The 143027-nt window shown below is 44.3% G+C and overlaps 3 protein-coding genes across 4 annotated transcripts; all 3 read left to right on the forward strand.

Annotated features, from left to right (window-relative positions):
* The first annotated feature begins 4693 nt into the window (after window positions 1–4693).
* HMGN5 (high mobility group nucleosome binding domain 5) lies at window positions 4694–14241 on the forward strand. Of its 2 annotated transcripts, XM_074147981.1 has the most exons (6): window positions 4694–4810; window positions 6247–6276; window positions 7138–7167; window positions 8104–8154; window positions 12105–12248; window positions 13551–14241. In XM_074147981.1, exons 1-6 carry the CDS (start codon window positions 4796–4798, stop codon window positions 13596–13598), a joined length of 318 nt encoding a protein of 105 aa, XP_074004082.1. In that variant the 5' UTR covers window positions 4694–4795; the 3' UTR covers window positions 13599–14241. The 2 variants fall into 2 exon arrangements, with proteins under 2 accessions (XP_074004082.1, XP_074004080.1); XM_074147979.1 differs by lacking the exon at window positions 4694–4810 and having other exon boundaries at window positions 6103–6276.
* Window positions 14242–43869: 29628 nt separating this feature from the next.
* Window positions 43870–100885, forward strand: BRWD3 (bromodomain and WD repeat domain containing 3). Its single transcript, XM_074148001.1, has 40 exons — window positions 43870–44121; window positions 44219–44277; window positions 44431–44460; window positions 44711–44770; window positions 53921–54071; window positions 56508–56606; window positions 63415–63575; window positions 65398–65619; window positions 67099–67199; window positions 67806–67876; window positions 69779–69879; window positions 71704–71744; window positions 73496–73600; window positions 75062–75215; window positions 75711–75845; window positions 76718–76846; window positions 77255–77480; window positions 78143–78313; window positions 80139–80322; window positions 80822–80915; window positions 81550–81699; window positions 82542–82618; window positions 83586–83763; window positions 84391–84507; window positions 84992–85099; window positions 85804–85928; window positions 86117–86199; window positions 86632–86743; window positions 86837–86898; window positions 86999–87154; window positions 87888–88008; window positions 88781–88906; window positions 88996–89077; window positions 90613–90669; window positions 91175–91378; window positions 91578–91730; window positions 94767–94930; window positions 95513–95610; window positions 96134–96292; window positions 97522–100885. The coding sequence occupies exons 1-40, from the start codon at window positions 44085–44087 to the stop codon at window positions 98307–98309; spliced, it is 5451 nt and encodes a 1816-aa protein (XP_074004102.1). The 5' UTR covers window positions 43870–44084; the 3' UTR covers window positions 98310–100885.
* Window positions 100886–106781: 5896 nt separating this feature from the next.
* On the forward strand, window positions 106782–107663 carry LOC141465052 (syntaxin-1B-like). The gene has a single exon (XM_074148233.1). It carries the CDS (start codon window positions 106782–106784, stop codon window positions 107661–107663), a length of 882 nt encoding a protein of 293 aa, XP_074004334.1.
* The last annotated feature ends 35364 nt before the right edge of the window (window positions 107664–143027 follow it).

Here is a 143027-nt window from a genome sequence, read left to right on the forward strand (position 1 = left end):
TCATGATAGTTTCAGTCTGAACGTCTTTCCAGGCACTTGGGTTGTTTGTAAGTTCCCAACTTGCTAAATATTACTCAACATTTGGGCATTGCTCTGTAAGTTCAGCGTGGGCCGTTCAGAGTGACTGTTTGGAGTGCAGGCTGTGTGGGTTAGTTTTGTTGGGACACAGTGTCCTGGTTTCAGCTGAGATAAGAGTTAATTTTCCTTCTAGTGGTTGCTGCGTTTTCAGATTTGGGATGAAAGGAATGTCAATAATGCATATTGGTTTAGTTGTTGCTAAGTGATGTTTATACTAGTCGAGGATTTTTTTCAGCTTCCTATAGAAGATGGGAAAGAGCATAGACAGAATTATGGAATATTCTGTACCATAGATGTTATGCTTGGAATATAAATGGAGGTTGGCTGGTGATGGGAATCGGCCACCACTGCTCGGGTTGAGCTGGACAACCAATTCACTGGGCGGTGACAGTGACTCGTGTCTTGTATATTCTTTTACCGTTATAATTATTATTGATATTTTCCTTTTTCATTATTGTTCTATTAAACTGTCTTTACCTCAACCCATGAGGGTTTTTTTCCCCTTTCCTCTCCTTTTCTCCTTCTTCTCCCTACCCTTCTGGGTGGGGAAGGGGGAGTGAGCAGGCGGCTGCAGGATCCTAGTTGCTGGCTGGGGTTAAACCACGACACATAGTCGTATTTTTCTGTGTGCAGACTGGATGTTTTTACCTCTGGAGTCAATAACGTGGTTCAAATACCACCTATGCTCATAGAAGCAGCATGAAGCTTTCTCATGGAAACAGTAGCACAAACCAGATTAATTTCTGTTTCGTTGCTGTGATTTACTCTTGACATAGTCCGGTGACACGGTATCATAAATTCAGGTTGAGGTCTTTTTTGTACTGAATAAAAAGTGCCAAAAAAGGTCACATGGTACAAACTAATAATCCAGAATAAATTTACTCTCCTAGGCTTAATTTATCAAAAAGGTTTTACTGGTTAGTTTTGTCCTGGCAGTCTGTGTGCCAGATTAGGTCTATCCGTGCTATTCTAACATGTCATCAAATGCTTTTTGTCTTTCCACACCCGATGTAAAGCCACCATATAGTCATAAAGCAGGCTCCATACCTGTGGGGTGACGAATGTCGTAGTGAGCCTGCTCCCTCTCTGGGTCAGATTCGTTCTGCTGTATTAACGATGGTGGAACCACAGCCTCCTCTGCTTGAACAACAAAGGTGGAGAGCAAGGACAGAAGGTCTTCATGGCACGGGCACGCACGGCCAGGCTTCTTTTACCTGCTGCTTAGATTTGGTCACAGATAAACATCCAGCTACTTCTGTGATTTAGAAGAAAATTCAACCAGCCATGGCCACCTCCCCATTGATTTGATATGGGACTTCCTATTCTTTCCAGTTATTATTGCAGAAAGGAATATTTAATTGCTCCTTCCACTTGGCCTGAAGGAAAAGTGTTTAGAATATCCATAGGCTACAGGATACAGGATTACAGGTCTGTAATTTTCTATAGGTCTGCACAGTAACAGCCTTTTATGCTTTCAGCATAACAGCATCTTGCAGAAACTTATCCTATCTATACAGAGGGAAGCGATCTTCTAATTAATGATTATTAAAGTTGGTTTGTGGTTTAATGAACATTTTTAGAGAAGTCAAAACGTTTGAAAAAGCACAAAAGTGAAAAGGAAGGCAGAGCAAACGTAATGGAAATATTAGTAGTGAAGTCTAAACCTGTGCTTAATTTCCAGCACACACTTGGATCCAAGCTTTCAAACAAATTGCTCGTCATCCCAGTTGTTCAGGAGTATTGACACATTCTTCAACAAATTCCTGTTCTTCTTCCACAAATGTACAAAGCCTTCTCACAGAATAGAGAAAGAGTGAAACAGTAACTGCAGGGAGACAGGCGAAACTTTTCAAGGTGACTGACAAAAGCCACTGAAGCCCAAACCTTGTTGGTAACGAAGAACTTCTGCTATTGGACACAGAGTCTTGAAAGAAAACTAAGAGCTCCTGAAACTTATTTCAGACAATTTTTAGTTCAGAAGATGGAGAAAACGATTGGAAACGCTATTTAAAATCATGATTGATACAGGAGAACTTGAAAATGGGACGATTAACAGGTAATGAGAGAAAGAAACCCATTGATAGAACGTAAATCCATCCAAACGTGGAAGAAAGACAGGAAGCACATTGAAGGCCAACGTGAAGATGAACAAAAGCACCACGTAGCTGTAATGGCAGCTTTAAAAATACATAAGCCTTTCTAAATTGTGCAAAAAGTGGAAACCAGCAGAAAACTAAGCGTTAGTAGAAAGGAATAGCACGAGCATGTAGGAACAAAATGAGAGACAAAGGTCCAAAATTAGTTACAGCGAGGAAAGAACAAAGAAGGATATAGGAACATGTTCTCCTTAGACACACTGGAAGTAGGAGCAAAACAAAAGAAAATCTTATTACTGACAGAAAAGGAGAACAAATAAAGGAAGGCACACGAAAAAAAAGCTGCGTCTTCTTTGCCTCAGCCTTCAAATAAAGTGAATTGCCACCAGTTACTCAACCCGACTTTTTAGGAAGGTGACAGCAACAGGTAGCTGCAGGAAGGAACAGACCGAATTGCATTTGGTTATGTGGTCACACCGAGATCAGCAGTGCCTGGAAAATACACTCCCCGGTATTTAGGAGGCCGGTCATAGACATTTTTGAATAATTGTTGTGTATCAACAAAAAAACCCCATGGCATTTGATGGTTCTAAGCTTACTGGAGGAAGGGGGAGAAAGGTGAATCCGTGGATGGAAAACAGCTCAGCTTAACTGCAAAGTTCGGGAAGATAATAAACTACCGACATATAAGCACTTTTGAGAATGAAGTAAACGTAAAAAGTGACAAATCAAAAAGTCACTGTGAATTTGTCAAGAATAGGGGGGGGACAGCTGTTCAGAGAGCAGCACTGAAAGGGATCCGGGGATTACAGGGGATCAGAAGAATCTGAACCAACACGGTGATGCTATTGCAAACTCGGCAAATGCCACACTGAGATAGGTTACCTAATTAACCTGATTATTGGATATAGATGTACGGAAGAATGTGAAGTTGAGGAGTCCAGAGCAGCCTAAGAATGATAAAAGGTTTAGAAAATACGGCCTGTGAGATCATGAGCCCCATGAGAACTTGTTTAGCCTAAAAAAAAATGAAGTTTAAGGGAGAGTATGATAATATTATGTGAAACAATACAGTATGTAAAACATTAGTGTAAACTGATGCTTATTAATTCTTATTAATTGTTCTTTTTATCTGCTAGACACTGGGCAAAGGGAAACTTAAATTCACAACCAAAGTGCAGTTTGGACGCTAGAGAAAACTTTGTAGTTTTAAGGACAGTCAAGTGGGGAAACGAGCTATCAAAGAATGCAGAATCTCCTTTATTGTAGGTTTTTAGAGATTATTTTGGCAGGAACAGTCACACCTCAGAGCAGCAGCTTTTAAGTCTTAGTTGCAAAGCCCTTAAGTCCTAAAGGTGCTGTTAATACACACTGTGTGCTTTCCTCAAAGAAATACACAAAATAGATGGGACAAACCCTGATGGAAACCACAGTTGCAAGGGAAACAAGAGCAAGTTTTCCTTAATCCGTGCAGAAGCCTGAGACTTCACCTTATGGCCTACCTCAAACTCGCAGGCCCAGCACCAGGAAAGATCTCACACGCTTCGGCCCAGATACAACACACCGAAAGGCAACTTAAGAGCCCAAACCGGGCTTGAAAACCCCATGCCGGCTGTTGCCCAGCCCCACGGGCACTTACACCCTGGGCTCACCCCATTTTTTACCCGGCGGGGCCGAAGCGGACAAAGGCCGCGGTCCCTCGGCGGGCTGAGGTAACCGGGGCGGGGGGGTGGTGAAGGGGGTCGGACGGCCCTTTCCCACAGCCCCCGCTAAGGCGGGAGATGGCGGCGGCGGCGGCCACCCCAGCTCCCCCCCCCGGCGCCACGGCCTCCGCCGCCGCCCGCCAGGCCGCAGGGCCCCGGCGCGGCGGGCGAGCGAGGAGGCGGCCATGTTGTCGTCCTGCGGCCTGTGGTAACTTTCGGGGAAGTTTCTTTCCCGGCCTCTGGGGGAAAAGGCGGCGGCGGGGGGGGGGGGGAAGAAGACGACAACGACGACGACGGGACGGGATCTACAGCCGCCGCGGCAGGACGCGGAGCGCGCGGAGGCGCTGGCAGAAGCGGCGGGTTTGGGGCTGCCCCTCTTCCGCCTCGCCTCACCGCCAGCCCGCGGGCCGCGCCGGGGCTGCCGGCGGCGCCCTCCCCGCGGCGGCGCCGTATTCACCGCGCGCTTTAGGCCGGCCGGGCTGCGCAGACAGCGTAGAGCCGCCGGCCCTCCGTCCGCCAGCCTCTCTCGCGCTACGGCCGCCGCCCCGCCCACCGCCCCGCCTACCGCCCCGCCCCCCGGGCCGTTTCCCGCCTCCCCATTGGCCGGCGCCGCCGTCACTCAGCGGCTGGGCCCATCTCGCGCTCCCCATTCATGCAGTTTGGTTGCGTGTTGGTGTATTTTACTGTTTGCAATAAAGAGGGGGGGATTTTTTTTTGTTCAGTTTCTGCTGCAATTAACTCTTGGTCCCTTATACATCCTTCTTTTTTTTTTTTTTTTTCTTTTTTTTTTTTTTTTTTTTTATAAATTTTGCAGAAGGGTTGAAACAGTTTTTTTTCCGGTGGTTACATTTATTTTTTTTTTTTTTTTTCTACCTATCTATACCTATATATTTTGCAATCAACTATTAAGGTGCAACTATGCCCAAAAGAAAGGTAAGTAAAAAAAAATAAAAATAAAAATAAAAAAAAATAATAAAAAAAAATGGAAAAATAGGGGAGACAGATGGGGAAGGAAGGGGAGAGATTAAAGCGGCGTTTGCAAAATTAGCTGTAAATTTGCGCGCGCGCGTGTGTGTGGATGTGGAGTTTTTTTTTTTTTTTGGGGGGGGGGTGGTGGTGGGTTTTTGTTTTTTTTTTTTTTTTCGGCATTTTTTTAAATTTTTTTGTGCATGTCCTAAAGCGGAGCCGGGACCGGCGGGAGAAGGGTGGGAGGGGGGGGTGTGTGTGTGGGGGGGGGGGGGGTGTGTGTGTGTGTGTGTGTGGTGTGGGGTGGGGTTGGGGGGGGGGGGTGGGTGCCGCGAGTTCACTTTTTGGGCTGTTTTGTTTGGGAAGGAGAAGGCTCGGAGCGGTGTCTCCATGCTGGATTACAAACAGCCATAGCGCTGCTGCTGCCCCTGTGGAGAACACGGCGCTCGCCACCCAGGGCTCCAGCCCCAGCTCCCAAAAAAAAAAAAAACCCCGCGCCCGAACCCCCCCCCCAACCCTCCCCACCCCCTCCGGGAGCATTTGAAGGGAGATCGCTTCCTTCCCTGGGTGGATTTGGGTTTAAACGGTGTTTCTTTTCTCCTGCGTTTGCCTTTGTTCTCTTTTTTTTTTTTTTTTTTTTTTTTTTTTCCTCCCTCTCTCTCCCTCCCTCTCCCTCTCTCTCTCTCTCTCTCTCCTCCTCTCCCACTTCTTGTCATACCAGATGGTTGTGCAATGGTAATTTGGTGCCATTAGGCGGCGCAGAATTTGAAAAAAAAAAAAAAAAAAAAAAAAATTAAATATATAAAAAAATAAAAAAGAGAAGAAAAAAAAAACCCAAAGGGAAAAAAAACAAAAACCCAACCTTTGGATGGAAAGAGGAATGGGGCGGGAAAAAAAAAAAAAAAGGGGAATTTACCGCTAGAATGAGGAATTTGGGATCGGGGGACAACAACGGGACACCCCTCCAACCCCCCCCCTCCCGTCGGTTCGGTCCTCACGCGCCGGGAACCACCCCCCCCCCCCCCCCCAAAACTCCACGTTCGCCCGCGGGGCTTCGGCCCGGCCCCGCCGCCCCCGGCCGGGGGCGGCGGGGCCGGGCCGAAACCCCGCGGGCGGTCGCGATGGCGGCGTGGCCCGTATCGCCGACATTGTCCTTGGCGCGGGGCCGGCGACGACCTTGTTTGTGGGCAGGTAATTTGGCGGGAACTTTTCAAACGCCGTGACGTAGACCCGGCGGGCCCCCGAGGCATTGTGGGAGTTGTAGTCCCGCCGGAAAGGGGCCGCCATCGAGCTTCTTCTCCCTCCTTCCCCCCCCCCCCCCCCCCTCCCCTTCCCCAGCTCCGGCCTCCCCTCAGGGGATGGCGCCGCCTTCTCACCTCCTTCTCTCCCTTTTTCCTTTGCAGGCTCCAGCGGAAGGGGAGGCGAAGGAGGAGGTAGGAGCTGCTGCTTCCATGCCGCCATGGGTTTTTGTGGCGTTTCACAGAAATTAGGAGGCCCTCTGGGTTCGGGGTGCCCAGGCCCAGCCCTGGGCCTGTTGCCTGAGGTGGGCGCTGGGTGGCCCGGCCACTGAGGCCGTCGCTTCCAAAGTGTCCCCTTTCAGCCTCAGTGGCAGAGCCTTAACGGCACAGCTCCTGAAAGTAAAGAAACTTTATCGCTTTGCACCTCTGGAAGGGTAAAAGGGCGGCGGCGTAGAGTGAGAGCTGTTGAACAAAGCTGCGCTTTTTTGGGAAGTCATCGCCATCATCACCTCTGCTGTGAGGACAGGCTGAGAGAGTTGGAGTCGTTCAGCCTGGAGAAGAGAAGGCCCCGGGGAGACCTTAGAGCCCCTTCCAGTCCCTAAAGGGGCTCCAAGAGAGATTGGGAGGGACTCTTGATCAGGGAGGGGAGTCATAGGATGAGGGGGAACAGTTTTAAGCTGAGATAGGAAAAGTTTAGACTAGATATTAGGAAGAAATTCTTTGCTGTGAGGGTGGTGAGAGCCTGGCCCAGGTTGCCCAGAGAAGCTGTGGCTGCCCCATCCCTGGAGGGGTTCAAGGCCAGGCTGGATGGGGCTTTGAGCAACCTGGTGTGGTGGGAGGTGTCCCTGCCCAGGGCAGGGGGTTGGCACTGGATGATCTTTAAGGTCCCTTCCAACCCAAACCATTCCGTGATCATGCCCATAATTTCCTAAATCCTAAAATTCGTATGGGGCTTCATGATGCAGTGTATGTGCTATGTTATTCTGGGCTGCAGTTCTGAAAAAGCACTTCTTTATATGCTCTCTGAATTTTAGTGACACATCTTTCTTTACACAGCCAAAGAGAAGGTCAGCTAGACTATCCGCTGTAAGTATCTTTATTTACGCTTTTAATACTACGTCGCATGGGATGCTAAGTTCTGGGGGACAGTTACAGAGAAACTATTTGGGGTTCTTCCACCAGTATTGTGGAAAGCATGTGATATTTAAAAGTAAAATTCCTATTCTATGTTTCCAATCCTTGAGTATCAACACATTCCAAGTTTACTTTTAGACATTTCACATGAGATACAACATCTGTGTTAGATAACGTTCAGTCTGGATGCATGATTATCCAGAGTCAAGGAATATTGATTTCAAGATGCATTTGTTCTCTGTAGCTCTTCTCCATACAAAAAACCTGCTCATAGCTCTACAAATTACCTGCTCTTTCCTTATACTTGTAATTTGCCCATTAATTTTGCAGGCCCAACTGTTGGGTAAACTGAGACCTCGAGGGTGTAAATCTCTGTCATGCGGTAGAGTTCAGCCCAAAGTCACAGCCTTAAACAGGCTCTTGGCATCCTTTTTTACAGACACTTAGTACACCCGGCCCTTTTTTTAAGCCATCTTGGAAATGCCAAGTGGATAATGGTTGCTGTTTAAAAAAGAAAGAACTTAATTTTAGGGAAAGGTAAAATGTGCATACATGGAGTTACGTCCAAGTGTTAATACCTTTCATTTTTGACACACACTTGCCTTCACAGCAGACAGTAACACCCAGGTGCTGTAATGATCCACTTAGTACTACTACCACCAGCTTCTGTACTGTAACCGCCGTAACATGCATGAAGAATAATGAAAGATAATGGTTTGGATAATGAAAGATACCGATCTGTCTGTGACATTTACTCCTTTATACTGCAGAATGAAGCAGTCAGCTCTAAACTGTTTTTTGTTTGAATAGTTTGCAGAATTTACCAACATATTGCTAAAACATTTCTAGCCTTCATCTGACTCTGTTTCTTATGTTTGTTTTGTACAGAAACCTGCTCCGCCTAAACCGGAGCCAAAGCCCAAAAAGGCAGCACCTAAGGTAAGTGAGATCTCTTGAACTGAAGTTACACTTTTCTTTCTCAAGGTGTTCATAGGGGGGCAAAAAACCATCCTCAACTAACTGTTTTGGTTTTTCATATTTTCTTTAATAGATTTAAGATAGAATTACGTGAGTTAAAAAGAACGTGAAAGATGTAAAGATCATTTTATCCAATTCCTACTGAGGGAATGTGGTAAACGGAGCAGATTTTAAATCAGTTGTGGTAAGGCTTTACTGCTTCCCTTGCAAGGCTCTTCTGAAGTTTCATATAATGCATTGTTGGGAAAATGATGCCTTGAATGGAGATCAGAGACTCAATTAGAGAAGGCATTGAAAATCATGCTTTTAATTACAGTTTCTTACTATGTTTTCATTCAAAGGCGCTCTTTCCAGTTAGTTATCAGTTTATCAGATTTTAATCACTGGAGATAAAGTTCTACATACCCGTTTCCTTAAGGTGGATATTTTGAGAAATATCAAAAATACTGGCATATCTGACAGTACGGTTAAAAAAGAAACTGTTTAAAGCTTTTTGCTTTGGAGCAACAGTTTGAAATTTAACAAGGCGACAGCTCTGCAATCCATGAGGTATTTCTTTATACCCCCGTCCTGTCACAAACTTCCCCAACAACCACAGTTTGCAGTGCTTTTTTTAGATATATCTGTAAATACTCAGATTGTAGTAGGATTTTGCAGCTGGGAAAGAAAACCACCCATCAGCAAAACTTCAGCGTTCTTTTTAACCTGTTCCCATCATGCGTTCTGGTTTTGGATGGTGATATGGGCAAAGCACAGGTGCAAGGGATGCTTAATTACAGACGGGGATGACGGGCTGGGAACCAGGAACTCTTTTCTGTACATTTAAAAGGCTTTGCAATTGCATATGGCCCAGGAAACTCCCAGATGATGAAAACTGTTCTGCCTCCAAGTCCTACTGTATGGAACAGCAGAGATACCATGAAAAAATGGGCAAGAAGGAGAACCCTGGTTGTTGTTTTGGGGACTCCGCATCTCAGCTCTGTAATCGCAGCGGTGCGCAGAGCAAGCTTTTCACATCTGCGTCTTGGTTGTGCAGCCGGATTTCTAGATCCCATTCCGGAGCAGCAGGGGAACCTGGGGACCCTGCTGCTCAGCATTCCTGTGGTGCGAGCGGCTGGCGCGCTCTGGGTTGCGTCTCCCTCTGGTGGCTGGTCCCCCGGGAAGAGGAGAACCTACCACTGGTGGGTTCACCACTGGTTGCTTTTCCAGCCCAAGTGGCAGAGAGGTGGCTTGGGGATCTAAAAGCCCTGGCTTCAGCCTCTGTGATGGCTCACACAGAGGTCAGTGCAGTTGCATACGATGCACGTTGTTGGTATTTTCTTTTTTTTTGCCAAGTTTGCTTTTTTATTTTTATGGAAACATCTCGGGGTTTATACACAAAAGCTGTGTTAACAGAATCTTAAAAGTTGCGAAAACATGCATTCAGAGGTTGAGGGCTGTGGTTGTCAAAACTTAGTTTGATCCTTTAGTGCAGAAGCGGTCTCCCTCTGGGATCATTTAGTTCCACTGGGAGTGGTGCCTTGGTCGTTGCCCCGCACATTGCTCCCAGTTGGACTGGGAAATGCTGGTCCTCTTGCTTCTAAAGTGCTGGTTTGAAGCCAGGATACTTGAGTTGCATTTTTGGCTCTCTAGAGCTCCTAATACTGGATCAATATTTATGCAAAGGGGTATGTAGTAAGAATTGTGCAGGCATCTTTAATCGTTGTTTCCCCCAAATGCTTAACTTTGCAGCCGTCAGGTTCTTTAAATGTTCTTTTGATGTGTCAGAATAGACTTCACCTTTTAAACTCACCTTTATTGAAAAGCATAGAGCTGGGAAAAAAGTAAAACACTTTACAAAACACATACCTTTAATGCAGATTTGATGTTGCCATCTGTATAGAAGAATTATTCAGGAAAATTAATAGAATGGTATTAGCTCAGAACTACCTGAGAGGATGGAAGAAGGTTGGAAGTTGAAAAATAACATTATCTCCTTGAGTATTTTTTTCCTGGACTCACCCGGTTGTGGAAGGAGGCTTGGTCCCTTATGGAATAGCTGTTTACTTGTCCCCAGAAGCCACGGATCTTGCAGAACAGAGCAAAGATCCTGGGTTCCTCGGGCAGCTGTGTGCTGCGAGACGCTTTCTCTCCGGTCTGAGTCCAGCCACGGAAGCCAGTTTCTATGGATTCTCCTCAAATCCTTTCTTAAGAGGAGCTTTACCAGCAGAGAGTGGGTACACAGAATTACAGTTTTAGCTCTGTTAATTCTTTTGGGGTTTGGGGTTTTTTTTTGGTTTTTTTTGTTTTTTTTTTTTATGGGGTAAGGGAAAAGATACCCTTCTTCAAACAACCCCAAGTCTTGAAAAATCTTTTATGGCTTACATTGGAAGAGCAAGTGTTTAACGTGCCTGTGCTCGGGAGTTTGGAGCTTACTGGTGCTGCTGGAGGAACACTTCACAGTGGACTAATGTGTGCTTCAAAGCTCTGATGAGGTCTGTTTAAGTGACAGCAAACCAGTGCCATAGTGGTATCACAGTTCTAAATCTTACTGCCAAACTCCTGAAAGTTGGAGGCCCATCCAGCCAACGGAGGGGAGAAGAGTGAGCGGAGGCAAACTCTTTCATCCTCTGGTGACTCTCTTCCTTCTCTCGCAAAGAGCCACCACGTATCTCAGATAAGCGAGTCCCCAGAGAGGATGAGAGGCTCGTGCAAAGTGAGGAGAAGGGAACTCCTAACACCATATTGTAGTAGAGTTTCCCACGAGGGCTGAAATCTCTCAAAAAGGTCAGGCTGGGGAGTGGGAGGTTGGAGAGGAAAGAGGCCCTCACCCATTTGAGTGCTACCAACCTCCTGTCTTAATTTTTCTGCGTTATTATGGGATTTGGTGTTAGTTTTGGTGAATTTTTAATCATCTGTATCATTGAAGAATCAGGTGACTTTGCCCCTTGTACTCTGAGTTTACCCTTGGCAAGTGGCTCATTTTTAATGTGAATTAGTTTTGCACACTAATAAGCGAGGTGTTGAAATAAGAAAGTACCCTTTTGTAACTTCTAGTCTCTGAGACAACTTCATCTTCTGAGGGGAGAGAGAGAGAGAGAGATGTGTTCAGTAATTATCTGTTTATCTTCACTTACCTGTGAGTAGTGATTTTGCAGATATTTATGGTTCCTTTGCTGGAAGTAGGTTAATCAAGCGAGGAACTAAGCTACTTCGCTTAGTGCAGTTACTTATTGGCAGCAAGAGGCAGATCCTCAGCAGTGAAACTAATGAGAGTCTTTTTTACTGTATTGGGGTCAGGATCTGACCTTGCCATCGAGAAAACTATTACTACAGAAGTTGTGGCATCGAGTTTTGTTTTGATTTAGTCTGATCAACGTATAAGAAACTGCGCTTAAATAATAAATGCAAAGTTCTTGCTGTTATTGAAGTGATGCTGTTGAGCCCCCAACTTGTCTATCACACAAATGGTTTATTATAGTAAGGAATATTTCTGGCAGGGAGGGGGCAAAGTCCTTTGACTACAGCTTTGTTACAGTTTTCTAAATAGGCATTAATAGCACATCTGAAGTATTCTGGTATTTCCACTAGTTGTACATGTTCTTTTTGTTCTGTGGTATGCCTTTCAGCAGCACAGCAGAAATACAGGCCAGTTCAACTCCAACATTTTTTAGCTAATTTAATTGAATGCCTATTTAAAATCGGAATTCTTTTAACCCCAGCCATGGCTGCTTTTATATTATGCCCTTCCCAGTAGCACATTCAGGACGGAATAGAAGGAAAGCACTTCTCCTTAGAAACTTTCATCTCCTCTTTGTCAATAGGAAGTTCAGTGTGTGTAGAACTGACGGTTTTAGAGTTGAGAATGTGTGTATGCAGATGTACAAGGTGGACATTAGTGTTCACCATATCACGGTCTGTTTTCTTAACAGAAAGAAAAGGCAGCAAATGATAAAAAGGAGGACAAAAAGGCAGCAACAAAAGGGAAGAAAGGAGCCAAAGGCAAAGATGAAACTAAACAAGAGGATGCTAAAGAAGAAAACCACTCTGAAAATGGAGATACCAAAACTAATGAGGTATTTTAGCTACAGTAAACGTGGGAATAAACACAGAGGTATTGGTAATACATCTGCAGGAACTAGCGGTTGGGCCTCCTTGTCAGAAGGTGGTGTGTTTCACTGCTATCCTGCACAGGGCACCTCCCAGGGAGAGCCTGAAAGAGTAGCCTTCTCCTTCAAACTTATTCCTGCTACACGCTAGAGCCCTTCCACAGGTGGTCTGTGCTATCGTAGTGTCCCTCTCCGGGTTGGCACAAGAGCAGTGCAGAATATTTGGGGAACAATAGAGCTCAGTAAGATTGTCATCCAGCCCTGAGCTGACTTCGCATATCCTCTCTGGACTGCTGGATTGCCTCTTCTGCTCAGCACGGGTTGGTACTGAGCCAGAAATCTGGTTTTAAGTTTTACACAATTCTTTAAAACAATTCTTCTTGCCTCAGAACAATTCAACGAGATTTGCAAAATAAACTCGGTCTTGTCTCTTGATCTGCAAGCCTCTTTCTTACAGGTTCTTACTGTGTCAGCTACTTTCCTAAGAGCTGCCATTTGCTAGGACAGGAGCTACAAGCTTTGGTCAGCTTCTGGTGGCCTTTTTCTAGCAGATTTCTTGCCGATCGTAGAAGCGCAACGTTTGCTGCGGGCTCCCTTTGCCCCTGTAGGCACAGACCAGCCTGTTGCGTGCTCTGTTGCTTTTGATTTACAGGGATCTCTCTGCATGTGTTGAGTATCATTATCCAGCTAAGGGGTCGTTTGTTCTTTCATTTTTAAAACTAATTCAGGAGCTTCTCTGCTAAAAATTACTGTGGGCCTAATGTAGTTCAAAGGATCTTTGATAGGAGCTTTGCAATTTTGATTTGTTGGCTTAAAAAGTAATAGCAGGCATTTTTATAGAAAGCAGGTGAGAACCAATTTCCCCACAGTTTGGACAACAGACAAGTATCGCAGTTTTATGTGTTTTAAGTTTTAAGTGTAATTCTTACACTTCCCTGTGCTTTACGGAGATTAGGACTTGAACTTTCCCTGGCATGTGATTGGTCCTAATCTAAAATACTTTCTAAACTTCTGCCTCTTTGGAGGCACTTAACATTCCAAAATTAACTCGATTATCAATTACTACTCATCTGTGTTTTAGTTGTTGGAATTATCAACCGACACGTTGTTGTGTTGATACTTTCTGTAGTAGCCGGGCATTCTCGTCTTATCTACACAAAATGTTGTCCGTGTGTGTGCTAACAACCTGGACTCTCTTTGATGCTTGTTAGAATGGAATCCCATTAGCATTACGAATAATATTTCTATTCTTCCCAAACACTTTTATAGGCACCAGCTGCTGAAGCATCTGATGATAAGGAAGCCAAGTCCGAGTAATGTTAACCCTGCCCTATATCTCCATCATTTGGTATCCGTACCTCCATGCTGTATTGTTAACAGAGAGGAATATTTTTATCAACTATTTTATAAATGCAGGTTTTTTTAGCATGAATTTAATTATGGAACATCTTCATCTCGGTTACTTGGGAATTAAATCCCTAACAAACAAAACAAAACAAAAAAAAATCATTGTTTTTAAATTTTGTGATTGTAATAGTTTGTATGGTACATGGAAAGAATAAGTGGTGGTAGCTTTTGACTTCTGTCAGTGTGTCCCTTTTTGTGTAAGTCATGCTTACAGACTTCAGATTTTAATTTTTCCCTTGTATGTGTTGTATGGTTTCTTAAAGTGGGGAGGTCTCAAAACAAATAACCGTGTTAAACATTCCAGTGGTTCTGTGGGTTGCTTTTATAAAGAAGGTGAGCTATTTTCATGAAAAACCTAAGAGCTGGAAATCTGTTGTTTCCCAAATGTAATTTTATTTTGTCAGTTTTGAAAAATAAATAAATAAAAAAAAAAGTGTAATCATGTTTTTAAATGAAATACAAACATTTCTTTTAAAAGGGCAGGTTGGTTGTATGTACCCACTGTTAGGAATTTTGCTGGATTTATCTTAATAAAAAAGACTCCTCAAAAGCTGATTGTGGTTTGTTGCTTGTGCTGCTGGAAAGGTATGGAATTCCAGAGGAGCTGGAGTAGTGCAGGGCTTCAGGCTGAGAGACCCTCTGCAGCGAGAAGGCTTTGGGCCGTAGCATGATGAGGGCTTGAGCCCCCAGTTGTCTTCAGTTGGGTAAATAAAAATGTCTATGGGCCAGGCTGTCGGTGGCCCAAGTGGGACTAGCTGGTTTCAGAGGAAAGGTGCTGGTTTACCCCAGCTGGGACCTTCCACCAGCTTTCTGCTGAAGGGTGACCTTGTAATCTCCAGTATTCACTCAAGTAAAGGTGGGATGCTTGGTGTTGGCCAATGCCTTAAGCACTGTAGATGTCATTATAGATTCTGAAGGGTACCGTCTGGTTTTCTTTTATGTGCCTATTAATTATGATTTAGAGGTGGGTTATTTTCTCTTAGAAATACTGCAGAAGCTTTGAGGCTGCCACGTTTACATCGAACCCTTAATAGAATAAAATAGCTTTCTGTTGATGTAGGAATGTTCGTAGCCCTGGTTAAAGTGCATAGTTCCATAACTATTGTTTATAGTTTTCTTCTTTAAGTGTGTATTACTCACAGAATGTTTTCTTGGCCTCGCTGAGCTTCTCCTGGCATGATAACACGTATGTGTCCAGCAGTGCTTTCCGTTAATGCAAGCTTCGTTATTCTGGGAGATGCCAGCTCCACTAGACGGGGGTTGAATGGGCGTTCACTATTGGTTTTACTGAGCCTTATTTTTGTTGCTATAGCTATTCTGTGCTCTTTTTCAAGGACACTACACGTTTTCCTCTTAAAGCCTGCTTTTAGATAAAGTCTCTTCACATTGATGACCAAATAAATTATATATTTAATAGGAAGAAAAATGTCTGCAATGCAGAAACCTTATCTTTTGCATTAAACTCTTTTGCAGCCCAGAAATATGAAATTCCAAGAGCTTGTATATTTTTATCTCCTATCCAAACTCGAACTCAGCATCTCAGTGCATAGTATCGTGTATTAAATGTGTGTTTGGGGATCAGTACCCCCGGGGCACTGGCTACTCGATGGTGTTTAATGTGGATTTAATTTTCAAGGCTTAAAGCACCGGAGATTTTTATTCCTGCTGCGCCACCTTTCATTCTGTAGAGCTGCTCTGTAAAAGCGTGAGGGTTACCTGAGCTCTAGCTTCCTCAACAGTAAAGGCGAGAGAGCATTTAGGGACCTTCTCCTTCGGAATACATTCCCTTAATCCAACGCAGCCCAGATAACAGCGATTTTTGAGTGTCCTCTATAGTCTCTCCTGCAGTGAAAACTGCTGGAGAGCAGTAACCGGGAGCCCCTGCCTGGTGGAACTGTGGTGAGATGTGGGTCTTTTCCATGCTGCTAGGATTTTTTTTTAATGTTATTTCCTGGACATCTGATTCTTTCTGTGGGCTTTTGCCAGGAATGTGATAACACCAGTATCCCGGGGCTATGGTGCGCATGTTGAGTTGACAGTTTTGCATCCTGGGATTGTTTTCTCTGGGATGCACGTGTTGGTGTCTGAAAAACCAGGGAGGTTCTGAATGTCCCAGTGGAAGAGGATCCAACAGTAGTTCAGATACCATCCTGACACTTTTACATGTAAATAATTTACTGAATTTAGCTTGCTTTTGGATAATAAAAGATGACTAACGAGCACAGCAGCGTGCTTTGGACACATGGGATGATAATTTTGGGGGTCTTGACTGCTGCTTGAAATCGATGAGAAATACTGATGGGCCTGTACTGCTTCAGGGAGAAAATGGGTATTGGACTGAAATATTTTATACTTTCATATTCCTCGCACCCCCAGTGATTTCTCTAAAAGGGTTTAAAATAGCAAACCCTTTTCTGCAAGGAAGGTGAGCTCCTTATCCAAATCTTGGTACCATTGAACCATTTCTCTTTGGCTTTAGCCTCTCGTCACTGAGAGTTTCCAGCATTGTTATTTAAATAACAGCAGAGACTATGAACATGGTTGGTATTTTCTTCTTAGCAGAGAGCTCATCCATATGCCAAGGTATAATCAGCCCATCATATGCTAATTGAGGTCATTCTCTATGTCGAGTCATGTTTCTCCATTCTAATACCGAGGTTGTTGTACAGAAACATACAATTGAGTGTTTGGTTTTGTTTATTTCTTCCTCTTTTAGTGCCAGGGCGAGAGTTGTTCTTAATTCTATAACTATTGTTATAATCAGATTCCTGTTTCAAATAAGCACAGAAAATTGCTTAAGAACTTTTCAGACAAACCTCCTTGCTCAAATTCAGAACTTTTCTCAGCAATGGGGTATTGAGCGAGTTGCACAACTTGAACGGATTTCCTGCCTTCTGCCACGTCCTCCTCATCACTTGGTCCCGAGGTCTGGATGCTGAATCAAAGGCGAGCTCCACCTCGGCGCCCAGGCTTTGCTTAGTTCATGGTTGTCCAAAAAGCAAAGGTTTCGAAGGCAGAAGACTTTTCATTGAGCAGTCAGTTGGGTTAGTTGGACCTAACCTCCAACTTCCAGGTTTAGTTGGAAGATGTAGTGTGGTGAGCAGGACTCAGGAGGTGATCGTTCCCCCTGTACTCGGCACTGGTGAGGCCCCACTTTGAGTGCTGTGTCCAGTTTTGGGCCCTTTCCCACAAAAAAGACATTGAGGGGCTGGAGCGGGTCCAGAGAAGGGCAACGGAGCTGGTGAGGGGTCTGGAGAATAAATCTCATGAGGAGAGGCTGAGGGAGCTGGGGGTGTTCAGCCTGGAGAAAAGGAGGCTGAGGGGAGACCTTCTCGCTCTCTACAACTCCCTGAAAGGAGGGTGTAGCCAGGGGGGGTCGGTCTCTTCTCCCAAGGAACAGGCGATGGGACAAGAGGAAACGGCCCCAAGTTGCACCAGGGGAGGTTCAGATTGGATATCAGGAAACATTTTGACACGGAAAGGGTTCTGAAGCCTTGGAATGGGCTGCCCAGGGCAGGGGTTGAGGCGCCATCCCTGGAGGTATTTAAAAGCTGGGTTGACATAGTGCTTAGAGACATGGCTTAGTGATGGTTTTTTATCAGAGTTAGGTTGATGGTTGGACTAGATGATTTTAAAGGTGCCTGCCAACCCAGATAATTCTATGATTCTTTGTGGAGAAACCACCCAGCTCCTCGGCCGGCTGTTCAGCCGTGCTCGGGGTACAAGCAGCACGTTTGCCTGTTCTGATGCTGGTGAGGAAAGATGCGTCGAATTGCTCAACAGGCAAAATTGACGGTGGGAGTTTGATTCTCACTACCAATAATAACACTTACGGACCCTAGAAGATGTGATGGGGTGGACAGATTCATGAGTCTAAAGGCAGTGATGGTTCTCAGGTGGCATAATGATGGTTTTTAGCTGGGGGAAGAGATTTAAAGTGAGGTTGGCAACAACTTGCAATGGTGAGATGCCCGTACGGCTCGTCAGGTGTTGCGCAAGATACATGTCCAACCGTTGACTTGGATTTTGCAGTGGGAACTGGTGAAAGGAGGCAATATTGCTGGTCCTAGTGGTTTAGATATTCGTTGTTGTTTGAGGTAGTTTGACAAACTTCACGTGCTGTGTAACCAGCAGTCGGTGAGCGCTGCCGGTGCTGTTACCTGCCAAGCAGGAGCCCTAAAATCCTTCAATCTTTCCACGCAAAGAAAACCTGTGTGTCGAGGTGAGCGCAGTCTGGGCACGTCTTGCCGGGTGACCAGTGCCAGGCCTGGAAGGTGCTGTGGTGTGGAGAGGACAGCGGGTGAGGTGGGAATGGGTGTCTGGAGCCACGTTATCCTGTCCAGATAGAAACCCTGAGAGCAAACAGCTGTAGAATCGAGGTTTATACAGGGAGGTGACAGTCAACAGCGACCCAATTTTAGTGCAGCGCCAGAGGGACCATGCTAATACTTCACACCCGTCTTACTGCCAAGGGGCTTCGTCCTAATGATTTTGCTTAGTAGCAATCATTGGGCAAAGTGTTATTTTGCCATTTTTGCCGGGCTTGGTGCATTAATATAATTCACGGTAGAGCTTTTGGTGCAGGCTCCCAGTATAGCATGTGGCTGAGGTGACTTCTGGGTGCCTTCAAAGTTCAAGAGAATGTATTGAGACTTCCCATTCCTTGCAATAATGCACATTCTTATGGGATCTTCAGGAGAACTTGGGCAAGCATTTGCTTATTGCTTGGTCAGAACAATGGAAGGCTTCAAAAAACACTGTCTGGGAAAGTGAGGTTTGAAATGAGAGGAAGCACCTCTAGAGTTCTTCCTGGTGTCCATCCATCCTCAGCAATGTGCTGGAGCAGCACTTGGGGAGGAAGAGGAGAGAAAAACCATGGCTGCCACCAGCAAGTAGACAATGAAAATCACAATGAGGTCCTTGGGATTAAAAAAAGAAAAAAGGGTAAATTATGTGTTTAAAATGGGGGAAAGAAAAAAGCCCACCCCACCCAAACCACATACAAGGAAGGCTTTTGTAGGTACATCCTACATCCACCTCCCCTCCTTTGGTTGAAGTGACTGTGCTCAAAAGCCAGAAAATCCGATGGGTCTGATTTTCAGATCAAGAGCAACTTCCCTGGTAGTTAATGGAGTTACACTGGTGTTAATCTGATGAAGCAGAAAGAAAATTGAATCCCCTGAATAGAAACGGATGGCTCTTCTTTCTAATTGTCCCAGTGGTGATGTTCCTTCCCCATGCAGCTGGCGTGGGAGCCCCGGCTCTGAAAGCTGATGCCCTGGATGGGCTCCAGAGAGCCCAGAACACCCCTCGGGCCCCGCCGCTGCCTGGCTTTCGAGGAGCCTCTCTCATTTGGAGAGAACAATATTAATGTGGCTTCTGGCCAGAGACTCTCCTAGTGCCCGGAACAGAGGGGAGCTGGTCACAAGCGAGCGTGGAGGTGGGTGACTCAAGTCATCGGTGTCACATTGTCCGCTCTTGAAGGAGCGGGATTAGGATTGGGTTTGGGGCGACTCAAGGAGGGGATGGAGAGGGGACCACCCCGCTGCTCCCACACCCTTCATCTGCCCGATTTGGCCACCTCTGCCAACGCTGCTGGAAGGGGACAGCGAGGGGCCGGCGGGAGAGGATCTGGGAGGAATGAAACGCCACCTTCCTCCCGGCCGTTGCTCGAAACGCATCAAATGGAAACGTGTAAGTGGTGTCCAAACGCATTAGCCTGGACTTGAGATTGACGCAACACCTGAAAGAGGTGAAACGAAGCAGGTGCCCGCGCAGTCTGAAAGGAATAAAATGGCAAATTAGAAAGTGCTGCCTCTAAAAGAGTGGAAATCAAATTGACACCATAAAGCTCTCAAAGGCATGTTAATACAACTAGACACATCTTAAGCATTTCCAGACATTCTCAAAGAAAAAAAAAAAAAAAAAAAAGGAGGAAGCATAAATAACACAGGCAAAAATGCCGTATTGAAACCTAAAAATAGAACGGTCAAGATTTAAACCAGGTTCGTCTGACTGGAAATAGGAAATTCATCTCTCCCTGGGAGAGCCCAGCTTCGTTTTACTCCTCAGCCGGGCTCCCGGGGAGCAGTGATGGGGCTGGAGTCCCTCTCGGATCAGAAGCGAAGCAGAGGCAACGTGTCCCAGAGAGGGACAAGAGCTCCCAGGGTGACATTCTTAAAGAATTGTCCCAAATTGGAGCTGCCTCCCGGTGGCGAGGCACGAAATGCTTGTCCCTCCCAGCGTCGGTGTCCTCGGCTGCGGTCCCAGGGCACAGATTTTTGGTTTTCCTTGGTGCGTTGCTTTCCTTAGGCACGAAGGGGGTAGTGCAAGGCAGGAATTCGCAGACGGAGCTGCTTGTGAGTTATCCGAGAGCCGAAATCCAGAAAAATCGCCGGGGTTTTGTTTGTTTAACAATTTGGGGAGGGGGTGGAAGGACGTTTCTGGGAGCTAAAACCAGATGTGAGACATCTCAGCCACAAAGCTTTCTGGTTCTCTTCTGTTTGTTTTTCCCCTCCGGTAAGATAAAAGGAACTGCCGAGAAGGCTTAGATTGCGGCGACTCTCGGATTTCATCCCGGCTACGAGGGTGCTGGCAGATGCTGCTCCGCGAGACCAGGAATGATCTTTTTTTTGTTGTTTTACTGATACGGGGGCCGCCGTTCCCCTCGGCGCACGTCGTGCAGATAGAGGGAGGCTGTCGCTGAGCCTGGGGCTGAGCCCTCAGCTTTCCAGCCAGGCTGGAAGTTTCCTTGATTTAATTTCTTCCTCCCTATAACCGTGTCCACCGTCCCAGAGGTGCCGGCCGTACCCACCTCGCCAAGTCCCGGTTCCCATTTGCAGGGAAAGCATCGTCTCCGCTGAGGAGGGAGAGGCCGGAGTCGCCTCCCCGAGCCTCGACGGCCCGGCCCGAGGGAAATCCTGCAGGATCTGCCTTCCCCTAAGGCCGCCTCCTAGAAATCTTTCCCTGCTGCAAACTCCAGAAATTTGCAAATCTGGGCCAAGCTTTCCCTGCTCTGGTTTCGCCCCCCCCGTGCTCTTCTAGACCGGTTTATATCAAGGTAGCTCTTTGGAGTAAACGCCGACTTTTCTGCTCTGTGTTTATGCCTCTGTCGCCCAGTGGCATCCTCCTCTCTACCTGGACCATTACCCTGGGAGTAATTAAAACAATTAACAAGTGTAATTAATTGTTGGAAGGTAAAGGAGAGTTTTAGCACATTGTATCGGCAACGATTAAATAAATTACCCTTTTTGTCTTGCAAAGAATTGACAGACGGGGCAGGGGGGGAAGGAGGAGGGAGATGTATAGACTCATGCGGTGGCTCGGAGAAAGCGAACGGGGGTCGAAGGCTCTTGTGTTGGAAGACAAAGCAAACAAAGAGGCACCAAATGAAATTAGAAAGCGGCAGATGCAAAACGAACGTCGTTCGCGCAACGTGTAATTAAGCCGCGGAACTCGTTGCCCAAGCGGATCCCCCCAAAATCGTAACGGTTTACTAAGTGATTAGACAAATTCTTGGAAGAGGACTCAGTGGGGCTGTTGAACGCAGAGACGTGTCCCCGGTGCAGGACGAGCCGAAGTCACAAACCAGAGAAGGTTGGGAGAGGACCTGGAGCCATCCCCTGGCTCTGCCCTTCCCGTCCCCTGTGGCTGGAGCTGGAGGCAAGGGGACATGGGCTTGCGCCCGCTTTTGATCTGAGCCACTCTGGCCACGCTCCTGGCACCTCGAGCGGAGGAAAACTCACCTGTTGTCAAACTGCCCGTGTCTCTGGCTGTTGGTGGGGATGGAAGCACGGTGGGGACGGAAGCACAGTGGTGACTTCAGCTACCGTGTCCCTGCCGAGCCCCGTCCTGGTGGACCTTGGTTTCTCAGCAGCCGAGGCCAAGGACTGCAGCCGCTGCGTCCATCTCCCCGTGCAAGCGTGTGCCCAGGAGCCGTTCTCCATTGGAGCTGCGTCACAGGCTCCTCCTTGAGCCCCTCGTGCAGGGGAGGGAGCGTGAGAGGAAAAGCACCCACCGTTCTTCTGCGCTTTGCAAGCTCCCCCCCTGAACGCATCCCTCCGGGGTGGCAGCTCTGCTGGGCCCTGCTGTTGGCCGCTGTTGTGTAGGCTGATGTTGGGGTGAGGGCCACCACTGGCTTGGAGGAAGGTAGTCCAGATACCCAGCTCTCGTTGTAGCTCTATTTAGGCTCATGAAATATTTCCAACCTGCTTTTTGGCCCGTTTTGACCATAAATCTCTCTAGCTTCATTTAGTGCTCTAGCCTCTAGGTGGTGGTCATGTCTGAATGTTCCGGTGTAACGGCACTGCAAGAGAACTTGATAATCAGGGAGGACCCTGAGAGTTTGAGGTTCATCAGCTGGTTGGGGGGGGGGTGACAGCACTCTGAGGTGGAGCTCATACCCCAGCTCCTCCGGGGTGATGGGCGCTCCTCCTTTCCTGCCCTGTAGCCTCTTCGGCGTGGAAATGTGGGGTCTGCGTGTCCCCATCCTCCAGTCCCCACCATCAGGGACCAGAGGCCAAGTTTGGGGCAACCAGCTTGCTTTCCCTTGGGGTGCAGTAGAAGCTGTGGGTGCTGACTAGTGGATACCTGTTGGGGTGCCCACACCTTCCTGCTGGCCTGATGACGGGGATGGTGGCTTGTGCCCATCCTGGGGTGGATGAGAAGCAAGCAAGTCCTCTTGTTTGGCTTTGCACATCCTACTTTCTAAAGTATGTGAGCTTGGAGGAAAAGAAACAGCCGTTTGTAGAAATCCAGGTGGATACGAAGATGAGGTCATTGCCTTGTTGCAGTCAACAGAAGTTTCTCCATCAGGATGAATAAGGTGAGGATTTCATTCTCTAAATCTTTGTATAAATTTAATGTGCTGGAGAAGTGGTGGTAGTTATTATCCGTAATGAGAACTAAGGAAAACCAGGCCCGTTGACCAGTGGGGCAGCAGCGTCATCCATGGGGGATACCGAAGTTAAAGAATAGCAAAGCCCTGCTGGTGCCTGCTCTTCTTCCAGAGGTTTACCTCCTAGAGCAGGTGGAAAGCAGCACCTATAACTTGCTATAAGTTGAAATCTAGGCAGCATCATACAGCATCACCATAGATCTACCTGTTCTGCTTCAAGGGTGGAGGTTCCCCTCTGCTGCCTTTTTGGATTGAAACCTACTACCTCTTATATGGTCCATGCCTCATAAATAGATGTCTTTTCTTTTAATTTCTTCCTTGAACTTTTCAGTCGACGGGCAGCTGGAACCAACAGCGGGACCTCGGTCCTGCCCCACAGACCTTCTCCTGGCTGGTTAAACTTTGGTAGGACCATACCCTCTGCCATCCCCGGGGCTCTGGCTGCAGGGCTGTGGACCGGTTCGTTATAACACAGCCATTACAGCACTCACTGATTTATATTTATTTAGGATACCTCACATTTATCTTCTAGGATTTACATCAACTGTTTTAATAAGAGAGAGCGACCCGCACAGGAGCTGAAAGAGAAAAACATAAGAAAAAAGGGTGTTGTAGAAAGGTCTCTTGAACGTCCAGCTCCGCTGCCTCACGTCATGGGAAACTCGGCCGTCTGACATGAAAACAGAGTTGGAATCACTGAAAGAAGAGGATATCTCTCACCTTTCATTAGAGATTTATTTTAAAGACGCCTAACTTGGCCTTAAATGACCTGCAGGTGCCAACTTGCCGAGCTGTCCTTTGATCTTGGGAGCCAACTTTGTCCCATTTTCCGGAGAAGGAGCCCCTGTTTTCACATCCCCAGCGAGCAGCCGGGACACACACAGGTATGAGGGCGCTCGGCTCCGTGATTTGAGACACGCCGTCTGGTATCCGAGCGTTCAAAGCTGTAACGAATGGGTTTTCTTCCACCGAGAAGAGCCTGACGTTACGTAAAGCGGGCTGGAAATGATCTGCGCTGAAATGCCACGAGAACAAGGTCCTGCAAGAGCAGCCTAATGAAACCCAGAGCCGTGAGCACGGGGAGTCCTGGTGCTGTGAGCTACGAGCGACCGAAACAAAACAACCAGCTTGCTTTCATAACTCTCTCTCTCTCTCGGCCTGCAGCTGCGAGCCCGGCGGTGGATTCGGGGCAGATGGCGTCCTGACGGCGCCGGGCCACCCCGAGCCGGGTCCCACCGCCGCTGCGCTCTCGACCAGCCGGTTGTAGAAACACGGTGCAGAAACAACGGGTTTAAGGACGGTGGGGGAACACGTACCGACAACTGGAAGATGCCTTGCTTGGCGTTTGCAGAAGGGGCCCCGGTTTGTGCAGAGGTTGGTGGCACCTGGGGACGTCGGCGTTGGCCATGACCACGCTGGCCATGCCAGTCGATCAATTAAAACGGGTCTATGAAGGCATCTCACGAGCACATTTTCTAAAGCCAAATATATTTTATGGAGTGGATAATAATCGCTCCATATATTTTTTACAGCCCGTGGGGCAGGCTACGCAGATTTTAAAAACGATCCAAACGCACGTTGGGGCAGCCGGCAGCATGAGTTGGCTTCGAGCCATCGCCGGACATCAGATGAGGAATATGCGCTGTAGAAGGTCTCCAATTAGTGCACGTGTTGGTTAGAGTGAGTGGTTGTAATCCACGGGGCCAATTCACCTCCTTTCCAGCGTCCCTGGCTTTGCAGCAGGGTTTATGGTAGGGATGGAGCCGTGTCCTCAGCCTGGAGATCCTCGCGTGGGTCACAGACCCCCCCCGGCGTCTTGTGGATTGGCAACGCTTCGCCTTTTATCCATAGAAAGCTCCAGTCATAACTTAAAATTACTTTATAGACGTGCTTCAGCGCTATCAGCCCTGGTTTTAATCCAGGAGAAGTGCCCGGACACTGCACAAGTCGGGAGCCAACTCAGCTGCGTGCGAGAGGGATGCTCCCGTTCCCAGGGGTCTGGAGGGGCCGTGCTGCATCTGCACCTTGTCCCAGGGACCAGCTGACTTTGGCACTCACCAGCTACTTTTCATAAAACTTTTTTTTTTGGGGAAAAAAAAAAATCCCCTCTTCGATTTCCCCTCCCATGTAGCAGAGCATCATGTTTCCGTGTTCCCTGCTTGGCCTCGGCTCATCCCATCAGGAACATCCGTGCTGTGGGAACAGCAAATTCCCCCCTCGGCCATGTGGGCTCCCAGCCCTGGTTCTCATTCCCAGCCCTGTCCCTGATGTCCCGTGGTGACTCGCTGGGCGCTGACCTGGCTCCCCGCGGGTGGCACCCGTCCCCTCCCCGGCTGGGACCCCAGCTGAGCTGGGACCCCCGGCGCCGGCTGCCGAGTCTCCTGACCTCAGCATCCCGGGATGTCCCTGGAGAGCAACGATGTGCCCATCGGTACAGCAGCAATATTTTATTTTATTGACAGTTTTCATGTATATTTGTAGAGAATGTACATATAGTATTTTATATATAGAATATATTAAATATACATTTATGTATATTAAAAAATGTGGTTGTACGTCACATTTTTTAAACCAAGAGTGACTCCACGGTGGATGCCGAAAGCCCTGTTGGATGTCCCGGTGCCCAGCTGCCCCCAGGGGCTGTGCACCCCCTGGGTGGGTACCCCCGGGTGCCCCCGCAGCCGCTGCTGCGTCGGCGTCTCTCCTCTCCCACCCAAGGCTGGTTACTGGTTTTGGTTATTGCCCAGTCCCAGCCCTCCACTCTCCAGCTCCTTCGATCCACATCCGTACGATAAAAGCACCCGCTCCAGCTCATTTTGGTGATGGCTTGCACCAGGAACCTTAGGAGTTTCATCAAAAGCTTGGATGATTTTAGGGTCTAGGTTTTTATTCATTACAGCATTGGCTGACAAAGCCCATGACATCATCCGTTTGGAAGAGAAATTCTCTGCAGCTGCTTGTGTGGCGCGGGGGGTTTTGTTTAAAAAATAAGACAGATTTTTTTGTTTCTTTCTTTCAGGGCAATTTTCCTTCCAATTGCTGGAAAACTGTATGCTAAAAGGCTGAAAAAGCGGAAAGGAAAAGGGCAGCGCGCAGCGGTTTGAACCATTCTTTTTTTTTTTTTTTTTTCTTTTAATTTCCTTTCCAAAGAGCTGGGGGGGAGGGTGGGGGGGTGGAAATAGCCCCATTACCCCCCGCATGCAGCGCGCCCAGCCAGGCGTGAACAGCAAAGCCAGTGTCATGGCAATAGCAGATGGCACGAAGCGGGAGGGAGGGCTCCGTCCCCGACCTCTGGACAGACCGCGCTCCTAATTAGCTCTGGAGCAGAGAGTAATTAAACCCGGAGGTAAGGCAAGTGATTACTTTTCCCGGGCGAGCGCTTGCAGGGGACGGCGTGCGGGAGCGGGGCTGCCCCGGGGCCGGAGAGACCCTGATGCGGATCCAGCCCCACATCAGTGCCGGGAATCATCTTGGTCTGGCTCTGCCCTCCTTTGCTGCCGGGGAACGGGGAACCCACACCAGCTACTCCTTCTTGCTCTCCCAGTGACCCCAGCCTGCAAGAAATGAAATAAAACCCAGGGCAATACCAATGAAGAGAGGCAGCGTCTGGACTCTGCGCCGATGACGTTAAAACGTGACATATTTCCGTTATCAAGCATTGCCACGGCATCTGACTAGTCCATGCACCCGCTGCTCCCTTACGAGCATCTCCCTGATGAAGAAAGGCTGAGAGAGCTGGGGCTCTTTAGCCTGGAGAAGAGAAGCCTGAGGGGAGACCTTATCAATGCCTATAAGTATCTGAAGGGTGGGTTGAAGGAGGAGGGAGCCAGACTCTTTTCAGTGGTTGCCAGCGAGAGGACGAGGGGCAACGGGCACAAGCTGGAACATAGGAGGTTCCACTCAAATATGAGAAGAAACTTCTTTCCGGTGAGGGTGCCAGAGCCCTGGAACAGGCTGCCCAGGGAGGGTGTGGAGTCCCCTTCTCTGGAGATGTCCAAGACCCACCTGGATGCAGCCCTGAGTAACACGCTCTGACACACTCTGGGCAATCCTGCTTCAGCAGGGGAGTTGGACTAGATGATCTTCTACTAGATGGACTAGAAGGCCAATCACATCCTGGGCTGCATCAAAAGAAGTGTTGCCAGCAGATCCAGAGAGGTGACTCTGCCACTTTGCTCTGGTGAGACCTCACCTGGAGCACTGTGTGCAGGTCTGGAGCCCTCAATATAGGAAGGACATGGACCTGATGGAGCAGGTCCAGAGGAGGGCCACCAAAATGATCAGGGGGTTGGAGCACCTCTCCTATGAGGACAGACTGAGGGAGCTGGGGTTGTTCAGCTTGGAGAAGAGGAGGCTCCGGGGAGACCTCATAGCGGCCTTCCAGTCCCTGAGGGGGGCTACAGGAAGGCTGGGGAGGGTCTGTTTCCAAAGGCCTGCAGTGACAGGACGAGGGGCAATGGCTTTAAGTTGGAGAAGGGGAGATTTAGATTGGATATTAGGAAAAAGTTCTTTACCGTGAGGGTGGTGGAACACTGGAACAGGTTGCCCAGGGAGGTGGTTGAGGCCCCTTCCCTTGAGATATTCAAGGTGAAGCTCGACAAGGCCCTGGGCAACCTGGTCTAGTTGGGGGTGTCCCTGCTGACTGCGGGGAGGTCGGACTAGATGACCTTTGGAGGTCCCTTCCAGCCTGGACCAATCTATGAATCTATGAATCTTTATGGTCCCTTCCAACTCTAAAAATTTCAGTGAAATCCAGTGAAATTCAACCGGCCCGACGTGAGAGCCGTGCCTTTTCTGGCCTCCTCCTCAGTTGTTTCGGAGTATTTCGTTATGCTGGATAACCTCCTTTGTTTTAATCCACTTCCCTTCCGTTGCTCTGAAAGAAGCATTTGGAAGTAAATTATTTTCGTTGCCGTCGAAAAGGGTGCAAAGCTCGCGCGAAGCGGGATTTACGGAGTGAAATGCAGACGGAGCACTATGAAAAAATACTTTAAGCTCTTCCTTCACTCTAATCAAAAGAGCAGTCAGGGAAAAATCCGTACCTCGACAGCGACCTGTGTGTCGCTGGGTATCACCTCTGCTCGGAGACTTCACCCCGAAAAACACAGTCAATGGCAGCAGGACCTCTCTCCTGGCGAGAAGGACCAGCTGGTGGCTCCAGCCTGGGACCGGGGGTCCCTCGCCTGCAGTTTCCCGCCCCCCCCAGCCTGCGTTTCGCTCGGAGCCAAGCCTGGAGCCAGCGAGCAGCAGCACTGTCACACGTGTCCCCCTCTGAGTGGTGGCGAGGGGGGGTCTGATCTCAGCTCTGCTCGTCCCTCCTGGGCCTTCACACCCCAACAGCTCCCACCTTCCTTCCCCTCACCGCCCGGCCCTCCTCGGGACCCGCAGCATCCCCGTGTCCTGGGCTGTGGGGCATCGCACGGATGGGTCCCCGTGTCCCTGGGGGCCAGGCAGAGCCGCTGCCCCCCATCACGGTCACCCCAAAGCTTTGCCAGCCCTGGATGGAGCAGGGTCTCTCGGAAGCCCCGAGGACATGGGGTGGCTGAGGAGGGTGGCCGGGGTGGGTGGCAGCGGGGAGGTGATGCTCCTCCTCGTCCAAGCTGCACCCAGCCAGGGACAGGGCGTTAATGCTGCAAAAGGCCTGGCTGCCGCCTCGCCCCTTGGATTATAGAATCATAAATAGTTTGGGTTGGAAGAGACCTTTAAAGGTCATCTAGTCCAACCCCAGGGACGTCTTCAATGAGATGAGGTCGCTCAGAGCCCCGTCCAACCTGACCTTGAATGATTCCAGGGATGGGGCATCCACCATCTCTCTGGGCAACCTGGGCCAGGGTCTCACCACCCTCAGGGGAAAAATATTCTTCCTTATATCTAGCCTAACGCTCCCCTCTTTTAGTTTAAAGCCATTACCCCTTGTCCTGTTGCAACAGGACCTGCTGAAAAGTTTGTCCTCATCTTTCTTTCTTATAAGCCCCCTTTAGGTGCTGGAAGGGGCTCTAAGGTCTCCCCGGAGCCTTCTCCTCTCCGGGCTGAACCCCCCCAGCTCTCTCAGCCTGTCCTCCCAGCAGAGGGGCTCCAGCCCCCCATGGTTCGGTACCACCTGCCAAAGCTCAGGGAGGTTCTTTCTTAAGGATTTTTGGCTCCGTTTGAAAAAGACAACGTGTTTATAGTCCTCTTGCTCTCAGCCGAGACTCTGGCGCTGGAGTATACCCAAAGCTCAGGAAGCAAATAAAAAAATGAATCTGACTTTTTTTTTTTTTTTTTTTTTTTTCCCCCCCAAAAATACAGCTTAAAATCCCGAACTGAGGGATCTCATGATTTGGCTCCGAATGCTGGGGCTGGTTTGGTGGAGGGGGACCGGAGGGGACGAAGGAGAAGGATGGCAGCAAACCAGCAAACTCTGTGAAAGGAGCTGGATTTGCCTTGGGAGGGGGACAGGAAAGCGGGGAAGAGCGATGGCTTTGGGGGGAGGGAGAGGTGATGGCAGGAGTCTCCTTATCCTCCCCTGGGAGGAGGTGAGGGAAGCAGCAGAGCATCGAGGAAGCACTTTATTATTTCGAAGATATTTATTTTTGCGGCAGCTCATCGCTGCAAGAACTGGGAAGTTCAGACTCTCTCGCAGCCGCGTCTGTCGGCGATTCCTGCCGGGCTTTCCTTGGATTTTATGAACGGGCTGAACTTTGCCAAACAAATGGGAAAAATCGTGGCTCTGCGGAGCCTTCAGCACTTATTTATGCATTTGCAGTCAGATGCTCTGTCCCCAGCACACAGAGAATGGTTGGCTTTTGCATAATGCCGGCTGCCTTCTTGCTCGGCTTAAAATAGCTCTGGATCTCCCATCACCCGCCGGAGCACCAGGTACATCCCTCCATCTGAATCGTTATCGCGGTCCCTGGGGATAAGCACGATTTTTCAGCATAACATCTACCTCCTGCAGCGTATCGTCCGGATGATCTCAAAATCAAATGTCACCAGGTCTCTGCTCCTTCGCTGAAACGCCGGACAATTTTCATTTCTTTTATTTTATTTTATTTTATTTTTTTTTTTTTGCAGTGGATTAGTCAAGGCTCGCTGCAGGGCAGAGACGGGGTTTCCGGGCTTTCCCGTGGCCTCGTGCTTCACCCCATAAATGCTCTTTGCCTTTGACAAGCAGGAGAGACGCCCGACAGGACAACTCCTGTTTGCTGCCGGGGTTTGACCCTCCACGGAGCTCCGCATGGAGCTCGGCATCGAAGTTTCCCTGACACAGACACCATCCAAGTTATTTGCTCCAGTTTAAGGAACGGCCAGGATTATGAGAAAACTTGGGAACGTTTCACCAGCAGCACCGTGGCTACACCACTGCGGTCCCATCCCTGTAAGAAGAGCCTGGGAGAGTTTGGCATTCCCGGATAAACCACTGGATTTTTCACCTGTTGCTCCGATTTAATGTGGAACCGATGGCAAAACACACCTGGCTGGAGGGAACAAACAGGGAAATGGTGTTTGGGACTGTACGGAAGGGATTAGCACTATGTCCCTGAAAAATATTTAGCAATAATTAGTCCCTGCTCATTGCGTGGAGCTTCAGCTATTAATACTCTGGATCTCACATCTGTCAGAATAACCTTTAGCTGTCAGCAACGATAGGGTTTTCCTGCTCCGTAGCGAATACACATTAACTTCTGTCTTTAATGGTGGCGTTGGTGATTTTTTTTAATAAAAGAGAATAAAGACAGAGCTCGTGGGCAGCAGCACCGAGAGCCGGGGCCGAGGGTGGGATGGCAGATGGGGGGAGCCAGCGGCAGCTCCTCGCCGTCCCCAAAGCAGCCTACATCTGCTCCTAATGACGGCTTTAATAGCCCGATTTATTTCAGTTACCAGAGTAGGAAATCTTAGTAAATTATGTCAGACGAGTAGGCTCTTTCTTTCCCTGAAAAATACCTTCCCCCCACAAAAAAAGGAGGGGGGCAGGCGGGCTGATTGGCACCACCGCACTAAGCCTATTTACTATACAAAGGGGATTTAACTCCAAATTTCAAGCGCAATTTAGGGCTAGTGCCAAACATGAAAATGGTGCTGGCATCACGCTATTAAGAAACGGGTATAAAACGCATTGGAAGTCCAAGTCGCCGATTTCTTTTCCCTCCTTATAAAAAACTGCCCTTAATGTGCACGAGGTTATTTAAAAAAAGAAATAAATCAAAGAAAAAAGAAAAGACCCAGAAAACTGAGGCAGAGCTGAGCTGCCAGCCTTGCCCTCGGAGCCAGGTCAGGTGTGCTCCCCGATGGACCTGGGCAGCATCCGCCATAGAGATGTCCATCAAAGAGAAGAACCTTCAGTGGGGGCAGCCGGGGACGCTGCCGCCCGGGGAAGACCCACACCTCGGTCCTGGGTGTCTTCCTGCAGTTCCATCAGCGAAGCCAAGAGAGCAATGAGCTCAATCATCCCCTTTTGGGGTTTGGAGATCAGAGGCAGTTCCCCACCGAATCCCTGTGCAGGAGAGCCCTTCCCTTCCCGCCGTGACACCGTCACTTGCTCCGTATCCTCCTTAAAAAATCAGGTAAAGGAAAGAGCAAAAAGGGGAAAAAAAAAAGATCCATGACCAGCATCGCTAGACGGAAGGAGATATTACCCTTCCCCATGGGCAAAAAAATGTTCTTTTCTTCTTAATTGAAAGACAACAAAGAAAGTGCTCAGATACACTCTCGAGCCCATTTATTAAAAAAAAAAAAAAAAAAGAGATTTCCTTTAGTTCATCTTAATTGAAAATTACCCACATTAGCAAGCAAGGGGAGCTTCCACCCCAGCCTGGGAGGAAAAGGAAGGTAAAAAGGCCTGCACGGATCATTAGTGGGTGTGCTCTCGGTCTGGCTTTATTTCAGCCCGGAACAACACGCCACCCCTGTTAATTGTACAGCGGCGACCTCAGGCCATTAACCATCTCCCGAGGAACACTCTCAGATGTGCTTTATTAGAAGACCCTGCCGAGGCAACGCTTCGCTCCTTCAGGGACGCCCGTGTCTCGCCCCCAGCCCCGCTCCGCGAGGGAGCCCAGCCCAGGGGGGACCCCCCTCACCCCCTTAAGGGGCAGCTCAGGCATCCGGGGGGTTAGAGACCAACCCCGTCTATAACACCGATGGCATCGTTTGGGGGAGTTTCCCGTTGCACTGGAGATTTGGTGGCGTTCAGTTTCATTTCATCGCTGATAGAAATGGAATTATTATTTTTTTTTCATATCTGCGTCTCTGCATCCGTACCTCGTAATAGGTCAAGAGTTCAGGAAGTCAAAAAAAATTAATATATATATATATATATAAAAAAAAGAGATCTTTCTCGTTCTGTTCCCTGAAGACGTAAGGTTGCTTTCCGATGTGCTTTTTATTTTAAGGTGAGTTATTTTGTTGCCATAGTAATATTATTCGGGTTTTGAACTGCTACGGTTTTGGTTTCTTCCAGGCTAGACCTGTCACAAGCGGTCAGTGTCCCCAGCCCCTTCCCAGGGAGCGGCTTCCCACGGTGCTGCAAAATACCTTCAAACTTCAGCTCCAGCCTGCCCAACCTGCCTCAGCCCTTCACGCCAAGCCTAACGAATTTATTTTATTACCGCGCCAGAACTGTACTTAAATAAAGACTTTAAACAGGAGGGGATGTAGTGACTTTAAGGGAGATGCAAAGAAAAGGGATTCCCTGGTAAGGAGATACTTCTGTGGTCATTTGGGCGAAGAGGGTTCTGTAAATGTATTGGGAATGAATATTTAATGTTATATATTTATGTATTAAATATTCAAACAATTCATATAATTAAGATATTCAAATATTCTCTGATTCTACGATATTAAAATATTTAAATTTAAGTGGGAAATGCTTTTTTTGGGGGGGCTATAATTCATGCCATTAAAGCAGGCACAACATGCCAGGGATAAGCCTGAAACCTGTGACGTGGGTTTTATATACGCGACCAGATATACGACCGCGAGCCCGGGCGCTTGTTCCACTGCACACTCAAAGCAGTTCACGCAAAGCAGTTTTAAAGGCTGCTTTTTGCTTTTCTTTTTTTTTTTTTAATTTTGAATAAACCATTTCCAGATTAACAAATCAAGCCTACGTGCACGTAGAAGACCGGAGACCCGTGTAAGCCTTCCCAGGGATTGATGCATCTGGATAAATCCAGCACAGATTAAAGCAAAGCTCTCATTGCACAAACTCTCCCCTAAACCAGCCGGATGCTGGTGACGCCGCCGTCCCCGGGAAAAGGAGGGAGCTGGGAACAGCCAGGCAGAAGGATTTGGTGGCGGAGGCATCGCTCCTGCACTGTAGGTGGTTGTGTTGCGTTTTCTCTTTCGCCGGGGGAATTACCGAGGCAGAGCCATTCCGGCAGCGTTCCAGCCGCGGCAGTTCCTGCGGTTGCCGAGATTACCCAGGGCTCTGCCGCTCCCCGGTAGAAAACCCTCGGAAAATCAACGCTGTGCCTGAACACAATAGCAGCCCAGAATAAAGCAACAGCCTTAACAATGAGTTTCTTTGCTTTTATAGGTTTTAGCGAAGCCCATTGTGTTGTTTCAACACCCTTTTTTTGTATTTAGATTTCTAACGTCTTCGACTGGGGGGAAGGGTGGAAGGGGCAACCAATTTAATTCGATAATCCCCCTAAGCCTTGCTTAATGCAGTCACTCTGCTTCGCGTCTGTGAATTTTATAGCAGTATTTTGGGTGGTTGCAGCATTGCCCTGGAAAACGTCCCATCATTTATTTTGCAGCTATCCGAGGGAAATGGTTCCCGGGGCAGCCTGTTCATTAAATCCACATTGTCACACCAAACAAGCTCTCTCCCCCGAGGTGCAGCAGGACCTCGGGGCTGCCCTCCCGATTCCTGGACAAGGTAGCTCGGAGTTTGGGTGCAAATTGCCAAAATTAATATTAAACCACGAGCAGGAGACGCTTGCAGTTGATGGAAAAATCTCAGTTTTAGCTGAGGAGACGGGTGGGGCTGCGGGGAACAAAGCAAAGTCCCCAGCCTGGGGACGCCTGCGTCCCCCTGGGACGGTGCTGATGCAGCAGGATGGGTCCTCCTCGCTCCCCAGATGCGACCACGGCTCACGCCGTTTGCCCTCGGGGTGGGAGGGATAAAAGTAAAAGGAAAGGAAGGAAAAAAAGTTCCAGCAAAAGTTTGTTTTTCTCCTGTTGCTTTCTTCTCCTGACACGGAGGGAGTGCTGCAGCACGGGTTGTTTTTCCACATGCCCGTAAGAAAGACAACACAAGACTCTGAAGGAGTAGCGAATCCTCTCACGAGCCTCTGTTCTCCTTGAATTCCTCTGCCGGTGCTCAGCTTCCAGGATTTCTCTGGTATTTGCCCAAACCTGATGCGTTCAGTGAATAAAAACTTGTGCCAAGAGGTTAGAGTCGCTCTCGCTGGGATTTTTGGATGCCCCATTTAAGGATGCACTGTATCTCCCACGGGAATGTTCCTCGGCCATTCTCGAAGCATCTCGGAAAGAGACACAGCAAAGACAAAGAGCCCAAATACCAGGGCACGGGGGGCTGGTACGGTCGACCGGCAGCAGCACCAATGTTGAGATGGGAAGAAGGGCTTGGAAGAAAGGTCAAGGTCTGAATGATGTTACCTGTGGCAAACTAAGTCACCCAAAAAGGAGAAAGGAGCAAAGAAAGGAAGAAAATAAGTAACTAAAGAGACTGAGATCTACTAGACTGTCACAGAAACAGGAGAGAGAAAGGGGTCCAGGGAGACATCAGAAAACACACGGAGAGAAGAGGATCCTCAGCAGGAAAATGGCAGGATCCTTCAGTCTTAACGGAGAACGTGAAGAAACAGGAGATGCTTTTTTTCACCTTCACAGTCTGTGCCATTGCCTTCCACGCTTATCTCATAATCCAGCCATAAGAATGAAACACCTTGGGAAAATAAAGACCGATGACAGGATTCTCTGTCTTTAGGGCCACCATTTGCCTTCACAGCCTCACCCCACGTCTACTGGCCCTGCCTATTATTTTCCATCAAATACGAGCCTTGCACCCAGCCACACAGAGCTCAGGGACTTCACAAACTCTAAAGAAAAGCTCTTTTGGTGGTGTAAAAGAAACAAAAGGGACAGCCAAAAGGGCAAATACTTGCAGGTGTTGAAAAACACTTCACCAGAGATTAAATTGAATTAGTCCTTCTATCAAGAAAAGCTTTAAGGGACCTTCCAAGAATGTAAGTCATCTCCAAACGAAGATGATGGAAAAAACTTATTCTAGCTTGATCTCAAGCACTAATAAGTAAAGGCCAAAAAAAAAAAATTATAAAAAGGGAGATTCTGAAAACAGAACTCCTAGGGATATCAGAGGAAAGACTTTTCCCAAAGATAAGAAGCTGGAAGGCTACAGGAGAATGTCTACGTCCACTAAAGGATGGAAGTACGAGAACTAAATGAAATATGTGGCTGTTTACTACAGAGGAATTTATGGAGGTTTCTTTATGAGGAATAAGAAGGAGAAGTCATCTCAAGCTGAAGAGGCTTTAAGCTGAATAAATACAAGGAACAGGAACAAAATTCCTGGATGGGACAGCATTTTGAGAGTTCCAGAAACGTGCTCATAGATCAAACTGTCAGACTAATCCTGGTTTGAAACCCCTTGTCTAAATCAGGCCGAGATTTAAGGGCTAGAATGAGAAATGAATCTGAACTTTGGTGGATGCGAAATCATGCAAATCACTACGAACACGCCGGAACGGGCTCTGACCTACTATCGCTGGCTGAGGAGATCTTGGCATCGCTGCGCTGACATTTCCGCAGAGCGCTCAGAGGCAGTGGGAAGGCAAACAGACCGTAAGGAATTATTAGGGAGGACGCAGAGAACAAATAAAAACAAGCGTTGTTACAACACTGCCCGAGCCCGTGGTGTGCCCACGTGTTCCAGCCCTTCTCTTCCCAGAAAAGGTGGAGAAAGAGGGAGTAGCGGTCTGCAAAAAGCGCTTTGTGAGGTTACGTAGAGTAGGGCTTTCTTATTTGGAAGCCATGCCTGAAAAAGACTATGACAAAGGCACATAAAGAACATAAAGGGGGGTGGCTGCTCCTTGATTTGGTTTTGGTTTTGACACCTTTGTCACCTACTGCGTGATTCGCAGGCCCCGTTCCGTTCTCATTGTCAAACCGGAGCATTAGTTTCATTAGTGACTTAGAAAGTCCGTTTTAAACTCACACGAGTGTGGGCAAACTTATACAAGACAGTTTTCTCCTCTCCATCACCTCATGCAGTAATTCATATTTAATTTCTACTTTTTATAAAACTGTATTTAAAAAGTATTAATGAGCTCATTTACAATGTCTACATGTTACGGATATCAATAAATATAAAAAATACCTCAAACCGGTTTTAAATTTCTTTTTATTTCAAAAAAGCAGTACTTTTGAAAACTCCTGCAAACACCGTGTGCTCCTTCACAAAAAAAAAAGCTAATATTTTTGTAAAACTGACCAACAGAATTAAAACATATAGAAGTTCTCACAACTTAACAGAGAAAGGGTAGGGGATACACAGGGCCATCGTTCCCTGATATATTCCCTGATATAATTAGCTGAGAGGGTTGCAGTAAAATTTCCGTGTCCAGCTATGAGGGGAGAGAGGGGATGAATTCCCAGCTGGACACTGTGTGCCCAGGCTGCACGGCTTCCAGGAGAAGTCAAAAATGCAGGATGGGGCCCTAAACCCCTCCCCTGCCCCCCAATCACAAAGGATTATTTAAAAAAAAAAATTTAGCAAGATTTGAAGTTGCTGAATGAGCCCCAGCAGGAAATATGAGGTGGTATCTCTGGGGTGAGAGCCCCTTTGTGCACCGTGACCCCCCCAGCCCAGCAGCAGCTGTGACCATCGTGGGAGAAGGGCTGTGTTTGGTGACTGGGAAAGGCTGGGGATGGGGACTCGACCCCAACTGGGGGGGTTCCTGGGGACACAGGGTCAGAATCAAGCCCTTAGACAGGGATGTAGCCGACCCCAATTGTAATAACAACAACAACAACAAACAACCCTACCTTGTCACTTACAACTAATAGTAATTTTCCTGCTTATAAAACTTGCGGGGTTACAAGCACTTTCAGGTATGATGTTGAAATTCAGTGATGCTGAATATATCCTGGAATATTGACGTTATTTACCTGGTCCTCCTGCTCCCAGAGCTATGAACATACAGGTCCACAGATCCCTCCCTGTTGCCCATTTTCATGCGCATTTCATCCGTATTTGAAATTTCGCATTTCTGTGTAAAGCAGAGACACAGATAAATGTTTACATAACAATCAGAGAGAACGAATTTATTTGAAAACCAGGCAAATAAGAAGTTCCGCCCCCCGGCAGCAGCGACGTACATACCGTCGAGCTGACCAACAGCTAATGGCTGCCATCAGAAATATGAGATATGGATCGATCCTCGGAGGAATAGATGACACCGTTCCCAGCAGGTGGCATTTCAGTCTCTAGCAATGGATTTTAACATTCTCAAGAGGATGAAACACCATATTTACATCATGCAGAAGAAGGAATCTATCGACTTAGATGTATTATTTTAAAATAGAATTTAGAAACAAAGGCGAGTGGCATCCAGAGTATTTCTCAATCGCCTTTCATATGGGATAGTGTTACACCCAGCTCTTGGGTATCGGGCACCATCTAGAGGAAAGACTGGTATGATGCAGCAGGGAAATTAAATATTAATTTTTTAAAAATAGCAAAAAAAAACCCCTAGAGCAGATCTTGTATAATATCTATCAGCTCTTTAATTATTATCTAACAGCTCTTATCAAGGGAGAAAACCGTATGAAGGAGTGGAAATTGGAGATTTCTAAGGATGGTGATTTGCACGCAGAACCTCTGCACTGAAGCAAAACCCATGACTGCAATTATTGCTAATCATTTTGCACCTGTTTTTTTTTTAATTTATTTAGAATAAATAAGCTATGATACCAAAATTCAATTTTGAGGTTGCTGCATTTAGAGATCATCTTAAAGTAAACCTTGACTTTTCAATACGAATATTTGCTTACAACTGCATAGTACAAGGCACTAATTCCTAAGTTCCTTCTAAATAGCACTTATTTTTGTATCAGTTAAAACCTTGGATCTAATTTCTGCTACAATTACCATCCTTGTTTACCATTTAGCTGCAAACGAAAGGCTTGAGAAGAGCAGGATGTACATAGAAATATGCGTGGGAGATACTCAAAGGAAGAGCTGAAAATGCTTAACTTGCTCCAGTGCTTAAATCCAAATGGATTCAGACGGACAGATTCTCACCTGCATTTTCTGAAAAGGAAAGGTTCAAGCCAGGTACAACCCAGCACTCCCACACGATTCCGCTCTAAACTTACTTTTTTTTGCTTTGCAGCTGTACATTTCTATCTGTGAAGAACCACAATCGTGTTTTCACACCATGTTAAAGCAGAAATCAGAATTTGACTTATCAGGACAGCATAATGATACATAAAATACGAGAGAGACCCACTTCCCTGGTGTCACAAGCTGACTATGGGGAAGTTAATTTAATTTTGTAGTCAAATTAAAGAGGGGTAAACTCTGCTGACTTGTATTTACTCTCAATGACAGTGACAGGATGTGACAGACCATTTTGCGGAGGAGGAACAGGCTGGCAGTGACCAAGGTAAGAAAATTGCCCTGGGTACATCAGAAAGAGGCAAAAACCCCCAAAATAGCTTATTGTTATTATTTCTACGATACCAAATGGAAGTGATGGGTATTTGAACATTAAAGGCAAGAGTTGTCAGAACAAGGGCTTTTCAGAGAGATAAAGAGGATCAGATGAATCACATTTACTTGTTATAAGTGGTTTGGGTGAGTTAATGGTACAATGGCAGAAAAATGAGGGAATTTTTCCGAGGGCTTTTATTCCACATGGGTTTTTGCTTGGAGTAACACTAACACACACACACAGAGGTGCTGTGCTGGGGAACCAGGGACTTACCAGTAACAAGAGATATCAGTAAGAAGGTAGAAAGGCAGAATTAAGTGAGCCTACGGAGGTATGAAAAATGCATATACATGCATGAAATGAAAATCTCACACATCAGCCTCGCCCGTGACCCACCCCTAGAACCTGAGCAAGACCTGTTTCAGAGTGATGTTCTCCGAGATACTCGTTCAGCACTTGTTATCCACCCTCTCGGGCTTTCTACAGCTCGGATGGGTTCCTGATAATCTGCACCCTGCGGGGTGGAGGTGGCAGGTAACCCTGCAAGGTCTGACAACTTTGGCCACGGCAGAATGGGATCGGTTCCCCTCTGTGGGACGGTGCGTTATCATGCATTTATCTACAGGTTTCTACTCCTGAAATCCTGTAAAGGCTTTCATTTCTAATTTCTTTCTTTTTTTAAAGAGCAGCATGGAAAGAAACTTCTTTCCTCCTTAAATCATTTCTGCCTGTGAATGCCTCTGTTGTTCATTAGCGAAGATTACCACGGCACTTAGTGCGTTCTTCTTCGCTCCTCGGTGCCACTGCTGCTGTTGGCATTTGCATAATAGAGTTCTGCTTTGGAGAAAGATGAATAAGCACAACCATAAAATCTGGCTTTCACTAGGGAGATTTACTATCATCCCCCAGCACGCCGCTTCTTGGACGCAGAGGATCCAGAAAGAGATGAGTCATGGAGCTGCAAGATCTACGTGTGGCTGCAGCATCCTGGGGACACGGAGCTCCCGGGGAACGGAAGCTACGCTGTAGGACGGGCAATACTCACCAGAGGCATGAGTCCTTAAGGGGAAAACCTGGGAGAAGTGGGAAGAGGTATCGATCACGGTCCTTAGAGCAGCCTTTGGGAATAATAAAGCAATTGGGAAAATGTTAAGGATAGGAAGCTGAGGGTGCCAGCGGCACGGGAAGAGGCTTGGGAGTCACCGCGGAGCAGTAAAACAGCCACGATGGCGCCGAGGGAGCCCGGCCAAGGGAAGAGTTACACAACGGCTGCTTGGGGCATGAGTAATGCTCTGTTTGTGCTCGACCCAAAGGCAGGGCGCTGTACCCTGCATACCTGCGCTGGGCAACACACACAGAACAAACACTCGGGTGGTTACTAACGCCCTCCTTTCTTCTCGATGCGTGGATCCACCCCAGCGACGATGAAGGTGCAACTAGAGAGCTAACAGAAGGTGGATGGAGAGGCTGATAGAAAATTTTCCACAGACCTGTTATCAATAGTTCATTATCAGAAGGGCAGTCTGCATCAAGTGAGCTCCAAAGGAACCAACGCTCGCCCTGGTGCTACTCAGATCTTCCAGTGATGACTCGTATGATGGGACAGAGCATATTTTTGAGAAGATGACATCGAACTGGGGTGACTGAAGCGTGTTGAGAGGACAGAATTAGAATACAAGTGAAAGGGCCTACCCTTCTCTTCTCTGTGACTCAGTAGAGCCCAGTGCAAGAGACACTATTTATTTAGAAATTTTTAGCCTAAAAACACAGGATGGAGAAATCAAAAAGACCTGAGATGATGAAGAGAACACAAGCCATGCTTGAATTTAAAAACAGTATCATAGTATTCATGAGGTATACGCAAAAATCTTTGAAGGTAAGACTGATTAGACCTCCCCCGTATAGCACTATGATCTGTTTGGATTCTGCATTTCAGTAAAAACTTGGAACTGGAAAAACTTCAGAGGAATTCAGGAGGAACTGTAACAGGTCTGGAAGACATGGAAAGAATAAACAGAAGTGCTGTAAAATGGAAGAGAGTGATTATCTTTCCTCACATGTATGTTGGGTAAGACAAGGGAAAAAAAGGATTGAATTGGATCAAGGAAGATTTATGAAAATCTTCATAGTATAAAAAGCCCTGCCATAGCAAGATTAGTTCAGGCAGTTTTGGAATATTTCTACTGGAAAATCAAGAAAGTGCGGAGCTGAGAGGTTGCGTATTTATAAGTGCTTGGGCAAACAGCACGTGGTGAGGCTTCCAGCCTGGGTGGTGTGGGAAGGAAACGAGCGAGGGAGAGATGAGCTTATTCTGGGAGGGTTTTCTATCCCAGGATTTCAATTTGAGAGCCCGTTTTAGTTACCGTAGAAATTCCCATCGGCTCCAGATAGGCCCTAAAAGAATAATCCAGCATGCTGTGGTGCTGCAGGTTCGCTTGTTGCTTGCTCCTCCAAGCTCAAATAAAAGCAAACTACTCGGTTCAGTAGGAATCCTAGTAGGTTACTAGGGGTTCAGTAAGACACTGACCAAAAAGTGCCAAGGAAACACGCTATATTCATAGAGAAATAAGTAACTGTCAGCACCAGGATGCACCAAGATGTGGTACTATACAATATTTACGGTGCTGTTTTCTCTTGATACCAAATTATATTTAGCTCAGAAACACCGCTATGTAGTTTCAGGGCATATGATAAAACACCATCCATGTTTTTTTTCCTCTTTGCATTCCCGGCACGCATAAAAAGATGAGCTTGCAGTTCTCAGTGCTGAAGACAGGTGGGAGAAAGATTTCCTCTAAAGATAGTGAATACCAGCATGCTCTCTTCCTAGCTGGTAATTTATTTTGAGGATTGCAGTTTTACACTCTCTCTCTCTCTCACAGGAAGCGCCTGTGAAACTTCAGAAGCTCCGGTGTAATCCTGGAAAGGTGGGAGAGTTGTTACTATTGAAAAGCCATTAGAACTGAGGGTTGCAGCTGGGGTGGCACCTCGCATCTCTGCTAGCCATGAGCTGGTCGATGAACCTGCCTTAAAAAAGATTCCAAGAGCTACCACGGTGAGCGATTGTCTTTTTATACATTTAAACTCTCATTAGCAGCTTGAGAACTTTAGAGGATGAGGACGAAAAGAGGTCTAGGCATCATCCAGTTAATCCGAGCTCCTGGCACAAAACAAACAACTTCCACAGCTGCATTAAGGCAAATAGAGGTGAATTAAGCTGAATGTCAAGCACCCAAATCCTTCTCCAGAGAGCTACTGGCACTTGGTCGCGTACCCTGAAGCATCCTAAGCACAGGCTGCCAGCAGGAAGGACTGCATCCTGACAGTTAACAGCAGGAAGAACTCTGAAAGAGCACTTCACAGAAAGCCTAGTCATGAGCAGATGCTATAAATATATGCTAAAAATGCATTTTTTCTTAATGTTTCACAGGCATCGATTTACTATGATTCAGCTCCTGGTACCCAAAGCATGAAGATGAGTTGTCTTTTGTTTTCCAGTTACGACAATGATTGTTACGCTGCCAAGGCTCGGGGAGTTCTACCAAAGCCCAGGTATTTATGGAGGCAAAACACAATTTTACGCTACAGAACACTGTAGTGTATTAAGAACACTTAATACGTCTCAGCAACTTATTGCTGAAGCAACATAAATTTCTGGAGCTTTGACAAAATTAAATATTTGTTTCCCTTAAGAAACAGTGATTGATATTGAACCCTTTTCCCTTTGAAGAGAACAGGTGCCGCATCAATCATATTTTAATTTCCTGGACACTGAGAGCAAACAATCTTCATTTGGCTCCTCAGGCCACCCAATGCCCTCCATTCTGTAACCTTGGCAGGACCATGCCCCTTGGGGTGTGTTGCCAACTGTACGTGCTGAGGCCAGGACAGGCTGGAAACAGCCCACTTCATGCCAGATAAACATTGGCTTCTCTATAAACACCCAGGCGCTTCTCAAGCTGCCAAACATGAGGTTATCCATACTCCAACACTTTGCCTTGAGCACCTTTGTCCACGTCGACAGTGGATTAAACATTTTCATGAACACAGAATTACATGGGGTTGGAAGGGACCTCTGGAGATCATCTAGTCCAACCCCCCCCCGCCAAAACAGGTCCACCCAGAGCAGGTTGCACAGGAACGTCTCCAGGCGGGGTTTCAAATGTCTACAGAGATGGAGACTCCACCACCTCTCTGGGCAGCCTCTTCCAGGGCAATGCCACCCTCAAGGTGAAGAAGTTCCTCCTCATGTTAGGTGGAACTTCTTACATTCAAGTTTGTGCCCATTTCCTCTTGTCCTGTCACTGGGGCCGGGGGCAGCACTGAAAAAAGACTGGCCCCATCCTCTTGACACCCACTCTTTAAGTATTTATAGGTGTTGATCAGATCCCGCCTCAGTCTTCTCTTCTCCAGACTAAAAAGACCCAAGTCCCTCAGCCTTTCCTCATCAGAGAGATGCTCCAGGCCCCTCATCATCTTTGTAGCCCTCTGCTGTACCCTCTTCAGCAGTTCCCTGTCCTTCTTGAACTGGGGAGCCCAGAACTGCACACAGTGCTCCAGATGGGGCCTCCTCAGGGCAGAGCAGAGGGGCAGGATGACCTCCCTCCCCCTGCTGGTCACACTCTTCCTGATGCACCCCAGGATGCCATTGGCCTTCTTGGCCACAAGGGCACATTGTCGGCTCATGGTCATCCTGTTGTCCACCAGGACTCCTAGGTCTTTCTCCTCAGAGCTGCTCTCCAGCAGGTCAGCCCCCAACCTGTCCTGGTGCAGGGGGTTATTCCTCCCCAGGTGCAGCAGCACCCTACACTTGCCTTTATTGAAGGACATCAGGTTCCTCTCTGCCCAACTCTCCAGCCTGTCCAGGTCTCGCTGTATGGCAACACAGCCAAAGAAATGTATTTTTCTGTACTGGCCACACCCCACCACAAAGCTGCTCCGCTCCTAGAATCATAAAATGGTTAGAGTTGGAAAGGACCTTAAAGATCATCCAGTTCCAACCCCCTTCCCTGGGCAGGGACACCTCCCACCAGACCAGGTTGGTCAAAGCCCCGTCCAGCCTGTTCTTGACCCCAATGGTGCCTCCTCAGACCTTTTCCCACAGCCAGGCCTTTCCTGAGGGGAGCCTCCCCTCAGCTCTCCGCCTCCACCTCCCCACCTGTGTGTGCCCCCCTCCGCGAAACACGCGTGGCCTCCCCGACTTGTCGCTGCCCTCCCCACCCGACAGGAAGCTAAGGATTCCCCAATCCCTCCGGTTTTGGGGTTTTTTTTGGTTTTGGGTTTTTCTCAAAAAAACCCCACATTTATTTTCCGGGTCTCCATTTCCTGGCCATTACCCGGCAGGGTAACGTACTGCGGGCCGGCAGGCGGGCCCTCCCCGTCCCGTCACGGCCGAGATGGCGCAAGGCCCGGGCGCGGCCCAGCCGCCGCCGCCACCACCTCTCTCGCCTCACCGAGCCGCCGGCCGGAAGTGTCGCCTGAAGCGTCGGCACCGCCCTCGCTGCGTCACTGCCCCTCCCTTCCGGCCAGGCGCTTCCGCTCCCTTCCCCTCCCGCCGCCGCTTCCCCCCTCGCGCCCGGCCGCGCACCGCCCCCGTGCGGCCGGTGGCGCGCGCTGCACCCCGCTCGGCGGCGGCTCGCGGGCCGGGATAGCCATGGGGCGAGCGGAGATGCCCTGAGCCCCGGCGGCAGCCGGACCGGGGCCAGCGCCGCGCACGGGCTAGCGGGGCTCCTCCATGGGGGCTCGGCCGCAGTAGGAGCGGCGTCTCCCCGGGGCGCCATCCGCCACCTCCCCTCCCCCTCGGGCCTCCTGAGGAGGATGGCGGCGGCGGCCGCCCCGACCCAGCTGGAAGCCGGTGGGTATCGCTGGCGGCGGGGGTTGCCCTCCGCCCCGCCGGCCGCCCCTCTGACCCCGTTGTAACCCTGTCCCCTTCTCCCCTCGCCCCTCCGCAGAGCTCTACTACCTGATCGCCCGGTTCCTGCAGTCCGGACCCTGCAAGAAATCCGCCCAGGTGAGCGGGGAGCCGGGGGCTGCGGCCGGGCCGGGGCGGGCGGGGACGGGCCGGGGCCGGGGCAGGAGGGGCGGCGGGCCGGGGAGCCGCTGCGCTGCGGGCGTCGGGACTCACGTTCTTTGTGTGTCTGTCCGTGTGTCCGTCTCTCCCCAGGTGCTGGTGGAGGAGCTGGAGGAGCACCAGGTGAGGCGCCTGCCCCGGCGGGACGGGGGAAGCCCTGGGTGGGGGTGGGGGGTCGGGGGTTGCCCTGCCCCGTCTAACCCAGCCCATCTCCTCCCGGGGCTCCGGGAGACCCTGCGGGAGGCGCGGGTGCCCCGGGGCCGGGGGCAGCGGCGGAGGGGCTCCTCCCCGGGGCGGGCTGGCACCGGCGGGGGCTCCCCTCGGCCGGCCGGGGACTGACGGCCGCTTCCCTCCCCGTCCCTCCCTCCCGCAGCTGATTCCCCGGCGCCTGGACTGGCAGGGCAAGGAGCACCGCCGGAGCTTCGAGGACCTGGTGAGCCAAGTTTCACTCCCGACTTCCCCGACGAGTTCCCCCCCGCCGCCGCCGCTCCCCGTTCCCCCCCCGCCCGTCCTCCCTCACGGGGCTGCGGGCTGCGTCCCGCTGAGGCCGCGGCTGCCGCCGGGCCGCGCAGGGGGGGTGCGGAAGGGAGGAAGGGGAGGCCGGGCCGGGCCGGGGGACACACATAACGGGGCGGCGGCGGGGGCTGCTTGGTGCTGACTGACGGGGACGCGCTATTGTGGGGCCGGGAGGGTTATCTGAGGGCACGCACCGGGGCCCAGCCCGGCCAATGGCGCCGCGTCTTACAACCCGGAGAGCGGCGGCAGGCGATGGAAGGCGGCAGCTGATTGGCTGCGGCGCCGCGGAGGAACGGGCGGGGGGCACGGGGTGCCGGTTCCCCCCCGCCTCTGTCCCTCTCCCCCCCCCCCCCCCCGCGGCCGGCGGGGCTGACAGGGCCGCGGGGCTGAGGGGGCCGGGGGAGGCCAACAACACAGCGGTCCGCGGGTAGCCGTGGGGCTGGAGGAGGCCGCCGGGAGCGGGCTCCTGTCACCTCCCGGCCCCGGGGGGCGGCGGGCAGCGCGGCGGCCGGGGCAGGCCGAGCGGAGCGGGGGGATTAGATGTCGACGTGCCGGCGGGCCCGTCGCCAGGCAGAGCTGCTGGTCTGGTTCAGGGATTCCTGGCCTGCGGCGGCAGCAGCCTGTGCTTGAAACCCTGCTCCTCGCCGGGGCGGCTGGGCCTGCTTTAAAATTAAAAAAAAAAAAAACCAAAAAAACCCCAAACCCAAACCCCAAATATATATTTTTAGGAAAACGTAGCGTTGAAACTGTTAAAGGCCTGCGAAATATACGGAGCGGCTGCTTTTGCGAGGTGTAAACCGGGTGAATATCTGTCATTGAGAAAGGTCAGCTTCCCTCTGCGCAGCCAAGGGGCCGGGTGCCAGGGGGGGGCCGCTGTCCCCTCGCCCCCAGGGGGGGGCCGCTGTCCCCTCGCCCCCAGGGGGTGGCCGCTGTCCCCTCGCCCCCAGGGGGTGGCCGCTGTCCCCTCACCCTCCCGGCCTCTGCCTGAAAGCCTCGGAACCGAAAAGTCATTTCCGTTTGTTTCCAAAGGGTGCAAATGGCCTTGTTTTCATCTCTAGGAGCTCCGGGTGATAATGTAGGGCGCTGATTTGGCGCTTTGCAGTTGGAACGCTGTAAACTTACTAATAGCTTTTATAATACTGATGGTACTGCATTACGTGCGATTGTCACTGTCTCCTCACCTGGAAGGAACTGAAAGTATGTCCTTGCCTTTCCCATCTCGCACAGTGCAACGGTGATGTGGGATTTTGACATGACTGTTGCTCAAACTGCCTTGTAGCTTGCTTAAGAGTTAGTTTTCCACTTTAGCAATATTGTAGAAGCTCAGGTGCAGATGGGAGAGCTCTTTGCGTCAAAATGAGACGTTTGTACCTGCTGGCTTTCCCTTTCCAAAGGGTATTAAGATTTTAAGATGAACGTTGTGCTTCATCATACCTCTTGTGGATAATTCCGGGACTGTATATTGAGTGAGCAGACACGGAGTAAGTACTGCATTCAATAAATTTTAAAGCTGTACAGCCTTCCTAGAGAACCTGAAATCTAACTATAGGCTGTTTCAGGTTCAGCTTGTGACTGCACCCGGTACCCGAGAGGAATGTTAACAGTGGCAGCATGAAGTCTGATTTCAGACATACTGGTTTTGCTTAATCGGTTATGTTAACATATACAGTTTTTCCTTTCATTCTATGGGCCATGAGTAAAAAAGCCTTAAAACCTTCTTTTTGTGTATTACATGGTATTGTTGAAGCCATGTCCTGTTCTTTAATATTTCAGAAACAGGAAACTGTTGTAGTGTGAGGCTTCGAATTAATGGGAAATTGTGTCTCACTGTATAGAATTATCAAAATTAAGTATAAGATTTTTTTTCTTCTGTCTTGAACTCATTGACCATAACCAATCCTTTTAGATTGCCTTTCTATGTAATATTTTTTAGCTGTTCAACATGATTTACAATAAGGAACAGGACTATAAATGAATCATTACAGCGAGACAGGTCGATACTAGGTAGGATGAACTGAGCTTGTCTCTACTGATTCTCAGACTGAAGCTATCACTGTTGAGGATGTTGAAGAAAGGCCTTTTTCCTCGCGTTGCTTAGGGTCTGATGTATTTGGAATTTGAACCTTGGGTTGCATATGATTGTATATTAACCTGAACTCCTCGACTTCAGGGCTAGCTAGATGTCTGAATGTAATGTTTAGCCAGGATTGTGAAGAACATAGATAACTCTGCCCTTCATTTTAATTATCTCAGTCACATAATGAACCAAAAATAAATTATAGATGCTAGCAATTGGAGATAATGCTTTTTCTACCCATTTCTTCTTTTTGAACACTTACAGACAGAAAACCAAATTCAGTTACAATCTGTACTCAGTGTTGTGACTGCACTGGTCAGACAGGCCTGAGATAATCCAACCCAATGAGAGTTTACAAACCCAGAGAGGTCTGGTTTTTTTGGTTTGTTTGTTTGTTTGCCCGATATTTTGCTTTGGAAAATCTGACAAAGTATTTCTTGTTCTAATTGCTGATGTTTCAGCTTTGTTTTCCATTCTCAGTTTGACTGTTCAGGTTAGTGTTGGTATTTTTCAGAACAAACACCGACACTCTCGCCATTGAGTATGTCATTATTGCTCTTAGGGCTTTTGGAAACGATAAAAGATGTAACAACCAAATCGCCTACTAGCTGACTTTTATCTAGGGAATGTTTACTCCCACTTCACTCGAGCTTTTAGTCAAGATCTGAAAACTCTCTGTTGAGATTTCTTCTTATTTATTTGAACTTGGTCTTTAAATGCCAGGTATCACAAGGCAGAAGAGTAATGTAATGCACGCTAATAAGAATCGTACCTAGCGAGCAAAACCAGACAGAGAATACTAGCTTTGTGTATTTGTGTTCCCTTTGTTTTTCTGCTTATTTCTATGTTGGAGTACTTTTTATGTGCAACATGTGGCTGCCTGTCTAGGTAGTGGTCCAGGTGTACTCCAAAGCGGTTTTTACTTTGTTATTGACTGCTGGTGGGCTTGAGACAGGAAACATGTTTGTACGGGGGAGGGTCCTCGCTCTCCTTGTGAAGGCCTGAGGTATGTCAAACTTGCACGCAATTAGTACACCTATTTTAATTTAACTGTAGCAGTTCAGTGTGGAGTCAGCTCTTGTACAGCCGTGTCAAGCTTGAACCGACTCAAATTATCACAACAGTCGCCAGTGGACTGCTGTTTGAAATTATCTTTGTTTATTCCTGATAAAGATGACTGGGTCTGGTCTGGTTTTTCGAGAACTTTTTGATGGGCTGTCTCTTCTGGCTCAGCCCATTTTGGTCTTTGTGCTGAAGATAGGTATAATTTCAGGAAAAAACAGAAAATCGGCTGTTGTTGGACAGGGTATTCAAGTGGAGAATTTGCATCCGTGAACGGCTGTGCTGGTATGGAACAGCTTATGGGATTTGGCTTTGAGTTTCTGCCTTGTCCATCTGCATTGATTTAAAACTAGCTACGAGTCTGAGGTGCTGTTATTTATAGATATTGCCAATCCCAGCATTAGCTGAGAAGAGATGTTACGGTTTTTTCACCTCAGGAAAATGTCCTCCGGTAGTATGGTAGTTCCAACCCATTTTCTCTGCGGAAACCGAGTGGATAATGGCTTTTCAAATTCATTTGTATTTGCACACTGTTGACACCTTGTGCAAGTGCAGTGTCTCAGCTTCCTTTTGCTCAGATTCCATATTTGAGGTCTTGAGTAATTTCCTGCTTGCTCAGCTGCCTTGGTCCTCTTGGTCTCCTCTGCTGCTTTTTGATACAATTGTCAATTGATTCTTAATTGATTGTTATTTTGGCAAATGAGAGAAGTGCCGTATGGCTGCCTGGAGGTTAGAAATCTGCTGCTGATGCACAACCACCTGCCCAGGGGACTGGGTCTGAAGGAGCCTTCGAAGGTCCACGTTGCTGCCTGCGTTGCTTCCATTATGTAGCTCTTGCGTCAAATCTATTCCGTGTTTTGAAGCCATGTTTCACTGTGCTTCCCAAAAGAGATGTTTCAGAGCTGTCTGGTTCCGATCCCTGGGAAGACAGACATCTTGTTAGAAGTAGTAATCACAAAGAGTCTTTGTTTGTGTGTTTGTTTCCTCTTTATTGAAACCTTCCTTGGAGGAGAAATTGTCAGCAGTCGTACCAGGGGATTTTCGTTGGTTGGTTCAGTGATCAGCAAGCTTCTTGCCTGTCTTCTTAACCCTCTGGTGAGGACCCTTTGCTCAGTAGTTTTGAGAATCCATGGTAATTCTTCCAACATCTGAAGCATAGACAGGTTTAGGGGTATGACTTTCTCCTAGCCCTGGCGTGACTTCACTAATAGTTCTTTGCTTGCAGCTGCTTATCACTGTAGCAGCTTATTTGCATACTGGTTCAAGCAGTCCTTACTCTCTTACATTCACCCATGGTTGTTTACGTAAATTTTTCAAAAAGGACAGATTCACTTTACCCAATTCTTGAAAGTTTTTTAGATCCATAGGACCTGTGTGGTTACTGTGTCAGCGAATTCTTCTCTGGTACTGTGGCATTCTTGTGCTCTCGCGTTTTAACCTTTTGAGGGTCTTTCACATCTTAAGGCAACAGAACCTTTTTCTTTTTTATAATTTATCCCAGGTTGCAGAACTTGCTCTCACTTAGCACGTTTTCAGCTCTTCTGCATTATTTTAACACGCTCTTTTAAAAGCTCTGGTTAAGTATGTTTTTGGCCTGTATGACTCCTCTCTATTTTTTCCAATTTTCTAATTGTTTTCTAAAATATTTAAAAAATATATTCTAATATGTTTGATGAGGTGATAATATCCTTGCTGTTATTTCATTTTGCTGTATGGGGTTTGGACTAGCATACACTAAGAAGCATGGCTATAACTGACGCTAAGCTTTGCCTTTTTCCTTCCTTCTTTTAATGGAATTCTGATTCGGGAGACTTTGTTTTTCTCAGCTGTATGTTTGCAGCTTCATATTTTGGAAAGATACTTAAAATCCATTTACAGCTATCTCACACAGAGGTGAAAGGGAGGATTTTTGTTTCAAGTTCTTTTGGGAACCTGAAAATAGAATTGCTTGTTTCGCTCTGGGCTGTGGTTTAAGCATTTTATCTGGAAGTTATTATGGAAAAAAGTCTCCAGGAGAATTTGCTGCTATTGCTGCCTGCCTATGTGGCTGTTTGCTAATAACAACAGTGATAATATTCAGATTAAGGGCCATTTATTTTGTCTGTTCTGGCTTGTAGAAACATGAAAATGTCCAGGGAAAGATGTGTCCTACAGCCTTCCTTCTGGAGTACATATGGATGGCATGGTTCTTATTGCAGGGGGCAAATCTGGTGAGGAGGGTGTGTTGAGAAAGTGAGTGGTCACTTTGATACGTGGTTGGTCTGTACAATATGCTCCACATTAAATACTGCTCAGAAAAGTTTACAACCTAATAAGATCGTGCACTAAAATCTAGATACCTCAGCAGCTCACTGGTGCCGATTTAACTCTGGCTCCGTGATGAATTTGCCAACTTTCCTGGTCTGGGCAGCGATTGAGCAGATGTCTGGTGTCCTGAGCTGCTTAACGCCTGGATGTCCCGGGCAAATTCCCACCAGCCATGAGCAGAGAACGGCCACGTGCTCCACGAGTCTGGTGTGTCCAGCTTTCATCTTTGGTCAGCACATGTGTTGATGTCCACTCCCTTTGCTGTTCTTTATAAAACTGTGGCTTGATCTGCGGATCTTTAAGCAACAAAGTCCCTTTCCATTTCTGAGTAGGCGCACTGAGTCATAGAATCATGGTTTGGGTTGGAAGGGACCTTAAAGATCATCCAGTGCCACCCCCTGCCCTGGGCAGGGACACCTCCCACCAGACCAGGTTGCTCCAAGCCCCCTCCAACCTGGCCTTGAACCCCTCCAGGGATGGGGCAGCCACAGCTTCTCTGGGCAACCTGGGCCAGGGTCTCACCACTCTCACAGGAAAGAAGTTCTTCCCCAGATCTCATCTCAGTCTCCCCTCTTTCAGCTTAAAACCGTTCTCCCTCATCCTATGGCTCCCCTCCCTGATCAAGAGTCCCTTCCCATCTCTTCTGTTGCCCATTTAGGTACGGGAAGGTATTGCTTGTTGAAGAACTTGTGCTCTATCTCCACAGTAGGAAGTTTGCTGCCAGGCTTAATCCAGCACCTCTCTCTAGACACAGAATAGCAGCGATACTTCTCAGTGTGCTCCTGAGCGAAAAGGGAAGCGTTTTGCTGCATTACATCAGGAGAATGGTTTGGGCTTTCTGTGAAATTTTATATTTCCAGAGGGAATGGTATGGCTTGGGTTTTTTTCCAACTCTAGAAGTAAAATGTAAAATTTCACAGCTCCTGGATTGGTTACTCTTTTTCTTTTTAAATCTTTTAATCTGAAGCTTGATAAATGGCTCAAATTGGCAATTGTTGAGTGAGAACCATGTTACTAATTACCAGAGATGTAAAAAGGAATTTTATATTTGGATTTTATTAAATTGCAGACTGTCTCTTTAGAACTGCCTTTGTTTCAGATCTTTCAGATCCCTTACATTCTGAAGGGAGGCTGGTGCAGGATAATAAAATATTTTGTAGCATTAACACATTTATAATATTTGAGGAAGGAGTAAGAGCGATGGGTAAATACAAAAGTTCAGATAATCCCTTTATCTTATTTTGTCTTCTGTTATATCATGCAATTTGCAATGAAAGACAATTCATGCCCTTTTTTGGGGGGGAAACAAAAAAGTTAGAATGGCTGGAGAGAGCCAGAGAGCATTCATGGGGTGATTCCTTGATGCTCAGAGTATGAAAAGTCATGGAATGGGGCCGTGTTAATGCAGTCATCAGGTTTTATCTTTCCTGCAGAGGTACGATTCTTCTCTTTCCATCCGAAGGCCAGAGCCATGTCCTTAACATGCAGCGACTGAAAGGGTGTGTGGAGAAGCCTCTCTCTCTCTTCTGTAAGAGTTTCCATTCACAATCACAGAATGCTATGGGGTTGGAAGGGACCTCTGGAGATCATCCAGTCCAACCCCCTGCCAGAGCAGGTCCACCCAGAGCAGGTTGCACAGGAACGTGTCCAGGTGGGTTTGGAATGTCTCCAGAGATGGAGACTCCACCACCTCTCTGGGCAGCCTCTGCCAGGGCTCTGCCACCCTCAAAGTGAAGAAGTTCCTCCTCGTGTTTAGGTGGAACTTGTTATGTTCACCTCTTGTCCTGTCACTGGGCACCACTGAAAAAAGACTGGCCCCATCCTCCTGACACCCACCCTTTAAGTATTTATAGGCGTTGATCAGATCCCCCCTCAGTCTTCTCTTTTCCAAACTAAAGAGACTTCCAGTCCTCAGATTGGAAGAGTTCTAGTTGGGTTTAGTTAAATGATAATTAGTATATACCATTAGAAAAGCCTTTCCTTTTTTGGGGAGGGGGTTTAAAAATGTGATTTGTGGGATGGTGTTGATGCTGCAGGTGATTACATTACACAACACATGACTCACTGCGCTGGGCCCCGTAGCACCACTGCTGTTGCCCAACTGGAATGAACCATTTCCCAATGACAGGTAGTAATAATCTGTTTGATGACATAGTTTGGTGAACAATGTTTTGGCAGCAGTTGTGCGTGAAGTACTTACCTTTTCCTCCTTCCCAGTGCATGCCGCTCCCTTCAAGTGTGCCCGGGCAGGAGCTGGGCATATCCCCAGGCTCTGGGTAGGCAGGATGGCTGGGTCTATCTGATGGTGCTTTGCTGTTGAAAGATGTGGTCCTGTTCCATGCTTTCTGCCAGCTTTGATGTGTCTCTGAATCACAATCAGCTTTGCTAAACCTGGCAGAAAACCTTCTCCTCCTTTTGTCGGGTGAGCCTTCCCGGCCAGGGGAGCTGGAACGGCTCCCTCTGCGGTGGCTGAGCACCAGAGCTGATGCAGAGGGGAGCTTGGTCATGCTTTTAGCCAAACTGGGGAATCATTCTGGATCACTGCAGCTGCACAAAAACTTGTCCTACCTCACTGGGAATTGTCCTACCTCACCGGCATTGGCTGGTGACTGGACACATTTGAAGTGGTCTTGTAGGACAGAGGGGTGTGCGTGGGCACATGCCTGCTATTATTGCTTTACAGTGATCACTCTTCTGGTCCTTTTGGGTCAGCTTTAGTATTATTTGGCATTAGTTTGTGGCTTGGTAAAACAAAAAACTGGCTTATGGCAATTTCATAATATTGCAACAGATACAAAAGCTGTATATGCTTTGAATACAACTGTTTTTTCCATCCTCGATCACAGGTACTTAAGAGCCAAGTGGCCTGTTACTGTTGATCTTTAACGTAGCTGTATTTCTTGTGTTGGAGGAGCTAAATAAGCTCTGATGTTGAGTTTTTGCTGCCAGCTAGTAAATATAGTAGAAGTCGGGCAAGTGCAGGACATTCTGGATAACGAGGCACAATTTATTTGCTATCTGAACAGACTGTTGGAAAAACTATTGTGTCTCCATAGAAAACAATCTCTGTCTAAAGGGGGAAAAAGAATGTTTTCTTGACATGACAAATTAGGAGCCTACACATATGAATCATAAAGATACCTACTCCCGGTAACTAAAAACTGGAGACTGGATATTGCTTTCAGGATAATGTTTAGGTTTTTTAGGCTTTAGCGTATGTGCTTCTTCCAGTAATGCTTGTGTCTGGCAAGGGTGTTTCAGCTAAACAAGAAATGTGAAAAGAATGAACGAAGGGTAAAAAAAGGCTTAAAAAAAGTCCTCAGGCAATGTGTTTGATTAGAGTACAGCACTGGGACCTCTGAGTTTCAGGGATTTTTGTTTATTATAAAGGGATATCCTAAATTACAACTGTAGCAACTACCACCTGGAATTTCTGGTCTGACTTTTTCAACACTCCATGTCACTTTAAAAGGCATCTTTGGTATAATTAATTTTGAGGGGATTTTGGGGGGTTTTAGACTTGTTTTCAGTAACTTTAACACTTGAATATGAACCAAACAAAGAAATACCAGTGGAAGCAAGAACAAAACAATTTTCAAACTGCGTTATTTATATGTTTAGGTGGCTGTCAATGCACACATCCCTCCGGATTATCTTCTTAGGATCTGTGAGAGACTCGGACCCCTTTTAGACAAGGAAATCCCACAGAGTGTCCTAGGTGTGCAGACTTTGCTAGGTGTCGGGCGCCAGTCTCTATTAAGGGCAGCAAAAGGTAAGATTATCAATTTATGTGGGACTGAATTTTATTTTAATGGTCAACCCCCCCTTTTGTTTTGATTCATATTGTGGTATCTGTGTGTGTTTGCATGAACCCTGGTTTGTCTCCTATGCTTGTCAGCTTTCTTGTTGCTGTGTTGTTAAAATGCAGTTATTGCTGTCCCTGTTACATACATGTTTCTTGGGTTGAAAATGTCTTGCCTACAGTTGCCTCATCTTGTTGCTTCCTCTGCCTTCCCTTCGCCAGCACGTTGGACTGGTGTTTGTGTAAATGTTGATAAACTGGCTTAAGAGATTGGATCCATCTGAAAAATAGCTATTTTTTTCCATATACATATACACACGCCCGTGGCAAAAGTAACCCAGCAGTCCATATATTTTGCTGGGCTATTTTTCAGGCTGATTTGTTCCATTATTCGATTCCCTGGCTGTGTGAGCTTGGAGGGCAGGATGGCATTTGGGGCAGCATTTAGAGGGTGGGAGAAGGTGAGACTGATTCTTCAGTGATAATTCCTGCTTGTCCTTGCTTAAAGTTAATTTGAATGAAAGCCCCCGTTCCTTTCATGAGCAGAGCACCAGTCCTATTCCTTTTGAAAAACTCCTCTGCTTGAGATAATGATCCTGAGAGCAGAGTTTTGTGTTATAACTAAACAGATCTGAGAGCCATCTGCTATTGAAAAGAGTGATTCCTCCCTTCCCTCCTCACTCCATGCCCCTGCCACTTCTTCCCTGTTGGAGCCGGAACTTATTTGATCCTGTGATGTGCTGATTCAGAGAGCTTAAATGTTGCAAAATTTGTTATTGCTGTTGTAGTGAATTAAATTAGCTCCTGTGCTGGAGGTGACATAGGCAGAAGGAGCATCATTCTGGGAGAGGAGGAGGGATGGGAGAGCAGGACCTTCCTGTTCCAGTGGCAGTTGAGCACTTAATTTACTGCATCCTGTGGAGTCACACTGATGCTAACAAGGGCTGTAGCATTCTGCTGATCCACTGGATATCACCTGGAGGGATGTGCTGTTTGCAAAGGTGTTTCCTTATGCGTAGTTTTGGGACTGAGTCTTACTTTGCCTTTGCTTTTCAATAATTGGGTGGAGAATTTCAGGTTGGGGGGGGAGGCCTGCAGAGAAACATTCCTTCCTGTCGCATTCAGTTTGCACCTTAGAAGAAAACAGCAACAAAATGTAAAGAGAAAATAAACATTTTTGTGCAGGGAAACAGAAGTTTCTTGGACGAATTAGGGGCCAGAGGCTAGATGAATCACTGAAAGATGTAGTGCTTCCTAAGCTGTGCAATAAAGTGGTTGCAAAGAGATTTTTACTAGATGTATGGTGTGTTTTGGTTTTTTTTTTTTTCCTTCAGAAAAAGGTGCTGTGACGTTGTGCCATTTGGTTTGTAAAGCACACTCACTAATATGAAACATCGTACCTTTTTCAAAGCTGACGTACATGGATTTCCGTGTAACAACCCCCCTTTAGTTGTTTATCAGTATGAAGTTTCCACTTACCATTAGTATTTATAGCTGTTTTGATCTATTTTAGAAAGTACGAGTGCTGTTTTTAATATGTATCATTGTAATACTCTGTGGTACAGTTTGGATTTGAATCAGGAGGTGCTCTCTGGAGTCTCTTTGAGTCACGTAAGCTCATGCACTTCATATTCAGAGATCTAAAGGGTGATACACAGATCCACCAATCTGTGGCACTATCCTTCTGTTTCAGACCTCATTCACCGTGGAAGCTCATTTCTCTCCTTCCAGATGGCCAGAAATGGAAGAAGTCCAGGTCTAATTTCTGAGGCGCTCTGAACAGTCCCAGAAAAATCACTATTGTTCTGGAGAGAAGGCTGTCTGAGGCCAGTTGGCAGCAGATAGTTGGAGAGTCTTTAAAGAAAATAGTCTTCATTTTAAAAACAATGTTTTCTGGGGGGGTGGTGGGGTGCAGAGGAGAATCTGAAAGGAGGGCATATTGCCACCAATTGCAGGAAAACAGATTTATCGAAAAAAATATCTCACTTCTCCCACTTTCAGAGAGCAAATGTGTGTGTGTGTGTATTCTCAAATGTACAGTTCATGAGAGGTCCTGTATGTGTTGGGATTGCAGAAAGACTAAAAACACATGAAAATTCAGTGCTGCCTCAATACAAAGCGCACCCACTTTTTACATTCTCTTCTTTCCATCAATTTAGACTCCCTACTCCCCAAAATGAAGCAAAAATAAGCTGAAACCATTTACAGTCATATTGCTTAGGAACTAGAAATCGGAGTAGAAATCTTCTTTAAGTGTTAGGTCTCTGACAGACTATTTTAAAAGAGAAATCTTATTTTGGGATGCTGGCAGTGATGCTTGATGCTCTTGAATCTAAGAAGAATAGGTCAGTTGGACCCAGTTTGGCTAATTGTTTCACTAACTCACTGTTCATCTTGCCGGTACAGACTTCAGACATACGCTATGGAAAGGATCTGCATTTGCGGCTCTTCACAGAGGGCGGCCTCCCGAACTACCTGTAAATTATGGGAAACCACCAAATGTGGGTGAGTTTTGAAACATACATAAGGTGTTTTTTTTTTTTTTTCTTCTCTGTATTTTTATTACTGTTCCAGCTGAAAGTTACTCTTAGTGACTGAGAAACTACTGTGGGTTTGCATTAATTGCTTTTTTTGACATGTCACCATGAATTATCTAAAAAAGGTTTCTCACTGACAGTAGAAATAAACCCTTTTTGTTTTATTCAGGCTTCCATAACGTGTGCACACACATTAATACGTTGTGGATATGTTGAAAAGCTTTGCATGTCACCTTCCTGTTTGGAGGGCGATGTGCTTGAGTATTTTTTTAATGATAAACCTACGTAATATGTACATATGCTTATAAGATTGAATAGGCACAGTTACAGGAGCGTGTAGACAACCTTTTCATTCAGTTATCTTTGTCAGAACAAAGCACCTGGCTCCCAGAGAACTTTTTGGACTCAAGATTTCATTTTTAGTTGGATTATGACAGAAAACAGACTGCTTGCAACATCCCTCTCCAGAAAGGAAATAATCACCAAACCAACATTTGTATTGCTTTGATTTCAGTTGTCCGCACGGTTCGATAAAGAACTTGTATAAAACCCAGATACGCGTAGGGATTCAGCTTACGTGCCATCAAAGAGCTTCTCTGCTTTGCTTAAACTGAAAAGTGTTTTTCTTGTACGGTCTGAACTTTCATTAACCATTTTTATAGCAAACAAATTTGATTTTTGCAGCCTGTTGGTCATTATTTGTTTTCTTATTAGGGTATTTTATCTGTATTTATGTGTGTTTGTGCAAATGTGTGGGCTTTTCCTGCTTTGCTGGGAGATGCGTTCACATACATTTCTCCCTTCCCTTTGGAGACGTGGGGGTCATGAAGGCAGTCTTCTCTTTCTGCCGTGTCTGTTCCTCTCTTTGTGCTTCTGTACTTTCTCTCTCTCATTACTAAAAATTAATCTTTGTCAGGCACAAAAGTGACAACGTCTGGGCCGTTTGTGGTTGAAATCGATAGCACGCTTTGCATAAGGTCTGTGGTGTTGTGGCAGCCCTGTGATGGAACAGCAAAGTTAATTATGGGTCTTCTGTATGAAAAAGAAATGGATATTTGCCTGGAACTAGTGGATAGGGAACTATTGCATTAGTACTTTTCCTGCTTTTGTCAGATAATTTATGAGTCATACTGTAGACGTTAAAAAAAGAAAACTATTTCCATATATTAGTATGGTTACTTATGTACATATCTGTGTATTTATTCGTTTAGGCTGGTTCTGCAGTTACGTTTTTGTTAGCAATCCATCAGCCCAACTGCTAATAGACTAGATTATAGATTTATTGCACACATTCAACTTCTATAGTTATATATCTATAACGGCTCCTGGATCAATTCTTTCATAAGAGGCGAATTAGACTGTTTTTGGAATATGCAGTATTATTAATGATCCATACTAGCAGGTCCGACTTCAGCATTTGTTGTGCTTTCATGACAAAGGTCTGTGCTGCTTACTTGGTGACTATTTAGTGACTTAGAGCTCTAACAAATGATTTGTTGGTTTTAGTGTTTTCCTACGAATTGTTATTTAAGAAATGCAAAGGTGCTTTATGGAAAAGAATCTTTTATAGCCCAGAATTAATTTTTATAAATATTGATTCATGGAAGAATATGATCCTCCTTGGTGTAGGTACATAAACTACTAATAAGGGAGGAAAATATGTATAAAGATTAAAATAAGAAGTTGACTATACTCATGCTGTACAGGAGGCAGGAGTTTGATTTTGGGATTCCTCATTATTAATCCTGAAGTGGAAGTCACAAAATTCTTCTGTGTATATTTGCGCGAAATGAGTGCTTTTTCTGGTGAGTAGTGACAGCCACAGGTGCTGCTCTGTGTGTGTGTGTGTGTTCTTATTTTAATATCCAAGATGAAGTAGTATGCCCAGCCTCTTTAATATTTCAGCATAATTGTGAATTCCCATATTAGTCAGATTGAGTTTTCTGGAATTACTTGCTGAAGGAGTTGGGCTGAAGGAATAGACGCTCATAATAATGTGTGTTCGTGAGTGAGATGAAATGATTGTGTAATTGCCTGCGTAGACAGGTAAATAAAGTGTAGAACTAGAAGTGTTCTTAGATCATTTCCCTTCCAGTGATAAAGATTTAAGTTTGCCACCGTAAGTGTGTTTTTCTGCTGTGAGAATGGGAATGTTTGTGGTTGCCTTCCCAGCTGGAAGAGTCGGTAGCTGCAGTGGTTTGCCTTTCCTCTGGATGGGATTGGGATATGGGACCTTGTGGTCCAAAATAAAAGGTCTTGCACAGTGGAATTGGAGTGAGAAATCGGTGTTGCCTTTTCCCAGCCTGTTTGTGCAGAGCTGGGAATTTTCTGGCTGGGGGAGTTTCCAAGAAAGTGCTGACCCATGGAAGTCATTCTCAGGAATGTGGTGTTTGGGTGTCCTGTCTTGGAGGTCTCTGGTGATCTGGGGGAGGAGAGGAAGGGAAAATGCTGTCATGGCTTTCTGCTGCTGAGAGGAGAACACAGGGAATATGGGGACGATGGTTGTTTAGATGCTTTCTTTGCAAGTTTTGGAGTAGTGATATGTTTAGAACTCCCTTTGTGCTCTTCCAGTCGGAAAATGGAAAGATTGGTCGTACAGTACCTTGGCAATGGGATTTATTCACATATGATAAACCTGCCTTTGAATACTGCTTCCGTACTTGAATACTACTTTTTAATTTTATTTTTGTGGGCAACACAAAGCAGATTAGAAAGAAGATTCTTTTCCCTCTCTAGTGGATTACTAGCGCTATTTTATCCTGAGCGTGAAAACCTGTACGTGGGTAACTGTTGTTAGTTAAAGTCAGACAACATTTAGAACCAGAAAGTTTGTAGCCCAGTCTCAATGACCAAGCAGTTCAGCTGGATGGAAATTTACAGTCAAGGTGATCCAGCTACCTTAGGGCTGCCAAACAGCAGTGCTCGAACGAGGTCAGAAAATCAATGATGCACCTCTGCTGTAAAGGGGTTCCGTGAGGTCAGCAGCTACGAAAGCTGGAACACTTTGTTCTTTTGGTGCTTTTACTGCGTCTAACTGTCTTTGCGGCCACACATGCAACTCTCTGAGAAGATATTTTGCGTGTGTGGGCCAACTTGTGTTTATTTCCCGGTGTTCTTATGAAACCCAGACTCGTGTTTCTTCTGCACACGGCAAGTGGTAGCTGGTCTTTGTGCTCGATCGGGTCCTATGATGAGGTCACCACATGTCCTGCCTCTGGAAAATGTTATGTCCTCGTTACAAAGTTATAGTCCTGATTTGAAAAGGTAAAATAGCAAGTTTAGAGAACTTTGTCCACTCTAAAACGTTTTAATTCCTTCTGAAGTTATGTCTTAGCTTTGAAATTTGTGATGTCTGATGATTGTTTTTTAAATTTTGTTTTCGCTGATGGGTTATTGTTGCCGGATTTTGGTTTTATCCTTCCTTGGTGAGCTTTCTTGCAAGGGTTTTTCCCTTTGTGTTCTTATCTCTAGTAGAATGGATTGTGATTTAAGAATGACTGTTGTACAGTGTATGTGACTCCCCTCTGCAACCGTGCCTGTGCTTGCACTAATTTTTCTGAAGGTGTGATCTTCAAGGACCAAGGTCTGTGAGAGAGGCCACCTCCCACGGCAGCATCAGGGGCATCTCTGCAGCGAGGCGGCAGTCACTGCAGCAGCTAGAAGTGAGGAACTCCATCTTTCCATTTCTGGACAAAACTAACTTACTCTTTTTAACAAGAAGATTAGACATGCTCATTTTTTTAATGTGAAATAACATCAATATACAGTTTGGAAAGTTTTTTTTTTTTTTTTTTTTCCTGGCAGGAAATAACGAGGGGGTAGACTTGGCAGCTGTTATGCCCAGTACGGCATGAAGTACAGCGGATAATTAGGTTGCTGGAAGTTTGTAGGGCTACTGTGTTCCTAATTCTATGTGTGGGAATCAGAGGTTTTTAAATTCTTTTAGGCTTTATGAGTACAATAACTTCATTGTTCTGAAGAAAAAGCAAACTTCACGGGGCTTTTTGTCATGTGTGGGTAATTCCCTATTTAGATATTGTGTATTAACCTTATACTAAAAAATATGAGAACTGGAATTGGGGATGTTTGGTTTGGTTGGGGGGGGGCGGGGGAGGGAAGGAGGGGGGTTACTTTGCAGTTCCTCTGAAGGCAGTGATAGTTTATATAAAATGTGGGAAGACAAGGATCTCAGTCACAGCTTTGTGCGTGTGTGACATACGTTTCTGGTACACCCTGAGCATTTTTGTAGTAGGGATCACATAACATTGAATACTTGCTACTTTTTATTCCAAGACGCTGTTGCTTTGATAAAGATGGTGCTCCTTATGGCACAACAGTAGTTCTGTATTTCTCTGAAACTCGTGACTGAAGCATTTCATAAGCAGTGCTTTTTATTTTTTAATTATCCGTGGGAGATCGAGGAGTCTTGTCCCCGTTGTGCAAATAGGGAAATAGACACAGAAAAAAGTGAAATTACTTTCACATCCTCTGAAGTTGAACTGGTTGCGAGCCTGGGAATCGACTGGATGAGTTAGGTGCTGAGTGCCAAATGAAAGGTTGTGTGAGTTCTCGGTGCCCGACTGTTCGTTACACCTTTAAGTGTCTCCTTCGTGTGATTTGCAAGAAACAGCAGTGGTAGATTTTCAGAAGAATTTTGTGGGAACACTGCAGTACACAGAAGGCATTGTGATTATTGGGAATATTTTTGAAATGCAAGTATACCTTTTTGATTCACACAGTTCTTTGTGTGGTTAAAAAAAATGTTCAAAGCCATTTGAAATTATTTAAAGGCAGATACGCTGTTATTATGTATTTAAATGATTTAAACACTGAAAGGCACAGCAGAATTATCATATTGCTAAATGACTACATCTCTCTGTTGGCATAACATTGTCCACAGAGCAGGGAGGAAAAGGGAGGTGTAATATTTTTAAGAGCTTGGCTTTTAAGCTGGCATACTTACATAATAAATAAAATAATGTGTAGGCAAACCTGACGGTACCTTTGTACAGCGCTTCTCACTACGGGATCTCTGTGCCCTCCTGTAAGAGATGGGAAAAAGGGTTAAAGATTTCATTTTTACTTTACTAGGGGAGACAGTTTCCATTTAACAGTCCCTGTGTAGTATCAGGTATCAATTGAATAGTAGGTAGATAGTAAACAAATTTGATTTAGTGTGTTTTGCTTTTTTAGTACTGCTGAATATGTGTTTTTACACGAAAAACAAATATTGACTGAAGATAAGGTCGTGGTGGGAGCCTGATGACTTTGCAAGCATCTGCACCTTTTATGCAACTTTTTTTTTTTTTTTTTTTCTAGTATGTAGTGTTCCAGTTGCATGGAGTGATTAAAAATAGTCCAAACTTCAGAGCATAAAACTGAGAAACAAAAATACTTTTTTGCAAATCTGGAAACAATCTATATTCCTTGCCCATTTATCTCTCTGCTTGTGTATAAATGCTTCAATCTTATACATGTACCGAAGCGTATGGGTTAGTAGCCCTTTGAAATGACGCTTCTTGACTTTGTAGTTTTTTTAAAATATATTCCATAATCTTTTTTTTTTGTGTAGATAGGCAATGATACGATGACACAATTAAGAAAATGGGTCAAGTTCTTCACTATACTTTTAAACTGAAGGATCGAAAGGCACTAAAGAGCTTCCTACCCCTTCTGTGAAGCCCTGCCTACTTCAATGTGCGCCAGACAAGATAAGGGGTTTCTTCTGGGAGCTGCTATCGCAAGGACTCAACAAAACCCACCAATATAGCAATGGTAGATCTATAACTGCACTTGAAAAAAACCCTCTCAAAACTTTAAAATCAAAAATTCAGGTGGTATAAATTAGGGTAGGTAAAATGAAATGGCCAAAATGATCTCAAATTATGCATCACATCAAAGATTAGAATTAGGATCTTTCTGTATTCTAGGGCCATAATGGTCTTCATTTGGTGGCGAGTCCCAGCAAAAGCACATTCGTGCCTGATTTTGCCTTTTCTTGTCTAGTGGAAAGATTCGTCATTATCATCAGTGAAACTGCCAACAGTGCCTTTTTTACATGATGTTTTTGTGCATTTAGATTTCGGGCTGTTCTCATAAGGACTCCTAGGTTTAGCAATACAAAAGAATTTGTTGTTATTGCAGTTTTTTCTTGTGCCTGCCATTCTTTTGACTGGGGCTTTGTCTGTTGGTGCCACATATTTCTTATTCTTCAATTACATTGTCGTAGAAATGCAATGATGTTGCTGCTGCTGCTTATAATGAGAGAGGTTTTGTGGGGAACATGTGGAAAACCATTGACCGTGACGTATGATCTGGAACCCCTTCCAAAGAAAGATTTTTATCACAAAACCAGCACTTAAACTATTATTATACTCCAAAAATGAATTTGTTGTAATTGTTATAAGGAAACTGTATGTTTCTGATATCAAGTGCTCTAAATCCTCATAGAAGAAATGTATCCGTTGCCTGTTCATGAATTGATCACTTGGAATAACTTCTAGTTGTGATGGGAACTCTTTATTTTACTTTAATTTTTGCATAAGAAAGCAGGTGCAGTGTTTGGTGTGGTAGGTATTGAAAGGCTTCATCAGGAGTGGGCTTTCTTTTTACAAGACTGTACAGAACGTTCTGAAAAGGTGGAAGAGGCTCAGATTTATGGATTATAATAATAAAGCTGTTATCAAACATGATATTTGATTTTAATATTTATGTACTTTGATTTCTGGACAAAATTCATGTCTTAGTTTTCTTTTTGTTTTGTTTTTCTCTCCCAGTAAATATAATTTCTGCCAGGCAATTAACTGGATGTGGACGTTTCAGCCACTTGTTCCCAACATCCACCTACCAACACATAAAAATGCATAAGAGGATTTTGGGACATCTGTCATCTGTTTATTGTATAGCCTTTGATCGTAGTGGAAGAAGAATTTTTACAGTAAGTTTAAAAATTGTGCTTTTCTTGGAAGATTGATTTGCTTGGTTTGATTTCTTTCTTTCCTGAGTCCTGCAACAGCCTCTTAGTCACTGAGAGATGCAGACATGGCTTCCAGCAAAAGAAGGGAAGAAAAATCTTGAAATATATGGAAAACCTATCTATTTCTGTGCTAATTTTCACTTTTCACTTGACTTGGTATTTTAAAATTTCTCATGGCTCTAGTAGACTGAAACGTAGTCAGCTCTTTGCTTCCTCACGTAGAACCTCACAGGAGAGTTGTTCCGGTCCAGAGCTTGCAACTCTCACTTGGAACATGTGCTTATTTTTCTTTATTTATCATATTTCTTGCTGAATGGCACCTGCAGTATTCGGATTTGGAATTAATTTGCATGCTGCTTGCTGGGTTAAATCTTAACACTTTTTTAAAAACTACATTTTACCTTTGGGTAACCTTGGAAATGCTGGCAATCCATTCCTTACATTTCAGTAAAATCTTGATGATGAATAGACGACCTCATTACTTTGTCTGTAATTGACTTCTCTACTAAATTTTATTTCTAGAATTTGTGGTATCTTAAAATAATATTCATATATTCACTAAGTTTTTCTCCAGAATATGTTAACGTACATTTCTGTGATGCTGCCCTTGCTTTTTGCAGTGCATGTTTAAAAATGAACAGATTTTTCAAATAATTAATGCATTTTTTAACTGTTAATCCCTGTCTTGTCTTTGCCCTTGTCTCTTACCAATAGGGGTTTAGAAACAGATTACCTGGCAGGTTAATTGTTGTCTTTGTGTTCTTTGTACCTTCTCCCCTCATTATGAGTTGATCAAATAGAGATGTTGTTACGATAATTACTCTGGGTCATACTGAACTCCTTTCCGTTTTTCTTTACATGATAAAGAAATCTTTCTTATCTGCAGTTATATCAAGGATTGGAAGTGATTTGTATTCAAATTTACCTGCAGTAAATAAAATGTAATTTAAAATCAAATGATGTTGATACTGTAGTTAGTTTTATAGCATTGTGTTTCTGAATCTATAGTAACAATTGTAGCCACTAGTATTAGTATTCTTTGTAGTATCTGAATTGTGGAAAGGTCTGACAACTGTCTAAAAATTCTTGGTGATATTGGGATTGAGTATGAAATTATGTAGCTGCTGCTATAGGTAAACATATTTAACAGTGATCTGTGTTGGATAGGCTTTCGAGTTGTGTCCTATCCCGTACCTAAATCTCACTGATGTAGTATTTTGATTGTACACGATGTTGCCTGTGTTCTCTCTTCGAATGGTCCAGCTCTTCTGTTAACAGAAATTGAACCTTGTGGTTCAATTTTCTACCTTTTGGCTCTAGGAGCGTGGCAGAGGCTCTGACATCCTCCAGGTGCTTCAGTGCTCTTTTTCCTTAGAGCTTAAGTCTTACTATCACTTCGATTTTACTACTGGTTTGATCTGGCTCACACAGATAAAGAAGACTGTTGGTAGTATGTGATGAAACATTTCATCTTCTTAAATTTACCTTAGTTATTACTGAGCTGTAATAACTGAGAGGAGTTGCATTAGCAGCGATAATCATATCTTACTATGAAATGTAAGACAGTGGCTTCTGTTATATAAGTATCTAAATCTTTGACCCCACAAGATGTTCCCCAAACTCAGACAGTTGTGCCTCTGTGGAATCCCACTGACGTTATTCTTCTGGCAGGTTCATGGCGCGATGGTGTTTTAGATAATTGTTCATCTGCAGTGTACCTGTGTATTATATACATATAACATATTATTTTATATAATCTTTGGAAATTTTTGTGTGGCATTAGGGGTCAGATGATTGTTTGGTCAAAATCTGGGCTACAGATGATGGACGCCTGCTCTCCACGTTGCGAGGACACTCGGCTGAAATCTCTGACATGGCTGTTAACTACGAGAACACGCTGCTGGCTGCAGGCAGCTGCGATAAAGTTGTCCGAGTCTGGTGTCTTCGAACCTGTGCCCCAGTCGCAGTGCTGCAGGGCCATTCAGCTTCCATTACTTCCATACAGGTAAAGAATAATGCTTTTTTTCCTAAATCCTTGGATTTAAATGGCAGTAAGAGATGTGGATTAGCAATGGGGGATAAAGCGTATCTTTTCGTCTCTGGCAGCGTAGATTTGCCCCAACTCGAGGGCGTTGTACCCTGGCAAACTCACTCCTGCATAGTGGCCAACTGCTGCCTGAGGGGATGATCCTGCTTTTTTCCAGCTGCCTTTAACTCTGTGGTCCCATTGCTGCTTCCTTAGATCTAGCAAATGCGTGGCCACCGAGAGCATCAGATCAAGTAGCGGAGCCAGGGAGAAATGGCCGACATCTTTGGTGCCAGTCCTTGCACGGTGACTGAACCAACAGACCTTTGTTCATAGAGAACATTTATTTTTCAGACGAGTGCTGTCAGATAAAAAACCCTTATCCCACATTTCTTCTTGCCCAGTGAGCGATAGCGGAGTAGGAAAAACATGACTACACTGCCAGCACTCGGCACTAGTGGTGGCATGGCCAATAATGGATAGTAATTTGCAGTTTATTTGCTTTAAAAACAAAAAAACCCCAACACAACAGCCAGGTAGAAACCTCCAACAAAACAAAATTCCTGGATGAAAAAAGACAATCCCTGCAATTTGGCAGGTTATGCACAAAGAGCGGGGAATGAGTGGGGATGTCTGGCTTGGAATCCCTCTCTTCTGGAGCATTGCTGCCTTTGATTCATCACATTCTTCTCCAACATCCCAGTAGTACCTGGGAGTCTCATCTCCTCCCGCCTCTTGTCTACGCTTCCAATTTAATCTCATTTTAACTATGCCACAAGTTAGTTACTTTAAGGTGACTGTTTTGGAGACATAGTTTACAACCTGGCTTTGTGTATTACTTGTTTATGTTTATATACATCCCTCACAAGCTTTTTGTTAAACTCTGGTAATTTAGAATATAATCACAATCAATCGTGGCTTTTTGAGGAAGCAGCGTTTGATCCCTTTGTCGAATACCAGGTAGCCAGAGGATTAAAGTTATTGCTGCAGTTATGAAATTAAAGTGTGAGACTTGAAGATGAAAAGCTTTCCTACCCCTTAGAGAGGCAGAGGGAGGGGCTGGGGGTCCTACTGTGCTGCTGTTCTTCGTTCTGCTTGGATGCAGGAATCTTTTTGTCTTTGCTATCATGTTTGATCCAGTTCCGTCCTAGAAAGAAGTATTTCCTCGTCTTGTTGCACCATTTAGAGGGTCTAGGCTTGTTTCATTTCTCCAATTTGCCAGCTTTTGTGTGGTAGAAACAAACACTTGCTAGTCAAAAAGTGGGTGTTTACCATTCCTCAGCTTTATTTTTATGGAAGAGCGGATTCTGTGCTTATCCCTGATGCTATGCCCTGTACTCCTGGGGAGAAAACTAATATGTTCATGAAAAAGATTCTTGTCAATGTCTATTTACAAGTTTCCAGCATGTAAAGGGAGAAATAAATTAGCTGGTTTAACTGTTACAACTTTATTTTTAGTTCTCTCCAGCAAGGAAAGGAACAACACGATACCTCACTTCTACTGGTGCTGACGGAACAATCTGTTTCTGGCAGTGGCATGCGAACACCATGAAATTTAAGTAAGCCTGTTTAGATAATTATAATTATTTTAACTAAAGGGGGCTGTGTGTGAGTGCCACACCAGTGCGGGGGGCAGGGAGCACTTCCTTGTGTGTGTTGGAGAGTCTATGGTGTTACAACCCAGAGGGGAGGCAGAGATCAGGGCTATTATTTCTGGGTTTTGTGCTTTGCAAGCCAGTATTGTGGAAAAACTTCCAGCTTGTATGTTTAGGACTAAATCCTTATCCAAAATGTACAGGCAGAGGGATTTATTTGCTTTTAATCAGAAGAACACACATATGCAGATGGCATCAAACCCATACTTAATAGGGAGTAAACGCTATTAGACTAATGGCTTGCAAGGTTCTGTTTTAAATCGATTTGAATTTGAAAAGTTAAATAGTCTTTTCAATTTAGAAAATGATTGTTTCCTTACTAAACTAAAGAGGAAAATTACTAAAATGAAAAGTAAGTTCTAGCAAACTTAGGTGTGAATTCTGAAATGAAGACATTGAGGATAAGCATATTGACCTTACCTGCTGCGCTGCAGTGCACTATTGCTACTGAAAAATGAAAAATAAAATGAAAAATAATGAAAAATAAAAATGTTGTGTTGTTGTATGTAGGGATCGCCCTGTAAAATTTGCAGAGAGGTCCAGGCCTGGTGTTCAGATATCTTGTTCATCTTTCAGTTCTGGTATGTATGCGTTATAGCCTAGCTGAAAGTATTTTATGAACTGTAATTCCTTTGGTGACAAGACTCTTACTTCTTTTTGAATAATAATTGTATTAAACCCTTTTTCAGTTAATTACAGCACTGTCAGATGGTGATTGTTTGAAATTTTCCATGCTAAACATGTGCTTCAAGCTACTTTTTCTGTTGTGATTTTTTTTTTTTATTTCTATAATTTAAGCTAAAATGTCTTGACACTTCCAAGAAGGACTATGCTTTCAGTCTGCTTGCACATTAGAACTTTTTCTTTGTAACATCCTTTTAAAGTTTTATCTTATAAAGTTTTTGAGTGAAAAGTTCTTGAAATCTGTCAGACAGGAGGCCTGTGGTCAGGGGTTACACTTTTGCTAATCTTCCAAATTTGGCTAAATTCTAGGAGGATCAGATCAATGTGTTTGAAACTACTAGCTTGTCTGATATCCTTTGTTGCAGCCTTGAATTCTCAAAAATAGTGATTTTTATAAGCAAAATTGCATAGTTTCTCATTAATTTTTGTTATCTGACATAGATATTCTAGAGCCGCATGGGCTTTGCCCAAATTCCTTTTTTACAACCAGAAATCCTGAAATTACTAAACCCTTTTGATGCAGTAAACTACACAATAGTGCCCTTTTTGTGCAATAGAACAAACCAACATTGCAAGAAAATAGCTTAATTGCTGGCTCCTGATTCAGCAATAATTTCTCTGATGTGCTTCAAACAGATATTGAAGAGGTGCTTAAGTATTTTCTTTGATATTTACGAGTGAGAACATGAAACTATTCCCCATCTCATTTTCCACGTAGGCTGATGGAGAGCGCTGTGGTAATTTCTGAGGGAAAGCAGAAGAGTTTTGAGCTGCACCTGGGGAGGAATAACCCCCTGCACCAGGACAGGCTGGGGGCTGACCTGCTGGAGAGCAGCTCTGAGGAGAAAGACCTAGGAGTCCTAGTGGACAACAGGATGACCATGAGCCGACAATGTGCCCTTGTGGCCAAGAAGGCCAGTGGCATCCTGGGGTGCATCAGGAAGAGTGTGACCAGCAGGGGGAGGGAGGTCATCCTGCCCCTCTGCTCTGCCCTGGGGAGGCCCCATCTGGAGCACTGTGTGCAGTTCTGGGCTCCCCAGTTCAAGAAGGACAGGGAACTGCTGGAGAGGGTACAGCAGAGGGCTACAAAGATGATGAGGGGCCTGGAGCATCTCTCTTAGGAGGAAAGGCTGAGGGACTTGGGTCTTTTTAGTCTGGAGAAGAGAAGACTGAGGGGGGATCTGATCAACGCCTATAAATACTTAAAGGGTGAGTGTCTGGAGGATGGGGCCAGTCTTTTTTCAGTGGTGCCCAGTGACAGGACAAGAGGAAATGGGCACAAACTTGAATGTAAGAAGTTCCACCTAAACATGAGGAGGAACTTCTTCACCTTGAGGGCGGCAGAGCCCTGGCAGAGGCTGCCCAGAGAGGTGGTGGAGTCTCCATCTCTGTAGACATTTGAAACCCCGCCTGGAGACGTTCCTGTGCAACCTGCTCTGGGTGGACCTGTTTTGGCAGGGGGGGGTTGGACTAGATGATCTCCAGAGGTCCCTTCCAACCCCATGTGATTCTGTTGGCTGAATGTTGTAACTTGCGATATTCTCTTCCTTTGGGCCGAAAGGTTTGCAGCTGGAAAATGTTGTAGAGCTCATAGTTATCCTAAAGCTGATGTGGTCTGAGAAAATACAGATCAAAGTAGATGTTGTCAGAGTTAACGTCTGTGTTCAGGCCGTATGTTTTGATTACAGTGAAATTTTCTGTTTAAAACTGTAGTTTGCTGCTTTGACAATAAAGCAGTAATTAAAATAAGTTGTTCCTCAGATGGCTTTTCTTCTCACAGAAAACACTGTCTCTCTTAGGTGGCATGTTCATTGCGACAGGTAGTACTGACCACGTGATAAGAATTTATTATTTGGGCTCAGAATCTCCGGAGAAAATGGCTGAGTTAGAATCTCATACGGTAAGAGACAAATCAGAAAGCAAATATTTTTGTTCCCCGCTTTACCTTATTTCAGGAACTTGGGTTTTGTACATCCTGTACGACTTGCTTTCTGTCTTTAGTTGGCTCTCAACACTGTGGTATTTTAATGCCTGGAAATTTGTGGTATGTTTGTTTTTAAATTCTTCTGGGGTAGGTGATGTGTGTAAAATATGCTTTATGTATTTCATTCCCCCAGGAAGCTGAGGGACTAGGTGATTTTAGCATATTCTTGAAGAAAGTCTGTGTTGGAGTGAGGAATTAAAGCAGTTTTTATGCACAATGTCATTTTTGTTATTAAATTTACTATTGAGTATTTAACTTTAGTTGTGACCACAAATCCACATAACAATAAAAAGCGAAGTAATTCTAGTTTTAGAGTGTGCAGTCAAACTTTGGATCAGGATGGTAATTCCATTTAGAAAATAAAGCAACTTAAAAGCATCCTTTCTCAGGTAATGCAGAAAGGTTCTTGTAAAGATTCAAACTATTTTAAATATCTACAACGGCTTTCAATGTTATTTTTCAAGTTTGAGTCTTGATAGCTTTTATTAAAACTGTTGAATGTCTTGGTTTTAGTGAAAGCCCGTAAAGAAGCGTCGCTAAACCAGTATCAAATCTTTCTTCATTTCTTAGTTGTTACCGAGAGCAGGTGATGATTGCCTTATTTATTACGTGCGTGGTAAACAATATATCAGAAGGGCAAGTTTATAGCAACACCAATAGGGCTGTCACTTGTGAGGAGCTCGGAGCATTTATCTTTGAACCTTAATAGCCCCCCTGCCCTCCTCAACAATGTTTTATGGGTTAAAGCTGAGGTCTAAATTGATTCACTGAACTTCGGTGGGAGTCGTGGGTCTTGCATTTAAGTCTCAGAGCTCCAAGCCAACACATCTAACAAGTATTTTGCTTACAAAAGAATAAAATGTTTTCTATATTCAGCAGTTCAATTTTGGAATAAACTGTACTTCCTTTAATTTTGGAAAGTCTACTCTTCTTAATAGCACAGACTGTTGTCAGCCCGCCCCGGAAAAAAATTCCAAATTGGAGTCTTGATTATCAGGAACGAGAGGTGTCAGTGGGAGTAAAGATAGCGAGTGCATGTGGTCAACACAAGGATTTGGCAGAATAAAAAATGGGGAAAAACAAATAGAAAACTTAGTATTTGTTTCTTAACAATTTAAAAGTGGAAATAAAGCCAAGGTTTGGTTTTTTTTTTTATGAAATATTTTGATGCACTTTAATGTTAGTTCTAAAAATTCGAAACCTGCTGTGATCATTTATTTGGTTGAGTCATTCTTTCTCCATCTTGTGGAGCGCTGTACCTGCTCCGGCATTGTGAGCTCCGGGGAGGATGCCTTGCTCCTGCTGACTCTGGAGTGTGAAAAACGCCTGGTTTCCCTGGCAGAACTTACCCCGGGGTGCGTGTGGTCCTGCAGCACTGTGCGGGAAGGTGTGCTCAGGCAGAAGAGCTGCTGCAGCTTTTCCTCCTCAGCCTCTCAAATGTCTTAAATGAGTCTTAAATGAGACTGAGTGGGAAATCGTTTCTGTTCCTGAGCTACTTCTGGAGCAGCACGAAACCATCACCTCTCTGAAGTTTTCTATTTCAATGTCTAACACAATATGTCTGGGGAAGTTTTAACTTCAAATATGACTCTTCTGTTCTTGAATTTGTTAAGGTAGTATGTTATAGGAAATGTATGGGAATGTGCAATTTGTTGAGTAGAAGCTCATCATTAAGATCTTTTTGGATGAGTCAGCTTACAAAGCTCTTACTACTTTTTTTTTTTCCTCCCTCCTATTTAGGACAAAGTGGTTGCAGTCCAGTTCTGTAACAATGGTGACAGGTGAGTGGTTGGCCTGGGATTTTGACACGAGAAATATGGTATTTAATTTTCCAAATAACATCTCAGAGAAAATTTGGTGCAATTCCAGAGCACGTGGGCTCTGATTAATCTCAGACAAATTATTTAAAGTATGTTGCAAGATGTGCATCATGTCAATGAGCTTGGACTCGTTGTCCTCTGCTGTAACAACAAAAACGTTTTGTAACTACACTTCTGCTTTGTATTTTGTTTTAAACAGCAAATCGGGAACCCAAATTTTATATCCTTTCTGTGTAAGAGTGTCTTTCGTCACAGGTAGCCTTGTTAAGTTCAGAAGGGGTTACTTCTGGAGTAAGAGCATTATAATAAATGTAGTTCTAAGCAAAAGTTAGAACTGTTACACATTCACAGGTGGTCAGACAAGTCTGCAAGGAGCTGTGGTCTTCCGATGGATGTGAGTGCACAGGTTTCAGTGGGGGTATTAGGTCACGTAGTCACTGAGAATTACATGTCACAGTGATGCTTCTAATGGAAAAGTGATAGCTTCCTTTTTATTTTAATATAAAAAAGTAAAAATAAAATAAATGTCACAAGCATCATGATGCAAAAATTCAGATCAGGGAAACTGAAGAGGTGACACAATCACTTATTCAAATAAAATTGCATAGGCGGCTTGCCTTTTTATATGTAAATCTGTATATAAATAGAATATACTTTTAAAGACATTTGCTGCTCTGTGAAAATGTATTACTGGAGGAGCTTTCTTAAAAATTATGGACAAAAATTATTTCTGTTACAATGATATCCAAAGCATTGTGATGTAGACAAACGCATTTGCTAGATGCTTGAGTTTTTTAAATAAGGAGGAGTTTAAAAAATACTCGTGTTCAACTTAACAGGCAGGGCTACCTACTTGCGTTCAACTTGGGTATTTCCCTTCTCTGTCTTCACCCTCTCCCTAAGTTAATGTATTATAATTTATGCTAGACTCCTGGCACGCATTTTCTTTTTCTTTGCTGCCACTATGAACTGCACAAGAGATTTGCTGATGTCATTAAAAAGGGAATGTGCAGCTTGTATGAATTACGACATTGAAGTCATTCCAAGGCCATCTGCTAGCTGTAACCAAATGTAATTAATGTTGTGGGACACAAACTCTTTTGTACTGTACAATATCTGATATGAAAATTGCAACCTCACTCTCTTTTAATTACATTCCCTACATCAGAGATGCACAAACAATGTAAAGAATAAGTGTTGAAAAAAGATTAAATACTTTCTAGCTTCTGTGCTGGTGTGAACGGGTGTGCTCTTGGCTTTCCAGCGTTTTGTAGCTGCCTGTTTCCTGTGGCAGGAGTTCCAGGGGTATTTTATGAGTTGTTAAACACGCCTATGTGTGGGCATATATAGAGTAAGACAAGTATATATACACAAGTATACGCTTCCAAGTATATCTATACTTGCGTATATATGAGCGTGTGCACGTTTCTTGCAGAATAATGTAAAAGGAAGTGTTTGTAGTGACCTTTCCTGAGGTGAATAACAGTCCTCAGCCAAGCTCCTAAATGTTCTTGCCACAGGATTTAGTGTGCCCACGCTGTGGCTGAGGATGGAAAACTCCATAGCAAAGCTACTGAATAGCGAGAAAATAAGATCCTATGATGGGCATGTGGGTACTAGAGCAAAAGCAGCAGTGACTTTAATGATTTTTTTTCTCTTTTCCATAGCTTAAGATTTTCCAGAATTTAATGATTTTTTTCTCTTTTCCATAGCTTAAGATTTGTGAGTGGAAGCAGAGATGGAACAGCAAGGATATGGCACTATCAGCAGCAGGATTGGAAGAGTGTAGTCCTGGATATGGCTACTAAAATGACAGGGTAAACCAAACCGAAACAGAACACAGCTCACAGCCAACATTTACATGCAAAAAAAAATCTTCCATCATATTGAAAACTATTTATTTACTTCCATTTTGAGTTAATTTCAGCGCGTGTTTTTTGTGTGTTGAAAATGCCATGGCTCTATCTGTTAAGTCACACAGCCCCTAAAAAAAAAAATACTAATACATTGGTAGTTCCCTACTCTAGTGGTTGGGGAATATTTAATATTTTACATATGAAGTAAAAATGTCAAATAGAATTCATCTCATGGAAAGAGATTTTAGTAGAACCTCACTGATCGTATGCTGACCTATGGTTTTTTAAAAAAATATCCAAAAGAACTGTTGGTTTCTGTCATCTCTCAGCAAAGTTATATTAGCAACTGCCATAATCAATCTCCTCAGGTTATTAGTGGTTATTTTATGTTATATACTCTGCTGTTTTGTATTTTGTGCTATGGAATACAGTTAAAATTATAATGAATAATAAAGGTAAAATAGAGAAAAATGAGTGAAATGTGTGATACGAATGCAAATATGGACGTGTTCAGTGTCTGGTATCACACAGCTGCTGTTAGAGGTAATTACAGCTTCTGCTATGGTTCCAGTTACTATTCCAGTAAAAAATAATAGTAAATAATTTTACTTTAAAAAAAAAAAAAAAGTGTTGCCAGTTATGGTTTATTTTACCCACCTGAGGATAAATGACGATAAGCAGTTAATGAGAGCTGTGACAGATTCTTTTTCCTAAAAATATTAATTCTGAACACATTTTTGGATTTTATTTCATTCTATGGCCTGAGTTGCCTGGAAGAATTCTTGTAGTATATATCCAGGAAGTTTCTTAACGTTGTATTTTTCCTTAAGGTTTTGAAGCAAGAGATATGTTCATTTTGTTCTCAGGTTCAATTAGGGTTTTGAGAGTTTCTTTTTAAGATGCTCAAGAGACTTCTGTAAGTGGCTTTGTAATTGAATATGCACAATAACAAAAAGCAGAGATGGAGAAATCCATTAGGCATTTTGCTTTGTGGAATTCTCTATATTTCATACGTTATGTTTTTAATAAACTAGCTGTCAAAAGTATGATTTGGATTTATTTAGCAAGTTTTTGCTCATTACAGAGTTTCTCATATTGATCACCGATAAGAAAAATGCCTTGTAGGAAAAAACTTAATTGAACTGAGTATCTTGAAAGAAAAAATTGTTGTAGGTGAGGATGATCACTTAACGAGAACAGAAGAGAAACTTGTCCTTTTTAAGGAAAGAAAACTCTATAAATCTTAGTGATACTGAATATTTTCTGTATCTGTACTTACCACTGCAGAAGCAATCCTTCATTTGCCGGTAGCCGCAGTGATGGCAGCCATGCTTTCCCTGATTTCATACTGAATTAGCATTGTTAAATGTTTCCATATGTAGTTACTGATTTATTTCTTCTTTAAATTGCTAATTTCTTTAGAAACAGCGTAGCATCTGGGGAGGACAAGGTGACTAAGCTGAAGGTTACTATGGTGGCCTGGGATAGATATGATGCTACTGTCATCACTGCAGTCAACAATTTTCTTCTCAAAGTGTGGAACTCATCCACGGGGCAGCTTCTCCATAGTTTATCTGTGAGTAAAATTCAAGTGGGCAATCCCAAATGATTCTAATTCAACTCTGAAATTGATGTGAACTGCATCATCCTTCTCCCTGATGAGGAGGGTTTTGTCCTGAAGTATGTTGTCTGTCTTGTGCTTACTGGGAAGAGTATCTATCATGGGGAGGGGAGCTGATGAGCCAAGGGAGCCCTTCAGAGGCCACCATTTGTGTCCAGATTAGAAGTTGTAGCTGTCCTGGCTGCTGCTTTCTCCTTCCTCCCCGTCCCTCTCCATCTCAACTGAGCTGAGCTGCAGTTCCAGGCACTTACAAAGCAGGCAGTGACGATGCCAAACCTCTGACAGAAATGTTGACTAAGTACAGACACAGTTCTAGTCCAAGATCCAGTAAATTGAGCTGTCCTGGATGACTACCTGAACTGAGATGTCCTCACACCAAATATTTTTATATTACTTGGAGATATTACATGGAGAACTGTGGCTTTCTTTTTCACCCCCCTTTCGTTGCAGGGTCACGATGATGAAGTTTTTGTTCTGGAGGCCCATCCGTTTGACCAAAGAATTGTACTTTCAGCGGGTCATGATGGAAATATTTTTGTTTGGGATATAGACAAAGGAACTAAAATTCGCAATTACTTTAACATGGTAAGAATGATCAGGGAAGGTTGTTGGTTGGTTGGTTTTGGTTTTTTTTTCACATTTGTGTAAAACTGATCTTGAGACAAAAGCAGATTTCATTATATACCTCTTGTGACCAATGTTGTAACATTGGTCACAATATTCTTATACATATTCTAGGGGAAATCTTCTACATATTAAAAATAAATCTTTGTACTCTTCAGTAAGCAATACCAAAGTATGTTTTTTGCATATTGTAAGTGTAGCAGCAAGTCTTCCACGGGATCTGTTACATCTGAGTATTATTCATGTGTATGGGCATGGTTATACCATGCAAAAGATTATAGTGACTCCCAAGGTAGAGCAATGAAAACCAATAAGCCAGAAAAAATTGTAGCACGATGCTGTGGGCTGGGAAATGGTATGGTTGGCTCTGTGCTGCGTTTACCTTAATGTGCCCAGTGCTGGGTTTGCTGGTTTGGTTCCAGTGCTGAGCAAATGCAGCTGCGTGGCTCCAGGAGCTTTGCTGGCCCCTGGCACTCGGGGCTGTGAAACTTGCTCGTACGGAGCCAATACGTGTCTGAGATCCTTGGTGCAGGCTTGTCCCGTGTTTGCCATTAACATAAAATGTAGACTTCTAGGTAGTTGTTTCAGAACATACATTAAAAGTTGCACTGAAGTTTCAGGACAAAGAGAAAATGCAAGGTTTTGTCTTTATTGCTCAGTGAAGCTTTAATAATTAAGTGGAAATAAATGTAGTTGTAAATCAGTCTTGAGTAGGATGAGAATTTACACAGAATTGGGATTAAATACTTGATGGAGTATGGGTGAAATTTTTGTAAAAATGCTTTTATATAGAAGATGTGATTGTGAAAGGGATGCTCTGTGCTTGCGTGCAGATTGAGGGCCAAGGCCATGGAGCTGTTTTTGATTGCAAGTTCTCACCAGATGGACAGCATTTTGCCTGCACAGACTCTCATGGACATCTGCTACTATTTGGTTTTGGATGCAATAAATATTATGAAAAGGTGGGTTGAATGAATTTTAAACTCCCCTGTATCTTGACCTGATTTTGTCTTAGAAGTATTTGTGTTACAGTTTATTCCCTCACCCTCCCCCAGACAAAGTAGTAATTAGATCATGAAGCAGTTGCTGTTTACCTAAATCAAAAAGATTTAGACAAGAGAATCTCTAGACAGGGGAACAAAACACTAACTTCTACCTATTCACCTCTGTTGGCATCTTTTACTATTCAATATTTGCTTCAGGCTTTAGTAATAAAAGACATTTGTGGTAGGAATCTGTTCTCTGTCATAACGTTTCTTCTGCTGATCCTAAGTGTAGGAGTTGTGGTTTATGGGTATGGGAGCCATTCCAAAGCAGCAAGGCAGCTGCAAATGGCCATTGATTTATTTACTAAATTGCGTTTCTTGCAGATTCCAGATCAGATGTTCTTCCATACGGATTACCGACCACTGATCCGTGATGCAAATAACTATGTGTTGGATGAACAGACTCAACAGGCTCCACATCTTATGCCTCCTCCGTTCTTGGTGGATGTGGATGGAAATCCTCATCCCACGAGATTCCAGCGGCTGGTACCAGGGAGGGAAAATTGCAAAGATGAACAACTTATTCCTCAGCTGGGATATGTAGCTAATGGTATGCTGTCTACAACTCATGCATAATACATGAATTGCCCAGAACTGAGCAGCAGATCAGTAGGATGGTTCTATAAGGATATGTTTGTTTCAATTGTCTTCTGAAACTAGTCATTTAAATTCGGTGTAAAGGTAGGAGATGGGGTGGCTTTATGACATAAAGGAAGTATATGGGATCAACTTGACTGGGGGCAAGAGGAGGGGACAGCAGTATTCCAAAATCTGTGGGCTTCTACTGGGTAGGGGACAGCTTAAAGAATTGTCCCATAAATATCAATGTAACTACGTATATGAGTAAGGAAGCAGGAAGGTAAGAATGACATTGAAAAAATAGCTTTGCTTTGTAAAACAGATTTTTTTTTTTTCTTGTAGATATAAGCTTTTTCAAAAAGAAATCATCCATTATTACCTACTGAGGCATAATTTCTTTCTGCTGTTTTTAAGGGTTTGCGTTTATATTGTATGTGTAGTCTGTAATTTTAGGTTTTTATTGTCACTTCTCTTTTAAACTTTGCCTCCACTTATTACATGAGTGCAGAAGGCCAGCTGGTGATCAGATGTTTTGCAGAACAGACAAATAATTGTGCACAATTTTGTTTCTGTGGTTTTAGTGAAACAGAAATGAATCATTTTATAAGCAGTTGTGGCTTTGTTCTTGTCAAGGTGATGGTGAAGTAGTTGAACAAGTCATCGGGCAGCAAACTAATGACCAGGATGAGAGTATCCTTGATGGAATGATCAGAGAGCTACAGAGGGAACAAGATCTGAGGCTAATAAATGAAGGAGAAACTCTTCCAAACCCTCCACTCAATAGATCCCACTCTGTTAATGGGGGTAAGTATCCCTTCTTTACCTCCCTCATTTCTTTCCCTAAAGCACAGTAAAGTACTAATCAAAACGTGTCAGTGTAAGTTCGGAGGCTGTCTTTGAGGATGCTTTTCTCTCTTGGTTTTTATACATACCATTAACCTGTGTGGAGCAGCTGGATGTTCTGCTGATGCAGAGGAATTAAAAGTTGAAGTTGCAGCTGAGGGCACACAATGGTCTAACTGGGCTGTGGCTGATTACCTGGAACTATTAGACTGTAATTATTCCTGTTATAAACCTTTCCTAACATAATAAATGTAGAATTCACTGTATTGTCTTGATGTCAGTCACTCCAGAGATGATACTTTGTAACTGCAGAATGTCAAGATAACAGTGTATAATTAGAGAATGCCAGTGGAGTACACTGTTGTGACAGACTAATGGCTTCCTGTTGCAGCATAAATGCCAAGGCTGAGCATCAGTGTTTATTTTATAAACATGTCTGCTCTTAGTGTTTACTCAGAAAGCCTGAGATTATTCACCTGGTAAGTGTTCTACTACTGTGATTTTATTTTTAATACACAAAGTGATTAAAAATTTAAAACAATCTCAAATCAGATGCAAACAGCTGACTCTGAAGCAGCTGCCTGAGCACAGTTGCTGTGAAAGAGCAGATGCTGGGGACCCGTGCTGCAAGTCATCCTCAGCTTTTAAAAAATTTACATCTGCTAATAAATTAGTTCTAGGTTAAATGACTGCTTGCACATGTTTGAATTAGATTTCCTGGCAAAGCTCATTAGGATTGCTAGATTTGGAGTTGCTTGTCTTTAAATTGAAGAAGGAATAGGAAAAATATTAGTGAAAAATGCTGAAAATACACTTGCTTTGATCTAAATTGGTATTGTCAAGAAGGTGGCCTAAAAGCCAGCTTCAACTCACAAGAAGTCTTTTCTGCTTCTTAAGATGGGTTGATGTGTTGTGCAGTCCTGGTTCTCAATTTTATTTGTATGTCCCTGTAATTGTGTGAAAGGGAATTTCCAGATACGAGTGGTATAGAAATTAAAGTAGTTACCTTATAGAACTTGCATTGATCAGGGACTTTGATACACGAACTCCCCATTTGTGTAGGTTAATTGGAGTATGTATAAAGTACCCGATATTTAAATAGCTGAATATTTTTATGTACATTTGCACAACCATGAATGCAATACATTCATGTGGTTAAGCATATTTAAGGATGTGGAAATTGTGTTAATGCGTTCCCAAATGATGAGATAAATTAAGGCAATGATGACGGTGATTCTGATATTATCAGCCTTTTGGTCTCAATTTGCTACCTGAAGTGTCTGTTTTCTCCTCAGTACGTAGCACTGTGTTGTGCCACCTGATGACAGGCCCAGGTCAGGAGCGGTGTTGGTGGCACAGTAGATAAATGTTACAAATATAGAACAAATGGAGGTACAACAGAAGACTTAAATCTTATAGCAGTCTGTTGTCAACCTCATCTCTTCTTGTACCGTAGAATTTAAGATTCATGATGTCATAGGCTTTAAATAAGACTTTGATTTGAAGGAAGTACCTTTAAGACTTTTCTCGTAGATTATATTCTTTGCTTGCCTCAGGTGTCTCTAAGATATAGCAAGCGCAGTGATGTTACAGTAACGTATGTGTCACCAGTGGTCCAAGGCCAATACACAAAAATGTTCATCTGAAGCAAAAGTCAAATCCACTCAACGTAGAATAAGCGGTGTTTATCACCAAAAAAAAGAAACTCTGTGCAGTCCTTAAGCTTTAAATTCTAGATTTTGTCGATGATTTGTAGAAGTGAAGAAAAAATCTTGTTCTTCCTTAGCTCTTCGAAGTCCAGGTTTGGATGTTGCATCTCCACCAAACGTTGGTCTCCGGAGGAGTGGTCAGATCGAAGGGGTCCGGCAGATGCATCACAACGCTCCCCGAAGTCAAATGGCAACGGAGAGAGATCTCATGGCGTGGAGCAGGAGAGTGGTGGTCAATGAGCTTCCTCCAGGCATCAGCAAGTAAGATGCGAAGTGAGACAGGGAAAAAAAGATTAATTTGTATGATGTTTAGTGATCCTTCCACCTATTACAGGTTTTAAAAAATTATTTTTCAGAAATGTGTTGGGTTTTTTTGCGTCAGTTTTGAAATTCAGATGTCAGGATTAGAGTGGTAGCCTCTGCTGGAGAGTTGAGAACAGTAATTCCTTCTCTTCATTACTGAATCTTTCTTCAGCAGTTCAAATACCACATTTTCCTGAAGCTTTATTTAAAAAAAACCTTGAAAATAATTTTTATACATTTCAGTTTACTTAATAATAATTATGCATGCTCAACTAGCAAGTTTACTTCCACAACTTGTGATTCCAGGAGTGAAGTATGTGTGGATGCTGCTAGGAGCACTTCTGCACAGGTTTCTTCTAGTGAGGGAACCAGAAGTATTTTAATGTGTCTATTAATGAGACTGTAAAGTTACATGATGATTTATTGAATAAAATGGTTGTTTCCTATGTATCATTAGGGTCCAGGAAGAATGTCGAGCTGCCAAAGGTGAAATTGAAATTAATTTATACACTGTTGAAAAGAAGAGAAAGCCATCCCACACCTTACAACGGGTGAGTTCTTTCACTAGAAGAGAAAACCTGGGTGTGAAGCTGAGCACTGAGAAAAAAAGAGACAAAACCCCAAACCCAATGGTATTAAATTATTTAGAAGATCAATAGTACTAATTGTTTCTCTGGATCTCTGATTTCCTTCTGGAACTGTAATTTGTCTGTCTTTATACTCTAATATGTAAATAGCAGTGGTAAATCTCTATCTTTAAGGCTTCAGTAGTGGGAAGATGCCGGGAAAGGAAAAGAGCGGAGCCGCAGTGGGTGCTCAGTTTGACTTGTGAAAACCAGGAGAAATATTAAAGGTGCCACACTTATTAAAATGGCTAGATATTTTTTAGAAAAAAATCTTATTTCTCCATAACTTCCTTTCTAAAGGCTGCTACTTTAAAAAGTAGAATTGATATTGAACCAAAAAACCACACGTTCACATGCACTGAAATGAACCACAAGTGTGTAAAAGAGATCTTTTAAATTCTAATTGTAGATTTCTTAGTTGCCATCTGTAAATGGGATACAATGTACAGTCGCTTTAGTGAGGCATCTTTTAACTGTGCACCTTTTAACTGTTTAGTAATGAATTCATTATTAAATCTCCAATCTTTTTCTTTTTGTCCCTCCTGTCCTGTGATGAAAGAACGATTACCAAGCGGGAAGTGGCAGGTCTTTGAGAAGAAACCAACGCAAGCGCCAGCACGCCTACCAAACGCGCTCCACCATAGAGCACAACCAGCCAGGAGCAAGTCAGAACGCACGTGCCCGGGAAGAATCAGACAGTTCCTCAGAGGTCTGATACATTCATCGGTTCTTTTAATAGGTTCCCTGTTTAGAAATAGCGTGGTTTGACAGCAGAAGTGGTGGGAGCCCATTAAGGCTCTTCCATCTGGGAAGAAACACTCAAATCATTGAGTCGTTTGGATTTGGGGTGTTACTGTAGTTTGTTGATCTTGGAATGGGAAGGATCGTTTACCTCGGTGCCAGGGCAGTATTCAAAACTGGCTTAAAACAGGTTGTGTATTTTTGGAAATCTGAAACACCTTCAAGTAAATTTAACTGGGTTGTGTTAAACCACTTGCTATTTTGGGATTTCATACTGCACGTATATTCTAGGTCACATCCAGTACTTTGATTTCATCTACATCTGTAGACTGCTGTTGAAAGAGATTGAGTATTGGTATTAATCATTGATATTGGCAAGGGAAGAACTTAAAATATACCAGATTAAATATAACTTGTTCTCTCATTAAGGAAGCCTGCAAAGTAAAAAGAGACTGAACATTGTCAGTTTGTAAATGCATTGAGCATACGGAATAGCTATAAAGCTGGTCACTTGACACTAAAAGTTATTAATCAGACAATTAAATAAGAACTCATTCTATGGTTCTAATACCATTAAAATTCACGGCGCTCTTTCTAGAAATTATATAAGCATATATTATAATGTTAATTAAGTTACAGAAAGAAATTGTGGACTCACTTAAAACTAAACCAGTTACTAAACCAGTAAAAATGAAACCAGTCCTTAAATACACATGCCTCAGGTGAGGCAAATCGTCTAACTTGCTTGCAAAAAAACCAGATACATTTTAAACTGGGCCCAAAAAGTGAAACCTTTTGTTTTTAATACAGGAAGATGAGACCGTTGGCACAAGCGATGCATCTATGGATGATCCTGTGGCAGCATGGCAAAGTGAAAGCAGTTCCAGGTAACTTTACTGCTCTCTTAATTGTTACCAGTAGTCGATTATATACTTTTAAGACAGTTGATACTGTGATATTACGGCTACAAATCAGTGCGGATTTGTTACACCTTGTGACAGATCGAAGCAAAGTGTTTAGTACCCTTCAGCAGTTTAAAACAGTAACCAACAAAAATTGTGGAATCTGTAAACAATTACTTTTATGTATTTGAGCTAATTGTAGAATTTTTATGACAGTATTTAACAGAAAAACAGTGGGAAAAATTCTTGATTTTGAAAACTGACTTCCCCCCCCAATTCTTCATGAAGCATTTCATATTGTATTTTTGTGGGCTTTTTTTTTTTTCACAGTCAAGATCAATTTTGAAAGACCATTTGTAAGAAAATATGGTCTTTAATTAAGAACTGAGTGAAAAAATCAATGCCATTTAGTCATATGTGACAGAAATATTGATGGAAGTGTGTGCATATCTTCTGCTCATATTTCAGTATTTCCTAATTTTTCTGTTGTCAATATGTATTTGTGTAGAATTTCTGCAGTCTCTTATTTTTAGTGTTATGCTTTTATGGCTGGAAGGGCCATGAGCTAATATAAATAGTGTATGTGTGTTATTTGGATATTAAAGAAGTCAGAATGGTATTTTTAGAAGAGTGCTCTAGTTTTCTAAATTTTTCGTGCGCTTTGTGCAGTCAGTTCCTATGAAGTCAGCCTATGAATCAGTGAGATAATTAGTATAAAAGTAGATATCAGCCATAACTGTAGTTCTGTAGTTTGTAATTGATAAAATAATTTACTGAAACACACTAGATAGCACTTAGGTTTTCTTTAAATTCACATGAGAATGCAATTTTGTGCTAATCCTGACATCTGTTCCGCATAACCAGAAGAACAGGTTGAATGTTTGGACCTTTCACTCCATTGTGTGAAAACTGAGGTGCTGTTTTCTTTCTTACAACTTTTTATTATCTACAGTGATTCGTCAAGTGAATATTCCGACTGGACAGCAGATGCTGGAATTAATCTCCAGCCTCCAAAGAGACAAACCAGGCAGGCGGCTCGGAAAATCTGTAGCAGTTCTGAAGATGAAAATGTGAAGGGAACAAAAGGACTGGAGCCAAAACGAAGGAAACTTAAACAGCCTAGAAAAAAGGTCAGCCTTTTTAATTTTCTAGCGTCTTTTTGACTTTATGAATACACATTTTTTTCTTGGAGTGGTTGTTTCAAAGTAACATTTTTCACAAACAAATATACAGTAAGAAAGATCCTATATAGCACAATAATTGTAATACCAGAGTAATTTTTGTTTTGTTTTTGTGCTGTGGTGACATAGATGTACTTCCATTTTCATGCGGGTAGTTCTCTGTTACAGGTGGGATGTTTTCTCCTAGATTTGTACTCTTCACTGCAGTTAGATTTACTCCAAGGTGGTTTTGTTGTAAAATTACAGTGCATCTGTATTATACCTACATTGCCAGATTTCTTTTCTTAGTATTTTTTAAAGAAGACATTTAGAATATTTCTAAGGAAAGAAATACAATATCTTTATTTATGAACATTTTAATCTTCTATTATATTTATAAAAAAACACGTCTTATTCCCTACTGTTTAGTTGAGGTTTTTGGAACGTTGACATTCCAGCATTTGCTTTGCTATATATATATATATATATATATATATATATATATGTAATTATCTGAAGTGGTGTATGAGCAGTTTTTCGTACGTTCTGCCATAGTAATTACAGCTTGCATTCTAAATTTAATGTAATATATTTAAGAAACCAAGCGGACTGCTTTCGATGGAAGGTGAACCCAGTGAGGAATGGCTGGCCCCACAGTGGATCTTGGATACTATACCCCGCCGCTCACCTTTTGTCCCACAAATGGGAGACGAGGTAATGAGTGTAGCAATTCTCAAATTCCCACCCAGGCTGATGAGCTATTAAACGTAGCAATATTTGCGGTGAATCGTGCTCAGGATAGGCTGAGTTTTGATAACGTTTTCCCCCCCCTTTTTTTTTAATGCTAACAGATAGCTGTCCTATATCTCTTTTTGTTCACATGTAACTTATGAGTAGCAGGAAGTGATTGTGGATTTTCAGACAAACCTGCATACTTCTCAACGATCCCAAGTTTGAAAATACACAGTGGGTGTCACTTTGGGGGCTGATATAAATATTTTTAAGGAGAAGGGTGCTGTATAATGAAATAAAGAAGCGGGCAGTGTGCCCTGAAAGGGATAGTGGCTGACGTGTTTGTAGAAATTTTAGAATAAGCAAAATAAATAGATTTAGATATTAGATGGATTTAGATTTAGATAGATACTTTCGAATAAGTAAAATAAACTCTCTCTTTTTTTTTTTTAAATTTTATTTTAAGATCATATACTTTAGGCAAGGCCATGAAGCTTATGTGCGAGCAGTAAGGAAAGCAAAAATTTACAGTATTAACATGCAAAAGCAACCATGGAACAAAATGGAACTCAGGGTAAGTTAAATAAATACTTCAAAGAGCTGCCATATTTTTTTCTGCTTTACTCAGATTTCATATCAAGAGAAGAGCACATACATGTGCCAATATTCTTATATGCGTATGCCAGTGGTTCTATTAATGAAAATAATCGCTTTACTTGAAAAACATCCAGTTGCTAGTCCTACGTATTCAGTGATTCCAGCTGTAATCTTCAAAGGCATCATCAGTTTGTAAGGCAAAGGAAATAGTATTTCATTTAGGATAGAGATCTTACTACCAGCTGATGTTTGACAGGTCACGAACATAAAGGCTGTTGTTGAATTTCCGTTGCAAGAGGAAGAATTTCCTTTGATTTCCCCTGTATGTCGCTGTGCCAGGGGTGAGAGGCCCTGGGTTTAGTCAGGTTTAACCTTCGGTGCCATCAGTGCGGTTAAAACCCGAGGGGTATGTTCCTTAGAACCTTACTACAAAAGTGAAATAATTTGTGGGTATCCTTTTCACAAATCTGCCAAGGGAATGAGCATCTCGTATCTTTTTCATTCTTCACGTTACTGTGATTGATATTTAGTATTTGGAAAAGAAAATTTTCATGGGTAAAATTACCTGGGCTCTAGAGTGGAAACACATTTATTTTTTATTAATATGTTTGGTCTTTTAACATGGATGTTTTTGTTGTTAGCAAGTTAAAATAATACTGTTCCATGCTTATTGATAAATAGGAACAAGAATTTGTGAAGACTGTAGGAATTAAATATGAAGTTGGGCCTCCTACGCTCTGCTGCTTGAAGCTTGCATTCCTAGATCCAATCACGGGCAAAATGACAGGAGAATCATTTTCCATAAAGTAAGCTGCTGAGATGCTGATGCTACCCTTCCTTTTTTTCTCTTGCAAGGCATGATGGTGGTATTAATTAGTTATTACGCCAAACTTGCAAACCAAATGCATGAAATGTTGTGTTTGGAGACTGTATTGTACATGTGGAATTGTGTGTATGGGTCCTAGAAGCAATTTTTTTTGTCTGTTTCACGAAGGTACCATGATATGCCAGATGTTATTGACTTCCTTGTGCTGCATCAGTTTTATAATGAAGCCAAAGAAAGGAACTGGCAAATAGGTGACTACTTTTTTTCCACTTCCATATGTTTTGCAACATTTCTGCAGCTGTCTAATAGGATACAGCGTCTCTCTTACATGATGGAAAGGACTATAACACACATGATATTATAGCAATCATTGGACACTTTATTTGATGTTTGCTGCAATTCCTGTAGCAGAAAAAAAAAAAAAAGAAATGAGAGAAACTGTTAGGAGGCCTGTGATAGCAGAAGAATCTACTGTTACATTGTGATTTGAGACATGGAGGCAGCTGTGACTAATTACTAGAGATGTCAAATTTCTTTCTTTAAGGGAAAGGCTTAATTCCTGTAGTGCAAAATTTAAGAATCGAAGTAGTGTGTTTATGAAAGATGAAGTTGATTCTCTAAAAAGAAGTATTTAACAATCATTTGTGTTGGTCTTTTCCTGAATGCAATCTTTTTCCTTATAGGGGATAGATTTCGCAGTATAATAGATGACGCTTGGTGGTTTGGAACTGTGGAGAGTCAGCAGCCGTTCCAGGCAGAATATCCTGATAGTTCCTTCCAGTGCTACAGTGTTCAGTAAGTATTCACTTGTTTAAGTCTGATAGATAAAAGGTGTATTGTTATATTCAGCTCTAACTTATACATTTGAATGTTTCATTTTTTTAATAGCTGGGACAATAATGAAAGAGAGAGGATGAGTCCATGGGACATGGAACCAATTCCAGAAGGAAGTAAGTGTGTGTTGAATTCCTGTCCATATACAAAGTAAATAGGGTTTGTTTTTTTTTTGCCACTGCTAGTGCTTACTGTTGTGGAATTCTTTGTATTTAGCTGCTTATCCAGAGGAGGTTGGTGCTGGAGTTCCTGTGACTCCGGATGAGCTGACGGCTCTTCTCTACAAACCCCAGGAAGGAGAATGGGGGGCCCATTCCAGAGATGAAGAATGTGAACGAGTAATCCGGGGGATTGAGCAACTTCTTTCCCTTGGTATGTTTGGGGGGAAAAAGGTGGAGGGAATTAAGAGTATCAGCGTGGCAGCACCTGACTGAAGAGTAGATAGGATGGAGTGTTGGGAGCCGGTGTGGGGTATTTGAAATGTGCTCAACTAAATCTTTGAAAAGAGTTTTTTAAATTTCATATGGTGTCCTTTTCAGTTATACTCCTTTTTGTTCTGAGGCTTGACCTGCTTCCTGTCAACTTAATGGGGATTCTCAGTGGGTCTTCTCTAAATATGAATGAGCAAAACATTGAAATAAAACCCTCAAAAAAACCAACCAACAAAGTCCTCACCAAACATCCTCACCAACAAATAACTTGTAGCTAGTTTGTAACAGTTTAATAGCATGCTATGATTTAAATTCTATCCTATATTTATATACAGGACATGTCTGTATTCTTGGTTTATGTTGCTTGTTGTAATATTCCTGTTGTCAGTGCGTATGTCATGTTGCTTTTCAGCCATACGGTTGGCTGCTGGCATGCAAATCTCAGATGCAATACTTAAAAAAAAAATATGCTGTTTTAAGAGTAGCTAACAGATGGCACAAGAGGGAGAACCCTACCCTTTGGGTAACGACATATCCAGCCATAGATCTCTATTGCTTTTGCTGAATTCTCAGAAGGAAAACCCAGAAAGCATTATAAGGAATCTAGTTATCTCATAACTTCCCTTCTGGTATCTTCTGAGGCATTTAAATTATTTTGATCTTTTGTCTTTCAGACATTTCTAATCCCTTTGCTGTTCCGGTGGACCTTAGTGCCTATCCCATGTATTGCACTGTTGTTGCTTATCCAACTGACCTCACCACAATCAGGAGGAGACTTGAAAACAGGTTTTATAGGTCAGTTAGATTTGTACTTGTTTGTAATCTACATTTGCTATAGCCCCGTTGAGTATATGTTTAGTTGAATACTATGTAATGCCACTTCAGCAGTATATTTCTTTGATGAGCTAACAGCATAAGATCAGATTCTATTTGGCCTTGGGCAAAGTGAGTCTTCCTGAATAATAATTTCTTTTGGCCACATTGTTAAGGCAAAAGCTGGTATATCTGGATCCTGGAGAGTCTTTTTTGTTTAACGTACTGAGCCTTACTCTCTGGGTGCGTTGCAGGCAGAGCATATTTGCCTCATCTGCAGCTCTACTGCCTTTGAATCAGGTGCTTTGCTTGAATTGCAGTTGCCAGAAGTGGGCTAAATAGTGCTGTAAACCAGAAATCTCCTTTTTTCCAGTTAGCCTGGGGATAAAAAATGTCCTACTCTTTTTTTTTTTTTTTTTTTTTTTTCTGTCTGAGGACCACTTTATCTCTAAGGCTTTCTGTAAGTGGGAGCAGTCAGCAGTTTCCTTAAGTGGGTTTGTTTCCTCTTTTCATTCCATTCATTTCTGATTTGAAGAGGGATGTTTTTTTTTTTTTCCACAAAGCTGTTGTGGAGACACTGGGGCAGTCAGCAGTATGTGAACAGAAACCACTTACCTTGGTCTCTGGCAACCTGTTTACCTTGGACCTGGATTACCTTATTCCTTTACTTACTGAGAAATCCTACTGAACTCTGAATGAAAATAATCTACACCTTCTCCATCCCTTTCCTTTTTTTATTTTATTTTTATTTCAGGAGAATCTCTGCGCTGATGTGGGAGGTACGATACATTGAACATAATGCTAGGACTTTCAACGAGCCAGACAGTCCTATAGTCAAAGCAGCCAAAATTGTAACAGATGTCTTACTTCGCTTCATCGGGTAGGCATGTTTTTCACTTTATAGACCTGACAGCTTGAGTTTCTGAGATATTTGATTATGTATTTTTGGCTTTTGTTATTGTCCTGCAGGGATCAGAGTTGTACTGATATATTAGAAATATATAACAAGGTGAAAGCAGAAGACCTGAGTAGTACTGATGAAGAAGAGGAGGTAAGACCATTAAGTCTGATCGTCAGAACTTCTTCCCTTTTTAAATTCAGCACCTGGAAGATTTTTGTTGAGGTTTTATTTTACGGGTAGTTGCACTGAGTTTTTGAGATGAGCCTATTTAGGTCATTTGAGTTGTTCACCTGGGGCGATAAGCTCCCTTAAGTAAGTAAAAATGATTCTGGGAACTGCCTATCTTTAATCTTCTCTGAGTACACGATATTTTGTTGTGTGAGGAAGTATTAGTAAGTACAGGGAAAATGAAGTGAGGCTATTACTCAGTCTGCTGAACCAGAAGGACAACAGCTCTCCCATTGTCAGGAGGCAGCAGAGCTGGTTTTCTTATGTAATTCTGTGTCATTTCCCATCACTTGTACCACGGAGTGAAATAACAGGTAGAAACCAGGTTAGATATTGCTTCTTTTCACTTCTTCTCTCTCCTTACACCTTTCCCCCTTAAATGCAGTTTGAAAACATTTTGAAATGTACTATAGTTCTGTTGCAAAGAGGTGACCTCCTGTAACCTAAGTCGCTTGGTTTTGTTTTACTTTTTCAGTGGTGCTTTCTAACACATGAGCTAATACAAGATTTAGGTAGGGGGTTTCTTCCCCTCCACCGTTCCCCCAGGCGTACTCTGTTGTTGCAGTTTTGAAATATTTAAGTTAAACCTGATGCTGCTTGAACACCTATATGCTTATGGCTGGTGCTATTGTCTTGGATTTGTATTGAAACTTAAAATCTATACTACAATGTAATAATGTAATTAATTTTATGAAACTGAAGATACAGTAACAGCATCTATTTTCACAGACTGTTAAAAGAGCATTTTGAAGAAAATGAGGGATTCCCATGACTTAAATAGTAGATCCCCCTTTCCCAACTCGACCTTCTTGTGCCAATTGTGAATTTCTTCTCTTCCATGTCGAGCAGTGATCAGGAGAGTCCAAAATTGCTACTAAAGCACCTTGCTTTCTCTCCAGCCTTTCAAAGAGTGTGTCTTAGTTTATAATAAGTCTTAAAATAAGAAAAAGATTACTTTCAGATTTTTTGTAGGGACTTTGAAGCAATCACTTCTCCTCTCAAAATTAGTTATTTTTAATTAGTGGTAGAAAGCTGTGTACAAAGGAGTTTTTGTTCTAATTTCTAAATCCAGATTCCAAAAGGAATATTAAATACACTTAATGTAAGTGGAACCTGAATAAACAGCTGGTCAGTTCAGCTGCTCAGAGCATGAACATTTAGGTCTGCAAGACCAGGACTTAGCTGAGTCTTTAGGACTGAAAATAAGCCATTCATATTTCTTACATATTTATATATAATTTATATGGAAGCAAACTTGGAAGAGAGATGAAAGACCTTATCCGCATCCACCTAATTATTTTTAAAGTTATTTAAGTCCTAGTTTGAAGCTAGTTTCTGTTTTGCTTGAACCGTTCATTGTATTTGAGGTGCTTCAACTTGTGTTTGTTGTTGGCTGTTTGGTTTTAAACCCTTTTTCCATTGCTGAGGGTGTGTGTAATCATTACCTTTGCCTTTAGGTGGCAGAAGTCGATGTAGATTCAGACGCTCCAGGAACTTCCTCTGGAAAAAGACGAGTGAGTAAATATTTCTGCTCATTCTTGCTTGTGAGAGGAGATAGATCAGCTAATGAAACAGTAATTTAGGTCTAGTTTAAGTTTGTCATAGCCTATAATCTGTAGGACCGGCTGAATTCAGTTGCATGTGTGTGTCAGTGTTGGCAGACCAAGGGAGTTATTGCGCAGGAAAATTTACTTTAATGTTAAAGATTTTTTTTTTTTTTAAAATTTGATTTGAAAAATTCAATTTTCAATCAAAATTGGATGAAAGCTGACAAAATCAGCAAGCCTGGATGTGAAATATGTCGTATCTCATGGGTTTCAGTGTTTATATACTGCCAGAAAAGGCATATTTCTGCAATTTGCATATTGTTGTGCCATCAGCTATGCTTTAATCCTACTGCAATTCTCTTTTTAATTGTGGAAATCTGCTTTGAATCATAATACTAGTAAATTAATAGGAACCTAAAGTTAATAGTCTGGATATTCTGAAAAATGATGAAATACATCTGTTTCCCTGCAGGTAAGACGACGAATAAAAAGACAGCCCACGAAAGCAAGTCCTGATGCTTGGAAAGAGCAATGCAAGCAGTTGTTAAACCTGATTTATGAAAGAGAGGACTCGGAGCCTTTTAGGCAGCCAGTTGATCTCTTCTCCTATCCTGTAAGTACAACTTCCATATTCAAAATTAAAAAAGCCTATTGTTCATCCTTTGGCAAAACATCTGTGTTGGCCACGTTTCCAACCTCTCCCTTTCTGAGCTGGAACGCACCAGGTTCCGTGCACTGATGTTTTCAGGGAATTATCTGCAGTAACTGTCAAGAAGAAATAATTACTTGAGAGCCACTGTTGTGGATGAACACTTAGGTGTTGTTATTGCTGTAGGATTTGACAACCTTTGTTATTTTCTTGTATATTCTTACAGGATTATCGAGATATTGTAGACACTCCTATGGACTTCAGCACTGTGAAAGAAACCTTGGAAGCAGGAAACTACACTAGTCCCTTGGAATTCTACAAAGATATTCGTTTAATATTCTGCAACTCTAAGGCTTACACTCCTAATAAAAAGTCTCGAGTAAGTAATAAATTTTAATCCCTTCTTTACAAAGACCCTGGCCCTACGTGAATACAGCGCATGAAACAAGGTCTGTATCTGGAGAGCAAAGCGCTGCATTGTGAAATAAAACCAAGTAGTGTATGTCAGTTCTGGGACCTGTGGTTATAAACTTGCATTATTCTGCTCACGCAGATCACCACTGAATTTCATTTTCATCTGAACTTTCTGAGCTTAAAGCTTCTGAGAAATGGTATGGTAACCGTTGCAACTATTTCTTTGGATATTTGTAGCAGAAAACTGATCACCAGTTGCTTTTATTTTTTTCAATAACTTATTCCTGGAAACAAGGCTATCAGCTTGATAACTGCATATATATATATATATATATGTATAAGTAGGATCCTTTTTCAGTCTGCTGGTAATGCAAGTATTATGCAGTATGTCTACTGAGAGCATTATGATACTAATTTTTTTTCTAGTTTACTTAGTGTACTTGGCAAGACTTTCACATAGTGTTGCCCGTGTTTCTCAGGTGGGTTTTTCTCTGCAGGCAGGAATAGGAGTTTACTTAGGCAGAGAAAGTGTATTGGATTGGAGCCCTAAACAGGATGTGGCAAGAGGGAAAGGGGAGATCGAAACGTTAGAATATAGATATTTTTATATGAGCTAGGTAAAGTGACTGCTAAGTGCATGACTGATCATGTTAATGTGGCTCTGTCTGATATGTGTTCCTGTGCAGTATATTCCTGTCAGCTTTTCCTGAACTGCAAAGTGATCAACTGATTTTAAAATGTTCAAAGGTTTTGGTAATATATTGTTTATGCTTAAAAAATCACAAGTTGACAGGATACAGTTTTCACCACTGTTAACGCAGAATAGAAATTGAATGGTTGATGTCTTCATCATATAAAAGTAGAAAGAGTTTTGACAGTGTTTCCAAACGTTAAATTGTAATGACCTTATTGTTATTAGGAGAAGCTGCGTATTAAATAAGATGCTTAAGTTGCGACAAAATCACATTTCTGAACCATGTCATTTATCATAGGTAAAGTGCTGGTCACAAAGTCACTGATCATTTCTTGTGCAGAAACAGGGTCACTTATATTAGGAAATTTTTTTTCACTGAAAGCGTTATTAAGCCTTGGAAGAGGCTGCCCAGGGAAGTGGTGGAGTCCCCATCCCTGGAGGTGTTTAAAAGCCGGGCAGACGTGGTGCTGAGGGACATGGGTTAGTGATGGTTTTTGTCAGTGTTGGGTTGATGATCTGGAAGGTCCCTTCCAACCCAAACAGTTCTGTGGTTCTATGATAAACCATTAAGAAATGCATGCCATTTGGGACTAAACTGAAATACTATTACTAAAAGCACAACAATACGTAGAATTTAATATTTCTGTAAAATTTAGATGCGGCACCTAACATGGTGTGACACAAGATTTTGTTACGTGAGGCGCTGTCAAGCAGGAGAAAGAGCTTTGAGTGACGTGTAAACGGTGCTGGATGGGAGGAAGCAGGAGGTTGGGTGATGTTACTTGTCACCGGAGGAGTAATAAATAGTCTTAGCTCATCAGCAGAATTAACAACTCCTGTGATTTGTGTAGGCAGGACGATGAGAGTAAGCTTGAAGTAGGATGATGCCGTGGGAGAGGGGAACTCCAGCCGAGTGTTAGCAAATGTGAGAGAAAGCACAAAATTGCCGTCGCTGAAGGTGGACAGAATAAGAGCTGAGAAGTAAGCTCTTCTGTGGATAAGCTCTGAAGATAAAGACCCGTAACTCTTGCTTGCTTTAATAGAAAGGGAGTCAGCAGAGGATTGCAAGAAGAGAGGTGATTGGAGGGTGTTTTATGTGTGCTTGACATCAGAGTAAACTTGGCGAGTTATTTACTGCTGCAGTCTCCCTGGGAGCTTCCCTGTGCATTAATAAGTGAACAGCTTGTGAGTCAACTCTCAAATTACTTTAATAGAGTGGCCCATCAATATCCGTTTGCTTAAATGCTGTGAAGTGCCTGGGTGAGGTGATCCTTGCTGGAGGGCTGGGGCCTTCTGCCACTGCGGGTTCCTCTGCTGCCAAATATGTGCCAACATCCTTAGGTTTTCTGGCCCATTTTACTATCTTTGCATCAGCATCTTGAGTGGAGGCAAGAAGGGCAGGGTCCTACATACCAGAGCTAAAGAAAGAGACATTGCTAAAATGTAAGGGTCTGGGCAAAAAATTAAGTTATATGAATGTAAAGAAAACTCTACATCAAAGAGGTTTTATATTCAGACAGACTGCAAGAAATGGGAGGAGGTCTGAGATGATGATAATAACATCTTCGTGATGGTGTTAACATAATTTTCAGAAGACTGGATGCATCAGAAGGCTAGGGGTATGAGGAAGGAATCACGAACTTTGTTTTATTTATGCTGAGCTTGAACGATGAGTTTGTCATAACTCAAACACATCCAAGGTAAAATCTTGAACAGAAGTAAATACAGTCGGAAGGATGGTGAAATACCCACGAGTGAATTTGTGGATGAGGCTACACAGAGGCAAGGCCTAGAAAGAGGACAGGAAAATGGTTTAAGGATTTTGACATCTGTCTTACAGAAATTAGGACTGAGGATATTTAGCTGGCTCTGTGTGTGACTCTGTAGGGGTGGTGTAAGGGCTCGTCACTTGGGAATTAAAGCAAAAGGAAGGGTGAGGGGGCAGCGAAGTTCAATTGTTTCTCCCTTGGTACTTCAGGTTACCTTATGGCGTGATTCCATGCTTCATGGAGATTAGAAAAGGAGGCTGTATTTCAATAATCTAGGTATCAATTTTCCTCTAACTGTAAATCTTTTGTATGGTTAGTAATTACATCCTTTTATGAAAACACTTTCTGTTGAGAGAATACGCAGGTACCACGGAGAGAAATTATCTGTAAAGAGCCTCACAGTTGAATGTCACCATGAATTTTTCTTTTGTGCTACATAGTCTGGGCATCTTCCTGATTTTTTTATTTTTTTTTTTTTTTTTGCCGACCTTCTAGTTATTCAACTTCTAATAAGTATGACTGTGCTTTCTCACTGCAGATTTACAGCATGACGCTTCGACTATCTGCCTTATTTGAAAATCATATGAAAAATATCATCTCTGAGTACAAGTCAGCGATGCAATGTCAGAAGAGGAAAAGGCCACGGTACCGAAAACGTCTAAGAAGCAGTAGCAGTTCCCCATCCACTAGTAGAGCATCCAGGTACCGTAGTGATGGTGGGACTTGCTATCAGTGTCATTGGAGATGACATTTCAGAGACAGGGTGGTCATTTCAGAGACAGGGCTTCCTGAACGCGCAGCCAGTAACAGTGTTGCTCGTTTCCTGGTGCAATTGCTCTCGTGGGTGATAAAATCATGAGCTCAGATTCCATGTTCAATTTGTAGCTTGCTCATAATTGTGGTAAGTGAAAGACTATATAATTAGAAGTATTCCCTCTGGAGGAAATGGAATAGCAAGTTTCTTTTTGCCTTTGTTTAGTCACTGTTGAAAAAAGTGTTGTACAGCGGTTTTCTGACTTCTGTATGATACATTATCTAAGTAAACTGAGTATTCGTTTTAAAAGGAGAGATAAAACTTTGTTCTTCCATACTTCCTTTATCAAACAGAATGATATTGTCACTATTTTTAGTGTTGCTTCACTTGTGCAAGCACTGGGGAGGAGAGATCATTTGTGTTACGCATTTATTGCAAAAAAGCAAGACACTTTGCACAGAAAATAGGTTTTGTGTTTGAGTCTTCTGGTACTAACAGTTTTCTCTCTTTGGGATATTTTGTGTCTTCAGCCCAAAAGGGAAACAGAAGCAAATGAAGATTCAACCTAAACCCAACCAGAATACCTCACTGCCTTTGACCAGGACGAATTCTTCAGTTTCATCTCATGGTGAGGAGACAGTTTCTAAAACGCGTGCTTTCTCTTGGAGCAACTTGTATGTGCAGAACGATGAAAAAGGTGAAGGATATTTATTGTTCAGTTTAAATCTTATATTCAGTCATGAGACGTGCAAAACCCACCTGGTGAAAGAGCAAGTGGCAAGGTCCTGTAAATATATTGTCTGTAGGTTGTGTTAGATGAAGTTGGCCCTCCAGCCGTTGGTAAGTTAATGGTCAGAGAATAGGAAACCTGGGGCTGTCCTGGGTAAGAATGAATCTAGTGACAAGAGCCTGGATTTCCTGTATACGGGCATTTCTCATACAGCAATTACGCATTCATTAAGCTCACTTTGGATTACACCCCGGAGGGATTATGTCTCTTCATGGCTGCAGAGGCAGCTTGGCGAGATGAACCTCCTGACTTGGGCTGGTAAATCAGGTGATACAAAACTTTCCCAAAATGCCTTGCGTTACAACCCTGTAAATAGAGGATAAAAATGACTCTGTCAATGTTAGTGGTGTGCTGTCTGAAGTTTCAGATACAGCAGAAGAACCTCTGGGTTCAGCCACTGGTGAAGAGATGGAAGGCCAGCCATCTTCCTCAGGCTCGAATGCACAGAACCGAAGTGGAAGTACCGTTGATCCAGGGAAAAGTAGACCAATCAGGAGTAAATCTACACCAGTGAAACAAGGTGAGAAAGAACAAGTGTTCTGGTCTTTCAATGACTGATTTCATTAGAAATGAAAGGTGTTGCTTCTATCTGATGCTTATGATATTCTTGCCTGAGTCTAGCATTATACTGTATCCCCAAACCATATGAAAGAATTGAATTTACCTTACTACTTACAGTTCTGGGGTCTCCTGTCTGACGTGTGGCACGCGTGTGATGTCACATGCGCTTGAGTGAAGTCCTTTAAAATTTCTCTGGATGGTAAAGCTTGATTGCTTTTAATTTTCTTGAGAATTACAGTTCCTTCAGGAGTTACAAAAAAGCAAACCAGACCAAAAGAATCCCCACCCCAAAACCTTATCCTTTTATTAATCAAGCTGAAACCAAAGATGAAAAAAAAAATAGTTTCAAAAAATTTAAATATTTTTATCATAATTAAGACTAAGTGGTTACGATTAGAAGGGAAACACTGTTTGAAAGCCGTGGTATTTAGTCTCTGGGGCATGTTAATGAGACTTTCCCCTGAGGTAGGCACTGAGTGAATATTGACTGAAGCCTTTGTCAAGTCCATGCTGCTGGGCAGTAGCAGTGGTGTACGTTCCAGCTGAGCTTTTTGTATTCCGTGTTAAAGAAGATATTTCACCTTCGTTGTCAGATTCGTAACTCTGAAAACATGTAGTATTTTGGGTCCTAAGTCAGCAAGTTTCTTTATGTATTTTTAAATTAAGGTGTTCAGGAACCTGAGTGAGCTTTCTTGCGTTATTTACAGTCTTGAAATTGTGCTCGCCACAAGTGTTCCCTGGACTAAGCTTTTTGAGCACATGCATTCGATGGGGAATAAATACTGCTTGCAGAGTGTTATTTTAATGTCTACAGATTTGAAATAGATTTTAGAGGGGCTTTTCTGCCTTGGCACCTGAGGTAGGATTCGTCTGACTGAATGCTAGGTGTTTGTGTCTAACTTAGTCACTCTGAGCTCCTTTCTTGACTGGATCTTCACTGGACTCTTTAGTCAAGAGTGTTTGCGGTCCTTGCTTCCAGACAAAATGAACTGATACCATACTTTGATAAATTTTCCCCTTAGAGCACCCGTTTGTCTCCACAGCATATAAAGGTCCTCTATGGTGAGTAGCTGGGAGCTGGATCCCAGAGTGTTCCTCAAAGGCAGATGAGGCGAATCCCACTTTTTGTATCCTGTTTGGCTCGGGCATGATGATGATAACCGAGAGGGTTATTTTGTGTTTGCTTAGATCACTCTCCCGATGGACCACTTACAAACGGCGATGGCAGAGAACCTCGGACAGGAGTCAAGAGGAAATTAATAAGTGCATCAGAAGAAGATGAGCATCTGGAGGAGGCGGAGGAAGAAGAGAAGAAGGAGAGAGAATTAAAGGAAAAATCTGGTTTATCTTCATCAGAAAGTGGGGAATCGGGATCCAGTTCCAGTTCTGAAAGCAGAAGTGGCTCTGATTCAGACTCTGAATCAACATCTAGAACAGATCAGGATTACATTGATGGAGACCATGACTACAGCAAAGTTGTGCAATCCAAAAAACCCAAAAGAAAAATCAAAAGGAAAATCACCGGTGGGAAACGGAATTGGCAGGGCAGAGGGACAGGGAGGAGAGGTAGATGGGGGCGGTGGGGGCGATGGAGTAGGGGGGGAAGAGGTGGTAGAGGCGGAAGAGGCTGTGGCAGAGGAAGAGGTGGCGGCAGGGGAGGAAGAAGAGGCCGAGGAGGCCGAGGAGCCTCGCGAGGAGCCACCAGAGCGAAACGTGCCCGAATCACAGACGATGAATTTGAAAACCTGTTTGGGGGACAGTTTGGTGAAAACGTGTTTGGAGGGCGATACAGCAGACCGCCTCGAATCAAAACAAGGAACGAAGGCAGGAGAACTGTCTTGTACAATGACGATTCTGACAATGACAATTTTGTGCACACCGAGGATCCTTTGAACCTTGGTACTTCCAGGTCAGGCAGGGTGCGGAAAATGACAGAAAAAGCCAGGGTCAGCCATCTCATGGGATGGAATTATTGACAGATGAAAAACTTTGGAACAATTTTAAAAGAACTTCAATGGCCTTCTACTGCAGGGATTTTACCAGAAAAATCTACCAAGCAAGTTGTGCGGGGACTCCACTCACGTTTCACAGTGGTGCTTTTCCATTATGTCAGTTTGCGTTTGTTTTAAAACTTCAGATCGCCACACTTCATTGGTCAAAACAAGCCTTATTCATTAGGCCTTAAATTACAGAAATTCTTCCCCACACACTACAAGTTCATCACATTAAAGAGGCTTCCAGCTTCTCAGTAAGAACATGACATTTTGAGTCACGGTTATGACTTCTCTCCCTTGTTTTGTTTTTGTATTATAGAAATAGCACCTTCTTACAGAGTTTTTATGTGGTTTCTGCCATAAATCCTTATACACAGTAATAATTATAACTTTTGCACAATACACCAATCCTAAAGGCAGCTATAAAATGTTTACAGTTTCTATATTGTAAGAAGGATCTGGATTATTTTAATCTTCCCAGGCCAAATGTTCATGAATTGTGCTGAACTGAAGTATGTCTATACTACAGTTTCGGGGGTCCTGACGTGCTTTCTATCGGTTCTTTATTCATGTAAAAAGTGACAAAGGGTTGGTGCCTTGTAAATATGTAGCAAACCTTTGATGTGGTGTGTCCTATGTGTGCATTAACTTTATTAAAAAGAGAATACTTGAGAAGTATGAATATCTAGACAAAAGGTGCCAAATGCAAAAGTTACTTGCATCTATTTTCTTTTTGTCCTCTCATATTTTTATAGTATTAATAGAGATTGTGCAGCTAAGGGGTAACTTCAACATTTGAAAGGTTCCTCCTCTTCAAAGCATAACGTGATTTTTAATAGTAGCTCGGCTACCTCTATTTACAACTACTGGAAACTTAAAAGAAAATAGATGCTATTACTCAGTACATGTTTGAAGAAGAGGCCAGAAAGAGCGTAGAGGGATGGAATTGCTCGCGAAGTTGCAGAGTAACTGTATCTTCATTATATTGACACGATGAAAGCAAATCTAAGTAACACTCAGAGTTCTCATCAGCATAACGTTTTCAGCAGATGATGATTTGGTTGTGCAGACAGGGTGACTGTTTCCCACGCGTTTCTGCTGCCGCTTGCTCGATGCAAATCTGTGTTTGGTTTAATTTGCCCCTCGAAGTTGCTGAGGGAGATGAGTTGATGAGAAGTGGTACCTCTGGTGGCTGGCACTTCGGATAAACTCCCTTTCGCATCCTCCAGATGGACTCTTGTATCTCAAACTTCCAGAAGTGAATTCGTGTTGCACTGTACTCTTGTTATCCTGAAAAATGTTGACTTGAAAACAGAAATCGTTTTGGTAGTGATAGTACAGTATGTGATGACATTTGTGGGCTCGCTCCTTGGTGAAGAGAAGCCGGTGTTTGGCGTGGGCTGAGCTGGGGACGTGCAGCTTCTTACTCTGTAGGGTCTGGCTGGAATATATATGGGACTGCAGTTTTCTCCCGTTGTCTCGGTGGATTGGACAGTTATAGCTTGGTTAAGAGAGTGAGTTTGATTACACAGAGAGAACAAACGAGAAAAAAAAAAAAGACACTAGAAAGTTTCGGTGGAGTTTTTAAATTTTATTTTCTTTTTAAACTTTCATCCAATATCCTTAAGTTCTTCTGTGCACAGCTTGGTCAATACTTCTGGAAAACCTCAGGCAGCAAAAGAGTGACCCATGTATATTCTCACATGCAGAAGGAATTTAATTTTTGACTTTCTATATTAAGCACTGGCTATTTTATCTCGCTTTCCAAAAAGTTCTAGTTAGATGCAAAATGACTTGAAAAAAAAAATGCAGAGGTTTAGTTTTTTGATGAAGGAGAGTATATCCTAAATTGCTCAGAGCATTAATACGAGTTTATGGTACAGTACAAAAATCACACTTAATTTTTTAAGGAATGTTATGAATTGGCTGGAATCCATTTCTGAACTTGGTTCAGTTGTGGTTTGATGGGGGGGGAAGAAAAAAAAAACAGTGCAGAGGCTCTCCTAGTTCTGTGTCGGGCTTTAAAATATAAACACCTGTCCTATCATCTCGCTCATATATATGTATATATATACACACATATATATTTATAAGAAATGTATTATTTCTTTGACTGATTGGTCCTTCTCCATATGGTAACCAGGAATAGCATGTATGCATCCCCTCATAGTCAGAATCATACCCCTTTTAGATGAGTCCTGTTGAGCTGATGTAAACACTATGGTTTCTGTTCTAAAGCCTGAAAATCTTGAAATGCAAAAGAAACGCTTTTCATATATTTCTGACTGGCCGAAGATCCACTTACTTATTTATTTTGTGTAGGGGCTGGGGAGAGATAAAACACGTGGATTCCAGAGAAATCATTTTATAAGTTTGTGTATTTTAGCAGCAATTAGAATAATATTAAATATGTTCTTACCTGTATCTTTTCTATGTAATGAAGTACTGTGAAGATAACAGTGAAGCATCACTTTGCTGTGGCGTAAGTATTAATCAAATATGTTACATGATTAAGAGCTAGACAGCAGGGTGTGCTACAACAACAGAACTATTGCTTATTGTGTAAAAAAAAAAAAAAAAAAGAAAAAAAGCTTTTTTTTGTGCATGAGAACCTTTTTCTAAGCATGAAAGAAATAACTTGGTTTTAGAGATGTTCTTTTTACTTGGTTTTGCATCTGGATTCTTTCTCTGAGTTAGGCATTGATTTCTCATTCTGTGGAATAATTATAATTTCATCATAACTTGGACGCTTTCTCTCAAAACCCAGATCCTATTAGGAACCACTTATGGTTGCAGAAAACTTAGTACCCACCCCAGAGGTGCAGCAGAAGCAGTAAAATGATTTAGACCTTGTACCGTCTCGCTCCCTGATCCAAACCCCGGGGTGCTCAGCCAGCAGCGCGTGAAGTTGCCGAGGCTGAAGGCTGTGCTGCGGAGTCAGGAGTGTAGTCTCTCTCCTTGCACTTTTAACAAAATACTCCAAAACTCTGCCTAAAAAAAAAAAAAACGAGTTTGAAGGTCTGATGACGTATTGGGTTCCTGGAGGCTGACAAAGCGTGCAGGCAGGCCAGGGCTTCCTCTGCTGCTGCAGGATTAATTCTCGGGCATCAGGGTTTTTCTCTAGATGTGGATCCTGTGTGATCCCTCTCCCGAGTTGCCCCGGGGCACTCGAGGGCATTCGGAGACCCCTTGGAAAACAGGGATTGCACCTGGAGGGGCTCAACCCCCCTGCCCTCCATCCTCTGCGGAGATGGGCCTGAAAGTCTGGTGCACATCCGTGTTCCCAGATTTCTCCTGGCTGGAAATCTGCCGTCTCTGTAGCGCTCCCATCGCTTCCCGGACCAGGGCATGAACGACGAAGCTCATTTTGCAGTAGTGATGTGCTCTTGTCTCAGTTCAGCCCAAACTTTGCCTGCTTTTTGTTTTCTCTTACCAACTTCTGTTTTTCTCTTTGCCGTGCTCTTCTTCAGCTTCCCTTTATTGCCCCTGTAGGTTATTTAGGATACTCTTTTGGAAACTTGTATCTTGATGAATGTTATTTTGGCTAAACTGTAAGATTTAATTCTTTCTATGCTTCTCTTTTTTTCCCTCCAAGACTTTCTATATTTTTTTTTTATATCCGCCTTACTTTGCTACCGAAATTCCCAAATTGCTGGAGGTGGATTTAACAAAGATGGAAAGTTGGAGGGTTGGCTTCTTGGCTGCTCTGTGCCTCCATGGCCACCTGTACCTCGCGATGGGCCCGTGCTTTCCCATGCCCTGATGTTGGCTCCTGTTGCGCTCCCTCACACGCAGCGACGTCAAACACCACTTAGTTCCACCTGGCATCCCTTAACACGTGTCTGCTGAATTAATCCTTTTTTCCCCTTGCTTTTTCCCTGCAGTGAGCGTAACCCTTGTAGAAATCGGGTGCTTCCAGCCTCACCAGATATTTCTGTTTTAAATAACCTGCGAAACTTTCACGTCTGTGCTTGAGCTTAGGTGGGTCTGGGCAGTTTTATCACTCCTCCCCGTCTTAATATCACTCCTTTCTCCGTAAACCAAGCAGAGGCCGCCCCCTTATCCCAATCCCTCCCCACCCTGCAGATAAACGACCTGGACATAATCATGAAGAAATAATTTGTGGAGGGTTTTTGGCTGCTTAAAATTTTGCATCCTGTTGCGGTTCTTAATTTTCCCTGACTGTTTTCTTAAACGTACTTGGCTGCTTCTCCTGCACAAAAGCAGAAAGGCTGTGTAGCGCGTAGAGCACCGAAAAGAACTGACACCGGGGGCTTGGTAAAGAGAGTTTTCAAGTAATTTAAAAAATGTAGAACGACCGACTCCAGTGTGTTGCTTTTGACAATGTTTGGGGGCTCTTTTGACCGCAAAAAGAAAAAAAAGCAGGATGAACCTTGGCAAGCGTTTGAAAAGGCTGCCCCTGGGCGTCTCTGGAGTGTTTCTGACAACCGTTCCAAATCACGCAGTATTAACAGGAGAAAATAAGTTCAAATCACTAATTTTTGCTAAAAGCTTGATTGATATTTCGTCTTTAATCTGAGCGGTGAATGGCAGGGAAAACTTGAGTAGCTGTAGGTTTAAGGATGTCTTGTCAGCCCTGACTTGGAATGTCCTGCTATCGTTGGTCTGTGTCATGAATTCAATGTTTTTAAAAATGTATTTATGTGTTTACATTACTTGATTTTATTATTATTATTTTTTTTAAACCATCACGCAAAGTTTTATAAAATGCTAATTATTTACATGATAGACTGAAGGAGCAGTTAACAATCCAAGGATAAATCTATATTTAGTATTGTAGGGAGCTGTCATTGTGTTCTTACAAGTATGTATTATAGAAAATTACTGCGCATGTGCGATAGATAATTTTCAACTATTAGTATATCAAGAGGTTTACACATTGAAAAAAAAAAAAAACCCAACTCTTTATGTACAGTAAGTAACAGCCTGCAAAATTTAGTCTAAAAGTTGTCTTTTTTAGTATTAGAAATGCAAAGACCTGTTGGAAGCTTGTACATTTTTAATATGTCCTGTTCAGCCCACAGCGAACTTACACAACTGTGCTCTGAATCCCTGAAAAAATTAGATTGCCAGTGGAATTGCTGTCACAGCCTTAACTCTAGTATTATAAAAATGGTGCTTAAATACATTTACGTGCATGGATGTGGGTACCTGATAAGAGTTTGTGAGAATTTAAAGTAAAACCGAGCAGCTTAGCGCTGCTCTTCCGAGTTAAAACCCCTCCTCGATAACCGCAGCCACGTTTGGGAATTGACAAATTGTGTAAATATTCGGAAAATATTTAAGCCGGTGGACAATTAAGCGCAGTTTCCCAGTTTTTGATTGTGTTTTTGTTTTGTTTTGTTTTGTTTTTTTTATTTGGTGAGAACTGCGTATCTTCCCGATTTCTGGGTCTGTGGGAAGCAGAGGGGATGAGGAGAGAGGAGCTGCTCCAGGGGCTCGGGGAGCCCGGGTCCCACCTGGATATTCTCAGGAGGGGTCGGTGTCCCCGCCTGCCCCGCGGCTTCACCGCTCCTTGGAAGATAAAATCAAAATCCTCCGTTTTTTCTTCCTAAAGATGCCGCCTCGAAGTGTGGTGGCTGCTGGGATATACTCAGAAATCAAAGTCTGGTGATTATTTTTCTGTAGAAATACTAATATAGGCTATTCCTTCCTCCGTGAGTCATTATAGCAGACTTCATTTAGAAATACCCGTTATGTTTGAGCAGTGAAATTCACGTGATTTAGGCTCTCCAGTTCATGTTCTGGATGATTTAAAATACTCCCAAAATGCACAAAACTATTAGAATTATGTCTCCTTTCTATATTGATTATTTTTTTTTTCCAGGTGATATTTATGCCCATATCTTCACATCCGCTATCTCAGGTCCCTTTAAATGAATACTTCAGGGATTTTGATGCCACTTGTTGGCAGACCAAATGTAATATTTATATGCAATGAGCTGTTAGTTTTTGTATTGTACAAATGTAAATTTGTAAAGATTTTTTTCTAGAGTTTTTTTGAAGTCACTTATGTAATCTAGGATGTTTCATTTTCCAGCTGTGGGATTGTCTTAATAAAAAACAAAGATAAACTCTTACTTTGGTTTTGCATTGCTTACTAAGTAGTTTAGACTTTTTTTTTTTCTTTTTAAAGTATTTGAGTTTTTAAATGTAAAAAGAAAATCACTTTTTCATTCAACTGGATAATTTTATACTTATAAAAAAGGAAACTTTTATAGGCTGGATATAGAAACTTTGATAAACTCTGCAGATCTCGAGCACGACGGGACAGAGACGTTCAGCTCGGCCAAAGGCGAGGGCTTGCCTGGGGGTCTGTCACCCAAATCATCATCCAACCTGGCTCCAAACCACCTTTTTCCCGGGCGAATGGAGAGGAACAGTTAATGCTTCTTTGGGAAACTATGTGAGAAGCGCTGTCTGGGGCGACAGGTGTGTGCGGAGCCCCCCTGAGAAGCACCGGAGCGGGCGACGAGGAGAAGGTTTCTGGGTGAGGTCCCTCCTGCCGCCGCGGGACACGGGTCGGTTCAGGTGTGAGATTCAGCTTGAGGTCGTACCTATTTTTAAGGGGTATTTAATGCAAAACAAAGAACTACTCCTTTTTCATCACTGTTCTTGCCCTTTTGTTAAATAGCAGCGATAATATTGTTTAAACAGGACTTTTCCTACACAAGCAGCGCCTGCATCCAGGGGTTGGAGGGCGCCGGGTTTGGCTTAAAGCTGCCTTGGCGTGGTGGCCAGCGCGGGCTGGGCACTGGCCCTGGGGCTGGAGGCCGACGCTGACCCTCACCTGCGGGCGGTTAAATTGCAAAGTTTGATAAGGCCAGCCCTGTGCTGCCCCAAATATGAGCGGGGAGGGGCTGGGGACTGTCGCGGGGCTGCCTTTCCCACACGCTGCACTAAAGCCCTTGCATCCCCTCAGGCACAGAGGGTTTAATACTCAAAAATAGCTATTACAAGGTATTCGCTTAAGGGCAACCTCCCTGTGGTTAACCTCTCCCTTGCCATTCATTCAGCTCTCTCTCAAGCCTATCCTGCCGCATCTTGCTCTCAAATGCAGTATTTTCGCTTTTCTCCTCTTTAATCTCTTGACTTTTCTGACATTTCATTTTATTCCACTGATTCAAATGGGCTGAATGGAAATTCCTGTCGGATGTGAATATCTTCTTTTCAATGCAACGCTCATACTCCAGAAGGAACAGAAGGGCTTTTTTTTGTTTGTTTGTTTGTTTTTTTTTGTTTTTTTTTTCTTGGCCTTGCTGGTTACAGAGAACAAAATCAAACTTGTGTTGCGCAGGTGCTGAAGGTCCCCTGCTAAGAACATCCATCAAATGGCATTAGCGAGAAGAAATTACTTTCCCCTCAGAGCCGCTTTACCTCCGGCAAACCTCCCTTCCCTCTCGCTCCCAGAGATACTATATCAGAGGTGTTATTTTATATACTTTATATCAATATATGTTTAGGTCATACATGATAATGCACGTTATATATGAGGTAAAGTATCGACGTGGTAGAGAAGAATTCAATAATTGTTCCCAAGGCTCTTTGGAAATGCATTTTGTAGAACGTATTTTTCTTAACAACAATTTTGCCAGGTGTTTTAGAATGAAATGGTGATTTTTATGCGTTTCAGCAGCGTGTGGGCTAAACACTAACTTGCAGGATGCTCCCAATGCTCGTTCCCAGCCTGGGAAACCCTGAAGAACCTTCCTCCCTCCACCCATCGCTGCTGGTGCCGTGCTCCCCGTGTGCAGGGGATCACGGGGCACCCTCCGGCGCTCGGAGCTTTGCCGACCTTCCCGGGAGGGGGAAGAAAGCCAAGCTGTGCCTCCATCCCACCTTTTCAGTTCAAAATAGGCACCGCAATAGGATGATTTCCCCTTCAGTTGTTATACCCTCATCGACGCTGCTTTTCAAGGCTCGTTAAGAGGTCTGGAAAGGAGCACAGTGTAGATTTGCCTTTCTTTGGCCTTATTTCTATCGCCCCTTTTCTTCGTTTGAAGGCCGTTTTTGGGGTGCAGGATGGAGGTCCCACCATGGGGCCTGGCGGCCGGAGGGGGGAGGCCTGGGGGAGCACCAGGCAGGCGTCCCCCCTCATCTCCCCCTGGCATCCCGGACTTTCGGGTTTCTTTGTTTCTCGGTGAATAAAAGCCCTTTGTGTTAAACCCTGGAGGATCGGGTGTTGAGCCAGGAGAGCCTCTCCCATGACGCCGGCGGTGCTGGCAGCCATCCCGCCCCAGGCCGCCTGCCTCTCGGCGAAACCCCTTTCCCCTCCCCGCCGGTGGCTGACGCAGGCCGGCCTGCCCGCCTCCATCAATATTTGCTCGGGCTCCGGGAGGGAAGGATTCACAGCTCTGGCTGACGCAGGGAGCTCCGGCCTCGCGCCTGCCCTCCCCGGGGCTGATGTGCCGCCCCATGGTGCCGGCGCCGAGCATGAGGGACCGGCTGGCGGAGCTGCGGCAGCGAGCGGCGGCCGAGGGGGACCCGGATGAGGATGCCCTGTGCTTCGACAACCCGGCCTTCGGCGGGGACGACGCCAGCCCCGTCAGCCAGGCGCTGCGGGAGGCGGCCGAGCTCTGGCGGGCGCTGGACGGGCTGGAGCAGCTCTCCGAGAGCATCCACAGGACGCAGCAGAGGGTGCTGAGCTGCACCTCCGAGGAGAGCATGGCCCAGGAGAAGCAGGGGCTCGGCGCTGCCAGGGCCGCCTTCGCCCGTCAGGCCGTGGCCCTGCAGCCCCAGCTGGGTGCCCCGCCAGCGGTGCCGGAGGCGGGGATGGGGCGAGCGGGCCCCCGTGTCCGCCAGACCCAGCTGTGGCTGCTGCTGCGGCGGTACCGGGCCGTCCTCGCCCGCCATTATGCCCGGGAGAGCCGCTACCGGCAGCGGCTGAAGGAGCAGATCGAGAGGCAGGCGGAGCTGGCGGGCATCGAGCTGCGGGGTGAGGACCTGGACCGGCTGGCCGAGAGTCCCCAGGCGCCTCGCCTCGTGGGCCGGGACCTGGAGGAGCTCAAGGCCAAGCAGCACCTGGCCTTGGCCCAGGCCCGCCAGCGGCAGCTCCTCGACCTGGAAGCGCAGATGGCGGAGTTGCACGGGCTCTTCCTGCAGCTGGAGGGGCTGCAGGCCGAGCAGCACGGGGCTGCCGACAGCGTGGAGCACTACGTCCTGCACACCCTCGACTACGTCGCCCAGACCGGCGGCGAGGTGAAGAAAGCCTTCGCCTGCCAGCGGCCGTCGCGCCTCGCGGCCCTGCTGGCGGCCGTGCTCAGCCTCTGCGCCTGCTGCTCCTGCCTGCCCTGCCTCGGCGGGACCCTCCGGTGAGCCGGAGCGGCTCGGGCAGGATTCTCCATCAGCCCTCATGGATTCCCTCTGTGTCTGTGCAAGAAATGGTGCCCTGACAGGCTGCTGCTGTCCCGCAGTTCTTCCACGGTGGTGCAAGGACCATGCAGACCGTGCACGATGGCAGCGGGACCACACACACCTCGTATGATGGCATGGGGACTATCTACACCTTGCACAATGGCACCGGAGCCATGTACGCCTTGCACGATGGTGCTCGGACCATGTATGCCTTGCACAATGGCATGGGGACCGTGGACACCACATATGACATCCTGGGGACCAAGCATGCCATGAACGATGGCACTGGGACCACGCACACCTTGTGTAACAGCACGGGGACCACATTTGCACAGCAGGACAGGTACACAGAGCACTGCAGCGTCCAACAAGGAAAAGCACTTTTAATACTATGCGACCTAACTTAAAAACATTTATGGTTCCTTTTTTAATTTATTTAAAGGAGGGGAGGGAAAAAAGAAAACCCCTTGAAGTTTTGGGCATATTTGTTGTGATGTGTGAGGGAACCCAATGGCTTGGTGCTGCCGTGGGGCAGTGTGAAGGCTCCTCCACCACATCTGAATCTTTATTCTCCCCACTTTCTCCAATTTCTACTTCCAAGGCGGTTTTTATATGCATTAATGTCGCTTTTTCACCGTTGCTGATCTGCAAACAGGTGGTGACGTTTGGGCCGGGTGGTTGGGTGTCTCACTGGGCCCACTCCATGGTTTGACACCAGGAGGGTTTACGCAATTGATGCAGTTTTGGGGAGAGTGCAGGAAAGGGACTCTTAGTTCAAGCTGCACGTTGACAGACCAGCCACTATCACACGTGTGCTGGAAACTCCGTGTGACCATTTCCTCTGTTCCCTGCGATACCGTCTGAATTTCCCAAAGCCTCTCGAATTTGAGACACGGCAGCAGAACTGGTTAAGTTTCTCGGAACCCTTTGTGGAAGGTCCCTTTGTGTCCTGGCAGTTTCTGGGGTCAGGTCCCAGCTGTCTCAGCCACCCTTTCGTTTATTTCGTCTTCTGGCTGAGCCTTAATAAAACAATTTCTCAATAACCTCTTGAATGCAGATGGGTGAGTTATTTGTTATTTCTTTGCAGCAGGTAGCCCAAAGCTAACAAAGGGCAGAAACGCAATGACTTCTTAGTGTGTCTATTAGGTTAAATTCTTCTAAATCTAGAAAACTTAATTTTCAGGCTGATGAGTGCACCTCTTTTCCCTGTATGGGTATTTTCTGATGACCTGGAAGACTCCCAGCATCAGGAATGTCCATCCTTGTGAGAGCAGTGGTGCCCTGGAGAGCCAGGCTGAACCGTTCCTGCTCCTGCCCGCTTTTCCTTTCTTTTCTTTGTTTGTGAGGTCTAAATGAAGATTACTTTTTCGTTTGAAACTTGTTGAATGGAAGTTACCTCTTTATTTAATTTTAAAAAATCCACAAGTTTTTACCTGAGAGAAGAAACGGTCTTTTTTATTTTTTCTGTAGAAAATTAACTGTAATGGAAATCCAGGAGGGCAAGCACAGCAAGGGTTTGTGATTTAAACACCTGAACTTTGTGTTTCCCTGGAATTTGTAGAAAACACAAGCTGAACAGCACCGCTGCTGTGGGAGCGCTGTGGGGCACGTGTATGGGTGACGGGAGGATGTAGCTGGGACATCCCTGCATCCCGGGCTGCTTTCACTGCCAGGTTCCCTGGGAGCTGCATCCCCCTTTCTCCAACACATCATTCCCAGGCAGTGCTATGAAACCCACCAAAACTGTGGTGTTTTGTGGCTGGATCATCATTTTGGCGTTCCTTCCCAGTTCTGAGGCTGGGGATGTGCTTGGCTCGGGGCTGAGCTCCTGTAACCGCACTGCCTGGAGCACCCTCCGAGCACCCCGCAGTGGGGAAGAGGGGGGACCCTGGGAAGTGAAGCAAACAAAGTGTTGCGGAGCTGCATTGAAGGAGGCCAGGGACTGTGCTCGTTGCTAAAAACTAGATGCAATCATGTGATTAAAGATGATATGAAAATGGAACCTTAATTATGCCATTTCCTAAGGACTGAGTTTGGGCTCAGCATCCCAAACTGCGTACGATGGGATGAAGATGAGAATAATAATTCTGTCAACAAAGCTTCACGGAGAAGTGGCCTTCTCTTGGTTCACTTCTCTCCTGTGTGTCCAACGACCCCAGAGGAAGTTTCCCAAACAGGAAATCAAATAAAAACAGCAAGCAGAAGGACGCGCTTCATCCACGCTTGCTGTGTTATGGTGTGGTGCCGTGGTGGCTCCTGCTCCCAACCAGCCTCTCCAGCAGGGACCACCTGCCCTGTCCATCTCATGTGGCCAGACCACGAGAAACATCATCTACAGCTTATGTTAAAACTCACATTTTATGTGCAGGTGCAAAAGCAGCCTTCTGGGCAGCACTGAAGACTTTTTGCAGACCCCCAGGACATACAGAGAAGGGAAAAAACCTCAGCGGGGTAGGGGAGGTGGCAAATCCAAATGCAACGTAACTTATATTTATCCACACTTTATGCAACACCAGGATGGCTCCGTGCAAACAACCTCTCTGTAGAGCGAGCACCAGCTTCGGGAGAGCCCTGGCTTGGGTCACTGGGCAGCATTCAGCACCAGCAGCCCTGCAGAACTGGTTGAGCTGCTCAGTAAATGATTATCCATAAAGCGCAGGGAAAAAAAAAACCCTGTGTTTTTGTCATTGCCAGGGCATATTCACAGGGGTTTTCACGGAGCACAACCTCCTCCAGAGCCTGGCGTGGAGGTGACAATCCACAAGCGTTGGCTCCTTTGCTGGCAGCAGCAGCTGGTGGCACACTCTGTCTTTCCTACAAGGATTTCTTGTTAATCTGATTTGTGTTACAAGGACCAATGAGAAGTTAAAGAAGTAGGAGAAGAAGAAGAGAAACTTTGCACCTCGGAGCAGATCTTTCCACCGATGGCTTTGGCGGTTTATGAGATTTCATGACTTTATTCATGGGGGTTTTTTTCTGATGCTTGGTTGCCTTTCACTAAATATTGGCCTCAGATTGAGACTGATTACTGTATAGCAAAGTAATTAATAATATTGTAATGTGGGCATGAACATCAGACAGGATAGGGAAGTTTCTTTTCCCTTCCGAGTAAAGGTTGGGACTTCATTTGGAGCACGTTTGGTTTATGAATATTCCTGGGGATGATGAAGCCAAGGTGGAGGACCTGCTTTAATGATTCAAAGAATATACATGAGGAGGCTGCTTTAATTATTTCCCAAATGAGCATCACAAATTTAGGAAGTTCACATTTAAGGGGGAAATTAAAAGAAACTCAAACTTGTTAAGTTAAAATCAGGCTGCCCAAACCCCTATAGCTCTGCTCTGTAACGACATGCTCAGAATGAGATTCATTGAAAGAGGAACTTTTTAGTAAAATGCATTAAAATGAGCTGACTTAAAAGTATAAACTGTTTGGCCAAACCTCTAGACATAGACGGTTACTGGCAAAAGTGGAGGGGGAAGTTGCACCAGTATTTAGGACTGAAATTCCAGTTTGCTGCACTCCAGTTGCCCCTGAATAACGTACCCTGGCACGAGAGCAGGGATAAATTCTTAATTCAAAATATTTATGTATTTTAATTCAAGATGAGAGATTTAATGAATTATATCTTCATTTTCCTCAAACTATTTCAATTGAAAACCATCACTCAATATTTCTATTTCCAGAATTTTTCCAAAAAGCTGGGGTTTTTTGTTCATAAAGGCTTTGTATACCAAATCACACTTGGTATTTTTATTCTGAGTATACTTAACGCCAAATCAGAAACTCATTCTTCTTTGTGGGCTACCAAGTTATTGCGATGCTTCAAAACACTTTTTACGTTTCATTCACCAACACAAAAACGTGTCAGCAGTTTAAATTGACTTGATTTGTTTTTCCCCAGTTTTTCCTGTGTTTTCCAGTGAATCAACAACTCTATTCATAGAGCTCATGAAATATCTTCTGCTGATGCCTGTCTTTGAAAAATGCAGAGATCTGTCTCACAAGCCTTTCTGCAAGAGTAGGGAATCACTGCCAGGAAATTCAGGGGAGCCACTTGTCTTTCTAGCAACAGGTTGGAAACTCCATCCTTGGTTTTTATTGGCAAACTGGGCTAATTTCAGTTGTTTTGGTGCTTGCTCCAATGGGATGTCTTTGGCATTCCAGCAGCCTGATCTGCATGGGCAGCATGGAGCAGGTCGCTTCCCAGTTTTAGATCTTTTTAAAGTGTGTTTCTCAGACAGGCATGAAATAAATTGTGTTTTCCAGTGTTAAAATATTGCTATCGGATTTCCCTGACAGCAATGAAGTTTGATCCCCGTGCCTCTTCCTGCAGCCAACTCACGCAAAATCTACCAGAAATAACGTGGGATGAAGCCGCTCATGTTTTTTACAGGTATCCCAATCTCAGAAAATCCACCCCTTTGGTTTGTTGACCTGCAGCTTTCAGAAGTTTCTATGAAGTTTTCTCCAACACTGCCTTCTAGTGAGTCTTCATGGATGTGTTGCTACAACTTACCAGTGCAGAGGGAAGCACTGTGTGTATCAGCATTTCAGACCCAAGTTTGGGGGAAGAAGCCAGGCCTTGCACAAAATTGCTTTGACTGACCAACACCAAGCAGTCTTCTTCCAGAGAAGAGCAAATTTGAAAGTACTTAAAGAAGGGGAGATCCCAAACTCCTGCCAAGGCGGTGTCCAGTCAAGGGCTACGTCCCTGGTGGGGAATAGGGAAAGGAAAGAACACAGCAATCAATAATGCTCACTGAGATTCTCCAGGTGTGGGGTTTGGGACAAAATTTCAAGTTTCAATGTATTTTTTTTTGCAATTTTCTTTGTATTCAGCACCTTTTCAGCTTTTTTTTTTTTTTTATTAACAGTGAACCTTTTCCCATTCGTTCAGTAAAGATTGCACCAGCAGAGCCCAAGCAGTTTTGCATGAGAAAGCTGCACAATGAGCTGTTGTGAGAGGAGTCACGGAATAATCATCTTGTGAGCGCTGAATTCAGGCTCCAGATCGGGAAAAAAAGGGACACATGGGGAGCGGAGTCCTCTCAGGTCCTCTTGTGCAATTAAGCCCTGAAACCAGGGGAGCTTTTCCCTGCTCTGTAAGCCCAGGATGTGGGAGATGGTCCCCTTGGGGATGGGGAATCCAAGGGCTGAGCCTGCCTCCACCCACATCCAGGATGTCTCCAAAGGTCCCTTCCCACCGTGTCCTCCCAAACATACCCATCTCCACAGCTCGGATACAGTTGTTCCCAAGGGGAGATGCTTGGTGCTTCCTGAGTTCCCCAATAAATCCATTTATTACCTATTACAAAATGAGAATAGGGGTATTTTTGTTTGTTCTTGCTTTCTTGCGTGTTGAACATTTCCTTTCATTTTGTGTGCGGATCTTGGCATGCAAAGCACATTTTTTTTTACCATTTTCTTGAGCGAGGCTGTGACAAGAACATACATTATTAAAATTCTTAGGGGAAAAAAAAATCTCCACAGCTCCACTGGCATAAATGATGAACTGAAATCTTTCAAACTGATAACTAACAAACACAATTTTTGCTTAATTTCCTACACTGTCTTGAAAGGGCTGTGTCACCCATTAATTTTAAGTAGTAAAAACAAGTCTTGAATCTGTGGCAAGATTTATTTTAAGTTTAAGGTAAGGTGAAACTCGTAAAATCTTGTATTAACAGTGAGTAGGCCGACTAGATATTTTTTTATACTGACGGCAATGATTTCTTTTCAAGTTACTCGTTCCGTACTTCTCATAGGAATGTGTACACTGAAAATTCTGTATTTTGCAATTCTTCATTTAAAAGGGTGTTACCTACGTTAACAAGCGGGTCGCTCCCACGGGCAATAATGCAAGGCATAAATATGCACGTTAACAGCCTCTTCCAGTCCTCCTTTGTAAAATCAGGGGAATAAATCAAATCCGGGATTTCACTGGGGCAACGCAGTGGCGGGGACGTGCTGAAGCCAAGGAGGACCAGATGCTTGCACCAGCGTCGCCCTGCTTGGCTCAGGCTGGATCAAACCATCACGCAGACAGCATGATGGGCGGTTCAGACTGGAAATTCCTCTTTACCAGAGCTTGTTTGCAGAAATCTTTTTTCGTTTTTCCAAGCAGACACGCAAGAGGTTCTTCGGGGGGGGCTGATTTACAGCCTCTGCTCGGCCGGGAGGGCAAAGTACTCATGATGGGAGAGAGAATTTGGATTTGTGACAATTTATTGTACTCACAACCCTCCCATCACACCGCTTCTGAATGGAAACAACGGGTGCGCATCGCGATCTGCCAGGATCTCACATTAGCATCAGATGATGAGATGAGGAGATAATAGCTTCTCCGGGGATGATTTGGTTCTTAACTGCTATTTCTAAAGCTTCAAGACGGGTCCAGAGGGCAGTTTGATAGTGTCGCCAGCAATCTGCATTATGAAGCCTGCGGAGGCTCAGGAGTGAGTCACTCATGGGGACAGGACAGTGGCCGTGGTGTGACATACACACGATGGCATCGCTGTGGCTTTTCTTTGAAATGGGGCACAGAGCTGCCTCTTCTGCCCAGGGAGCGCGCAATATTAACCAGGGCTTTAAACGGCCCCTAAATTAAAGTTTTGGTGCAATATTAACTTCACAGGTGTTATTTCACTCGGCTTTTCACGACAAAGCAACCCCTCTGGGCTTTGTAATTCAGATCAATGTCTGGTTCTCTGAAAATGAGGTTTGCTTTAGTAGTTTTGTCAAAGTGTATGCAGTCTGGGTAGCCAACCGCTACAAAATTTCCATTAATAATAGAAGTCTTAAATAAAGCCTTTCACTCATTCTGAACAAGTAATTTTTCGGGTTGGATTAACAGTGAGAGAAAAGAAGTTGGCTATGAATTTCCTTCAGAAAGTTGTGTTCCCGTTCCCTAACATTCAATTGCACAAGCTTTTGGGCAGTTTTTTTTGACCTGGAGCCCCCGTGTCCTTTCCCGGTGTGTGGATGCTTCTTGCTGGAGCAAAGTAACGACAAGCACCATCTTTTTAGTGCGGCTGGTGGGGCTGCATCCCTGGTACCCCCCAAAATGGCACTGGCTGCATGTATGAGGCTCCCAGCTCGAGGGGACACGGTCCTGCTCCCTCCTGTGGGACCTGGCACCCGCTGACTTTCAGCCCTCTGGAAATTGTCCTGCCTAAGCTATCATCTCCCCAGTTCTGCCTGGGTTCCTTGCCTGCTCTGAACAGAATTCAAATTCAGTGCTTCACTCCCGGCCCATTTCTCCTTGAAACCCTCCTCGGCTTTGCTCCTCACTGTTTGTACACAACCCGCTTTTTGTCTGTGACGGGTATAAATCAAGCGCAGACAAAGCAGAGTAAATGCCACGGTTCTCAGCTGAACCCCCGGTGATTTGCCATTGTAACTCATTGCAAAACATTATTGAAAAGGATTTCTATTTATTCACGATATGCCGTGTGCTGGAGTGGTGCAAGGACGACAGGAAACATCTAACAGGCGATGTTTGCTGGGGGAGCTGCATTGCATCAGTGCTTTTTGGGGTTAATTAAAGGATCAGAGCTGCTTTCCACCTGAGCCTTTTTTTTGAGGTATACAGGAGCTGCATGGATGGCTTGCAGCTCAGCCTTAAAGATTTCTATCCATTTAATATGTATTTCTCTGTGCTGTTTTATAGTGCAGAATAAGCTATTTCTATAGCCTATGGGAAAACACGTTCGTGGGAGCATGGGCACGGGATGTAAGGTTGGCAGAAGCTGAAAGAGAACATCAAGTGCCACGGTGGTTTTCCCTGTAAAAGATCACCAGCAGCTTTAAAGGCAGATTTTATTTAAGGGGAGGAGGCTAACAAGGAGCAGCAGACACAGAACAGACGAAAACCTGAATAAAGAGGTCCCACGGAGTGCGGATGTTGAAATCCAAGCACCAGAACAACTCACTCCTGACGTCGGCGTTTTATTAGCGAGAGTAAACAGGAAAGCGGCTGGAGCCGACAGGTACAAATGATCTACATCACAGAAAACCATTCCCCATCTCAGACAGAGGCTGGATATTCTGGTGCCCTAAAATAGAGCCAGGCGAAGGCATGAGTCACTTCAGCCACTGGGCAGGAGAGCATTTACCAGCCAGCGGGATGGGAGAAAAGTACCTGGTACTGGGCTACTTGGAAACCCACTTTTTTTTTTTTTATCAGTTACTTTATTTAGCTACACTGCTTTAAATACATGCATTTCCTAAGAAAGATAGTTGACATAGGAATAAATAAAAGTTTTCCAGTAATATTTTTGGATCCTAATACAATGTGAAATAACGTAGCTCCGTTGACTTCTATGTGTGCCTCTTCAAAACTGTAACAAATGATACTTAAAAAAAAAAATAATCCCCCCTAAAAATGTCAACTACAAACCTCCTCTGAGCCACGGTACAAATATACAATATTTGCTGTACCTGTGTGTGAAACATGACTGTTTCAGGCCGTGGTGAGGCAGCAGGGGATGGTGGTACCATCGTGGCAGGTATTGGAGGCTCGTGGCTCGCCATCCTCAGCCGCAGGGAAGAGCCTTGCTCCCTAATTCCAATTTACACCCCGTCTCAATGATTTATTCTTACACCAGTGTCTAGTTACGTATGTATAAAATAAATATGCCTGGAGCTTATTTTATACCTTCATGTGTGCATCTTTTTGGGTGCACAGCCTTTCCGGCAGGGAGGCTGACTCCCACTCAGGCACTGGGCACAGCGGGCTGGGGGCGTATTGGCATCAGTCTGACATCCCAGTACAATGTGGTTTTCAACCTGAGCCGCAGGTAGTCTTATCCCACAGAAATATTGCCAGCTGCTTGACCCTGATGTTATAAACCACATTGAAGTGGCAAGGGCACCTGTGTCATGTTTTTTCAAACCAGAGAATTGTTAAAACCCACCTTAACAGAATGAATTTGATTGACATTTGTGTGGACTTTTGTTTATCCCTGCCATAATCAAATGTGAGGAGGTTTTTTTATTCTTTTACAGATGCATACCTCTTAAGAGAGCCCACTGGGTCTTGAGACTTCAGGCTTTTTTCTCTATATCTATCTTTATTGTAGCTTTAATTCTTACTTCAGAAGGCAAAAACCCAGCAATTCTCTTGCAGTTTGAAGGTAGCCACTGGCTCGGGGTGGTTTGGTGCCCTGCTAAAGAGGGAAGGGCCAGCTGATGGGTGTTAATATGAATTTCTGGGGCTCTGTCATCCTTTTTTACAGATCAAACACGCAGCAAGGGGTGTGCATGGCTTTTGCTTCTCCTTGCGGTGTTGCCCAAGTGTTCTTGCTGTGGCAGAAAGCTGTGATGTGGGAGTGTTGCTCCTCAGCTTGCCTGCCCTTCGGTCAGCTGCCAGTGTGGTTGTAATCAGAGCAAGTTGTCCCCTGCTGCTGGCAGGAGTTGATTCATCCTGACTCATACCTGCGTGTCCTGCTCGCGGGGAGGAACACAATGGCAAGGCGGTGGGTGATGGAGGCAGCGTGTCCTCCCTTGAGTGGGTACAGTCCCTGCCTCCTTCACTGAGCTCTACAGACTGTATTCATGCCACGGGTCACCGCCCTGGCTTCAGTGTGTGGGCAGAGCAGAGCTCTGGGGGTTGTTCAGCCTGGAGAAGAGAAGGCTCCAGGAGGACCTTGGAGCCCCTTCCAGTCCCTAAAGGGGCTACAGGAGAGATGGGGAGGGACTCTTGATCAGGGAGGGGAGCCAGAGGATGAGGGGGAATGGTTTTAAACCTAAAGAGGGGAGATTTAGACTAGATCTCAGGAAGAAATTCCTTGCTGTGAGGATGGTGAGACCCTGGCCCAGGTTGCCCAGAGAAGCTGTGGCTGCCCCATCCCTGGAGGGGTTCAAGGCCAGGTTGGATGGGGCTTTGAGCAACCTGGTCTGGTGGGAGGTGTCCCTGCCCAGGGCAGGGGGTTGGAACTGTATGATCTTTAAGGTCCCTTCCAACCCAAACCATTCTGTGATTCTATGATATGATGATTCAATATATGCGCTTTCAAACGGCCTGCAGATGTGCCTGCCAGCTGTGCGCACATCCCAGTGAAACACAGGCTTTTGCCCTGAGGCAGTTGCGGTGGCAGCTGATGTAGCTGCTGGAGCTGCCTTTTAGCACTTTTCCCAAAACGTAAAAGAAATTCACCTTTTGTTATTGACCCTCATTAGAGTTTGTTCAGGAGCAGCCACCATCCTTGTATCCCTGCGCCCTCCAACCCAGCCTTTCCCCACACGAGGAAAGGCACCGATGCAATGTGGGATCTCCCCAGGGGTGACTGTCTCCACTCAGTGTCCATCTTCCCCGCGTTGAGGCCTGGGTCCGTGACCTGTCACCGTGGGCCATGACCTGGCCACCAGACTGGAAGCCATTAATCCAGGTTTTCTTATTTTAGTAGTTTCTCTTTTTGGAGCGTATGGAAATGTATCCTGATGCAAGTTCTTTAGGACTGAGTGGTCTCCAAAGCAGGAACATATGGGACAGTTTGCTCCAATGGCTGCTTCACATGGTATGTTTATGAATTTGGGTTGGAAAACATTGAAGACCTTTCCTTGGTCTTCTTTATTGAAAAGTCCAGGGCCACTTCTATGTCCTCATTTTGACTTAAAATATGCATAACTTTTTCCCTTCAAAAAAAGCTAATGGTTCAAGATGAACTTTACTGTGACAAATATGCTTTAAAGTGAATTTTGTGTCCCATGTGTAATGACAGAAAGCCATTTGTAATGAGAGGCAAGGCTGTTTTACAGCTCAAGTGTGCCATCTGGTCTAGAGGAGTCTGTCTCCGAGAGGTAACCTGTGGCATTTGGATTTTATGAGAAAAGGAGGTGGCCCCTCTGTCCTCCAGGAAAGTCTCAGTATTTTTTCTTCTTCACAAAATTAGGGTGAGTGCAATCATTTGCTTATATTCCTCAACAAAGAATCCTATTTCCAAGATGTTAGGACAGCAATAAATCCATGACCTGTAGAAAGCTTTGGAGGCACTGACTGTTGGTACCTTTCAGATGGAATGGTGGGCCCGAAGCAGCAAAAGAAGAGCAGCCAATATTGTAAAGCATGATTATTAAAGTACATCATTCTGTGGGCCACAGAGAACATTTTTACGTGTATTTAATTTTTGACAGGCAGTTCAGAGCTTATGAGATGTGACTCAAACACGGAGTTGGAAGAATGGGTTCCAAAAGCAATCCTCTTTCTCCTCCCATGTTCTCCTCTTGTGTTTGGAAGACACTGTGCAGAGCTCAGCAAAGCCAAGTCCTTAGACCTCCACTGCCTTTTTGCCTTCAAGCTATATTCTTCACAAGGGGAATATTTCTGCATTTAAGTCTGATGTTGTGCAAACGGGAAGAGAAATAATCATGTCAGGGCCTCTCTGGGGGATGAAGATGACTTGTCAGGGAGGGCAGCAAATTGGAAGGCTTTCCGTGGCTTTCCACACCAGGATGGTGTAACTGTGCAGTGAAAAGACTCTTTTACTTGCTATTTTACACTCAGCTCAACTCTGAAAAGGCTAGTTTTTAAATCATTTACCCAGTTTTTTATACAGAGCCTGCCAGGCTTCAGAATAACTGAAGTGGAGGATGTTAAGAATGGAGGAGCAGGGAAGATAAACAATCTTGATAGCACCATACATACGCGGCTTGTTCTGTGCTGGAACAGGAACGTTCAGGCGCTTTTTCCAAAAGAAGCAATTAGCACTTTTTAAATAACTATATTATGCAGTCAAAAAAAAAAAAAAAAAAGAAAAAGAATGCTGTGTTTACTGCAGTTGGGAATGTACTGGGTTTATTCACTTTAACAAAACAGATTTTGTTTAAGACAGGGAACAAATAAAAGACTTGAAAACCAAACTTCTGTTGAAAGTTAGTGCCTATATAAATCTGAGTAAAGAAGTAAACTGGATCGGTTAAGATGGACAGCAGATATCAGTAAGTTCTGTAGTTTTTTAAAGTTTCCATAGTTCTTGCCTCAGCATCCTCAGAGTTTAATTGTTTCCAGAAGTACTATTTCAATGTGTCGTACCCATCTTCATTTCACAGGAAGGAGTGGATTCAGGGTTGGTTCTTTTCCCTGTATATGTCCCTGTAAAAGTCCTCAGGCAGAAACTCAGGCAGAAAGTGTCCAACTCATCCAGCTCCCACTTTTGAATGGCCCATTGGAACACCCTTACAACATGGATAATAACAGGCAACACCATCATCTGGTCATTGTAAGCAAATTAACCTTGGCTTTCTAAAGCCTAAAGCTCCAACTGCAATTAGAGTTAAGTGGCCAGGCCACTTCAGCACACCCCATCTGCAATGCAGATGGGATTTGGTAGATTATAACCATCAGCAGCATACAAAGACCATGGCATTTATAACCCACACACTTAGCAATGGCTTTGATTCAACCTTATTAATAATAGCAGTAGCAGGAAATCAAAATCAGAGCAATGTTGACTGGAAGGGACCTGTGGGGCTCATCCAGTCCAGCATCCCCAGCATCAGCCCGGGTTAGATGGGGCTTTGTTCAGCCCAGTCTTGACAACCTCCATGGACGAAGACTTCACAGTCTCTGGGAAAGCCACCCCTCTGAGGGTCTATTAAACAAATTTCTATTAAAAATTTGGTGGAAACTGGGAAAATTCAAGTACAGGTTGGCTCTAGTCTGGGGCTTGAGACATTTCCTCTGTTTTTGTTCCATTTTCTTGTATTTTAACCATGCCTAGTTAAAGTTTAAAAAATGTAAATAGCGAACGGAGCAGATGTGCATCAGTATCATGCGCAGGAGAGAAATACAGTATTTTTGCCTTTTGTCTCAGAGTTGTTGAGAAAGCACTGAAAGAAGATTTTGAAATAGGCATGCCATATATATACCGCCGTACGAGAAATCATGCCCGCTCTCTTGTGCTGTCACATAATAGAGTTAAAAAGAAATAAGTCTTATTTCCATACTGAGTCATTGCTTGCACTTTGTTTAGCGACTGTTGAATCGCGTTTCGTTTCAGCTGGTTGTGAAGCAGAGACAGGTGCAGAATATCTTCTTTTTGTTTTCGCGGCAGATGCAAGCAGGGGAGAGAGCAATGTGTTTCTCATCCATAAAGCAGCAACAGAATAATGTTAAATTAAGACTAAAACATTTCTGATGAATAAAGGCAGAAGCACAAAGTTCCAGGAAGAAAATATGTTCCGCAAGAAACTGAAGTTTTCAAACTTGCGAAATACGAATTTGTTATAAACCCAGACGTTTATAATTTATTTTAATGTTTTTGCAACTTATGTGGCAACTGACAACAGATTTTCTTCCAGCGCCATTTCAATGTGTCCCTTTATCAATTGACTTGGGCAAACGAATGCAACCAGGAGAGCAGGGAAGTCTTTGAAGAAACTGGAGCTACCTGTCCTGTTTCCACAGAGGTCATATGGACACAGGCACAGCCTCTTATTTTGAGCTCTCTGCTCTGCTGGTCCAGTCCTGCAGCCAAGCAGAGGGCAGGCAGGGCCAGCTGGGATGGGCAAATTCCCATTTCTGGGATGCTAGCCTGGTTTTGTCAGCCCTACCTCGCCTCCTGGGCTGGAGAAGCAGAAGGTAGCTGCTGCTGCCGCTCTGCTCCCAGCACGGCCGCCGGCAGTGACTTCCATGAAGTCACATCTTTGTGCCAGGATGTGCAGCCTGGACATCAAAATCTGATTATAATTAATGGGTATGCAACAATGACGAGCAATCCGTGTCCTCCCCTCCCCATTCTCCATCCAGGCAGGAACCAGAAGAGCTGGTGGGACCTCTTTTTGCACCCAGGATATGTGGGAAGTATTATCCAAACCTACGGACCTCGGTTCTAGCATCATGCCCAGCACACAGCGATGTGGGACCCTTGGACCTGGCATGTTGGGCCATGGCTCTCATAGACATGTCTCACCATATGCCCCATTTCTAGACACCAGCATCATAAGGCAGTTATGCAGGTACTAGTTTTCTCTTTCATGAACATTTTTAAGGGCTTGAAATGTTCCAGACCCATATCAGAAAGTTAAAAAAATTCAGTTTCTTTCAAGTGTTTTCATCATCGTCTGTGTTTTCACATAAATGTTATTGCTAAATGTGGTTTTGGTTGGTTTGGGGGTGGGTTTTTCTTTCTTTAAATGGCTACTTCCCATTTAGAAAAGGCTAAAATAAAAGTTTTCAGCAATTTCAAAATACTGTCTTGAGAAAAGCAATGTAATGAATAAAATTAACCCTGAAAGATTTGATTAACTGATAAAAAGATTTCTAAAAAATTCCTGAGCAAATATAACGTTGGCAAAGCTGGAAGATACTTTTCACTCTTGTTTGCTAAAGCATCCTCCTGAGTTTGGGGGGCAGCCAGTTTTGGGGCAGGTGGATGTACAAACACAGGCTCTGGAGTGAGGGCAAACCTGAGTGGTGGTTTCTGGTGGGCTCCATCCTGGGGTGCACATCCTGCCTCAATTTTTCCAGCCAGGGATAAACGGTGAGCTGTAATTTCACTCCAGTTTGATTGCTTCATTGCTTTTTCAGCCGGTGACACGCAGTGTCCCCAAATTACTCTCCCATGTAGTGAGAACACATGCAGCCACTTAGCCACTTGGCAATGCTGAGGATGCTGATGAGACTCCTCCAGCCCATCTGCCGCGTGGGTACCAAGGACTAATGTCTCCACCTGTGATGACACAAGGTATTATTTATGTGTGGATTCATATGTGCTCCTCCTGGAAGAGCCATGGCAGATGGGCTGCTCCGGAAAGCTACAAATCCCTCACTTAGACACCTCCTGAGCTGAAGGATGGGGAGTGACTGCTTGGGCAAGGAATGCTGGAGGAGATGAAGGCTGGAGCCATGCCTCCTCCTGGCTCTGCATGGTCACAGGGATGTCCACAGCCCCGTGCTGGTGGAGAGCCCCATGTCCTGCCCTGCAGAGGGTAAGGAAAACCTGGCCAAAAATGGAAGCAGGTCTGAAGATGCGTTTTGGAAGAGAAAAGGTGCCAGGGAAGAGGAAGGAACTGGGAACAACATGGATGGTTTGCAGAGAAGCTGCATACAAGCCGTGGTCAGCTTCTACAGCAGCTGGTGGTTAATTGGAGAATGACCCACAGATCGTTGTTGCCCGGTATGTTTTAAAACAATGGCTGTGACTGCAACTACTTTTGAGGGTTTTTTTTTGTTGATTTTTTTTTGTTTGTTTGGGTTTTTTTGCATGGACCTCTGCTAATTGCCCGAATGGTTTAGTCTAGAGTAAGGCAGGAAATAGTTGGAAATTGTTGTGATATCCTGAAAATACAGGTGAAATGTCAGTCTCAACATTTTGTGCACTAAAACTCTTCATTCATTTCCTCCAAACTCTGGTTTCTCTGCGCTGTCCCAGAGAGCCCATGGTGGCACAGAGAGGGGCTTTCTGCTGTCACCTTCACACTTGGATGCTCGCATGAGCTCAGCTGGAGCCAGCCACCGATGACACCCACCCTCACCCAACAGCAGCGACACAACCAAGAAGAAATGCAGACTCCCCCCCTTTCTGCCAATTAAACCCCAAACTGAAGCAATTTCAGTGTAGAATTAACCTGTGAGTGAAGGCACCAGAGGCTAACCCCCGTCTCTGTCGCTGCTGATGGCCATGTTTCAGTGCACACACGAGCGCTGAGCCGCCCGCTCAACTTCACCCCAACCTGGCTTCTTGCCACCAGCCTTCAGTGTAATTAAAGTATTTTATGCATAGTAATGGTTGCACTAATTAAATGTTGCTGTTTATTATTAAATAATGAAGCTCATTAGCATACGCTGTGCAGTTGAGATGCTCGTGGCTGAGCGCCGGTGCCTGGCTGCGCCGGACTCTACCCAGGTAACCTGGGAATTCACTGCTCCGAAACTGGATGATCCCCGTTTTTTTCCAGTTTGTGCTGAGGGTATTAAAGCATTTTCACTTGTGTTGCCAAAAGTATTTTAAATTGGGAACATTTTAATAGACAGTGCAGCGAAACATCCATATGCATGTTGTTTTGGGTCACTTTTGATCCCTTTAGAGTGTTCCATAGGCACTGGAAAAAGCTGATCTCTAGCACATTCCCAAGGGGAACATTTTTGCATTTGTACAAAGCTAAATTGATTGCAAACGTGCAGCCAGTACTGTGACAAATTTTAGCTTGTTATTTTGCTGGTGCATCATATAACAATGTTTCTATGAAAGCTGTACAGTCGCTACATGATAATTTTTAAATTTCCTGAGCTAAGCTGAGCGGTGGTGTATTAAAGATTCATATATGTTGAGATATTCACGGTATAAAATCTTAACACACACCCAACACTAATTTAAAGCATTCTAGCCATTGGGCCAAAATAGAAGCTGGGGAAAAAAAAAAACCACCACGAGGCAGTGCTGAAAATCCAACTTGTTTTTACCACTCTGTAGCACATAGCCCCGGTGAATCAGAAAGTCTTGTTTATTCCTCATTTCATGTAATTTATTATCAGAGGGGCCAGCTGGGACCACTGCGGCTAAAGGACCGTCAGCATTTCCATTACCAGCACTTTATAGCTCGGCCGTAAACATTTACTCAGAATTGTGATGGTCCAAGTCTTCGCCTAGGAAGAATTTTTTTTCCCCAAAAAACTTTATTTTGAAGTGCTTTAGGAGCCATTAAGTTTTAGGGAGGAAAAAGGAAAATATCAAGTTTGATTTTGCTGATGGTAGATGCTTTTTTTAACACCCTTCAGAAGCAGGGTCACTGGCAATAGTGGGCACTATGGGCTGCTCCTTCCGAATTGCTTGCTTTGCCACCCCCATCCACCCTGGGAAGCTCGTGGTCTGTTCGGCAGCCGGTGATGCTGGTACCGACGTGGATGAGCGAATGCAAACCTCAGCGTTGGGGATGTCCTTTATGCGTGTGCTTTATCAGGGAGCATTGAAGAGCTGAAATTGGGGGGCAGCCAAACGCATCCCCAGGGGTGGGCGGCGCGACCCCATCACAGGATGGTGGGAGCAAAACTGGTCAGGCCTCTCCCAGCTAAACACACGTTCTTTGGAAAATGATCTTCTACCAGGAGAAAAACTGGGCAAAAATATACTTTTTTTTTTTTTGTGGTGGGTTTGTTTCTGGACAGCCTGAGCACGAGGGATGGAGCTTCTGCTTCTGCTGAGCTGGGATTTACACCATGCGCAATGTTTTCCTTTATGTTAACGCTGGAAACAAGCCATGATATAGTGCCTTGAAACTGCACTGGAAGAGAGAAAACAGAATGATGCAAACTGGAGCAAATGCCCCTTTTTTCTAAAAACCATCACTGAATACAATAGAATAATTTTATTCATAAAATGGCAAATAATTTCTGTGTTGGAAAGCATTTTGCTCACACAGTTTGCTAGCAAGAAAACAATGCGTACGATTCATACAATAGCCAAGGAAAACACACATTTGAAAGAAAAGAGAGTTTCAGAGACTCAGTGTGAGCATGCTGAATGCTTCTTTAATTCGAGATACAGCCTCAGAGCACTGAAACGGATCATTGCAACACGTTATGCCATGCCCTGAATCAATAGGTTAAAGCTTTCTCATTCACTTCATACTATTAGGTTAAATGAAGCTTATTTTTCCCTTTGAAACCACCTTTCATCCTTCTTCTGTGGTATCAGAGAGGAAAGAGCTCCTGCAACCTGTTTTATTTGAAATTATTTCCTATTTGATAGAGTACTAATAGATGTGGAAGCACACTCGGTGTTGATCTCCTCCTGTTGTGAGCATCGGGAGGAGGAGAAGATGAGCCCATTGCAGCCCATTAAATGAGATTAGAGGCTGCCTCAAAGTGCACAAATGATTCCTCTCGCTACTAATAGCCTTGATATTAATAGAAAATAATTTTGTTCATCCCTTACCAGACAATCCAGGTCCTGGGGTCATCTACGTGGGACAAACATTCGGGAAGTCCCTTACACTAGGCTGACATTAGCAGATGGACAAACGCCAGGATGCCTGGGCAAAGCCCATCCTCTAGCACCACCTGAGACCTCGCCAAGAAAAGGAAAATAAGTATTATGCCTGGCAGAGCAGAAAAAAAGGTGTTAACTGAGCCAGGCAGCGGCAGGGGCTGCCAGGAGGGATGCAGGGCTGTAGCGAATCCAGGGATGCACATTGTGGGCTGGGGAGCATCCAGGAGAGTGCATGGGACTCAAGGCAACCAACAGCATGGCTTCCACGCCATCAAAAGGGCTCAAACCTTCCCTGGAGGAAGCACAGACCCTCCCTGGAGGAAGCACCGCTGAGGCTTCCACTCACTTCACCAGGGAGGAGGTGAAGGATTACCTGCCAGGTGGGTCACCCATCTGCGTGTCTCCAGTTGTGGATTATAATCTATTACGGACTATGTATATAATATATTGTCATATAAGTATCTTCTGCCCAGCATTGCTCACAGCCGCAGTGTCCCACCTGAAAATTATATTTCTGAGCAGATTTTTGGAGGGGAGGGGAGTTGTGCTACAAAATTAAATTGATTTCTTATTTAAAATAGACTTTGCTTCTGTGCTAACTACATGTGAGCGTGCTGTACCACCGAAGTGTGTGGGTTTTATTCTTTCTTTAAATAAAAAACTAATGAAAATAAGAATATATATAGTTAGAGGGTTGTAATGTCTCCGCTGCCTCTGGAGAGAGGCAGTTAGCTCCATCTGAAGCATTTTTATTACCTATAGCTGCAAAACACTTCTGTACTCACAAAAACGGCTACATTTTAGTTTGGTAGCATACGGTGCAGTATTGCAATTATTCATATTATATATTTTCATGTACAGTTCAAAATGCAGAAATATCCATCAAAACTGAAAAAGGCTCTTTTTGCTCACATAGCACAGGGGCAGCCTCCATCGCCACCAACACGGTAACAGTTGTGCAGGAGCGGATCTCTTATCTTAATGGGTTTTTCTCAAGACTTGGCAAAGAACGGATTTTAAAACCATTTTCCTTTATCCATACATCCCAGTCCTGTGTCCTGGTAAAACCCAAGCTATGTGCTCTGAGCCATTAGACTTCGGCAGTTGATGGTGCACCGAGATATAACCGAGATATAAACATCTGAATATAAAGAAGAAATATCAGTTAGACAAAATACAAGAGTCGGGATTGCTTTTGCCAGTATTGTCATGGGGCTCCAGAGGGCTTAGGGAATTAGGGAGGTTTCACAGAAAAGTTTGGGAAAGCTTTGCTGCAGTTATTGTGCTGGCAACCTCCTTTGCTTCGGTACTGCTTTACCACATTACAGCACACAACAAATATATACGAATGCATTATTTCTACCACTATGTCCCTCAGGAGCTGACAAGAAACTTAAGTGGTTTTTTTTAATTTTAATTTTAGCTCACCAGAAATACGTCGCTTTCAGCAGCTCAGGCTATACGTGCTAATGCAAAAAGCAAGCTCTGCATTCAGATACCGGGCTGTCACTCCGGTCTGGTTCTCCACCGCGTGCCTGGTCCGTCTTAATCCTTCTTCATTACTGAATACCAGAATGAAAAAGTATTGTTTTGTAGCAACCCCTCAAAAATTGGCAATGGGAGTATTAAATTCTGCAGTGGGAATTTATTTACTGTTTTTAATCTACTTTCCATCCTCAGGTTTCAAACGTGCATGTGGATCCATGCATCCATCCTGGTCCTGGAGACAGGCGACGTGCATCCCACCTGCCGACATCCCACCCGTGTCTGCTCCCTTTATCACCATCAGCGGGGATGCTTCTCTGCCTGTCGAGTTTCTTGATACCTAATTGGATCAAAAGCAGGTACTAAAGGCAATATTTCAGGATGGTGAAGCCATGGCCCTGGGTGGCTTGGGAGAAGCCGTGAGGACACTGTTAATCGGGGAATTCCCAATCAGAGGATCTCAGGGTCAGCAAAGCTGCATGGCAAAGGGGAAAGAGAGGGAATAGGCTGAAAGTGCAGAGCAGACACTTGGCAATAATTCTCTGAAGTAATTCATACCCTGACAACGTCCGGGACGCCGTGCTGAAAAAATAGCAGTAGATGGCACCAATTTTTCCATAAGGATTGCGGGTAGGGACAGGATGGACTAGTGACATAGCAGCATTCTTTGGATCGTCTTTCAGAAGCAGGGGAAATTGTGTAGATGGGAAAAAAATGTGGCTCATAAAGGTGGTTTATAAATAATGACCATTTACATGCTTTAAATAGCCTTGTCTCAGAAGAATGAGGTGTGAGGCTGCAGCCTCAGCCCCTCCACCGCTGCTCACTGCGATGCTGCGAGAGCATCAGTCCCGCAAAGGGCTCCACAGCTGAAACGGAGAGAGAAGTGTCACTATTGATAGTTAAACAAAAATTTACCATTAATACCCCTGTTTGGAAACACTTGGGGAAAATCTTGGGGCAGGCAGGCTGCTCCCTCACACACAGTTCATTTCGTGCCTGGCCGGACTGGAATTTCTCCTGCTCCATTCCATCTGTCCATGATTTTATCACTGTAAACTTAAAAGGAGTTAGATTACTTCTGAATCGATCCCCATTTAATTACCTCTGCTGAACATTGTACAAGGGACCAATTTCTTATCTCGTTCTCTGCCCATGTGACTGATAACGCTGGTAATGGAAATCTTTGCCTAGAGGCAGTGTATTTCAGTAACGAAGGCAGCCGAGTCTTCTGCTGCCCATAAAACTCAGAGAAACTCAGAGATATTGCTTGTGTTTCCCCATATTCTCTTTTTTTTATAGATGTCTGCATCCAATCAATCACAGCAAATGTCTTCTCTAAGTTGCTGGTATATTTTTAAAGGTCTGAATGGTGAAAACTCCTTAAGGAAGCAATGGGAACATGACTGTAAACGGGCAATTAGTGGGAAGCAACACTCACTTATGATTTTTTAATAATTTCTATGAAACATTAAGAGTCAGATTGCTGAAACCTGCTTATTTGTCTTGCACTGAGAGCTCATCAGAAGCACTTAAATTGCTAAATTGACCAGCAAGCCACATTTATTGGAGTAATTCAAAATGAAAAATATCAAGTGACTTATAAAATGCAGATGCTCGGGCAGAGACTTCTACATTTGTTAGATTTTCATCGTCCTGCCACCAAAATCACAGCTAAACCCAACAAATTTAATGGCAGCATATTGTATCCTTGCGGCATATAAGCTTATAGCAGACAGAGCCGACCGGTCAGAAGCCTGAAATATTTGTGGTATTATGAGGGACAAAAGCAGGACTCAGTCACCACTGAGCCCCTGGAGAAGGAAGGGTTGAGGAGCAGCCCTGCTCTTCCATGTGTCTCTCCAAGAGTCTTGTCCTCCACCCAAGAGGACTTTTTCCACCAATTGAAAGGAAATAAAATCACCCGTAAGATGGAGAATCTTGTCACTCCCCTGCTTTTCTGAGTCTGCTAATGAAAAAGATAATTATTCCCAATATTGGGGCACCAAGAGTGCAGACCAAGGGGAGCAGCTTCAGGGTTGGGTGTTTCAGGAGGCATCACTGTGAACAAAACCAACTTGTATGTCTGGTCCTGGCTTGTGGTTGTTCCCTTGAGGCTGTTTATTGTTCTTGGATGAGGAATAAATAGTTAGAGAAACTGATACATGTTCACAAGTCCTATTATTTACTTCCTTTGGACCTCTTAATCTCCTGTGATTCAAGGAAACCTGTGTAAAACAGGGATACTGCCACCAGCTTAGGAGGGTTGTGACGTTTAGTTAAAGGTCCTTGAAATGCTCAGATAAAAGACGTTGAAGAGCAAACCACTAATGAAGGCAGATGATTATTTAGCGATTACTGAACACATCCTGGTCTGGAAGATCAGCTGAAACTTGAGACGCCCATGAAAGAAAAGGAGGTTTTGGGAGGTGCTGGAAATTGGTGCTGGAGGCAAACCAGCTGCGCCCTGGTCTTCACCTGGAGCTTCAGCTGGGAGGAAGAGGGCAAAAATTCACACCAGCAAAATCAGTCGTGGTCTCTCACTTGCGGCCTCTGCAGTCTGGACCAGACCTTAAATACTCCATTATGGTAATTTTCTTCTGAAAGAAAAATGAGTCTATGTTGTCTCTACTGGGATGTCCTTTTGAGGAGCGGAGATAACAGCCTTTGAGCCATAGGAAAATATACACCAGGGTTAATGACTTCTAAATGTCAAAGGAGGGTTGTGTTTGTGGATGCTGCACAGCAGCTAGCTTGAAATGCAAAGTCTGGCCTAAATTGGCATGTATTCAATTAAACTTTCCTTAATGCAATCAGCAAGAGGTGAAAAATAACATAGACCTGATGAAAAATGTTCACCATGGCTACAGGACTAGCTCTGAAACCCCCCCCCCGGCTAATGAGTCATTAGCATGGGAGTTAGTCTTTCAGAGAAGAAGCTCTCCGTACTTATTTTCGCCATGTAACTCCAAAGAGGACTTGTGAAGCTGTGTCCCCAGCTGGCACCACCACCAAATACTGGAGAAAGGTGAGATATTTCACCTTTACCAGAGAGCCAAAGACTTTCCTCTCAGAACTGGAGAATGGGCATCCTCCAGTGTGCTACAGCAAAACTTCTAAGGACTTTTGAAAGTTAGACTCTGTGAAGTATTTTTCCCTTGAGTATAAGCCCTATCATTAACTTTATGGGAGTCCTTTTCTTTTAGGGGAAAGAATTAATATATCTCATTGCAAACCATCTTCCTTCAAAAGCATCTCTCTATCCCTGTTCAAGGACTATCGAACAAGGAGCCCAAGTGACACCCGTGACTTTACCACTGATAAAGCCAAAGATGGCTAGTATAAATAAAAATAAAGACCTTTGGGTCAGGAAAGAGAAAAAAGAAACCCAACAAACCGAAGCAAAGCAAAGAGTCAAACCACCAAAACCATTTTGTGCTGGCATTCGCAGAGGTCTGTGCAGAGACAATTAATAATCTTTGATCCTGGCTTTGCGTCAGGATGAAGTGGGTTTGGTGGAAGATGAGGAGGGATGTGACCGTTTGAAAGCAGCAGCTGGGACCGGTGCTTGGCTGAAACGGGCTGCGGTGTTGGGCTGCAATGAAGCGTCAACCTGCTTTGCAAAGGTCTGTGCAGTCAAGGCAGAGAAACCTTAGCAGCAAAGAGGAGTTTGAACATTAAGGCGATGCGAACGTTAAGGTGATGATCTTTAAGGTCCCTTCCAACTCTAACCATTCTATGATTCTATGATTAGTTCTGATTGCCATTTCCACTCCGAAACTTGCATTTGGAAGCGTGAAGGGAGTTATGAACAAACAGAAATGTTTGATAACAAGGAATATAGATTAACTGTGGTTTATTGCAGTGCCTTCTTTCACTTAACTATTGCTGGCTTATGGAAAGAAAAGGACCTGTAGTGAAAAAATCTGTGCAGTAGAAGGCTGTCAGTTGTGGCATGTTGTGATTTTTATCCATTGATGGATCGAAGGTGTTTTCTCTGAAGAACGGGCTACTCTCACCACGCTGGGGACGTGCCCAGAGGACTGGCTGCGTTCCAGCCACGGAGGGGCATGTTTGGGTTTGCTCTTTCCTCCTGCCTCGGCAGGGCTGGGCAGCCGAAGCCCTTCTCAGTACTCACTTGTCCTCCTTGCTCATAAATAACTGAGTCCTACAGAACAGTCAGAACTTACACACGTGTTCTTATAGAGGCAGGTATTCTCCACTGGAAAAACCAGTTTAATTGCACTTCCATTTTATTATTTCATCTCTTTACTGTTTATAGAGTAAATAAGGAAGATTGGGATTTTGGAACAGACTCCCCAAAACCTCTGTTAAAAAGCCATTACTTTAAAAACAATGTTTGTCAGTTAAGATCTCCAGAACATGGTTATTCTGCTTGGCTGCTATAAATACTTCATTAAAAGTGTCTACTCTGTCAAAGAGAATATGAGTTTGCTGAGTGTTGAACAGAGCTGCAGAAATGCATATTAAAGATTCACAAACCAGACTGAGGGCTTCATTCAGGAGAGTCTTTCTCATTATTTTTTCAGCTAGTGGTATGCTTCATGGACATGAGAATATTTGTACCTTCCTTTGACCAAAAAGCTGGTTTAAAGTATAGCTGGATGGCGTTATTCAAACAGATACGACTTTCAAGGTTGGCAATTCAGAACTTGGGATTTTGGCAAAGGTATTACATCCCCACTGCTGAAATATTCAATGCTTTGTGCTCACACTGGGGTTTGTCTCGCTTGTGGAGGAGTAAACACTGGATGTAAGCTCTGCAGCTCACCCCAGATGCCCTGCGACGGGGCCACGCACAACACCGGGCACCCAGCCGCAGATGGGGACATCTTTTTCCCACCTCTTAAATAAAAAATTAAATAGTCTAGAAATGGAAAATGAAAAAAATAAATAAATCAGTGCCTGGAGATTATTGCATCATTTTCACGCAGTATTTGTTGCTTGTGTGGGTACATGGGATGGGGTGGTCACCTTCTCCAGCAGGGTGGCTGAAGCCAGTGCTCGTGCTGGGGATGCTCAGCCACGCGTGCCAGCGCTGCTTATCTGCTACGCCGCTATTTTAAATGGTACACAAGCTTTTGAGTTGCATTCTAGCTATCTTGGGTATTTCAAAGTTGCTTATTTTTGCAGTAGATCACTACAGCGAGTCCTAAATACGTGCATGTTGTGTGTAACACAATGCATGCATATTCTAATTAAGTCCTGAATGCTATTTGTTTATTGAAGACTGAGCTATAGTTGTATCTGATTTTAGCTTGCCTATTTTATTTTTCCCTAACAAAGCATGATTTATTTGAATGGATCCTGCAATCAGTTACTCAGGGCAATGTATCTCTCTGCAGTCATTTGGACTGTTCTGTGTCTTACTGCATTTACATTTTTTTAAGGAAAATGAAATCTTTCATGTGCATTAGCATAATTTCTTGTGAAAGTGACTGTGCTAAAGTCATTGACTAATACCAGGATATTTTGCAGGGAGATTACTTCCTTCTGGGGTGATATGCAGATATAGTTTATTTTTATTCAAATATCTCAGGAATTATCAGTGGGAAATTAGTTTGTGATTGTTCCTGAATCATTATACAAGCCACTGACTGCATTTGAAGAGTAGTTATTTATAACAATAAGTCAACTCAACAGAGGTCAGATAATATAAATTGTACTACTGGATTCATGCAAAGATAATTCATTGAGGATGAGCGTCTGTCTAGTAGTGGAAAAACACTAAAGTAGCTACTTTGCCTTCACTAATTTCGCTAAGATAAACATCCTTTAGAGTTTTGTGATATTTTCTGTATTGTCTGTGTAATACAGATCCAAGGAGATTTCAAGTATTGACTGGGGTGGTCTTAAGGTGAAGCCCTGGGTTTTTATGGAGCACCAGGGGTTGAAAGGTGACGAAGCACGAGCCCCTGCTCTCTGGCACCACTAACTTTGGCATCTTGTGGTGACCCAGTGTCCAGAAAAGGAAGGTCCCCTCTTCGTAGAGTATCTCTGGTCTGATCATCTTTTCAGCAGGTGCTTTTAACACATTCCAGAAAGCACAGGATAATCAAAAGCCAAACCTGGCAGCCCAGAAACAAGGCAAGCTCCCAAAGAGAGCAGAACTGGACCATGAGTAGAACAGGAGCTGAGATGAAGTGATGGCTCTTCCAAGGATGCTCCTGCACTGACAAAGAGATCCAAGAACTGGAGAGGCTTTTGGATTGAGAGGAAAAGGTGCTTCTTGAAGAGTCCTAGTATAGAGCTGGTTGAATAGTGGTATCTGATGACAAGATGACACAGTTAAAATGAGATAAAACATGACAATAGGGAAGTATTCTCAATGCATTCCACTCTATACAGCTAAATAAAGCAAACCATGACAATTTAAGGGTCTTTTCAATGATTGCCACACTGTACATTTTACCATGTGGACAATGTCAGCTCTGTAGCAAGTGTGAACCAGGGAGACTTTGAAAGCATGGTCCATCTCCTCTCACTTCGTACAGCCCACGATTGACCATGGAGGATTTCCCTGTGCAGCAGCACTCCTGCTTTCCCCATTTCACCATGGAAGCCTCCATCTGAGTAGTAAGAAAAAGCAGGTTTGTTGTTGACTTGACAGCATCCCATTAAAATTCAGCTGGAGATGTATCCTGCTTAGGTAAGACGCTTTGGTGGCAGCTCACCCTCTTGGGTGTATCTCCGGTAGGACAGACACCCTCAGGGACAACTGAAGAATAAGATCTTAATTACTACAGACGGGGTAAAAGAAGAGATAAAGAGGGAGAGAGAGGGAGTCATTATAGCCTGAGCAGAGGAGAAAGAAATATTATTAGTGTCTCGAATGACCAGTCTGGAAGTCCATTGGAAGTCCACCAAAATAAACAATTGGCCAAGGAGATGTGAGTACATAGATAATGTAAAATTTGTGTTCCTTCAGTTTCCTCGTATTTAATGAGTATAGTGACTGGACTTCACAAACAGGTTATTTTGGACACTGTGTTCAGCAAAAGACGTCAGCTGAGCTGCTCTGAAAAAAAACAGGCTGCAAAGCGTGACCTGCTTCAAGACTGCGAAAGCACTTTTCCTTCCTTGCAGACCAGCAGGACACGTGGCTTTCATAAGAAATTTAAATGCATTGTTACAGTGGTAAAACAGAGGAGCCGTGAAAAGCCATAATCTGCTTAAAACCATCAAGAAACTGTGCCCCGTATTATTGATGTAAGTTTATAGTATTTGAAATATTCGAGGAAAAGAGTTTCAGTTTCACACTGAGGCTGTTGGGGTAATTGGGAAGGTCAGTGGGACAACCTCCATCCGTTGTTCGGTCCATGCTAACATCCCGCTGAGTAACAGATTTGCTGTGAGAAACCCCAAAGTGGAGGTTTCTCATCCTGCTCTGCATTATTGGGCTGGAGCCAGGAGCGAGCAGAGCTGAGGTGGCCCTGGTGCAGGTGGCTGAAGGTGGCGTGGGGACCATGGTGTCACCATCCCTGCTCTGCCGGGCACAGACCTGGATAAAACACCTTGAGCTGGCTGGGAAAGGCTGTGGTGGAGGGAGACGGGTGGGCTGGGGAGGCACATGGGGATGGAGGTGGAGGAAACAAGTTTCTCAGTGACAAATGCCAATTCCTTTCCCCGTGTTTCATACATGGTTGAGAAATTATCTCCACGCATTTCTCTAATTAACCTACAGACATGTGAAAGCTGTATTGTTTTGACTGTGGAGGAGCTGTAAAATGTTATTACTGCAGCTGTAAACTAGACATTAGACTATTGTATCCCAGTCAGCACAAAGCCTGATCCTCTCAATGGCAGCCAAAAGCCCGAATGTCAATCACCGGGCAGTGGAGCTGGTGGCAGCAGTGCCCACGGGCTCCCAGCGCCGTGTCCTACACACCGCCCTGATCTTCCCAGAGACTCTGCTCAAGTGCCGAGGAAGTTACCATTTCAGAGTTGGCTTGGTTTCCCTGGATGGTTTCCAGCCTGCGTGTACTTCCACTGACACAGCTCAGGAGGACCAGGGCTTTCAGGAGACGCCGGAATGCCATATCCCTGTAAAAGGCACCACACGTTCCCTTTGAAGCAATTCTAGTCCCCTTTTCTCATTTCTTTCATTCAGCAGAGCAAAACTTTGACCAGATGGGCAGTTTCTGGCAGACCAGCAAATACTCCTGCAGGTATTTCCATTGGCAAAAACTGGTTAGATGTCTTGAAATCTTTTGGGAGCTGCCCAGGATACAGAGCAGCTGAGGGATGGCTTAAGCAGGCGTATCTGATGTGGCTGTTTCAGTAACAGAGCCCTACCAAATTGCAGCAGGTTTGTCAGTGCCGTGCCTGGAGAATAAGGGAAGCTTGTAGATAATTCACAAGTCAATAGGGAAAGGTATTAGTAATCAAATAATTGGTTAGGGGTGGTCTATCCAGTAATTTATGGACCATGCTGTGGAGCCTTACTCCTGCCGACGCAATATTTAGTCACCGGAGTAAATGATGGCCCGTGCAGGGAGTTCAGTCTGTGCGAGGGAACAGCACGAAGGAGCCACAGCTCAGGTTCGGCCAGTGCAGCACCACTCAATCCAGTTTTACCCCAGTACCATTCAAACCATGGCAAGTTTTTAGCCCGGTTCCACGATCAGGCTTCTTACCTTTTATTCTACAAAATAATGAGAATCCCAAATCTCTGATCATCATGGTTAAGCGAAAAATTCCAAGTCTGTTTTAGAAAAGATTTCCCCCCCATTTTTTTTTTTTTTTTTATCATTTCTCACTTCTCAGGTGTGGCAAAACCCCACTGGAAACCATCAGCTTCATCACTCGGCCAGTCTGTCCTCCGAGAAGGGGAGCCAGGCTGGTGTCCAGCATCCCTCTCTGGTCACCATGACAACGTGATTGCACAGGACAGCAAACGAAAAATCTTTCGGAAACCTCTGGAGCTCAAGAGGAATCTAAATAATTATCACCCCGGACTTCGGCTGTCTCCAGGGGCAACTGCGAAGGACCACGGTGACGCATGCTCTGATGTCAGCTCAGAGCCCCAGTGAACCCACCATAGGAATTTGCCGTCAGCGTCGCGGATGCTGGCTCCTGGCCGCCTCCCCGGGTGCTATTAGTGTCACGCAGAGAATGACAATGAGCAGAGGAAAGGTTTGCTCCGCGTTAGGACCTGAAGTGCTAATGAATGTTAACAGCTCGTAAAAGAACCCAGCGCTCCTGCATATTAATAAATGCACCCGGAGCTGCGAGTAGTGCTTGTGCAATAGAAATAATAATTGCAATATTTAAGGTGAAATAAATAGATGAGCTAATGCGAAAGTTCACTTCATTTGCGTGGCATAATTCCGCTTTTTATCTTTGCATGCAGCGTGACTAAACGCGGGATGACAGGGAAAACGTGGAGGTGCAGATGACCTGTCGTTTGCACGCGTTAGCGTTCTGGATATTTGGCTGTTAGTATTAGGAATGGCTTTTCTTTGACAGGTGGGACAAAGCGAGCGTCGGACGGGGCATGCTGTTCCCCCTGACGGCTCCAGATGTTCTTTACGCTCCGTCCTTCTCTTGTCGTTTGCAGGGGAGCATCTGCCCAGCTGCACGAGGAATGATTCATCGGCCCTGCGAGGTGGCACGCAGGACTCTTCTCTTCTGCACTGCTTCTTTTATGGGGTCTAATTCCGACTTCAGATTTTAAGTGTGGAAGGCTTTTTAACTGGAACAACGGTGCAAGGTCTTTCTGCAGTGGTTTTGAGCATCGATAATGATTCATTTATAAAATTTATCACGCGGGTTGTTTGTGTAACGAGTTCAGGCAGTTTTTTGGAGTCACTGCAACTATTCCAGGGGTGTGATGATATCTCCTGTGAGATAGACTCCTCCTGGCCCAGGACCATGCCCTCAGCCCTAACACCTTGCTATTTGAAGAGGCTGGTGTGTGTCTGATCTATAGAAGCTGGGCTTAGGTGATGAATTTGGGGTACATTACAGCTTAGCTTCCTGCAAGGAGAAAGAAGCAAAGCCCAGAAAAATCAAAGGAGCAGACACATTTAGGAGAACCCCCAGATGTGAGCAGAGAGCATTTTGGCCACGGGAGCAGACTTCTTGCCCAGCCTACGTTGAAGAATTTCAGCAGCTACTCCAGCATCAGCAGCATCTTTTTTTTCCTTTCAGCAAGCAAACAAGTCAAGATTGCTCTCTGCCCTCTTCGTAATGCTCAGCTGGGAAATCCCAAGCATGCGGAGCAGAAATAATTGGATATAAGATGACAAAGTGGCATTATTATATATTATAGACTTTTTGCTCAATCAGTACATGTCAGAAAGTATTTTGTAGCCCAGAGCTATCAATGAAGAAAGTTCTCCATGGTATTCCTCTTAGTGCTTTGCTTTTCTTCTCCATAGACTACATCTGTTGAAGGAGCCCACACCTCCCGGACCAGCAGCCACAGGAGCTCCAGAAAAGAGTCGTGTGGCAGAGAGCCAGCCCGTAGGAAGGTGATACAACCCTTTCCTACTAAAATTTACTCTTCCTAATTAGTGTATAAAGTACTTATCCAGCTCCCCTCACCCCTCCTCAGCCCTTCTCCCCCCCCGCCCTGAAACTCAAGGGAAAAGCTTTAAAGTTTTTTGGTGAACCTGACAGATGAGCAGGTATGTTCATTGGCAGCGTTTTTAAACCCACATTATCTGGATATTTTCCGAGCAGGCGCCTGGGAAAGCAGTGGTGTTTGTACCCAGGTCCCCTCTCCTCAGTACATTTCCACCCTGATTAACACACGGCTTGACTTAAAATAGCATTCTTCCTCTGGGCTCCTCTCTGCACCGCCGTTTCACGTCTAAGCCCTCAATTAAGCTGGGCAGTAGAGCTGGCAGGTAAAAAGAGCCCCGCAGAATGGCTCGCACGCCCAAGACACACTCTGCACACTGGTCTCACCCTCCCGCGCACCAGGGGACCCTCCGAGAAATAGCTGAAGGGGAATTTTCTCCACCGTCTCCCTTGTCTGAATGCTGCGTCAGGGCAGAAGCTGCTTTAATTGTCTGATGGACCAAGACACGGCTCAAACAGCGCGGTCACACCCAGAACAAGCCAACAAACCGGCAGAGCAGGCATCGGTGTCCAAACGTTTCCCCTCCTGCCCTATTGTTCACGCCACTGAGACTCACCTACCTGCTCCCGAGCAGCCCTCGCTTTACAGCCCGGAGCAGAACCCTCCTATTCCCCCCGTTTCACTCCTCACAGCCTCCACGGAGGCTCCCCACCCCTGGCAGACCCCAGGAGAGGGGTCCCACCTCAGCGTGTCTCATCACCAGCAATGAAATGCAACAACCCTACCGACACCACAGAATTGTTATAAGAAATAAACTCTCTTTAGCACTAGGTATTACATCAAATATAACCTCAGCTCCTGCGGGCAAAGGTCCATTCGCTGGCACAGGCAGGAGAGGAGGGAGGGCAGGATGCCCAGCGCTGTAGCTGAGCACCCAGTATGTTGTTCAACAAGTGCAGGTGACAAATGACCCGACTGTTAATTAAAAGCTGATTATGTTCTGCAAGAAATTGCTAGCAGGTGTTCTGGGTAAATAAAAGGAGAGGTTAGGCTAGTGCCTGAAGTTAGAGAGCTGGGGGGTGACTAGAGGGGGCAGCTGGGTGTAGCTATCAGGTAATGGGTTCTCTAGGCAGACCTCTCTTCAATTTAAAAAAAAAAATAGTCTTTATTTTATTAGAACTCTCTTGCTTGTGTTTTGGGTGCAGAGTTGGCTCTGGGCTGGCAGATGTCCTTTTATTTTCCTCTGGGATTCTCTTATTTGAGCAAATCTAAACATCTTCTGGTGTTTCTGTCTTTCAGAAAATAATCTCAGGAAATCAAGAAAAATCTTTGATACTTTAAAAAAGCCAGCTATACTTAATACTTGCCTCTGATTACCTGCAGGTGTAACACAGCCAGCAGGCCAGGGCTGTTTTGCACCCTGGGGCAGCAGCAGGAACACGGGAGGCAGCCCTCTGCCCCAGCACTGCACTTGCATCTGGGGTAGTAAAAATGCCTCTGTGCTCTAGGTGAGGTTAAAAATTGCGTTTCTGCTCTAAATGATAAGAAGTAACCCTTGTTCATAGGATAGAAAACCTAATCCTGCTCTAAATCCTCTGAGTAGTCAGAGCCCCCAAAACCTGGGCAAGGAAACTTTTTTAGGGGTAGCAGTGGGGGAGCTAAACCATGGGGGCTCTGGGGCATGGGGGAAACAGCAAATATCCCCCCTAGTGATGAAACAGCCCCCGAACTATGGCTCCTGGCTGGCAGAGGCGATAGCAGGGGTCATCACATTCCCCTTGGCAGCTCCTGTTTTCAGTGCCATGATCCACAGGGCTGCCAACTACAAAGATATTTTCCATATACTGGAAAATTAACTATTTCTGGCAAAACCAGCCAGAATCCTGGAAACGCTCTGGCTGTTACAGACATTCGGTTGTGATTTATTAATGGACAGGCTGTTGTCTCCTCTTCATTTTCCTGCTGTGGCGATGGCAGATGTGACAGGTCTGAGCTGTTCCGGTGTGAATGACACCCCACGAGCGGAGTTTCTCACGAGCACCTGAAGCGGGTCTGAATAACACCAACAGGAGCAGCGTGAGTCCCAAGCGTGTGTGTGTGCTTGGTGTTCGTGCATGTGTGGCACCACGTTTACGTGCATTTATTTTTATACATAATATAAAAGAAAAATGCGGTTATCGGGAAGAAGAGGCAACTAGCTGGACTTGTAATTATATCCCAGGACAAATTTCCATATAGGCAATTCCTGTGGTCTCTGCCTTGTGCAAGCCATGAGCCGTATGTAGGGATGGGAGCCTTTGGGCCAGCGTTCCCAGGGGTGCCGGGGCCACCATGGTGCCAGCTCCTATGTCCCCTCCTGGGGTCGGCCAGTCGCATCCTCACCTTGTCTCTGGTGGGAGCTTCCCCTCTGCCTCCAGCCGGAGCCGGCAGCTGTGACTTGGCAAGAAAGCAGGCAGGTCTGCTACTTTCTATTGAATTTCATAAATTGCATTATTTATTGTGACAGCTCTGGTTCACTGTTACCCCCCTGTAATGAAAGTCCACTGTATTAATTTTATTTCCCCCTCAGCACAGATAACCATATGTATGGTAAGTGTAGGACCTTCTCTTTTTAAATGTTGTCTGTTACTCCAACTATAAAAAAGTTTCTATACTTCTATGTTCCTTAAAACATGCAGCAATGGGAAAAAGGGAATATAAGGGGGAAAAGGGGAACCGGGAAAAAAATTACCCTGATGTTCATGGCACAGGCGGCAGGCTCAGGTTTTAGCTGTGAGGAGAGCCAAGGGTGAATTAAATTTGGGGGCAGATGAGGGGTGAGTGTGGTGGATGCCTCCTGGGTGCCATCCAGCATCCCTACCTGTCTATTTTGCTTCCCCCATCACATCCGAATGCCAACACAGAGTATCTAAAATAACATGCGAAGTCGACGAGGACACATTTATCTCTCACAGCCAACAGTAACCGCCTGGCAACCTGACCTGGCATGACATGATGTCCCAAGGTATTAAGAAGTTATCTTGTGCAGCGTTTTACATCAAATAGTTATTTGTCATTCAAACGCTTAATGTCTGTTGGGGTGATTTGCACAGCAACATTACATTATTGTGTTCGTTTATGTGTGACATTTCAAGGAAACCAACAGAGCTTTAAACAAATCTCTGAGCAGCACTCATGATGCTGATATTCTGGTTTTCTCCCATTCAGAGTGAATTTGCATACACCTCAAAGAGCTGGGAAGGATGTTACATTTTTAGCCCATTTTAGGAGAAATCTCATCTTTTCTATCGCCCAGTTACTGTAGGTGTGTCTTTCCTTTATTCAAGTCCCATCTCAACCACTTGGGGTGTACCAGCCTGAGCAGAAGGTGCCTGGGGGAAGGAACAACCAGACCACACTGCCCATCAGACGGTGCCGTAGCTGTGGATGTTCACAGGATTACGCTTCCAGGCTTGGCACAATTTTATTTGCCCTTTTGGAAGGGCCATGGGAAAGATACCACCCTCAAGAGCAGCCACGCACAGGTTTAAATCTTTAATGGGATACGAGCCCCTCTTCTTTCCACCACAAAAAGTAAATCTTGTTGAGACTTAAAATAGATAATTGACTGCAACAAACAAAGCCCCTCTGATAAAAAAAAACAAGCTGCAAGATGTAAATCAATAATATGTAATTCCTCATCTTTCTGTATCTTGACAAGATGTTCCTCTAAGGAGAGGGGATGTAGCCACAGAGTGGATATAAATCCTGTTTCATTGCCAAATCTTGGGTACCTTACACAGAGGGGTAAATTTTGATCCTGATAAAGCTGATGGGGGAAAATTATTTCCTTGATAACGTGATTTTACCTGCTCAGTATATATGCACTGCCTCAGTCTAGCAAGAGGTTGTATTAAAAGAGGTTTGTATTACATTTCCCAGTTATTTTTTCTGTCCCTCATGCCTGGCCATACTTACCTGGCTCTATTTTGGGGAAGGGAGGATTTATGAAATACTACTTATTTTGCGTTGGATATAAAATGATAACATTTAAAGCTGCTTTATAGAGAAACAACTCAGGCACTTCCAGCTTGTGGCATGTCATCTCTGGCTCAGACTGTGCTCCCCTCCGTGCCTGCTGCTGGCCTGAATCTCGGAAAAGCTCGTTTGGAAATTTCCCACACCGCTTCTCCAGGGATCCTCCAGTGCTGATTTCATGTCCCTTCCCCACACGTGGGGCAGAACCTGGTGAGGTGCAGCAAGTTCAAGCTCTGCAGAAGAGCGTTGCTATTTCTGGTCGGTGCTGCTGAGCCCCTGCACTGCCCGGCATGGGCTCACAGCCGCCCACCAGTGAGAAATACCCCTACAGTGATTTTTACTTAGTGTTTAGCCCAGAAGGGAGACATGCAAGCTCTTGGTTTGGGTAGGGAACGGACAGAGTATATTGCACTCTCCTTGAGAAGGGAGAGGCGATGCGTTTGCCAGCACACGTCTTCTTTGCCCTCTTCCAGGAGAGAAAAAGACCCGAATCATTCACGCATCACCTCTGCACTACATCTCGTGTCCTCAATGTAATTCTCAGGTTGCCTTAAAGTGGGATGTCCATTAAAACTGGCAGAGTTCCTCCTGTGCTTTAAGCAAAAGCCGGCTCGAGTCTGTCTTTCCACGCATTAACGTCATGTGCCATTAACATGTACACACCAGTCCTCGCCTGACCCCGTAACGGATCAAGAAAAAGTCGATAAGATTTCAGTTTACATAATTGATTTGTAATTTCAGATGCCTTTAAGTAACAAATTAACTAAATTCTTCATTATTCTGACTTAAACAGAAGCCAGCAAGCGTTTCTTTCCTTTCAGTCTGGGAGCGTGAAGTTATTTGCTTTTAAAATTCAGTGCATGCTTGTGCTTTTCTTTTCCCAAAGTGTCTGTACTTGGTGACTGAGCACCCTAAATATTTACCGACTCGCAGATGACAAGGTGGGAAAGGCCAACTTCATTTATTTAGCCTAAATCCCTAGGCAACACGCATGATGGGCTGCTCTGTTGCCATTTAAATATTTATATAGAGCTATCAGCTGCTCCACCCGTTTCCTTCTATATTAAATACCTCCTCCTTGCTAAATCAACGTGGCTTCTTCTATTTCTGTTTCAATTTAGAGCCAAATCCAACGGTTTGCTGTGGTTTGGGGGATGACGTTACATTTTGCCGTAAGTAATCCTCTGGTTATGAACTTTTCTCGCAGTCTGATGTATTGGGATTCCAATAAGTGTTGCCTTTTCAGAGTGAGAGCCCCCACCCCTCGCCTCCCTGCACTGCCTTGCTTTAATAGGCCTTTTGGGAAGCCTGCATGGGAAGCTGAAAATTGTAATATTGTGAAT

Source organism: Numenius arquata, chromosome 5 (genome assembly GCF_964106895.1).
Source record: "Numenius arquata chromosome 5, bNumArq3.hap1.1, whole genome shotgun sequence".
NCBI classification, from domain to species: Eukaryota; Metazoa; Chordata; class Aves; order Charadriiformes; family Scolopacidae; genus Numenius; species Numenius arquata.

Coding starts and splice junctions, on each gene's coding strand:
- LOC141465052 (XM_074148233.1), top strand. CDS start 106,782: ATGAGGGACCGGCTGGCGGAGCTGCGGCAGCGAGCGGCGGCCGAGGGG.
- HMGN5 (XM_074147979.1), top strand. CDS start 6,202: ATGGCGCCGCCTTCTCACCTCCTTCTCTCCCTTTTTCCTTTGCAGGCT. Junction 7,168..8,103: donor GGTCAGCTAGACTATCCGCT/GTAAGTATCTTT, acceptor TGTTTTGTACAG/AAACCTGCTCCGCCTAAACC. Junction 12,249..13,550: donor GAGATACCAAAACTAATGAG/GTATTTTAGCTA, acceptor ACACTTTTATAG/GCACCAGCTGCTGAAGCATC.
- BRWD3 (XM_074148001.1), top strand. CDS start 44,085: ATGGCGGCGGCGGCCGCCCCGACCCAGCTGGAAGCCG. Junction 63,576..65,397: donor GTGGAAGAAGAATTTTTACA/GTAAGTTTAAAA, acceptor GTGTGGCATTAG/GGGTCAGATGATTGTTTGGT. Junction 82,619..83,585: donor CAAAGTGAAAGCAGTTCCAG/GTAACTTTACTG, acceptor TATTATCTACAG/TGATTCGTCAAGTGAATATT.